This window comes from Helicoverpa zea, chromosome 31, assembly GCF_022581195.2.
Source record: "Helicoverpa zea isolate HzStark_Cry1AcR chromosome 31, ilHelZeax1.1, whole genome shotgun sequence".
NCBI lineage: Eukaryota > Metazoa > Arthropoda > Insecta > Lepidoptera > Noctuidae > Helicoverpa > Helicoverpa zea.
The window spans coordinates 13,222,507-13,365,703 of NC_061482.1; the positions used below are offsets into that span (position 1 = coordinate 13,222,507).

A 143,197-nucleotide genomic window follows, 5' to 3' on the forward strand; every position below is an offset into this window, starting at 1 on the left:
ATTTCAAAATATAAAAGAAAGTTCCAATAGCAATCTGACAAAATAAATACAGATGAAATGCGGCGGTATATTTTACAGTTCCAATGGGCGTTTTTCCACTCACCGGCCCGGCACCGGCACGGCACCGGCTTGGCCGTGCACCGGCACGAGCGCCGGAGCTTCGTTTTTCCACTGCGCCCGTGTCGATGCCGGTTTACGCCCGGTGACTGGTACAGTAACTGACACGGACATCAACACGACTACACGTATAGTACAACGCGTAGATACCTAACAATGTTATCGTCAAGTTGTCGACTGTATTTGTTATACCTTTTACATGTACGACGCAAATACCGACGCAGAGACGTCGAATTTTGGATTAAAATAATAGATAGGTTAAGAAAATCGTGCAGAAACAGATGTGCCATAAAACTGGTAGTAGGTAAAATATCAATGAAAATCATTATTTTCAAAATCATTTCTATTCGATTTTGACATTATTAACTTAGGAGTATCGGGCCCCTGATCTGTGATTATGTTGGTGAGTGTTATGGGGTTCTTGTTCCCTAACTTTTCATCTTCTGTGGATTGTACGTAAACTGTGAACTCGGTGTTATTGTTTTATATGAATAAACACTTATAGTTAGGCTTCGTAAATATTTTATACTTATGCGAATCGGCATTCCCGCCTGAAGTGTGTATTCTACTTTGCTTTTCTCCGGGTTCCGGTGGCGGTTCTTCACCGCCACTATGCACACTCATTCTTAGTTGTTTTTTGAATAGTAGCCTTGAAAAAACGTATTTGACCGTTACTTTTACTTTAGACATTACTTTAACTTTAACTTTTGATGAAGAAACTGGCCGTTAATCTGTATTCGTTTTAAAATAGTCTTTGATCTATATCTCAGAACGGACAAACAATAGAATAAAGCTGTCATAGTAAATATTGTTCCAATTAAAAAGATCTATCCAACGATATATATGACTTTGCTATTGGTGCGGTTTCTCACTACGCCCACCAGTTGGTACGGTAAAAAGTTGAAATGCTAAATAACAATAACAGTAACAATAACAATAACCCTAATGGGCACAGCAGGTAGTACTTACAATACTTACACATAGTATAGTAGTACTAGGATTTTCCTTTAAAAACTTGAGTTATGAATAGATTACTTGGTTCTAACTTTTGCACAGTTTTTGATCTATATCTCAGAACGGACAAACAATAGAACAAAGCTGTCATAGTAAATGTTGTTCCAGTGAAAAAGACCTATCTAACGATATATATGACTTTGCTATTGGTGCGGTTTCTCACTACGCCCAATATCCAGTTGGTACAATAAAAGGTTGAAATGCTACATAATAGTAACAATTATGGACCCTAACGGGCACAGCAGGTAGTACTTACAAGACTTACACTTGGTAGTACTCTGATTTACCTTTAAAAACTTGAGTCTTCAATAGATTACTTAGTTCTAACTTTTGCACAGTTTTTGATCTATATCTCAGAACGCACAAAGATTTCATCAAAGCTGTCATAGTAAATATTGTTCTACATAAAAAGCCCTATCCAATGATATATATGACATTCCTATTGGTGGGGTATACCAGGGCCCATATATTTGTGCCCATTGTTCGACTTCCCGCCAAAAAGTCTGTCGATGAAGTAGGTCACCAGTGTTGCCAGATGATGATCTAGCATTCTCCCCAAATCTCACCCAAAATCCCCCCAAAATGTTAGTGTTTTGAGAAAAAACCCCCAGTAATTAGAAAAATATTTATTTAAATACAATCATTTATAATATCTATTTATCTCCAACAGGTATCTGTGGAGATCCAAGTGTTCAGCGGTGGACGTCCTATGGCTGAAATCATGGGTTATTCCCGTTCGGTAGCACCCTTTCGTGAACACTGTTGACCATCGGGAAAAAAAAGTTTCGTTCGTTCACAGTGTTGACGAACGCTACTTATTATTTCGGATAATTCCCGTTCGGTAACACCTTTCGTTCCTGTCGTCAACACTGTTGACGATCGGGAAAAAAAAGTTTCGTTCGTTCACAGTGTCCATGAATGCTGGTTTTTATTTGTTTGGATTTTTTAAATTTTTTAATGGATTATGTTAGATCTATTGAAACACATAACTAGAAAATAAAAAAATGGCCTTATCATGTTCATAATAACCATTTTACACTTTAAAAATCCATGACATGTTTTACATTAACGTCAAAAATGATTGATTACATTCGCGGAACAATTAACTATCATGATGTCCTCCTAGCCGATTATCGGCTACGGCGGCTGTTCTCATGTAAGGAGATTAGCCAACTACGCAGGACATATTATAGTGCACGAGCATTTGCGCAGACACAGGTGCACTCACTATTCCTTCACTCTCATAGCCCGATGGGACGGCAATCCGACACGACCGAGAGATGAGGCGCAGGACCGACATTTACGTGCTCTCCAATGCACGGGTGTATCAATCACCAGCTTCCAGGCTCCGGGCTGCTTTGTGAAAGTCTTCTAAACCCACAAAGCGATTTCGGCCCGACTCGGGAATCGAACCCGAGACCTCGTGCTCAGCAGCCACACTTGCGACAGCTAGACCAACGAGGCAGTTAACTATCATGAATGTAAAGTCATAGATGGAGTTGCACATTTTTTCATAAGTAAATTGACTTGGGGTTTTGTTACTTTAGCTTATCATCTATATAGTAATGTGGTGGCTTTCTTTATGAGAAATCATAAAATGATCCCTCGCGCTGAGGGCCAGCAGCATGAGAAAGTGTCAGACTCTAATTGACTTAAGCCCATCGTATTCCTTCTTAAGCCTTTATGTATCAGGGCCGCGATAACTCTTTCGAACAATATGGTAACCTGAAAGCATCTTTAACTTTGAAAGAGTACTATTGAGTAGAAGTCAAATAAATTTTAGTGTGGTGTAAAACATGCAACGCTTAAGGATCGTAGAAGAAAGGAGTAAGATCGATCTCTCGCAAGGGCTGCTAAGCGTAAGGTAAGGCTCCTGTAGCTTGAGAAACAAGCCCAGAAACAAAGTGCAGATTAAAGAAATGGGAGCTTCTCGAGATAACACCATACGCATGTAAAAAGCTTTTTCACCTCTGAAAACGTACAAGTTACGCGTCGCATACCAGTGACATATTTATACTTTCTTTCAAATTCTGATCTGTCAGACCCGAGCTGAGTCTAAAAAACGCCTTTTAGATAATCACGTTCGATATCATTCAGTTACAAAGACAGAATTGTCATCAAACATGTTTCTGCGCAGCAATCATGCTGCAGTAGGAGGCAGCGGACTGCGGACTGACTGAAAATTCGCACTTCTCATCATAACGTGGAAGACACCTCGGCAGCCGGGTGTCGAGAGACGACTCCACACTCGGGGCAGACAGCAGGCTGGAAGAGAGTCAACAAACCCCAGTGGGGCTCACCAGGGCCAAAGCCTGCAGGGGATGCGAGATTGTTCGAAAGAGTTATCGGGGCACAAGTACGCAAAGGGCTTAAGAAGGAACATGGTGGGTTTTATTCGGTATGAGTCTGACGCACCCTCACGCTGCATCTACTGCGAGGCCAAAGATTACATTGCCGCTGACAGAAAACCTTATTCTATTATGATCAAATCAAATTGATGGCTGAGTACTACATGTGTCTCCAGGATGCCATGCAACGTGTTGCAAATGACTTTGGGAACTACTTGGTAATCCTTTTCTCCACCTTCACTGCAGATTCACGGTACATATACAAATTAAATCAAGACGTCCTTTGCTACGTGCAATAATCTGTGTGTCAACATTCTGTCAAGTGGTCATGTTTATCACGTATTTATTTACCAACTAAATTAAATTAAGTTATATGATTGAAAACATTTGCATATGTTTTCAAAACGGTTGACTAGACCCAAAGATTTCCCATAGATTTTATATATATTATAATGTCGTGTGAAACAATACAAATACGGTATGTACCTATGTAAGTATATATAGTATATATACAGGGCCGGCTTTAACTCTACTAGCGCCCTGGGCGAGATTTCTACGGCGCCCCCAACTGCAATTCAAACCCTTACGAAAAACAGAGACATATGTAGTTACCGATTGCGCGAGCGAAGCGAGCGCGAACTTTTTTTTTATAGTTAACAAGTGAAAGCAAAAATTACCTAAAATGTAGCCCAACCGTACATAAGTTATTGCTGGTTAGTGAATGCAAAAACACGGGAACACAGGTTCTGATTGCGCGAGCGAAGCGAGCGCGAAATTTTTTGTTATATTTTAGAACTCAAAACAAAAATGACTTAAAATGTAGCCCAAACGTAGATAACTCTTTGTTGGTGTTGGCGCCTATGAATTAAAATTTTGGGACTTAAAGTAGTACCATAAATAGAAACTAGAAGTTACTTTCATATTAATAAAATGACTTAAAAACGACGTTACGTTTTTGCTAGGGTAGACAAAAAAAGTTGAAAAATAAAAAGAACTATAAAGTGAAGCAAGCCCGAAAAAGCTTTTTTGAGATTTGGATCACTAAAAGTCCTTAACATATATAGGTAATAAAAGGCGACTGTGAAGTGTAGAAGCCGCGAGCGAAGGGAGCGCGAATTTTTTTGAGTATTGGGACATAAATTAAAAGTAGCTATATGTGGAAAAAAAATGTAAGTGTAAAGTAAAGAAACCGCGAGCGAAGCGAGCGCGAAAATTTTTAAGTTTTGGGACATAAAAGTAGTGTATCTAACGCGACCGGCATTGTATGACAATACATTAATTTAATTGAAATTTCTTGGTCAAGGAGCGTGCCGCGGCGCCCCTGAGCCCACGGCGCCCGGGTTATTCGCACACCCTGCACCATAGGTTAAGGCGGCCCTGATGCTATCCATACATTTGGATACAGTTCTTGTAAGCTACGATCTTTGATGAAATTTAAAACAAAAATAGGAGTAAAATTCTGATCAAGGATTGGTTGGGGGCGCCTGCGGCGCCCCTTATGTCCGGCGCCCTGGGCCGTCGCCCAACCGCGCCCTACCCTAAAGCCACTACTGTATATATATATAAGTATGTGAAGTCGCGGGCAACAGCTAGTACAAAATATATATGTAGGTAGTTCCACAATTTTCCGCGGGACTTCTTTCGTGAAATGTTTTTTTTTGTTTTGACCGTAGGGCATGTTGAAGTCTTTCAACCATACTGCCTAGTCTTTCGTAATGCTTGTTTCCTTCGTAAGATTAAAAAAAAAAGGTCATACGTGTTTAATTATCTGTATGTGCTACAGCCACAGTGATTAAATAGGTATTATACATAATGAGCGGTCATCTATACTATAATATTATAAAGCTGAAGAGTTTGTTTGTTTGAACGCGCTAATCTCAGGAACTACTGGTCCGATTTGAAAATATTCTTTCAGTGTTAGATAGCCCATTTATCGATGAAGGCTATAGGCTACTTTTTATCCCGGTACGGGAAGTAGTTCCCACGGGATACGGGTGAAACCGCTGGCAGAAGCTAGTAATATATAATACCCAAATTGACTATATAGACAATGTGATAAATTAATCACTTTATCTGGATATTATACATAATGATTGGTCATTATATAAATACCCAAATTCAGTAAAATTGACTAGACAATGTGATAAATTATTATCCACTTTATCTGTATATTATTGATAATAGCTGGTCAAAGTTAGCCAAAGGAATAAATATGTATATGGTATAGGTAACCAACTTACTACTTACAAATTCTTCAAAACGGCTCAAGTTATAATCAACTTCTTTTATGATAAATCATCAAATGACTCCTCCCGCTGTGGGTTAACAGCGTGAGGGAGTGTCAGACTGTTAGTGGTTTGCTGAATTTCTTTGAGAAGCGAGTGGAACTGGATATTGCTAACTCTATCTTGTCTTCATCAATTAATAATCATGATCCTCTTAATAATGAGACTGAATATATTCAATCACCATTAAATATATTTTATTCATAACTTTGTACCTATATTTATTTTTCAAATAAAATTATTATTACTTTAAAATCTGTTTTATTTAAGTTCAGTAAGTAAAAATAAATTGCTCAAATTCAAAGAAAACACTTTTACTATTAAAAGTATTTGGTCATTAAATTCTAGAAGAATGATTTAATCATGAGACTATCTGGATTCAACACATGTCAGTATTTCAATTTGTTCTTCAAGTGTGGCATGTTTCTCTTGAAGACATTTCACGACATACTTGAGAGACTCAATGGTTTGCTGATTCTCTAATTTAGAAGTCTTTGCTGTCTCTGAATGATTCTGAAGGATTTCCACATGTTTCTTAGTTTGAACAACCAGATCCATGAGCCTGCTGTTTAAATTTTCTTGCTTTTTTATCATGAGCCAAAGAGCTGCTTCTTTTGGTGCATCAGGGCGACATCTGAGGTCATCAGTAATGTACAGGTCCAGATCAGAGGGCTCTTTCAGTTTGCTCATGTTGGTCTTTATATTAGCTGTTAGTTCAGCTTGACTGAGCTTGTTTAATAATCTGTCTACTCTGGATCTTGGCAGCTCCACACCCTGGGAACAAATACAAAGTATAAATGACTAGAACTGTCCATTACACATGCTGAATATGTTTTAATATGACAATACATTTTATGAACTACATCACAGAATAAATACACAATAAACCTCTAAAGTTGTTCAACCTAACATTGCTTAAGTTTTAACCTTTGTACACACTAAGCTCCATGCAATGCATATAAACTGCTAAAAATGGAAGAATAAATGACAATATATTGCTAATAACAATAGGCAAGAGTGGTTAACTAACTAGTTGACATACCAAGAACTTTTGATGGTTATTATGGAACATTAATGACAAAAGTAAAGTTCACACTCATGGACAGTAAATGCTGACATAAAAGTGAAAGCATTTCTGAAAACTTACATGTTGTGGCTCTGCCTCATAGTTCCGAGAGACACGGGATATAAACCCCGTTTTTTTGTATTTATTAGTCAACTCCTTTTTATCTTTTTGAGAGTGTGATGGTTTCTCTTTGGTAGTTGTTTTGCTTGATGGTGTATTTACTGTGTCTAGTTTCGAGTTTTTATTCTGTGACTAAACATATAAAATTGTGCATAACATAATTAAATATAGGAAATAGACCAGTGTCTGGTTATAAATAATATGTGCATTGTATAATTACACAGAGGCTTCAGATTCTATATCAATAATAATATAAAATTTAATAATAGTTACACTTACTTTGACTGGAGGCTTCGGCGCAATTCTTGGAAAAACAGGCGCAAAAATAGTTGGTACAGCATTCTCTCTAAGTTTTTTATTAGAATCAAAGCATTTGGACTCGAAATGTTTGGAGCATATCTGGCTTCTGTACCAGTCTAGCATAGAACACTTATTTTTTAATACTCTCAGCCATCGTTTTCTCATTTCATTGCTTGACGGACATCTGTAGAACAAACAAATCAAACAATACAGGGTTAGTGGGCATCCAGAACTATTTAAATTACATTTGCATGGCGTGTGTATATTCGTATCGTGATCATTCGTGATGCATTTATACTTACGAATGAAATGAAACTCCCGGCGGTTTATTCAGTATCGTTGTTCGGCAATTTTCAATGGCGCAATGAGTCGCGGACATAGCCATGGACATAGCAATTCAATCAACTTCGAAGGTAATTATAATTAAATAGCATTGATTTACTAAAATAAAAACTGCGGTTTACGATGCTTGCTCTCTTGCACACAAGTGACAGATTTTATTAATTGTCACTGACATAACAATCTATGGCAACTCAGCAGTCCAATTCTGGTTTATCCATGGTTTATCAGAGTCAGAGATCATTCTATCTATCTGTGAATGTGGCCTGGAGGAGGGTACTATCTCTCAAAAAGCCTCGGATGTCAACCGAAGTTTGATGTCAACCGATAAGTTCAGAACATTGGTACTCTGTAGCCTTATTCGCTAACTCCACTGACAGCTCGCAGATATCATCATTTGGTGAAGTGTACATCAGTAAATTGTCAAACAGCTATTTTCTTATTATTAACAAACAGAAGACGGTTTAAAGTGCCATCCGAAAGTCATTGGTGTCCAAGATATAATAATGGCGTCCAGGGCCGATTTCGGCCACGGCGGCTGTTCTCATTTAAGGAGATCAGCCAGCTGCGCAGGACATATTATAGTGCACAAGCATTTGCGCAGACACAGGTGCACTCACTATTCCTTCACTCTCATAACCCGATGGGACGGCAATCCGACACGACCGGAAAGAGATCAGGCGCAGGACCGACATTTACGTGCTCTCCGATGCACGGGTGAATCAATCACCAACTTCCAGACTACGGGCTGCTTTGTGAAAGTTTATGAAAACCCACAAAGCGATTTCGGCCCGACCCGGGAATCGAACCCGAGACCTCGTGCTCAGCAGCCGTGCTTGCGACCACTAGACCAACGAGGCAGTCAATGTCAATGTTTTTTTGTCCAAGATATACTTAGAAAGTACATACAAACCAAACTTAGAAAAAGTTGCATTGGTACTTGCCTGACCTGGAATCGAACCTACACCCCCATACATACTCGAGAGGTTGGTTCTTTACCCACTAGACCACCACGACTCTTCAATAGGAACAAATTATTTCCTCTGCGCATCCAATCATCAGGGGCCCGATTCTCCTAAGTTAATAATGTCAAAATCGAATAGAAATCGAATCGCAATATGATCGTAATAGCAGTTTTAACCATATCGGGCATTCTGCTACTAATAAAAGACCAATCGTATTCGATTGACATTTGATTGGTGTGCGATTGGTCTGCTATTTTGGTAATTTTGGTCTATACGGTAGTTTGCTGTACAATCATTTTGCAATCGTAAATCATTTGTAGACAAAATGATTCATTATTGAATGACAGAAAAGGATAAAAAAGTTTATTTCAAAGAAAAAATAGCGGAATGCCACATACGCTTCAATCGTAATCGAGTCGGGATCGGATCTCAGTCGAATCGAGTCGAACGTGAATCATATGTCGCTTAAGTAAAATTAGGAGAATCGGGCCCCAGTTCTCCAAGAAATGCCATATACAGTCATGCTCGACTATATAATTAAAGACACCCCCCGACTCGAACTGAAACAGATAGTTATAGTATTGACAGTGCCGGTTTTAACTCTACCAGTGCCCTGGGCGAGATTTCTACGGTGCCTTCCAACTGCAATTCAAACTCATACGAAAAACAGAGACATATGTAGATACACACAGTTAAAAGTAAGTACTGTAAAGTGGAAAAGCCGCGAGCGTCGTGAGCGCGAAATTTTGAGTTTTGGGTCACAAAAGTACGTTTATTATAAGCGGTACCGCGCTTATAAAAAACGTTTTTTTTTATTGTTGGTTTCAGGACCCTCAAATTAAGCACCAATAAAAAGAAACTGTGTCTGAAGCGAGCACCAGTGATTTTTGTCACTTCGGTGCCTCAACTTTTTGTTAGATTGAGGACTCAAAAAGTAAGCGCAGAATAAATGAAAATATGTAAAGAAAAAAGCGCTCGCTTCACTCGCGGTTTTTTCTAACATTAAGGAATTTGTTTAAGTACTCAGTCAATTTATCGTGGTTTTGGCGCGAGCGGGTGTGCGGTAAGGACGCGGGTGGAAAAGAGAGGGGTGACAGTCGGACTGTGTCACCTCTCTCAGTCCCGTGGCGATGCATGTCTCGGGCCTGCACTGCGTCTGTTAGTGAACCTAGGCTTTGCAGATTACAAAAGCACCCTCCGTCCCGTCGACACGGGTCTGTCGTCTATTTAAATAAAACTACTTTTACGGATTTTATCGCGGTTATATTACTTAATATTATTTAATCCCGACGTTTCGGATCCTTTACAGCATCCATGGTCACGGGCAGACTAAGGTGTTGGTCTAAGTAGACAGAGGGACGATGAGCCACCCGAACTCACCGCCCACAGACCCACGCCTACGGTGGCCGGGAATCATCTCGCGACACCCGGCGCCGCACCTGGTCCAGCGCGGCGGCCGGGATGTAAGGTGCGAACTCTCTGGCGTTCCGCCTCCTCCTTCTCGAGCATGACCGCTTCGCAGAAGGAGGCGACGGCATCCCATTCCCTCTCGCCCCGGACCATGGCCTGAACCAGGGCCAGACGCGAGAGGTCGCCGCCGCCCAAAGCCACGACGAGGACCCGACGGTGCTCTTCCCACACAGGGCACACCTGGACTGTGTGGTCCACCGTGCCCTTGGGGCTGTCCGCACAGTGGTGACACCCGGGCGCCTCCTCACGACCGATTCGATACAGATACCTTCCAAAACAAACGTATCCGGTGAGCCGCCATGACTTCTCCCGAGCCACTCCTCAAAGAGGGGACTTACGGCCACTATGGTGGCGTGCCCTAATTTACAACATCATGACGTGTAAAACAGAGATAAAGTTAGGAGTTTACAGTTTAACTTTCAGTTGCATTGTATAATTTTGTCAGCTTACTATTGTTAAGTAGGTAATAGACTGTTTGTGAAAATATTACTTTTTAAAAGAGTGTCTATGGAGTTTCTTGCCGGCTCTTCTCCATGAGACCAACTTTTTGTTTCATAGGAGCCTGCAAAGGCCTTTTTGAAATAAAAGGATTTTGATTTTGAATTTCAACGTGGGCACTCTAGTTTCAGTGACAAGCCACGTGAAGGTAGTTCAAAATCCGCCATAACCCAAGATAACCGAAACGTTGACCACGAGACTTTGCTTAATTTTAAAATAATCGTTATGTCACGGTACGTTACATGTTGGTCTGCGAGAATTAACTGCCGCTTAGCCTCGATACACACCTGAAAAAGCTGTTGACTCACACAAATCGGCTATTTTGACTACCCCCACTTCAGAATGGAATAAATGTTTCAAGAACTGGTTTAAGGCGCGGCTCCACCGCGGTGCACGGAGAGGCTACGCACGTGTATTAAGCTTCGCTTCGTAAGAAAATGTATGTGGTTGTGTCCACTGCAACCCACGGAGAGGCTACGCATGAATTGACGTCATTGATACACGCGTGGCTTGCACGAATAGGCGGTTACATAGCTCAACGCTGTCAACGTGGGTCTACGTTTCCACTGGAGTACACGAATAAGACCCACGACTATGTACAGCTCGGTTATCGCAGAGCAGTTGTTGTAAGCGGTTACGTAGCTCAACGTTGTCAGCGTGGGTCTACCCGTGCGCCGTGCCACGCTATACATAGTCGTGGGTCATATTCGTGTACTTCAGTGGAAACGTAGACCCACGTTGTCAAACAAATGAATACACGCAGCTAAAATGCGCCGCGTGTCCGTGCACAGCGTGCACAGCGGTGGAGCCGCGCCTTTAAATGCATGCAAAGGTGCATTAAATATCGCGGAGAATTCTTTGATAAACAATAAATGTTATTAACCTATAAGATTGTCTACATTTATTTCGAACGACACAACTTAAAAGGGGTGTACTATGCCAAATCGAATGACAAATAATCGAATATCAATTGATCGACCACTATAAATCGAAATTCTAAATACTCGAACATTCATAATATTGAATGGTTATTAAATCGAACATTCAATACATCGAGTGTTCAAAATATCGAATGTTCGTTTGATCGAGCGTGAAATGCAAAACATATTCAACCTATCGAAAAATCCTTATTTTTTATGAATACAAGAAAAACTCAAAATTTACTAATAAATCACATTTTAATCTTTAATTCTTACCTTTTAAAGGTACATTTTAAAATTTTGTGTGAATTGAAAAGGCAAACGCGGGATTGGGAAGACCTACTTTACAAAAAAGAGGCAAAAGGGATGATAATGCGATAGAAAAAATGTTAAATAATAATAAAAACTACATTAAAATATGATTTATTCGTAAATTTTGAGTTTTTCTTGTATTCATAAAAAATATAGATTTTTCGATAGGATGAATATGCGATGCATTTAACGCTCGATCAAACGAACATTCGATATTTTGAACACTCGATGTATAGACTGCGCGATGTATTGAATGTTCGATTTAATAACCATTCGATATTATGAATGTTCGAGTATTTAGAATTTCGATTTATAGTGGTCGATCAATTGATATTCGATTATTTGTTATTCGATTTGGCATAGTACACCCACTTAAAAGGCAGCCCTCGTATATACGTGGCTCATATATGCATATCATGTGTAGTGTGACTCTTTGAAGCGCGATATCTCAGAAATGGTATCATTTAGAATAAGTACTTAGAAAACTATTGATGCCATTTGTAGTTTTGTAGAAAATTTTATAATGTACAATTTTGGTCGGATGTATTTTTTTGATAAAACTTACTGTTTTCGAAAAAAACACAAAAAACCAAAAATTTTGACATTTGACCTCGAATAACTTTTGTCGCACACATGGGATCGATGGGGACTTTTAGTATTTTATTTATAATGATCAAATCTAGCTCTCCACCAAAAATCAGCTTTCTGGGAATTTTTGTTATTTCAAATGTCTATTTTGACCGGGCTATAAATTGTTTTATTTACTTTGTAAACATGATATAACACTCTGTAACGTTTGTGTAATGTAACTGACAGAAAACTCTACTCACAAAAATAAATTAACTACATAATCTGTTGCATTTCCTGAAAATTTAGTAAATTTAGAAGCAAAAACAGGTTAAATCTCAAACAAATTACATACTTTGACATTGAAAGCTTATTTTCATTAATTGGTAGGTACCCCAGGGGCAAGATTCTGATATTTTTTACATAAGAGGCTGAATGCACCCAAAACACTTGCTCTCGCGTACGTAAATACGTTCGAGAGAAAGAGAGAGAATCCTGTTGACGCGACGTTCGTAACATACATATAAATTAATAGCTTTAAAATCAGTTGAGTAATGTATCTATATATATATAAATGAATTGCTGTTCGTTAGTCTCACTAAAACTCGAGAACGGCTGGGCCGATTGAGCTGATTTTAGTTTTAAAATGTTTGTCGTAGTCCAGGGTAGGTCTAAACGGTGAGAAAATAAGGAAAAAAAATGCGAGTAAGATTCCCGGGACGGGAGTGATTAGACAAAAACCAACTTACGGAATGCCGCAGAACCACAAAAGTAAAGTACTAGGACAGCATAATTCACCTTAGTAAAGTATACCAATAACGAAATTTCGATGCAACTGCTCACCATGTACCAGGGTAGCATAACTTATATGAGTATACCAATACCAAGTGTAGGTAGACGCTACTGCTCACCATGTACCAGAGCGGCAAAAAATACACCGGGCGCGGGTAATACCGCGGGGAACGGCTAGTCAAAAATAAAAATTAACCAAGTTCTGTATTTACATCTAGACTCGTTAATGTTAAAATTTTATCAATGTACGTTGAGAAGTAATACAGATACTTTTGTTGGAAGATCGTTTTAGAGGTAAGTTTATTTTTTTTTTTTTGTATCGAGAAAACAATTCGAAAACGTGTTTTGAAATTAACGGGGTTCTCAGAAATATGTTCAAGATTAATATGTTTATTTCGCCGTCAAAAACTATATAGATTTGACCAAAAAATTGTTTGAAACAAGCCAATTTCGGCATTCAGCCCCTTAAATCCAATCACGACTCAATTACGATTGAAGCGTATGTGGTATTACGCTATTTTTTCTTTAAATAAACGTTTTTAGCAAACCAATCGAATGTCATTGGAATACAATTGGTCTTATATCAGCAGCTCAATCAATGCTTACTAAGGTTAAAACTGCTACTGCGATACAATTTCTATTCAATTTTGACATTATTAACTTAGCAGAATCGGGTCCCTGGTGGTTGAAAAATCAGGTCTTAGGAAAGTTATGTCTCTAAGAGCGCTCGTAATCTTTGCGATCTTGCAGCCAATAAAGGACATGATGTTGCTAACTTTGGCTTAAGTTTATGTTAAGAAAATCTGTGGATAGAGTGAGTTCAGTAGGTAAAATGAATAAAAAACAAGTTTATAGAAAATACAGATTATTTATAATCGTGTATACATCTAAGCTGCGATATAGAATAATAATAATACAAATCACACAGACAAATCAGTGATGACAGTAAGTTCTATTAGACATCATGCGGTTTAGTAACGCTTATAATAATATTGACGTAATATATTTCTTCGATTGGTGGACACTAACCAACCATTTAGAACAAAATAACAACCGTGAAGTGTGCAAAAGCATTATTCCGATATTCTGACTTCACAATAACTTTGTAATATTGGTCGTATCAATAGAAGATACAAATTAAATCAATCTCATTGTGAACCTCATCTTATTCAAGTTTCGACATAATTTAAAACACATAAATTAATCATCATCACTTGGTATTCGGGTAAGTATGACGCTTATGAGATCGGACACCTTAGACATTTTCGTACAACTTTAAAATGCACATATTATCTGTTTGTGTAAAAGTCAATATGATATTGAAAACCATAGACCTGGCAATTTTCTTTCAGAGTTAAGGCTGATTAATTACATAAAAAATATACGAGCTTAGCCCATTTTACGGGTGGCTTACATTCTAATCTCTTACTCTCATTATTATCGAACCATACTATGTCAGATGTTAGAAGCCTGTTCGAGACTGGTGTGTCCCCTCCATGAGGCAACCACTCCCTGATTTCACAAGACAAATGTTCCATCAGCATGTAATCACTAGTATGGTCAAAACAGTCTTATCACACCTTCAGCCAGAAAATACAGTAACAAAGTTAGTGCCTACCATCATTGTGCCTCATTAAATCAACATGAAATATTAGCATTTCCAATTAAATAACGATTTAAAGGTAACCAACAAACTGTGTACGTATATACCAACAATCTAGTCTGACGATGAATATCAGAATTAATAACACATTAACAACTATTGGGTGACGAATCAAAATGTTATACAGAATGTACAGTTTATCATTACGTCGTTTTGATAATATTACCTTTAACTTTTCTTGACAATCTTGCAGATATATTATACAAAGGAGATGGCCAAATTTTCATAGTAAAAAAACCCAGAATCGACAGCAATGAAATGCTTACCAATAGGTTCATTATGATAGACCTTTGATGGTGCCAAAAACTCCAGCCTGAAATCCATGGGGTATAGGAGCTATATCATATTTTCACAAAAATAGGTCGTTGAATTTATATTGATTTTAAAGATCATTTACATCAAGGAACATAAAAAAATCTATGTACACTAAGATTATACTAGCCAACAGTAATATCCCCATAGTTACTGAGATTGCCTGGTGATTAAAAGGTCTTATATTTAACCACTCCAAACACGAAAGCACCGACCTTTCATACTTGGAGAGGTTTCGCAGTTATATGCAACCTTCACAACTGGCTATGAAACGTCTTTTTAAAAATTGTCTTTGAAAATCGCGCCATGTGACATTGTCAAATGTAACAAATGACTTAGCGATGCAAAACGGTCCAATCATGAGTCTGCATTCAACTTCTAATGAACATGAAACAGTAAAAGTAAACTTTTCTGTGAACTAAAATCATGATCGAAAAAACGTTATAAAAAGAGAACCCCATGGTTTTTAGATAATATGAAATACTTTTTTTAATCCTTACATTATACTGAATCTAATCGTACATATGAAGTTTCTGTCGACTCTGGGTGTTTTTTTGGCCATCTCCTTTCAGAGTACAATTAGCGCTCGCAACGTAAATAACACTCTTACCATATTTATCACTGAAAACTTTGCTAACTGCCAACAAACAAATTCGATTCGATCTATATTGTCTTACGCTGAAAAAATCTTTTTTCCGTAATAACCAAAACAATTATCTTCACAGCAGTAAACAGAAATAACAAAGTTTTGCCAACAGCATTATAATTTTTTTAAACTTAATACATGTACGATTGAACGACAACTACCAGATTAGTCAATGCACATTGTATATGCATAAAACATTGTATTTTATACTTATTGCGAAAAAAACATATTAAAAAATAAAACACGTTAGTGAGAAACATTGTTACATTGGAAACAAGCATTGCAGGTTTATAGTTAAATGCCCCTAGGCCAGCTACTGATCTTCATTTTTGACTGCACAATTTTAAGTTTTAATCTGTGCAGTTTTCTTATCTACGATATATTCAAAATGCATTAATTGTCAGTTCAACTGCAGTTTTGCATACACTTGTACATTTTAAGTGAACAGTTTGACTGTTTGGATAAAGTTGAAGGTCATGAGCCAGTTTCAGATGTAGAAAGTCAGAAGTGAAGAAAACAGTTTATTTCATTATTATTTAAAATATAACCATATACACATTCCGTGAAGAATAGATATATGGACAGTACTTCAAAATGAATTCTATAACTAGAATTCACGAAATTCAACAGTCTCTCACTACAACAGTTTTAGTTTTAATAACTTTGATTTCATTCGGTTGGCAACAGAGTAAATAAATTAATTAAAAAGAGTCCATTTATCGTCACTTACACTACCATTGGCTGAACATAATTTTGATAGCATATTTATATTTTTGACAGTTTGTAATTAATAAACTTTTAGATTCTGCTTACATGTATAAAAATCTTTTTAGATAAATGCTAATTTAGCCTGCCAGGGTTCCGTACGTTCTAGCTAAACAGTCTAATGAAGGTTTTTCATGAGGTATGTGTTTGTCCTAATTATATGACATGCAAGCGAGATGTAATGATATGTACTTAATATATTTCTGACCGTAACTATCAATTCTTTTACAGGAAAAGCAATACCTATATTATCTGAAAGTAGACATGTTGTACCTATATACATAAATAATATACAACTACAACTATAAAATATATATGTATTGCTAAATATGACTTTAAAACATGGATGAAGGCGTTTAACGAGCATTAAAATACGGAACCCAACTAACTACAAACATATACTGTGTACATATGACCGATAACACGCGGGGATATATCTAGTTCCCGATGTATTTATTACAATAAATAGCAGTGTATGTGAACAACAACGTGGAGTTGGAGCATTAAAATCAACTCTCATTTTAACTGAAATAGATCTTTCATTAGTAAAAAGACAGAGACAACTGCTAATTTAACATTCAGTCATCAAAAATCAATCAAATCCACGCACTAAACAAAAAAGGACAGTATGAATTACAATATCAGTATTTAAATACTTTGAATAATTACAATGCGATATAATCTATTTAAAATATCAGGCCCTCCAAATTGACTGTTATCCTATTTCACTTACTCATCACTTTGTAAATATTCAAAACATTTATAACATGTTCACGTTTGTGAATATACATACAAAATCAGGCATGCACACTTGTAATATATGCTCCTCTTTTGGTCTCTGGCTTGCAATACCACAAAGGTAGAGGGCCTATTTATAGTAGCTTATAGCCTCACTGGAAATTTAAGCCGCGGCCAGCCGCCTGCGTAGGATCAACAACACTAATAAAATTTTCAGTTTCAGTGCCAAGCTTATGCAACTAACTGCTATACTAACAAGTGTAACGAACAATTTAGAGCCGATATATTTGAATGGAAGTTAATGTAAGCGGCAAATTGGAGGATATATTCGACAAGTGTGATATACGTTAACGATAAATGTGTGCAACATTTTTTACGATCCGAATTTGAATTTGGTCGGGACTTGCGCTGGTACGGTGAACATGTAGCCTGGAAACAAAACCCTCGGTAAGTGTATGGTATATAACTATATTCATTAAGGAACGTAATAATTTAGTGGCAGTGTAGCACCCTTATTTCTTGTATAACAGTGTGAGGAAGTAAAACTGTCTTAATGTTTCGAACTTTTGAAGATAGCTTCCCGACTGTTTACACATAATAATTATGTTAAAGCTGTGGTGATAGTGTCAAATGTGGGTTTTGAGTGTGATGCTGTCAAAATGTAATAGTTTTACGTATGACAGTATCGTCAGGAAATAGTTTGAAGTATCGTCAAGTGTGACATTGAGAGGACTATGATGAAAGTGTGGTAGAGCTACATACCTCCACTCTGTTCGATGCGCTTGCTGTCTTGTTGCGCCTTGCGCTGGTCGGCCAGCACGAACACAGCATTTAACTGTTTCTGTTGCGCCTCGTTCAAGCCGCTTGTTAGGGCGTGGTACAACGCTGGCTCGCTCGTTGACAGAGCTGTGCCAAGTAAATAACATGTCGAATTCGCGAAATAACAAGTTGGAAGTTTATTCATTATTATAATTTTACCAGTCATAACACTAGAAGCCGTGTACAATGGGCGTTTTGTTCCTTATGCCTGATTTTGTTTACACTATAATATGCTAATTTTATAATCAGTCGGGTAAAAAAATAGTGAACACGTACCATGGAGCGTGCTCTTGAACTTGACGTATTCGTCAACGGGGAAGTCCTTCTCATCGAGGGGAGTGGTGTAGCATTCTATCGCAGTATCCTCATAATCATCGTCGTCCTGTCAACAAAACGTAACCTTTGGTGTTAACCTAATGCTAAGCTACGTTCGTATGGGGGATGTAAGTTTATCGATTCTTGGTCTGTCTGACTCTTCACAAAAAATAGATTTTACGATTTACGATGTTCACTATACTAGTCCCTTGACAATATCCCAGTCAAAATAATAGTATTGAACAGCAACTTTAAAAGGAAATTTCCACTTCAGATGCAGCTTTTTTATTTCGTAAGTCACATGACTTCCAGATCTGCTAATGAAGTATGCAATAAGTTTGACCGATGGGATCAGAGGGCTAGTTAACATTTTAAATTGTCGAATAACAAAACGAAATAGAAAGTATGATAAATGACATGACTACTAACTACTTGAGAATAATTACATTAATTTGTCTAAATAAAAAGTAGACAATGTTTAGAAATACAGTTCTTACAAGAGGCTGCCATTTTCTAGTCTGCCGGGATACAGCAATTTCTGAAGTTCTTGGATTTTTCTGTTAGAAACACTCGGTTCATGTCATTCTGAACTAACACTAAATATTTAGTCACTAGAAACTATTGACTGAATGAAATTGTGAATGATTTTGTATAATTAATTAATAATTACCACCACCACGTTAGTATAGTTTGGGTTAGTAGTTTTAATTTTGCGTCAAGCATGTTAGCGACCTTTACACATTTTACTTAATTCAAGACAATTAAAACATTCTAAAGATCAAGATAATGTCCTCAACTGGCTTGCATTAACAAAATGTTACGAGTTAGGGGTTATTGAATAATAATGAAACACATTGGTACTCACAACCTTGCTGGTAAGCACACATTCACAGCAAGCAAATCTACTCCCGTTTGACCGCCATCTTGTCAGCTGCAATATGAAGCCCAAAAAAATAACTTACCACACACCATGAGATACTTAATTATTAGGTAGTTTGCCTTGTGATGCTGCATTGGTTCGTCAGCCGACTTCTCCAGATTAGAATTTCTTGACGCCAAAACACATAATGAGCTAAAAGCAACGTATACTAACTAGTGGACTCACATCGTCACTCTCTTCGTAGTCCTCGATCTTAGCCGTCATGTTGACTCCATGTTGCGCACTGTTTTTAACAGCCATTCGCGCTAAATTCTCGAGGTATTCATTGTTCATTTCTTCTAAATCATCTTCGTCGCTTGATAACACTTCTGGAAATGTTAATGTTTGAATTTATGTTACTCTTGGATAATAATTACGTAATGATATTTTATCACTCACTAAAAACGTCAAAACCTTTGGGTAATGTTTTTAACATAGTCAAAGCAATTATTTTTTAGTACATACAAAAGTTGTCCTTTTACATTTGCAATAGTTCTATACCACATACGGCTGTCTACCAGTGTTTACAACATAAAATCTGTAAAAGTGTAGAGTACTTGGACATAAACTAATGACAAGGAAACCAACCTTCATCTTCTTCTTCCTCATCTTCTTCAGAGGAAGTTTCTTCATCGGCCTCAGCCCTCGCCTCGTACGCGCGCTTGAGTCCGTCGAACAGCACCAGACAAGATGGCAGCAGCTTCGGCAGAATCTCTTCAATGTTTGGCCTCTGAGGACCCATCTCGAGCAGTGTGCAGATACCAAGCACGCATAGTTTTCTGTCGTGCAATCTGGAACAAAATATTATTGCATTAGTTAAGTCTAATCAACACATTGATTTCTGAATGGACAGAATCATTTCCCTGGGGAGTTTGTTCTAAAATGTCTTCTTCCCAGCAAAATCACATAGGAAGTGGTGAAGGGTGGACGTTTTTGAGGGTTGCCTTTTGTAAACTGGACCTTGAAAAAGTGCTTCGAATGGTTAGCTTACTTTGAAATGACGTTTTATCTTTTTTACATTATATTTCAATATTTTATTTCATATTTGGATAAAAAATACCGCAACTAACTTCAAGGTCAAAGTCTATTTTGGTTTAAGGCCAGCCATTCAAATTTTAATATTACGGCCTGACCAACTCCCAGTTGTTGCGTCACATTTGCAGAAATAAATAACGAACGTGAGTAATATGTTCTTACCCCATAAAGCAGTCGGTGTCGTGTATCCACTGCTTGAGGAAGTGCTGTGTTATGGACGCGTTGGGCACGGACTCCTGTAGCTTGTCCAGGATCGTAAGCAGCAGATGAGGATTGCAGTACAGGATAGCTATTAGAACCTGCAGTTTAAAATGTCATTGTAATTTATTGGGATGACCAAAGCACGTACGTATTGGCCAAGCATTAATTATCACGGTTGATCTATCATAGATTGGTGAACAATGTCAAACAAATATTCACCAATGATTCATGAAGCATATGTGACCAAGATATCAGTTGGTACACTTAAAAGTAAAAAACTAACTAATAGAGCAACACCATGAATGCAATGTTATTCTGTACCCAACCTGGAAATAATTATGAACAACATTTGGTAAGAAACAATGGCTCTAAGTTACAATAACAGAAAAGTTTCTGATCTGATTACTGGTCTGATTTGAAAAACAGCTGTGTTAGATAGACCCATCTACCGAGGAAGGCTACAGATGACTTTTAGTTCGGAAGCGCAAAGAAGTAGTTTTCTTTGAGACAAATAATTTTACTTGCAGTATTATTTAAGAGTGTTAACTATAAAGTCTGAAATCACCAACCCGCATTGAGCAAGCGTTGTGATTAATGTCCAATCCTTCGTGTGAGAGGAAGCCAGTGCCAGCAGTGGGACGATAAAAAGGCTGTAACTATGTCTATGCTATAGATCTCAGTGGCGTGCACTTGGAGAGGCCTATGTCCAGCAGTGGACTGCGATAGGCTGATGATGATGAACTATGTCTATTATTTTAGAGTAACTTTATAGCATTTCTTACCTGCAGAAGCATAGTCCTAAGCTCAGAAGTCTTGACCTTCCTGGTGAGCCTGTTGAGCACCAACTCGACGAAGGATGGTAGGCAGTTGTCGATCTTTCCGGAACATTGCAGCACCATTACTTCGAGAAGTTTCGCTGCGTATATCTCGCACTCGTCTTCAGCATCTGAGTTTAGTACCTGCCAACAAATGTTACTTGCATTGATTTTGATATTTTTCCATACATGACGTAATATAAAGTAATTAACGAGTTTAATATGCCTTAATTCGTCGTGGTGGCCTAGTGGGTAAAGGACAACCTCTCAAGTATAAGGGCGCGGGTTCGATCCCAAGTCAGGCAAGTACCAATGCAACTTTCCTAAGTTTATATGTACTTTCTAAGTATATCTTAGACACTATTGACTGTGTTTCGGCAGTCATCCTTGGCAGTCGTTACGGGTAGTCAGAAGCCAGTAAGTCTGACACCAATCTAACCAACGGGTATCGGGTTTCCCGGGTAACTGGGTTGAGGAGGTCAGATAGGCAGTCGCTTCTTGTAAAGCACTGATACTCAGCTGAATGCGGTTAGACTGGAAGCCGACCCCAACAGGATTGGGAAAATGCTCGGAGGATGATGAATATGCCTAAATTATACAAACGCAGAGCCAAAATCCGAGTTCCCATCCCCACTTTATATTGAGATACCAAAGTGGTATATTGAAAACATTTTACGTACACAAACTTGTAAAATTGACAAAAGCATATCAGCTTAATTTTTGTTCATTCGCATTTAAAGTTTACAACCAGCATTAGCATTCCGCTAATGTTACTTCAATTAGTGTTGAGCTAAACTGCTACAAATCACGCTTGTTTTCTTAGCGGTACCAAAGGTTGTACGGTACCAAAGTCGCACACCAGTCATAACAAAAAAAATCTTAAGTGTGTTCTATAAATAACACAAAGATTTAAAAAACAATCGCCAATGAAGACTAATACTGCCTAACTGATAGCGGTATAGTCTAGTCATTTTAGGTTTTATCTGGGGAAAAAATCCTAGTGAGTTGACTTTTTGAACAATTTTTATAAGAGAGATTTTCGTGACCTTTTGGCCTTTGTTAGTTTTTTAGCCGGCACAATATCAATGCCGATTTTTAACAACTTAATAATAACGCCGTAATAACGGTGTATACAAATTCAGCTCACTATGAAATTTTCCCCAGATTGGGGCTTAATATGTTTAACATGACTGGATCAGAAGTTTATTCGATCGTAGATCAATCTACATATATGTGGCTCGCAAAGCTCTCAACGAATACAGGTCAAACATTATCAAATCAAAATGTTTGTTCATGAGGAAACATACATACACAAACGACTATGCAAGTCACATTCGAGTCTGCTTAAACTCACGACGTAATACGAGACGGTAAACACAGAAAGGCCAAGCTTTCATTTATCGTCAATCATGTCAATAAAGATTTATTGGTTCCCATTAAGTTTATGAAGTTTGATAAGGGGTTCCCTTTTTGTTTGTCGGTTACTATAAAATAACTTCAAGGTCCTTTGTGTGTCTGAAAGACAATCCATCTTATACAGCTAATGTAGTTCGAGAGAGGTGTTTTAAACTCAGCCATGTATCCTACTACCAAGCGCTTCCCGCCGATCTACTAGCGTTCCGGGGATGCTACTTAAACCGGGGATTAAAGTGAACTATGTTATTGTCAGGGTCTTAACTACCCTTGTACAGCATTGAATTAAAAAATACCGAGTTACTTTCGCGATTGGAATGTTTGTAAGGACTATCATAGTTGTCTCGTTATAAAATACTAAGAAATGTGTGCCTGTTCCGTATACATCTTAAGCGATCTTGCATTTAATAGCCCATACCAAAGATTTAATTTTCATTAACAGAGATGTGAGTTTCAACACTTGTGTAAGTTATTGTGCACTTTCTTGGTAACACCAGAAAGCGTATATTGCGATATATTCGGTAACACTAGGCCTGGCCGCGTTCCAACAAAATTAGACACTCGAGTTCATTAACACAGAAAATTCGCACTTCGCAAGTGTATTGACATTTTCAACACGTGTATTTCACGCAATTTTATGATTAAATGATAAATAGAAATGCTAGCAAATAAAAATAGTGGAAATCTGTGTTTACGTATCATCTTTTACGTTTTCAATTAAAAAAAAAACGGCAGCTATTTGAAAGCTGTCTTCTTGTTCGTGGAATCAGGAGAAATTCCGTATAATTGACTTGAGGCATTCATCGATAACTTATAATTTCACTATATCAAGTGTTACGCAACAGGCAGATCAAATGTTATCAAACTCGTACAAGTAACAAGAAATCGCAATCGCTTGTGTTAGTAGCACAATGTGATTAGCAAAAGTCGCAAATATGTACTCGTGTTTTCAAAAATCTGCCAAATTGAAAAGGTAGGTTTTCTATAACAACCCGAAGTAAGAAATCCTTATGACGAACTAACCACTCAACAATGTGGGATATGAAAAAAAATATATAACCTGTGCTAATATGGTAAAGAGGAAACATTTTTAATTTGTACACTGTCATGTAAGTCTTCAAAAGCACTGCACAGATTGGAAAAATAATTTTACTCTTGGAAAGGTACACTGTGCCCGCTTAACATAGACTACATTTTATCCAGATAAGGGAAAAATTCCCCAACGAAGCAGGTGAAGCTGCGGGGAAACAGCTATATATGTATATGCTAAAATGTAAAAAAATATGAACTTACAGCTTTAGCCATGTTAAACATAGCAAGGATATGATTCTCATTGGAAAGGAATGCGTTGGTATCCACTGTAATGTAGTTGTGAAGAACTGGCATCATGTCCGTGAAGTAATCAAAGCCTTCTTTCTCGAACACTTGGTACAGCATTTCCAGAACCTTCCACATGTCCTCCGAAATAGTTTTTGCAGTCAAGTTGCAAAGCAGCGTCATCGCTTCTTCGTAGTATTCTGTTGAATAAAATATTATAGAGGTTTTTAAACTGTGAGAATGTAATGAACGAATAACTTTGAAAGAGTCAATTCACAATATTTTTCTGAATATATAACGGAAAACAAAGTTCTTTATAATCATGCAAGCTGCAAAATTGTATCCAACATGGACCAACCACGGTGGGTGAAGAGACTAACCAAATGTACAGAAAGGTGCTGTTTTCAACTTTGATCAATAGTTTCTTACATTATTATATATATGTTACAGCCAAAGTGATTAAATATATATTATACATAATGACTGGTAATTGTATATATAATACCCAAATTGACTAGACAGTGTGACAGATTAATCACTTTATCTGGATCTAATTCATAATAGCTGGTCAAAGTTAGCCAAAGTAATAAATATGGTATAATCGTCTGACTACTTACTAATTCTTGGAAACGGCTCAAGTTATTATCGACTCTTTTTATGATAAATCATCAAATGATTCCTCCCACTGTGGGAGCGCAGCGTGAGGGACTCAGAGAGCGTGAGCGTGAGCGTGCAGCGTGAGGTCAGACTGTTAGTGGCTTAAACCCACGCGTTGAACAACGCGCACCGCCGAGACGGGTCCGTGTCTCTCAGGAGACAGAAGGCCGATAAGGCACCCGAACTCATCGCACAGGCCCACGTCTACGGTGGCTGGGAGTCGTCTCTCGACCACACAGAAGGAGACGATGGCATCTCAGCACCTCTCGCCCCGGACCTTGGCTTGAACCAGGGCCGGGCGCGAGAGGTCGCCGCTGCCGACTGCCTCGACGAGGACACGGCGGTGCCCTTCCCGGGCAGGGCACACTCCGTGCCGTCCGTACAGTGGCCCAAGCCACACTTCAAAAAGGGGACTTTTCGCTACTATTATGGGGTTCCCTGTGCTAACTAGCCCTTTTCGAATTATATTAAGGTCAGCTACGAGGCACTTTAGTTAGTTAACATGAAATAATAATCTTTACCTACTTGTTTTATTAATTATCTAAGTCTATGGAGATATTATATAAAATTGCTAGTTAATGTGATTAATTCTGTGTCAATTATTACATTATCCAAATTGAGTAGATATTATAAATAATAGCTAGATAATATGTATAATATGCGGACTTATTACTTTGGCTGTAACATATATAGACTGGATATTTTTTTAACGCCATGTATAGTGACCATATTAATGCAACATGGTGATAAGATCTTGCACATTCTAATGATAACGGTACCAGTACATGTACTCAGAATTTCATATGAATCTCTTCTAAATTCAGTCTGCTAAATTATGTATTCTTTTGTCAAGAATCTACATATAATATCTGACTAACCCTAATAAAGTAGGCAATGTCCGATTTCTGCATAATACCTAGTAAAGCAATAGAAGATGAATAATGTAAAAGAGTCATGGTGGCATAGTGGGTAAAGAACCAACCTCACAAGTATGAGGGCGAAAGCAATTGTGTACATGTCTTAGGGTGCACTGTAGCCTGACAAGCTCGTTAAGGACACTTCCATGGTCGACGCGGACGCGCGGGACAGCTGGCAGAACTGTCAGTGGTGGGTTATTACCATTTTGTTTCTTTTTAGGGTCATTAACGAGTTGGTCGGGCTCTTATAAATTGATAGGAATAAAAGTCCTTACCAATAATATTGTGATGCAGTATGTGTCCGACGACGCGAAGTACTGTCTTCTCCAACTGAGCCATGATCTCAGGATTGTCCTCCATTACATTGAGAACTGTTTCCATTGTATTCAAAAGACCCATCGCTGTGATGGCCTTCTCGTCAGTTCCAGAATCTGTCTCAATAACTTTACTGAAAGTAGTTGCCAAATGATCCGTGATCTCAAACGCCATGGGCAAAAGCTGTTCAGTGTACAATGGTACAATTTTCTGCAGCACGTTCGCTATGTTATCGTTTTCAGTCTCACGAATAACTTTGAGCAGCTCAGAAGTGACAGCCTTCACTTGAGGCTCCAAGTACTTGTGTACCTTTTCTTGCGAAGATAGTAGCATCTGAATGGCAATGGCTGCTTCGACTTTGACAGGCAGTTCGGAATCATTGAGGAGCGCGGTGACTGTCAAATGGACAGCTTCAAGGAGAAGTTGGTCACTCTTGAAGCGAACACTAGCGAAGCAGTGCAGAGTCCAACAAGCCCTCGCACGCATATAACCGAGCGGACTGTGGAATTCAGGGAACACGTACTGGCTCAAGAGAGAATCGATCTCTTCTTTGTAGAATTTCTTCTTGATAAGTAAGTCGTTCAGTGTGCCCACCATGTGCAGGGCGCCGTCGCGCTGCCTGGGGCCGTACTCGCCGTTCTGGCTCGTCAACACTTGCATACACAACTGCATCGTACGTCCTAACATGTCCTTGCGCTTTTTGCAACATGACACGAGCAGAGTCTGAGCGGCAGTGACCGGCGACACAAAGTCTTCGAATATGTCTAAAAATCAAGGACACAAATTAATACACAATTTGGAGCATCATTGAATAATTAATTTTAACAGTTTTTGAGTATCACGGATTCAATATAATTGCAGTTAGCCGCGAGCATTGCCAAACAAGCTATTGGCTTAATTCCCGCGCGCCACAAATAATATTTTCACTAACTTATATTTCAACTTAAGTTTTTTTTTTTGTTATCTGGTGCTTGTAAGAAAATAACTATTGATTTATATTTTGGAACAATGTATTTGTATTACTATTCTATTCTGTACGTATGCTGTGTAAGTATGGATTGACCTCTACACCAGCTTTAGAATGTTTTTACCTGATAGTTAGAGTAGTTTCAGGCAAAGACAACAGAACTCCACAAAAATAGGCAGCAAGCACATTGTAATTGCAGCAATCGCTCATCGTTGTGAAAGAATTTGTGTAGCAGGCGGGAATAAATAAGCCATGCTATTTAAAATTGAAAACACAGATTTTTAGCATTCCTGATGAACATAATTTTTGGCGGATATATTCAAATATGTATTTGCCGACCTAAGGGTGCGTCCACATCTGGCGAATGCGCCGCGAATGCGCAGCACGCGAGCCGATCGCGAGCTGCCCGCGAGCTGCGCGCGTGCATTTTTGTTCGTGCGCCGCTTCTGCGCCGCCCGCGCGCAGCTCGCGCGCGACCTAAGCGCCGCACGCGAGCGGCGCGCAGGCGGCGCGCGACGTCTGACATCTTCGATAGCACTGAGCCAATATACGGAACTGTAAGGGCGAGAACTGATTGCGCGCAGATCGCGCGCCGCTCGCGCGCCGCTCGCGCGCTCTATACGAGCCTTGCGTGAGTTGCGCTAAAGAGGCGCACCGAACTATTGCAGTGACTGCACGCGCGCAGCTCGCGGACAGCTCGCGATCGGCTCGCGTGCTGCGCATTCGCGGCGCATTCGCCAGATGTGGACGCACCCTTATAAAGCAAATACTGTAATTTTACTCAGTTACTAAACAAAGGAATTTCAAGCAAAAATATACATCAATATACGACAAAAAGTATTTGGAGTATATATAAAGCAACATTACGACGGTAATCCAACTGGAGTTGGCAGACTGTAAGCAAGCAAAATCGATTCTGGTAAATGTGTTATGTTACTGATTTCGATTGCTTTCTACAATCAGCGGCACGGAATTTGGCCCAAACAATCACAAGTAGATATCAGCCCAGATAGCTGTTGTGTATTCTAATTTCATATGACATATTGGCAGTCCTTTCGTATTTGTTAATTAAGATACAGAAAAATGTGTGTCTGTTTAACTTTTATACAGTTTAAGATTAAGTTAAGGTTTGTATAAAAGTGTATTTTGCATTAAATAAACAGCTTTTTTATTTTTTATTTACTTAGGTTTGCAAGAGAACATGCAAATTGGACGCATGGCCAATAGAGTAAAATTTTATCCCACCCAAAACAAAAATGTGAAAGACTGCCAAGTTCGATAATATGGGAATGCTTTGCCTATAAAAGAAGTGAGATCTGAATAAGTACCAAGTTCCATACACATACCTCAGTTAAAAATAGTTACTTTTTATGATGTTACTTGGCAAGTTTTCATACACCTTGTTATAAACCTACTAAACGCAATGAATCAAGTATTTAATTTTCTATTAAAACTTGCCAAGTAATCATCATTAAAAAGTAACTATTTTTAACTGAGGTATGTGTATGGAACTTGGTACTTATTCAGATCTCACTTCTTTTATAGGCAAAGCATTCCCATATTATCGAACTTGGCAGTCTTTCACATTTTTGTTTTGGGTGGGATTTCATTTATTTTTGTAAGGTTGTTTATTTTATTTTTTTCTTATGATGAAGTTAGTTAAAGAAATGTCTCATTTATACTATCTTTTAGATTTTTTAATATGCACTATGTTTCTTACAAAGAAATGAACTAGATTAACTATGACTAGATATACCAACTGACTGACATGACATGTTATCATATATTATGTTCGTGGATCAAAGTTACACATTCGTTATTTTCTAAAGTGATTCACACTTGGCCGTTTTCAGATTTTTACTTTACTTTGACTAAATACAAACCTTTGTACCATTCGAAGATATATTATATAAATATAGATAAATTTAGTTCGTTTTAGTTCCTTAGGGGTATAAATTTACACCGGGTATAAAACACCTTCATTATTTTGAAACCGACTCACACTTGGCCATTTTCAGATTTTTTCCTTTACCTTGACATAAAGACCTACCTCCATGCCAAATTTCAAGTCAATACGACCATTGGAAGTGGTCTAGGTTTTTGATGAGTGAGTCAGTCAGTGAGTGTATAGTAAAAATAGCGATTTTCTGACGTCAATATCTCAAGACCTACAATAGGTATATTAATGAAATTTTGTATTTTAGATAAGTGAGGGGGTCTCAACAGATACTAGAAATTTGATATGCGTAAATAAAAGAGATTTTGAGTTACAGGGGGGTCGAATTTGGCCCGAAATGGTTCGTGTAATATAACCCACGGCCGGTGTGTCGCCTTTTTTGCTCGAACTTGGCGGACACACTGCCGTGTGTCTAGATGGACCGATGAATGCAGAGTCGTCTTAAGAGGCCGTGAACGTGAATGGAGAAAGCGCAGAGAACGGTTTCTTCCCACCACTACCAAGCAAATAGTCAGTTTTCATGGTGGAACCATCATGGTTTGGGGAGGCATAAGTTCAGAAGCCCGTACTGAAAGTAGTCTTACAGCAGTGCGGTATATTGAAGAGATCCTTCAAAATCATGTTTTACCCTGTCAGGGATTCATAGGAAGTGAAGAATTTCGTATAATGCAGGACAATGCTCGACCTCACACAGCTCTTTGCATAACCGATTACTTGTTTGAGGTCGATAGTAAAAAAATGGACTGGTCAAGAAACCAAGCCATGAATCCTGTAGAACATGTCTGGAACATGCTTAAAAGACAGGTCAGTGCAATTCGTAACCCACCACGGACTCTCAATGAACTGAATACCACGCTGTTAGCTGCCTGGGAAGAGATCTCTCAAGTGAAGATAAAAAAACGATATCGAGAGCATGCCAGATTTGTAAATTAAACAATGTTAAAATAAAAATTCTGATTTTTCATTTCAATAATGGTTATAAGGCCAAAATGTGCTTGAGCCAGATTCCGTGCTGCTGAGTGTATTTAATATTTTCTTTTTCTCCTTACCGAATTTGATTCGTATATATTCATGAGGATCCGTTTCCCACAGTTCTTCGTCACTTTCGGAGTAGGACATGAGAGGGAACAGCACGTCTTGAATAATGGCGAACATGTGTGGCTTCAGGAGCTTCCAGGAATGAGCATGGGTCACGCTGTGGAACGGACAAACATTTCACTAACAGTCATTTCACCAGGGGTGGGACTAAAAAAAGTTACACTTCTGTAGTGAACCACATCACATTTATCTCGAGTGTGTCGAAAGTCATGATCATTCGAATCTCCAACAAATTACACCTTTCTATCTTTGGGGGACAATCGATTTTATGTTCCGCCCATGGCTTCCATCCATCTAAGTGTAATTTTGTAAAATGTCAGCATGAAGCATTCATGGGCAGCATACAGTTTATTTTTTTAAAAGACTCGAATCACTCCAAACACCACAGGTTACAATTTATTACTTCTCCACACATTATTCAAATTATCATTTCAGTTTGTATTATTTATTTTGTCGTAAATCTAATTTGAGATTAGTCTATGCAGTATCGTTTTAGCTCCCACTATTTAACCCGCGTCCCGAGAGAATTACTTCTATTACCGATATAACATGAAGCCTGTCTGGCCAAACCTCTGCCCAAATAGAATTTCTTTCTGTTTAGGCATTGCATGAAATCCTAAGAGACAGCAAGTAACTTTCTCAGTATTTAGTCAAGGTTTGCAATTAAAAATGTAATGAGAAAAATCTTACCATTGATCAATATAGCTGATGGTCTGTTGCAGAACTCTCGGGGAAATGTACACCTTGTTTCTGTACTGGTCCAGTATTCTCAGGAGAACCTCTAAGATCCCGCCAGTGAAGGTGGTTAGATACCATTCGGAAAATTGCACGTACTCCTCGCGAGCGTTCACGGGACTGCCATACCTGTTGCCAATACAAAAATAAAATAACAAGTGTCGTTTTCTCAACCAGGAGTTCATTATCATCAACGTATCATATTTATATATTGCGGGTTTTTCGTTGTACGGAGTACAATATTTATTAACTTTACGACATTAAAATCGATAGGACGTAGAATGTCAAGGCTTATTCCAAGTGAAGACGTAGGAAATGCATTTAACTTTTCATGGCAATAAAATATTCAATCCAACTTCCATTTTACGATCTTTTTTACCAAGAAAGTACTTTTTCACAATTTAGCAGGCAGCCCGATTAAGGGGAAAGTAAAACATTAAAATCGCTTCCATAATATACATTAAATGTCAGTGTGTGCGTGAGACGAACCATAGCAGTTTTCGAGCTCGTGCTTACATTGCACATCCTTGTTAGCTTATCAATTGACAGTCCCACTCAACTATTGGTAAAAGTTATAAAACTACTGCAGTGCTTACATCAAATATAGTAAATTTGAAATGTAATGGAGCACACAGCCAATAAGTAATTAAATATCATAATATGAAACAAGAAATGAACAGTGGAAAAAAGAAACATTATAATCATATTCCACTGGTTCATAATGATAGGCAACATAAGTTGCAGTTTTTTTTTAATAAACCAATTAAATATACTGTTCCAAATATGGATATAAGGAACCGATTTCATTACTATCTGTACATTTGAGCAGTTCTTTTGAAAGTAGACAACTCACCGTTCGAACAGTCTGTACAAAGTGTGCACTGCCCACTTCTTGCATTTCCACCACGGTAGTTCCATACGTTCATCTTCTTCCACCTGCAGTGTAGTCTCTGGCACCGGTTGCTCCATCACTGAGCGGAGCACCTCCATCCATTTTGTAAAAATGTCTTTTGTAATCAGGTCCAGGGGCAAAATGTACTGAAACAATAGTATCATGTTTAAAGCTCTCCATAATGAGCTTTATTATCAAATATAACACAAATTAAAAAGACTCTTACCTTTATTAGGCCATAAAAACACTTGAGTATTTGCTTCTGTATCAGCACTGATTCTACAGATTGATCAGCCTGGAGATTCACAATTAAATTGTACATCATGGGCAGAAGCAGGTTCATTGCTTCTATTAGCGGCACTCTCTTCTCGGCAATGTCGTATTCATAGTTCTTTATCAACTGATAAAGGCAAAGAAGAGCACCCATCCAGCTGGCAGGCTCGGGGTTTTGCAAGTATATGTGGATCTTGTCCACAATTTGTGTCCAGCGAGTTGGAAAATCATGTTTGATAATTGTTTTCAAACAGATGCACAGCTGCACTCTTATTATATCCGGGGCCTGTATGATTGCATCTACAATCATGTCTCTGGTCATGGCACGATCCTGATCGTGAACGCTGAATGGGATGGGTTCACCCTCTTCAGGCTCTTTTTCTTGCCATCCTGATGAAATGAGGTTCTTGAGGTATACTGCACCAGCTTGTCGCACTGGTATCGGTACATCATTTAGCATAACCACTTGAAGCAATGATGGTGCAAAACCAATGATTTTGTGAATCTGAAATAGACGGATTGTTTAACAAAAAAATATTGATAAATCATGCCCCCTATTTTGTGATAGTGCCACAGTATACTCGTTTTTGTCATTCACACTATAATGTTGAAAAAGGCGCAACTCTTGATTTAATGTACAGATTAATCTAGCTCAATGTATCTGAACCTGGACATCTGATCTCGTCAGTACAAAATTGAAAGCCATCTAAAGGTATCATGTTAAATTTATTTTAGATTAATGGAAAGAAAGTTATTAGTAGTTAATGGTATCATGAAAGTTCAACATTTTACAAAATGTTTTTCAACCCTAAATCTATTACAAAAAGTAACTGTAATGACCTGATAAAGGAAGCGTGATAAGGGGATTCCCCTAGGCAGACTTAAATCATAATTTTATCCAGTTAATCCCTGTAATTTTTTTTAATGATTTAAAATAAAAATGATAAAAAGGTCATCACTATAGATGACTATTTGATTTGTAAGAAAAGAGTAATCTATGATAGCAGATGAAATAATTTGACATTGTACCTGTTGTATTTCTCCATAAGGAAAGTAAATAAAGATTCATAAGAACAGAACTATTACAGACAAAATCCTTTAGGAACATCTAAATGGTTATTCATTTATTTTAGTGGTTTTTATTAATACTAACTCCTTGTCTCTTAACAGTTACAAAGTTCCATAATAATGTTAATGGAGTCCAATTTAATTTTTCTTACTTTTGTATAATCCTACATTCAAGCTTGTTATATTTGTCTATGTACTAATTCTGAGTGGAATCTAAACAGAATTATAATTTATTATGTACACAGAGAATGAAACTCACTTGTTATACTTAAAAACTAATTAAAAGACTTCTGCCTCCTAAAGCAGGTTAGGAACCTGTGTTTTTAGGAGATGCAGCGTTTAATATGGATTGGCTCTCTGACTAGTCATTATGATGTCATGCAAGTTACAGAATAACAACAATTAATTATGAACCAACTTTGATGTACTGGATGCTGATCCTAAACTTAGTGTTGTGGTGTGTCACATGTCATGTCCATTATTATTATTAATTTAATACACTTAGAAAGACATATTTATTTTTATTTATTTATACATACATATATAGCTATATGTATCATCATCTGCCTAACAAGGTAAATAAAAACTAAACAAAATAAATAAATCATAACAATGGCCAGACCTCTCTTATAGATAGATATTCTTTATTATATAGGCACACCAATTTCACATTTTAATTATAATGATATATTAGAAGACACACATCAATAGGTAAGTACATTGTGCTTTTCAAAGTAGGTAATATGTGTTAAAATAATGTCTATTTAAATATATCAGTTTTATGCACAAAAGTTTGGAAAATCTATACCAATATTATAAAGCTGAAGAGTGTTTGATTGTTTCTTTGTTTGAACACATCTCAAGAACTACTGGTCTGATTTGGAAAATTCTTTCAGTTTTAGATAGCCCATGCAACGAGGAAGGCTGTAGCGATGTAGGCTATATATTATCATGCTAGAACTATTAGGCGCGGAACAGTAACGAATGTTTCAAAATCGGGGACTTTTTGTTCTATTGAGAGCTTCTGCTGCGTGCGCTGCGTAAACTGTTAGTTTTGCAAAAATTATGTATGACAGAATTGTTCCCCTTTAAAAGTTCTAAAAAAAAATCCGTGACAGCATATGTCTATCTCTTAGGGTTAGCTCACATATAACCTTTTTTATACTTATCAAATTAATTTGAAAAAAATGCATTATTTGCAAGTTGTTTTGTTTATTTTTTGTTGTCTATCCAAAGAAAAAGCAAAATACTACTCACTGATTCATTATGAAATCTCAGAAACCATAAACTCTTACAAACTTGAAGGGAGGGAAGTTCTTTATAGAGTGAACACACGTGTTAAGGAGGAATTTTACAAAAATCTACTCCTAAGGGGTTAAACGAGGGTTGGTAAATCACATGGAAGACCTGTTTTTGAAGCAAGGGACTTAAAATTGGTAGTTTACGATAAAAAATATTGTAAGCGTACGAAGTCGCGGGCGACGGCTAGAGAGTAATAAAAATAGCTTAGTTTTCAGTAGAAATATAATAAAAACATTATGGAAAGAGTAAGTAACAAACTAAAATTGCAGGCTATTTGAAATACTTGACTCGAGCACCTTCTGGCTGATGCCATTTTCCCAACATCCAAGTGGATTCGACTAACCACATAATATATTGGTAGCAAGTTGAGTATTAGTAGGGGTTTTAAGATAACAACAATATAGTTTGAATCGATCTATAGAATAGCGCGAATACTGCATTAAATGGAATGTTCTTGTACTATAGGAAACAACGATATTAATACACTGAAAAAAGCACCAAAATGCTGAATATTTCCAAATAATGGTCAATCTATTTATAGTAACTAAATGACTATACATGAACTGGTCAAGTTTGGTTATAACTTTTTCTTGTTTCATTAAGCGCAATGAGCCAGGACTTCAGCTAAATAATTGTCCTGTGAAAGATATGCCTATAAAAGCTCATCACAAGAATTTCAGAGCAAAAAATCGAAATAATCAAAGAGTTTTGTTAAAACATGGTGCTCCCTATCATACCAGCGCGGCATGTCATTAGACGACCAAATTAAAAAGTCTCTCATACAATAGAGCCGTCTAACCTGCAAAGAGCTATGCATTTTGGTCGCATAATAAAATTCCCGAGCATGTGGTTGATGGATGCGAATTTGTAAAACTCACCTGCGAAAGCTGTTCTTCAGCCTGCTGCCTCTGATTTGGATCGATGGTTCCCCGCAAAATTTCAGTCAGCTTCCTTGTATCCATTTTTTAAGTAATTATCATGAAATTACAAAATAAATAATTTTTCTCCAAGGGCACAAGCTGCCGCCGGGCGTGGAAGTAAAAAAGATGGTTTGTCTATGACGATGAAGTAGGTCACGTGACACATGGAGTTCCATTCACTTGACAGTTGCTCTTCAATAAAACTTTCTATACATAGTGTTATAAAAAAAATACTATTTTGTACCACCTCAAAATTCTCAATTATTTTTCTGTATTTTCCTGAGGTTACACGCACGATCCGAGGGAATTTACGCTCATACATGTCTATAAAATTAGTATATTTTACTTGGGAATGTATTATGTTACGCGGGAATAGTACAGCTTTCCAAACATACTTTGCTGTAACATGTGGCCACGATTTTTCAGCTTAAAATCTTAGACATCTTTCATCTTAGTCCAATGAATCTTTCTTTTATTCAAACATATTTGATCATTTTCCGTGTATGGCGGTGTGATATTTAGAAAGTGGGGTTCCGGCTTTATTTTGTTCCAAGCATAGACAAAACGTGCAATTTGGCAATTTTGCCAGTTTTTTTAGTTATCTGTGGTATCTCGGGGAACATCAGTAGTGGTGGTGGGGAACATTTTGTAACTAAAAACTCAAAAGTCAAATCGGGGACAAAATTGCAGTTACAGGAGAAAATTAAATAAATATCAAAAGATACGCGGCCAACAAAATGTTGCAGAAGTATCCTCTAAGCGTATAGAATTCCTACCCTCAGTTGCCTGTAGGGCGTTACCGTTGGTGTTTACTTCACAGAATCTAAATTCTGTATACACACTACCACCTTGCATTGATACTGATTTTGAAAAAATTAAGCTAAAATTGAATGTATGATGCTATTTTTGTACTAGCTTATAAATATGAGATACAATAAACAAGAATTAGCTGCACTAGCATCTCAAACGTCGCAGAACTTCGATCGGGAAGGGGTGTTGGTGCTCAAAGAAAGACAGGATGGCTTCTTCAGAAGATCTGAAGGTGAGTTCACAATTGTTATAGTCTTTAATAAATTATTTACATTTACAAGATACAGGCAACTGATACTGCAATGTTCTTACCAACATGAATAATCGTTAATATATGTAATACTAGATTTCTTAATGTACAAGTTCACTGTAAAGAAATACATGCCCTTTATGTTAATGTCTTATTAAAGTCATCTTGAAGTATGTCCTTGACATTTGAGCCATTGTAGGAGGTAATCACAGGATCTACTTAGCTAATTATAAAAAAAACTTGAACTTCAAAATATCATAATAATGATGTGTGCTACATACCATTGACAATATACAACTTAATTAGTATAGTTCTACTTATATTTGAAGCCATGTCTAAATTCTAAAAATAAAGTTAGTTGTGCATATATTCTAGTGTATGGCACAAGATTATAGTTCGGCCATTCAGAGAATGCGTTCCTGACACGTCGCGATTGAACTGACGACGTAATAACATTCATTGATTATTGATATAATAATGTTGTTTTAATGCTCCTCAATTGTTAAAACGGTAAACAACCAGCAAAAATATTTTTATCGTAACTGCAACGCCATTGCAAAGTTACGTCGTCAGTTCAATCGCGACGTGTCAGGAACGCATTCTCTGAATGGCCGAACTATAGTTTATTATTGTGTGTCTATTACTTTTGCAAGGCTATTGTAGTAAGGCCTTTGTGTCAGTAAGTAATTATCCATACATTCCATGCATAATGCAAGGTACTTATCTACCTGGCTAATATTATCTGATGTTTACTACTATGGATAAAAGCTGTAAATAAAACCTAAAAAAGGCTATAAAAATATATTTTAATTTGAGATCATCATACACATGCTGAGCGCAAGTCATAAGCTTGCAGCATCAAGTGCAAGTGGCAGAAGCCCTTATTACTGCTAGGTAGACACATTACATGATATACAATGCAGTTTTGAAAGCATTTCACACTTACCCCAAAAGGGCAAGGGGATGATGATTACTTATTTTTACTTGTGTAGCTGCATTTGTCCTCTACCATGTTTCTCTATCTGACGTCATCTCAAAGCTCAATGTGTTGTTATGTTGTTATGTTACAGCCTTTTTATCGTCCCACTGCTGGGCACAGGCCTCTTCTCACACGGAGAAGGATTGAGCATTAATCACCACGCTTGCTCAATGTGTAGTATTATGTAAATATTCCTCTGTTCATGGCAAGTTCGGCTGGTGAAACAAGAACAAATCCATTAAATATAAACAAAGAAGGCATAAGAGAACAGATGAAACAATTTTTAAAGTTTAAGAAAACCCACAAAACGATTTCGGCCCCACCCGGGAATCGAACCCGAGACCTCGAGCACAGCAGCCGCGCTTGCGACCACTAAACTAACGAGGCAGTCCATTATTATTATTTTACTATATAATTTGTAAAAGTAAAATTTCAAAAAATCTGCAAATTAAAGAACACATTATAAAGAGGATGTATCGTATGTGGTTAGAACAAACTCATGTTCATCATGTTTTATTAAGGCCCTGTAAAGTAAATAATTAGCATACGTTTATTTCTATTGCTTAAACAAACGTGCCGCACAAACAAACATTCCCCTCACACACACTTGCACGCAAAGTATGCAGAATTTGTTTGTTTAGCTGGTTTAGCTCTTGAGTAAATCAGGGCAAGGTGATATTGTCATAAACCTTACATAATGCATATTTTTTTACGATAGTTTGATTCTTATTTTTTTTATTCTGAAACAAGCATAGGCTAAGTGTTTTCTCAAAGCTTCAGTTTTTGTCATGGAATTATAGTGACCATTTGCCCAAGAGGCTTAATATTGTCTCCTAGCATCTCTCCTAGCACAGTAATTTCTTACACAAACACTTTGGCCCAGGCTCTAAGTCTGAGAATAATCTGAGAAGCGAGAACTCTTTCGTAGTTCTGCAGAAAACAGTGAGGCAGAAGTTATTAAGTTTTGTTATCTTCATGGCGTCATTCACTCTCCGTATTATGTGAATTATTGTTAAAATATAAAACCAAACAATTTTGGCAGCCACAGTATGCGTCGTTCTAAACTGTATTACAATACGAGTATCACGTTGTGTGGTCATACATATTAATTTCGCATTACAAGCACAATAGTTGGCGTCATCGACAATTTTATGCCCATGTTTAGAAAAAAATGTTGTTCTCATTTTGTTTCTTTTTAAGAAAAATCTGAAACATTTGTTGCACGAGTAGACTACACAGACTATCTTCTTCCCAATGCTCGTTTTTAGCAGATGCTCATGTACCTAACTCGAAATTCATCTCGAAATTCTCGAAATCAGCGAGCTCGTTATGTTTATCTCGTTTTTATTACTTTCCCAATTTATTAGGAAGCAGAGATTTTCCTGTCTATCCCTTTCCAAAAAGAAAAGGAATACAATTTTTTTTTTTCAAAATTCTACATCCCATTTATCCCCACTATATCGCATTTCGCGGAAAACAACTAATTACGTGTGATAAGTGGGAGAATAGCTTCCTGTTTTCATGCGTCATAATAATCAGCTAACGCTGAGCAAACGTTAAACAAAACACGTGAATCGATCTGCCCTTATCTAAAAGAAGCAATTAAGAGTATGTCTAATGTTTATCCGTATTCGTACAAATGATGACTTACATATTATGAATCGTAGGCGTCACAAAGATTAATTATGTCTTGAGTCGCGATTGTTTTAACAGGATTGTAGGCGCTGTATCTCAGGATGTGAAGGAACTATTTTAATGTTTCTTAATCTAATAAGAATATCCGTTTTTCATTGGTTTACCGTCATCCGACGTCACGTAGGTACTAGGTTATAAATCTCGGTTTTATCTCGTACAATATACCTAATTAAGATTTTTTGACGATTGATGTCTCTAGCATCCAAAATCTTTAAATATCTAAACAAACATATTGCAAACAGATGTGAAGCATATTTGGCCTTGATTTAAGAAGTAATTGTAACCCTTTTTGTTTCGTCAGATTATACAAAGGCTAGCTGTTTCTCGCAGTTTCACCCGCGTCCCGGAGGAACTTTTTCCAGTAGGTACTCGGATAAAATATAAAATTCCGTGTCTATTTTCACCCGGGTAGTTTACAGTGTTTTTTTTAATCTGTTCAGTAGTTTTAGAGCCCGGGTACAAACAAACAAAGGATAGGTTTTGTCATAAAAAGGACTGTTACTCTTGCTAAGTCCTCTCCTAGTGTTTCCCACAAGAAGATACAAAACCTCATTGCGTGAATTGCATCAATAGCAATGAGGTGAAATGCGGAAAATTTTTGGTGTACACGCGAATAGATAACCGAATAAATAATTTGGTGTACAAACATTTAATGAGTCACCCGAACTAGCTTCTTAATAGAATTTTCTATTGTTCCAGGTTGTTCCGTACGATGGTTTCGTCTGAGAGGCAATCTCCTGTTCTACCTGAAGGGACCAGAGCCATGGTACGAGCCCATGGGTGTCATAGTACTAGGTCATCATCAGATCAAAGTGCAATCTCAAGACGAAAATGGACATTGGCCTTTTCAAATAAGTGAGTAGCCCTGGAACACAGAGCTCCGGGTTGAACACTAGGTTTTAGAGACAGCAGTACTCACTGACAAAACTCAATCATTCACTTATGCGCAAAAGTGTTGACTGCATGGCTCCGATGGTTCATAATAAAATACCAAAACAGTGGAAAGAATTACCCCCATTTGAATTTAAAAAGAACAGACAAAACTTCTATTGAAAAAAACCTACTACAATATATGCGAATTCCTTAAATTCCTCATTATTGCTTTCCATAGAAACAATCTAATGTTTTTTGCAAACAAGAGAATTATTATCTCCATCATTCATTCTTCTCTATAGGAAGCTACTTTTAGAAAGGGCAACTAGAGTCAAAGTTATTTATATTTTTGAAGTTCATAAGTGCTAGTAAATCAATAGTGAAATAAAATGATATTACTTTGATTTTATTTGTTGGCGACATAAAACTGTTAGGTTGGTATGTAAAACAAGTTGTTACTTTATTCCAGTTTGGGAGAACGGCGTGTGTTACAAAATGGCGACGTTCCACGAGTCGGAGCGCACACTGTGGCTGAAGGCCATCGAGCTGGCGCCATACGACAACATCCAGGCTCAAGCCGACGCGCTGAGGGAAAGACTGAACAAAATCAGGCCCAACTTAGATATAGCTACTTATAGACTGCAGAAAGGAATTGTGACTGGTAAGATTTTTTTAAACTAGCGATTCATATTGGCATCATCATCATCGTCTGCCGAACCTTTTCCCATCTATGTTGGGGTCAGCTTCCAGTCTAACCGAATTCAGCTGAGTACAAATGTTTTACAAGCGACTGCCTGTCTGACCTCTTCGACTCAGTTACCTATATTCTCATTAATCACTACTTATTGGTGAAAACCACATGAAAATCCGTCCGGTAATTCTAGTTTCACCAGAGACTGACGCATTAAAGGACTTGTTTTATAATATGTTGTGATTACGTTATGTACGTCATCATCATCATCATCATCATCATCATCAGCCTATCGCAGTCCACTGCTGGTTATGTACGTGGGGGAATAAAATAGACACGTGCATACATAAAGCAGGAAGTACTCAACGAAGCTATTCTTACATAATACTGGAGTAATAAAAACAGTTGTGAACATCCTAGTAATATACGGTTACATAAGTATCTCTATAAGCAGTTTATGTGTGAATGTGACGTCATTGATAAAGTGACTATATCTACTAACTATATCACCGAAAACAGCAAATATTGTGCTCGCGCAAAAAGGTTGCTGTTTCGCGGACATTTACAAGACTCGCAATGTGTTATTGTATGTTAAAGCGATTCGAAAAGAGCGAGAAGAAACATCTCATCATAAATATAAAATAGCTTAGCACAAAAACCAGTCTCTTGAAAATTAAAATACCCACGTATGGTCCCAAAATGATTATTCCTCTTTTTCTTATATTCCCATCCACCCGTTATATGTATTATAGTTCGGCCATTCAGAGAATGCGTTCCTGACACGTCGCGATTGAACTGACGACGTAACTTTGCAATGGCGTTGCAGTTACGATAAAAATATTTTTGCTGGTTGTTTACCGTTTTAACAATTGAGGAGCATTAAAACAACATTATTATATCAATAATCAATGAATGTAGTTACGTCGTCAGTTCAATCGCGACGTGTCAGGAACGCATTCTCTGAATGGCCGAACTATAACATTAGATAGCTGTATCCCATGGAGTACAAAATGACTAGCGGAGGTGCCATAACGCAAAAATCATTGAGAGATGTCTCAAAGAACCCGAACGCCTCGTTACTTTACTTATAACATATCGTTTTAGCCATGGCCACCGTACGAATTTGACCTAGGAGAAGGCGCCAGATCTGCCTGCATTATGGCATCTCCGCTCATTTTTTCTTACTCCGTGCTGTTTCCCAATAAAGTCATTATAAATCAATTAAATAAAACTGCTTTTACGGATTTTATCGTGGTTATATTAATATTATTGAATCCTGACATTTCGGATCCTTTATTACAGCATCCATGGTAACAGACAGACTCGGTGGGTTGTCGGGGATTAATATGTCCGTATGTGTTCGCGTAAGTGTCAAAAATGTCCATGAAACAATATTTTCGTCAGATATGAATGAAGTGCCGCTATGCGAGCTAGCGTTGTCGTGCGACAATCTTCTGTGCGACACGCTCGGCAGGCCGCCCTCGCCGGTCGTCGTCATCTACGTCAAATACGACAAAGGGCTCTGCGTTAGATATGGTGCTACTGAAATCGTTGAGGTAAACTATTTAATCTTGTTTATATCATCATCATTAGCCTATTATATCCGTTTTCATTTTCAATATTTAAACGAAAAACAAACACGGATGGATCGGTTATAGTTATCCGCAATAATTGCAGGCCCCACTCAGGTTTTTCCGTTCCCTACGATCTGTAGCAGTAAACTTAATATTAACATTAAAATAATGTGTTTCCAGACATGCAGTAACCCGTGTTTCTCGAAGACCATTCTGTTCCGCGCTAGTGACGGGCTCACGGGGTCGGCGTTGGTTCGCATTGTGGTGTATGACGTCAAAGAGCGCGTGTCTGAAACCGCAGTTCCTATGGGATATACCTCCATGCTGCTTAGTACAATACAGGTCACTATTAACAACTATAACAATTTTGTCTTAAATGTTGAGTCCTACATTACTGTTGGAGGCTTTGACAGAACTGAATCAAACTTCATTGTTCATCTTCTCATCATCTTCTGAGCCTTTTCCCAAAATATAGCTGTGGATAGCTGCTGAGTACCAGTGTTTTAAAAGGAGCTACTGTCTATCTGACCTCAACCCAGTACTCCTTGGTAAGACTGGTTGTCAGACAAACTGGCTTCTTTAATAAGGAGACCTGCCCAGTGTTTTTGAAACATTGGGACGAAATTTTTACTTTGTTTAAATGTATTTAAACAAAGTAAAAATTTACTTAAGTGATAACAATTAAAAATGCTTTTAATATGAATGATGCAAGTTTAAATCTATAAAAACTAAAGTACATTTTAATCAACAGGAAGCCCAAAGAATGCGCGTAGCACTTATAACACGGGACCAGAAAACAGTCGGCTTCGTCACAATAAATGGATGGAGTCTAGAACCTTCTTACATCGGCACGAGCCCTAGTCACACAAACGATAGAAACAGCATAGATATACCTCAAAAAGTGCTGTGTCACCGGCGATCACAGTCTTTACCACCAAGATTAGGCCTGAAGTTAAAGTTCCCGTCGTATGGCAGTTTGTTAAAGCAGAATTTTGTGAATAGCCATCAAGTCACGTATAGATTCCATTCAGGGTTGGGCGGCGATATCACGGTGCACGAAATTATGGCTGAACCCAAATTGTGTTTCACGATGCCGATACAACTGTTGTAAGTATCAGATTATTTGTTGTCTGTTTGAGCCTCCGGTTCTAGTCTCCTTATTCAATCTGTTCCTTTAAATGTCCTCAAAACCGTTCACCGACATTATTTATGTTATTGTGTCTTACTTATCTTGTTTTTCAAACAAATCTTTATAATGTCAGTTTCAGTGAAGATAACAAAAATTATCGATTTTAAAAATAACAGCTCACCGTTTTGGCCAGACTAAAAACGAACCATATTTTTTTATGATAGCAAAGCCAGTATGTACCTCTATAATATTCAAGCAATAACTTAATCTTTATATTTCCAGAGACATCTACATTCAGCGAGAAAAAGAGCTTTTAGAAGAACTGCTGTCTGTAGGCGAGATCTGTGGCCAATGGCAATCAAGACAACTGGACCTGGTCAGCACTCACGTATCGTTACTGAAGCACTACTGTCACTCGCGAAGATGTATGCTTAATATGGAGAGTCAGCATTTTAAAGCCAGCAGTAGAAAAGGTAAGATTTTTCAGTGCTAATATATAAAAAATACCGGCCGAATTGAGGATCTCCTCCTTTTTGGGAAGTCGGTTAAAGAGGAAGGATTGGATTGACAAAATGACCAGCGGAGACGTGATAATGCAAAATCTAAACGTTACTAGCTCCGCCCTTACATGCCTATTATGGAACCCGTCCACTATTATCCAAATAAAATCACCAATCTTTGACAGGTTGGTTTTGATTTGACGATGGCATCTCCGCTATCTTTCCTTCTTGCGTGGTTTGTTTGAATCGTATAGTAACCATTTTATTCTCCATGTTATTTACAGACATAGTAACATCGGTGAAGGTAATAGAAGCATGTAAAACAAATATAATGAAAGTATGATTAACTGGTTACAGATGACCCGAGCTTAGAATTCGCTCCGATAAACCTGCATTTACAACGCATGTGGGTGCATAATGACACACTCAATAAGACCGGCTTCCATGACATCGTGACGGCCGGCGCTTTTGCCGCGCACACGCATAAGGCTGAACGAACGGGGGGATTGATAAGGTAAAGTCTACACCAACTGCTGTTCCCAATAGTCTATTTTTATATTATTTTATTTGAAAGGAATAACAAACAGCAGTATATTACACAGTAGGCATACAATATAGAGCTTATAATAATCTATCTACCTATTGCTTGGCTTACTAGGGTTAGAATTTTGATATTAGCGCAAAATTGTATTAATTAACAAACTCAAAATTATGAAAAGTTTTTTTCGCTGTTGGGATGCTAAACTCTCCCCGAATAACATAGGTAGGCTATATTTTATCCAGGTACAGGAAATAGCTTCTTCAGCACACCGCCACCGGTGAAACTTTGGTAAACAACTAGTTCGTAATTCGGGTAGTATATAATTATATAACGGCCAGTTTCTTCATCAAAAGTTAAAGTTAAAGTAATGTTTAAAGTAAAAGTAACGGTCAAGTACGTTTTTTCAAGGCTAAAGTGACAGCAAAACTGATAGAAAAATTGAATTTGACCGTTACTTTTACTTAAGACATTACTTTGACTTTTACTTTGGCTTTAACTTTTGATGAAAAAACTGGCTGTAAATATTGTAGATTTGTTCCCTAAAACGTAGATAAAACGGAATATGCCAAATCGAATTTCATAGTTAATCAGTAGACAGTGTATGACCAAGCGTTCATAACACGATGCGACCACCAAACGGCTCTGTATTATGATCAATTCTAGGCACGTTAAACATTGAATTACTAGCGCCAATGTTACTTTATGAATGACGCAAGTTGCCAACAATTATTGTGATCCATTTGCGTCTCTACTTTGTATCCATTTTAATCCACACTACGAAATTGGTAGATAAGTGGCAATATTTATTTATTGAATAACATCGGTGTTGATAGCATTAGCACTGCAACTCAACTGGGTTGTGGTAAAGAATGGTGTTTAAATATTTAATTTGTAGTAAAGTAAGAAGCAGTATTATTGAAGAGTTTATCAACAAGTATACGAAAAATAATGAAAATTATCATCAAAACGATTTTCCTGGGGAGGTTGCGCCACTTCTTCCCATTCAAAAACACATAGTAAGTGGTGAAGGGTGGGCGTTTTGGGGGCTGTCGTTTGAAAATGTTTGACGTTCAAAAAATGCTGTTTTGCAGCCAAGTTTGAATAAATGATTTTGAATTTGAGTTTGAACAATATTGTGCAACCGTGTTCATATACTCTGACCACGTTCATCAGGCCGTGTCCATATGATTTGTCAAACAGATTGATTTATAGATATAGGCCTAGTTTCCCTAGTTACCGATAAAGCGCTAGTTAGTAATCTGATAGTTAATGCTCTCCGCCAGACTAAAGTATGCTTATGTCTGCCGATGGCTATCCGAGACCTTTGAAACCAAAAGTTATAGTTTATCTGTCAGGAAAGTTCCAGAGACTATAAATAACAGTGAAACTGGTCATTACTTTCACTATACCAAAGGTCCGTTTTAAATGCCAGAGGCCGACTGCAACTGCTGACCGCATTTACCGCGGCGCATCAAACACAGCCTAAAGGTTCCCCCCCCCCCCAATTTCCAGGTTAGTTCAACAAGTAAAAGACATAAACAGTACGAAAGCTGAGCTCAGTTCCATCACCAATAAGATACAGGCGGAGTATGACAACTTGGTAGCTGTCAGGAGGTTACGCGAAGGCGTCTCTGAAGATATGGAGAAAATTATATTGCTGATGCAGGCGAACCAGCATTCTGAAATCGGTGCTGTTCTTGAAGGTAAAATAACAATATTAGCAAGCATTTTTATAATTAAGAACACTCTCGACTGATATACCTTAAAAAAAAATATCAAAATCGGATCATCCGTTTGGGTGTAACGATGCCACAGAAAGACTACGATAACACATATTCATTTACACAGACACGTCAAACTTATAACACCTCGTCGTTTTTGAGTCGGCGGTTAAAGATTTATATTTTTGCGGTTCATTCCTTCTAAAAGGTCAACGGTAGTCTATCCTATTATAGGATCGTCTTCCATCGTCATCTCCCGATCCTTTTCCCAACTATGTTAGGGTCGGCCTATCTGGCCTAAGGTGTATGCTGGTTATCAGACTTACTGGCTTCTGTTTACCATAAGGACTGCTAAAAGTCTTTTATTATCCTTTATTTTTGGAAGGTATCACTTATAAAATAGTTGTAATTGAAAGAAGGATGTTCTTGTGAAGATATATTATATTGTCCATTGAGTGACATAAGTCTGACAAGTCAAGATAATAATGTCGGGACACATATCAAAATATTTGAAATAATAAAAAATAAATACTGTAACAGTCAGTAAGATTACATGTTAGAACTCTTTCAACACCTCCGACTCTACCTCCGACTCTACCTCCTGCTCTACCTCCGACTCTACCTCCGACTCTACCTCCGACTCTACCTCCGACTCTAACTCCGACTACCTCCGACTCTACCTCCGACTCTACCTCCTGTTGTAAAATTACATATTAAAACTCTTTCCACTGCATCTGTATGCAACTTATTTCCAGAAGCTTTTCGATAAACTTTTTATCCTGTAGTTTCATTAAAATCGATACCTTGCTTGCCATGTTATTTAAAAACATGATATCTCAAACTACTTTATTTTTACTTTTTACGTATATTTCAGGAATTAAAAGTAAAGTGAAGAGTTTACTTGCGCAATGGGAACCAGCTGTAGTTGAAGAATCATTATCGTTCATCGGTTGGCCAAAAAATAACCGGAGCGACGAAACTGATCATCAGGTATGTCTTATATATTACTTACCTATACACCATTTGAGTACGCACTTAACTAAATATAAACAATCTTGATAGGATTTTGGTTTAAAATTGACATGTGGGTAAAATGTATGTAAATACAGAATAGGTTATTTGTTTAATATGTATTTGTGTAAAACATGATATTATGATTGTTTAGCGAATAAAGATTTTTATTTCATTTCGTTTACTCAAATAAAAACCTCTGACAGACGCGTGCGTGCTGGGCTTCGGTTGGGTCCATCGAATAAGGGGCCTAAATACTGAATAACATAGCTTAATTTTATATAAGTACTACTAGCCGTTTTCCCACGGTTTCACCCGCGTCCCATGGGAACTACTGCCTATACCAAAATAAATTATAACCTGTCTTACTCGCAGATAATGTAGCTTTCTAAAGATGAAATTTTTAAAATAGGTCCAGTAGTTTTTGGGTTTATCCGTTACAAACAATATTTTGTTGTCTTTAGTATATATAATATAAAGGAAAATATTTTTAACCTCCAGTGTTTATGGAACTGTCTTTTAAAAAGCTTTTTTGTTTAACTTTAAGATCCTTTTAAAATAGATCGTAGTTTTATTCTACTGATACTCTAAGGAATAGTTTCGGACATGTAACTAAGAATATAAAAAACAAGGAGGATAATGATGATAGTGATTTTACATTCCATATAGCATTGAATGAGCCATTACTATGTTACCTCTCTAAAATACAAATTCTATCGGAAAATCTATTCTAAAAAGTCTTTATATACTTACTTAATAATATTCTAGCTAAACATTTCAAACTACAATTTCTAATAAACAAAAACATCTTTGCAGACCATGGCAACAATAATGAGGTTAACAGAACAACTGAGCATGTTCGACACGAATTCCGATTACGACACTTTCGATGCTTCATCCAGTTCGAGTTCCAAAGAAACTTCTCCCACTGGCGACACCCCTACCCTTTCTTCGAGCGTACCGAACATCTCTGACTACCCAAAAAAGAAACTACTTGAAACAGAACTACAATTCCATAACGATTACTTCAAGAATGATATTGAGGAGAGAGACCGGGGAGGGTTAAATCATTCCTTTAGGTCTGTAAGATTGTCGAAGCCAAAAATGGAGGGCCAAAGTCTGTCTTTTGATTACACGAAGAGACACGGCAGTTTGAGACATGATTTCAAAAGCTCGGCGTCCTTGGAGCAAGTGTCGTATCGATGCTTGATTGATGGCTTGAGAAATGATAAGAGAAAGGTGAGTTATATCATGTTATATTGGCGTTTAAGACTTTGCTGTGCTATCGTTTCTATTCTTATTCTATTCTTATTCTATTCTTAGGTAATATGACACTTATAGAACTCATTTGCATTAGAAGCTCGCCACAAGTTTTTCTCGTTGTTGATTCTGTTCCATTTGTTATATTAATTACGTTATGTTTGTTACGTAAGAATATTATTTTTCTGTGCTTAATTATATTTCTTTGTCGTAGAATCAATTTTAGCTCAGATTATTGCCAAAGCAATTGTACTAATGCAATGAATATTTTTTAAGAATTCATGTTATTGTAAATAGTTCCTGATTTTGATCTATTATTTACAGATATTATTATAGTAATGCAATACTGCGATTCGTTATATTATGCCACTGCCACTTCATAGTACTGCAATTTTTTCTCTGCATATTATTGTAGACATTGTCTTCTTTTGTGCAAATGCTAAGAAATTTATAAAAATAATTATGCTATTGGCTGCATTACGTGTCTTGCGAGCATCTTATTTACATGATGAAATTGTTTTGCTGTGGTTATTGTATATTCCCGAATTATGATTGCGCGATCCGCGAAGTGCGAATTTTTGTGCTCTTTAGTTTTTTTTATTTGCAAACGTAATGTTATATTCGAGTACGTAATAAGAAAATAAAGAGAATACTTTGACATTTAGCAAATTCTGCTGCGCTGCATGTCGCGAGTTCGATGCTACAATGAATTGTCCCGGGTCGTAGCGTTGCATGTATGTGTGTAAAATCCTAGTACAGGGCATTTTTGGTACTTACAAGTTGTGATGACTTTCCAGTCTAACTGACTGCAGCTGAAAATCAGTATTTAACACGCAATTTTAATTTAGCGTCTCGATTACTTCGTCCCCAAGTTACGAGGTTTGACTGCCTCGTTGGTCTAGGTCGCATGCGACTACTGTGTATGAGATCTCGGGATCGATTCCCGGGTCGTCGGGCTTAAATCGCTTCGTGCGTTGTAGAAACTTTCACAAAGCAGCCAGTAGTCTGGAAGTTGGTGATTGACTCACCCGTGCATCGGAGAGCACGTAAATGTCGGTCCTGCGCCTGATCTCTTACCGGTCGTGTCGGATTACCGTCCCATCGGGTTATGCGAGTGAAGGAATAGGGAGTGCACCTGTGTCTGCGCAAATGCTCGTGCACTATAATATATATGTCCTGCGCAGCTGGCTGATCCAATATGAGAACAGCCGCCGTGACCGAAATCGGCCTGGGACGCCATTATTATTATTACTACGTTACAATCATTTAGAATTTTAGACTAATGTAATGAGGCTCCTTTCGTATACCTACTTGCTTTTATATTTTGCGAATTTATCATGATTATTGACTCGTATTTGCTTTGTTAGACGCATAAATATCATCCCTAATGCAAAGTTGAAACAACCAGATGGATTTGTTTGCTTGTGCGAATTGTCCTGTTTGAATGAATACAGTAGTTTGAAGTTTGATCACTACACTTCATATTTATCATCATTATCATATCAGTTAATTGCCGTCCACTACTGAACATTGGCCTGCGCCGAGGAATGCTGTTTTTAAATCTTTGTGCTGGTTTTAAATACGAGACTATATGTTGCCCACGCTTAACTTATTAGATAGCCGTAAGAGTTGATATATATCATACACTGCTTGCTGAGTACAATTGCGCTTATATAATTCATTCTGATGACTCGTGAATTCTTCATCTGTTTTCTTAGTTCCAATGGACTTTGCGAATGTAGTTGGCACCCATTTGAGGTTTATATATTGCATCAGCGATTTCGATTCCAAGTGCTGTTTTTTCAAAAGCCATATTTGACATCTATGCTCTATATTATGATGTTTTGTACAATGGGGTACAAAAACGAATAACAGATACATCTTGCTACTCATATAAGACATATTGTAATATGGGATGCCTGTGATTTTCTATTTTGATAGGAAGTGCTTAAGAGCACGGCAGATGACGTATTGTATGCATATTACGCAAACTAGTACACTTACTTTATACAAAACTAGCTTTTGCCCGCGGTCTCCCCCGCGTCCCGGATGGTGACAAAACCTATCCTATGTCCTTCTCCCGGTTCTAAGCTACCTCCCCTAACATTTTCAGTTTAAACGGTTCAGCCATTTTTGAGTTATAAATTGTGTAACTAACACGGCTTTCTTTTATACATATAGATAGATGTATTTTCTTTTAAAGACCTCTGAACAATTTGATAAAGAATGTGTTTACTAAATATTTTTCTTATTAAATATTGTTTTTAGACATCAGAATCGAGACGCGAGTCGGGCATGCTCCCGGCGGTCGGCCAACTAGACCAAGCCACGAGAGAGAATAACCTAGCATTCCTGAGAAACGTCGGTATTGTCGTCGAAGAATCGCTCACTTGTCTCGTTGAAGATTTGAACAAGATTGCCACGACTAACGGTAATTGTTTCAACATTATATTAATAACTAGCTGCCGCCAACGGATGGTTTTGTATTTTAAAATTTTTCCTTCTAAAATGTACTAAATTCTGATTCTTACACGTAAACCTATAAATATCAGAAATAATGCCATCATTGTTATTTTATCAGCCAAGAACTTATCTAAACTAAATCTGTAGGCTTTGTTTGGTCTATTTAGTAGATGGTATATGTGAAGTTGTCACGTAATCGGTCGAGCGATCCTTCATTTATCACAATTTTTATAACAAAATGGTCGATATATGTAGCGAAGCAGGCCATATCATCATCATTAAATTAAGGCTGGAAACAGTGCTCGACCGACGGTCGGCGACGTAGCTATATCTGTGCAAGGCTATGAATGCGAACATAGCTACGCTGACGGTACGCGCGTGATTTGGTATGTGATTCGGTCAGGACCTACTGTCAGCACCGACCGTCGGCCGAGCACTGTTTCCAGCCTAAGAGCCCAGCTCTTGTCGGTGCAGCTCCATATAGTGTTAATTTATATTTTTTTATCTTCCAGCGTCATCAGAGGAAGATCTAGAAAGGGTTAAAGGTCTGATGGACGGTGTAAGGGCGAGTGCAGACGACGCGGCGCGGTGGATGCGGATATCTCACGCGGCTTTGCGGCTTAGATGCGAGTCGCCGCAGTGGGCTCGTGAGCACGCTGCCTTACAGACCAGACGGGATACCTGTTTCTCTCAAGCGGTATGTTGATTAGGAATAATTGATTAAAAGGGTCCGTTCAAACAGACCGGATCGGAGAGCATCGGCGCGCATTTTTCTTTTCACACAGACCGGAGCCGATCGGCTGCGTGAGCATTAAAGAGCATGCAATCGGAGCCAAACTTCAAGAAAAAGTACGCGGTCGGAGCCGGTCGGCTCCTCTTATTATTTCACACCGAGCGCCTTTGAGCATTTTTAATGACAAAAGCAGCGCACACCCAAAAAGAAACCTTGCTACAAATACTAAGTAACGTGTTATGAATTTGCTTTTCTCTCCGAGGCGGTCTGTCTGAACGGATCCTAAATCGCTTTTAAACTACATATATTAAAAAAATAACACATTTACTGGTTTTTGCTTATATAAGAAACTGTGGCATTCAGCTAAGAAATAGAAAAATATTTTTTTTACATAAAGTTACTGTGGAGTATATAATAGTCAAAGCAATATATTAAAACCAAAAAAGGACTTTAATATATTGCTTTGACTCCAAATCTGAATATAAATAAAAAATGCCGTTCTGCTAAGGCCCCAGTTCACAGACAACACAAACGTCCATGTTTCTTAAAACAACTGTTTATCATGAATTTTCACGTTCAATTTTAAAAGTAAACAGTTCACAGTTGTTTTAAGAAAACCGTCGTTCGTGTTGTCTGTAAACTGAGCCTAAGCGCGCATCTACGCGGTGCAAGTAGCTTGCGCATGTTGAAGCACATGCGAAGTTTACATGCGTTTCAAAAACGTGCGGGTCCAGTGACTCGCGCATGTTCCAAAGCAAGGTACCCACCCGCGTGCTCTTGTCACTGTTGTTAACTTGCTCCGGCTACATGCACCGTGTAGACTCACCCTCAGCCTAAGCCTTAGCCTAAGTATACTCTAATAACAGTTACATGTTCCTATTCCAGCTATCAACAGTAACAGCAGGCCTACTATGCTGGCTGTGTTCGATGCCGGGTGACGTTGTAGCAAAACTCCTCAGTTCGGGCCTAGGTCCTCTCTGCGGTTTCGAAGGCCTGCTCAGTCTATATTCTACTGAGAAGGCCATGTGGGGCGATATGGTGGTAGCAGTTGAAGATCTACAAACTGTCGTGTTCACCCTCACTAAAGTTGGACATAGGTAAGGATTCCTCTGCTTCCTTCTGCCCTGAGTGCCTAGTGCGAGTTTTGCAAGTTAACTTTATCGATGCGAAAATTGTCATACCACTTAATTACGAGCACTTATCTTAGAATTGTTTATTTCGTAAAGACTGTCATGGGTACCTGGTCTAATTACACTCGCTTTTACGAATATAAGCGGCAAAATTAATGAAGATGTAACCTATATCATGTGGAGTAGCATGCGATTCTTTATTTCAATAGAGTTATATTTATGTACGTATCGAGGGCGTTTGCTTACAAAACTCGTAATGAGCACTATGTCCCCAATTTTTTTTGGGGTCTGCGTAATAAGTTTTCCGCTTCCACTCTTCCCTGTCACTCGTCATACTGACTCATTCCTTTCCTATTCACGTCATCTTTCAGACAATCCATCCATCTTTTCTTAAGTCTCCCTCTTCTTCTCCATCCATCCACATTCATACTTATCCTCATATTAACTACTCTTACCCTATCATTCACTCTCTTTACATAGGTAAGTATTGAATATGAAAAAATTTACTCCGTTTGAGTAGTCTTAACTAAAGGTAAACAATCTTGATAGGACTTTCTACACAAATACATATTAAGTAATGTAAACAAATATTAAACAAATAAACTACTGCTTTAAGTAATGATTCAATTGATTAACACTTTTTTATTACATAGATATTTAGCCCCACATCACTTTTGAATCGAGTTTTAAAATAATAAGTACATATCAAGATTGTCTATGTTTAGTTAAGTGTCTACTCAAATGGAGAATAGCTGTTTCCCATGGTTTCATCCTCGTCTCGTATAAACTGCTTTCCATAACCGTTACATAGGAGTAACATTGGATAAAACATAGCCTGTATTACTCGAGGGTGTCCCAATCGTGAAAGATTTTTTCTTATCGGTTCACTGGTTTCCGGAGCCTTAAGGGTACAAATAAATAAATAAAAAACAAGAAAGAAAGAAAGAATTTGGTTGATTACGACATTCACATGAAGGTCGTATCTAAAAAATGATAGTCTATTCAAGGGCGAAACTGGATGCAAAGGACCAAGGCCCAAAGTATAGTTTGGTGATTTAGCAATATTGCAGAGCTATTTATTAGGAAGAAATCATTTGCTTCATGCAGATTGTAATTTTACACTAAAATAGTATATATGAACTATTGTATTTTATAATACAAGCTGTTGATTTGTATCCTGGTCAAACAGGAGGTTGACTTAAAATACGAAAATAATCAATTGAAAGTACGATATACGGGAAATAGCTGATATGTGCTGCTTTTTTTTTGTTCTTGTAATTCAATAGTATTTCAGGGGTAACCCAATTTTATGAATGACCGTTGCGAATGCTTTGTGTTTGCGTTTGTGTGAGAGCGCAGCGCGGTTGTAAGGCTAGTAACACAAGCGCCGAGTTTAAATACCTCCATGGAATACCTACTTGCATTTGACACCGATGTAAATCAACACTTTGTATAACATATTATTTATATATTTTCAGCAATACAGCAGTGCCACATGTGTCGGGAACAAGAGGTGCTCTTACCGTCTTCATTCCTATATCTGATTCACTTTACACCAAATTCACCTCTAAAGAGGTAAGTTTATCAATAAAACCATTATTACAAGGAGTTACACCGTAAAAGCAACGATTATTTACTTAACTATTTCAGTTGTCAAATCGCCGATTTGCCAAATGGGCGGCAAGCCTACTGGTTGGCTATGGTTTGATTATCGTTGAGTAGTGCAACCTACTCTTAAATAATCATAATTATGTTACACTAGCCGTTTTCCCTCGGTTGCATCAGCATCCCGTGGGAACTGCTGCCCATACCAGGATAAAGTATAGCCTATGGTACTCGCAGATAAAGTAGCTTCCTAATGGTGAAAGAATTCAAAAAACCGGTCCAGTATTTTTTGAGTTTATCCATTACAAACAAACAAGCAAAGTTTTCCTCTTTGTAATATTAGTATAGATATGTCATCTTTTGTGTAGCTAATATGGTATTGTTGTTACGGTTGTCATAAACTGTAAGTATCATTCGAATATAAGCTGCGGCGTTGTCTGCTTTTGGCAGCTATGTCACAGAACTGCGGTAAAATATGTTTTGTATGTTCTGTAAAAAAATAACATTAAAAAGAAAAATACATACTTAGTCAAATGATAAAAAAGTTGAGTTCTGAGGTTCTCATAACATTAAGCAACACAGAAAGCCTATTTAAAACCTTATAATATAACCACAAAAATACTTATATCAACTTGAAACATTTTCCAGCATCTATCATTCACAATAACGGCCGTATTCTTCAATATCGGTGTTAACGAAAAGGCGACGTTGGCCGAAGCTTTGGGTGAAACTACTCCACAGTATCACTCTAACAGCGATAATCTGGATCGACTGAACAAGTACTATCATAAGTACAGCAAAATATTCCCCACTGATCACATGGCGGCCAGCAGAGGTTAGTCCTGACTTGTTGCTAAGGCTGCCCGCCCGTGTCCGATAATCGGTGACCGATTTTTTGTAGTAGAAAACTAGAACACGCTGATAGTAGAAGTGCAACGCAAACGTCCTAGAAAAAGTCGGTCAGAAAAGCCTTGAAAGAACGTCCTACAAAAAAGTCGGCCTGATGAACCGGATCTAAAAAATGATCGGGCCTAAAAAAATGTCAGACGTGGACGGGTAGCCTAAAATAGTATTATATGTGGTTTTACCTGCGTGTCAAGAGATGTACTTCCAACGCGCAGATAATAAATGTCCTTTTTCCTAGATAATAAATACTTCGCCTGTACTTGTACAAAACTTCCTCAAAATAACACGGTGACGAAAGCGTACGGCGTCAGACAGATTAACTTTCTACTCTTCCTTTTTACTCAATTTTTAAATATCAACTTGCAAGTGCGAACGCAGCTTCGTCTCTCTTCAGTTGCAGAAAGATCTACTAAGTTAAAACTTCATTAAATCTATTTCTGACATTTTCGTTGTCAACAAAATAAAAAGTGTCATCAAAAGATTTAATTAAGCTTTAACTGTAATAGATCTTTCTGCAACTGACGGTATATTTCCGGCTTTTACGCCAAAAGTACTGTTATCTTAACCAATGTCAGTGAAATTAGGTACACATGTCACAAAGCATACAGATTTTACTCAGTTCTTCCTTATATTTCAGCATCATCAAGAACTAAACCACTGGAAGAAGTTATGGAGACTTTGAGGATATGCGTGCACAAGAAAGTTCCCAAGAACGTTGAAGTACTACATCTAGCATCTTTAGCAACCAGACTTATGAATGGTAAGAATATAAGTGCATTTACCTACATGTAATACTCCCTGCTCCCCACAGTGTAACCTGATTCCTGAGGGAATTACTTTGTGAACGAAGACTTATATGTGTATTCTAATGTATAAGCTGTATTACTGTAAAGTTCCATGAAGTTTTTGAGTAAATCAATAAAATCATCATCTCCCGAGCTTTTTCCCAACTACGTCGGGGTCGGCTTCCAGTCTAACCGGACGCGGCTGAGTACCAGTGCTTTACAAGGAGCTACTTGTTACCTGACCACCTCAACCCTGTTACCGGGGCTGAGTAAATCATCAACAAACATCCAAAAACTACTTACTATCTTTGTAATAGTGCAGGTCTATAATAATTTTTGCTATCCAAATCATGTATAGTTAATCCTTTCAATAAATTGTGACTCACAAATATTTAATTGGAAATAGTGAAATACATATCATCCAAGTTTTACGTCTAAAAAGAAATATACAACTAATACTCCCATTTTTCAATTTCAGGTATAAGATTCACATCATGTAAAAGTGCAAAGGATAGGACAGGAATGTCGGTGACGCTAGAACAATGTTCCATACTCGCTTCTGAGTACCATTTAGCTGAACACGAGATGAAGAAAGCTCTGAGCATTATGAGAAGGTAAAACATTCTTTATAAATTTATATTTGCTGGGGATTTTGTTCCACCACTTCTTCTACCCAGCAAAAACACATAGGAAGTGGTGAAGGGCGGGCGTTTTGGGGGCTGTCTTTTGTAAAATTGACCTTCAAAAAGTGCTGATTTTCAGCCTACTTTGAATAAATGAATAAACTTTTTTATTTTTACTAACTACGGCATTTTCGCGCTGTCGCTCGTTTTCTGAGTGATCCACTTCACCTAGTCGGATAATTATAGTTTATAAAGTTCCTTCAGGATTGCATCTATTTTTCGCTAACTTTCATCAGAATTGGGAATATACAGTTCAGTTCCACAGCAAAATTGCAATAGATTTTCGAGTTATAGCTCGACGCTCTTGCCAATCTTTTTGTCGACACAGATCGTTGAGTATAACGGTGTGTGGTTTATTAGGCTAGAACTATACTACCATAGAATATCATAATTATGCAGCAAATGCAGACATTGTATAGTTACGTGTTCCTTGTGAGAATGAACACACTATGTGCTTTGTATATGCACGCCATCATGCATGAACGGCTAGACCGATTAAGCTGAAAATTATAAGGGACGTAGCTCAAACCCTACTACGGCTACGGGAAGCAGATATCTAACAAATATAATCTAACAAAATATCTCATGTATTCCAATATTATTTTCAGTGACGGCTGTCGTAGAGAGAACACGCAGAAAAACATAGGCATCAGAAAATATGCTTTCACAAAGAAACAAGTGATGGCGCTTCCACTAGACTACAGACCTCCGGCAGGTACTTACGGCTCCACTCAAACGTAAAGGTATCTTAACGACTAAGGGCCCTTCCCAATTATCTATCTCTCTTGTTTACCTTACTAGAGCTAGGACATTGTATGGGGCTAATGTCAAAGTCTATCTCCGATAAGCAAATTAAAAGTGAGATGGAATATTGGGGACCGCCATAAACTTACCATGGTCGTGACAATCTAATGTTCCTCATATCATTTGGTTTTGTTTTTGTTGTAAAAGGCCTGATTTTCCAGTTGTTGAACTATTTGTCAGTCGAGGAAATATGATAATGTTTACCTAAAGTAAAAGTCTACTAAAATGGGCTTTGCAATCTGAATTTTCAATGAGTAGATAAATCTTTATAAATCCCAGTAATAAAATGGATGAAAAGTTTGGAAAATATGTTTGCACTGTCATGATAATTCTACAAATAAAAGCGGTTTAAAAACTGGAAAATTGGTCCTAGATCAATTGCATAGTATCGTCTATCTAGATTAGGAAACAAAATCAATCTCGGCTAAAGTCATTCAAAATCAAACCAGTTTGCGATAACTTAGGATCAAAAACAACGTCTGAGGTGATGACGCAGTGATATTAAAATATAATAAACAAACCAGTAGTTTTTACTATTGTATTTAGCCAGTATAACAAGCAGGTTGTAATAGAGTTGTAATCTAAAACACAAAATATTTATCTAGGAACATTGAAATAGTTAAGAGTCGTATATATTTAACTATGGATGAACCAATTCAAGCGTGGTATTATTATTTATTAGTAGCTATGCTGCGATTAACCGAATATATTAAAGATCGTAGCACACATGTCAACTTGTCCCGATTAGGGTTCGTTGCAGTAAAGAGTTCCATACAAATGATACTGAACGGCTCATGAAGGAAGGAAAGATAGTGGAGATGCCAAAAGGTAGGTAGGTCAGGTTGCTAGAACTAACGAGACGTTCGGATTCCTTGTCAAATCAAAACCAATTTATCAAAGACCAGCTTCCGCCAGCGGCTTCGCCCGCGTGTTGTGTTGATAAAAAGTAGCCTATGTGTTAATCCAGGGTATCACCTATCTACACAACAAATTTCAATCAAATCGGTCCAGCCGTTTTTGCGTGATTGAATAACAAACATACATCCATACATTCTCACAAACTTTCACATTTATAATATAAGGCGATTATCACACTGCCCCGCATGATGCAGCGTAGTGCGTGGATGCGTTTTTTTCCGTTGTATGGAAATATCTCCGTTTGTATGGAAAACACGCATAGTCCAACACACTGAAAATGCATCCACGCGCGTTCATGCGGATCACGCACATACATGCGGAGAAACACGCACCCCCGCGCGTAGGTGCGGCGCGAGACGCAAGGTATGGCACACTGAATCCCGCAATGCCGCGCGTGATTTTGAATGGGCGTGACGTGTATATTTGAAAATGGAACTCGCTGTGCGTGAATTTACAAAACGCACCTACGCGCGTGAGTGCGTGAAAAACCCGCACGATGATGCAGATCTGCACTCCCGCAGGAATGCGCGTAGGTGCGTCGACACGCAAGATGCAGCGTGATGCGGGGCAGTGTGAAGATCACCTAAGTAGGATATAAGTAGGATATGTCTTGATTAATTGGTGATTTTACTTTGAAAATAATGGTTGGGTTCCATAGAAGGCATGTAAAGGCGGAGCTAATAACGTTCCTCACTCGAACACCCGCATTTTGGTGCGTTACTTTCTTATGAGATTTTGCGTTATGACATCTCCGCCAGTCATTTTGTTCTCCGTGGGACGGCTCGAGTTGACACGCTTAAAATCCATGTCGCAGTTGATGTGTTACGACCCTTGTTAAGATAGAATAGACGTCTTCTAGGCGAATATTAGATATGTATGGTTATTTTGCCACGATATATAAAAACCGACTATTCTATAACCGATTCCACTTTAAATCCTAGTCAACATCGATTTATTATCGAAATTGCAAATTTATGGATTGATTGTTCATATTTATTTTTACTTTATTTTTGCGGGAGCTTTAACAAAAGTACTTAAAGACGTGATGATCTTGTTCCCAGAACCAGACATTTTTTTTATATACTACAAATATTATAGACTGTCGCTAGTATACTTGGGTTATAATATAATATTACATATTTTTGAGAGTATTTAGTTTACTTATTAAGTTTACTTCGATCGCTAGTTTTTTTTAGTATTAAAGACTTTATATTGAAAGGATAAACCGCTGCGGACTTTGTAAATCTTGTATATTCTTAGTAGGGTCACACTCCTTAGTACATTATGATAATATACAGTATATCCTTTATACATTTTTTGGCTATAGTACGTTTAGTTTTTTTATTTTATTTAACGATTTTTGACACAAAGATAAAGTAGGTTCAGTACCTAAAATACGTCATCTGTGAATATCTGCAAATAACTTAATTTAGAAAAAGAAGTTTATCTGTAATTTTGTCATTATAAAGTTTTGACATCGAACTGTACTTATTGTACTGAACTTTATGATAGTTGTTTATAACGACGATATAGACCAAAATCTTCCAACGTAGTTGCCAACAAAATGTATTACTTAAATAGTTGATTTATAAACTATTTTTCATTGTTATACAATAATGAGAATTGTGAAACCTGTATATTTATTGTTTGGGAGTTTTTTAAAGTCAAAGATGGATTGGTGTTATGCCGATACATCAAGTTTAAAGAGTAAAATTAATGTCAACATTTGGGGACAGTTACTACCACAGTTAACGAGGGGTTTAACACATTTATTTTATACGGCAAAAATATGCATAAAAAATAATTTTGCCTTACATTGCTAAATATTCGCAGAGACCAAAGGTCAAATACGCTATAACAAAAAAAGTGGCTTCCATGCCTTATTTTTTGCATTATCATTGGGGCTCTTCCTCTTAGCTTCAGACCGTACATAGTTCATACATATACAAAGATAGTTGTGCAACCTACATTTATTTCAATAGCAGAGTAAGCGCCCTCATTAATTTAAGATCATGTTATGACATGTTTAATCTATGTATATTTAAGTGCTGAAAAGAAATGGAAATATTTGTTTGATATAATTCCGACCCTTCGTGGCACTGTGTTGTAGGATCGAATTTGTCGTAATACGGACTCAAGTGTCCCATATTTAGAGTACCTTATAGTTTTTCAAGCAGTATTCAGTATCAACTTAATCTTCCGTAGTAATAGTGCCAAAATATATTGAATAGATTAACAGATATTAACAACGTACTTACACTTTACAATATGTTAGAAGTATTACCAAGTAACAATAGATTTTTCCACATCTATACAATTGTAGACATAATTTATATCCGAAGAATACGTACTTAGTGAGAGTTTGTATGAAGTTGTGGTGAATTCAAGTGAAACGAAAGTAACATATTCCGTTTTTTTTTAATTTATTCAGTCATCAAAAGTTATACTTACTGTAAACCACAATGTGTTGCAGAGAATTTATATTGTACACCGCCGAATTCGACATAAAACTATCAAATGCGAAACTAATGCTTTAATAGAAATTTTATAGAAATGAAATGAATATGTCACTAGTTCAATAAAATGCAGGCACGGTAGTAAAGCTACTCTTTGGAGCGATTGGTAAGAAAGCGTAAGGGCTGACATCAATAACGCAAATAAACTATTACTATAAACTATTGTCGCATTGTCCGTGCGTTGCGTAGCCTAGACAACATTTATAAGCGCTAAGTAGTACACATAGATAAACGTATAAATATGCAATTGACTGAAGGTTATTTTCTCTAGAACCAGTACCTAAATGCTTAACCGCTGGGGACGCATCAGTAGGTATTTATATATGTAGAATATATTGAGCGATTTAAAGTAGTGAAAAAACTTAGTGCCGCGGGCGGTACCCCTTCTCTGTGATAACGAGCCAAATTAAACAGTTTAAACAGATATTTTTGTATAGCATATAATCGAAGTTGTTATAAAAAGTCCAAGATGTAACCTCAAATTAAAAGGTTATGTCGAGGGACTGCAATTGTTCAAAATAGACGCTTTCCACATACATATATTATTGTAGATTTACCACACATATAATGATAGAATTTTAACGCAAATGTTTCCATCAAAGTTGAAAAGCTGTTAATGTTACAGCTGTCTACTACACTGTAGGTACTTATAGAAACACCAACAACTATACATTGTTAGCTTTGGTAGATTTTCAAGTTTATATCAGTCATCTCTGTCCCCAGCGGAGTAATTGAAAACTCTTTGGTCTTAATCATCTTATAGCTTTCCTGCTAGGAAAAAATCACTATACCTAAGTACCTCTTCATTTTTAAATTGATTGTTACTACTGTTATACGACTACTTGACTTTGACCTGACTAATTTATGGTGAGTTGCACCATTTAACTATAACGATAGCCGAACCATTTTTAGTTGTCAAATCGCCGACTTGACCAATGGGCGGTAAGTTTACGGTTGGTTATGGTTCGATTTTCGTTATAGCTGAATCGTGCAACTCACCCTTAGCATTCTATTGCTAGTATTAAAGAATTAAGTTGTATTCTACTTCTAATAGTATCTTCTACTATAAAAACTTACCTATTATTACTAGTATTCCACTACAAACTACTGTTATTTCTTCATAGTTGACATACGTCAGAAAGATGTGTTTCAGACTTGTTTTTAGGGTTCCGTAGCCAAAATGGCAAAAACGGAACCCTTATAGTTTCGTCATGTCCGTCTGTCCGTCTGTCCGTCTGTCCGTCTGTCACAGCCGATTTACTCGGAAACTATAAGTACTACAGTGATGAAATTTGATGGGAATATGTGTTGTATGAACCGCTACAAAAATATGACACTAAATAGTAAAAAAAAGAATTGGGGGTGGGGCCCCCCATACATGTAACTGAGGGATGAAATTTTTTTTTTCGATGTACATACCCGTGTGGGGTATCAATGGAAAGGTCTTTTAAAATGATATAAAGTTTTCTAAAAAACATTTTTCTTAAAGTGAACGGTTTTTGAGATATCAGCTCTCAAAGTCGTAAAAAGTATGTCCCCCCCCCTCTATTTTTATAACTACGGGGTATAAAATTCTAAAAAAAATAGAGGTGATGCATGCTAATTAACTCTTTCAACGATTTTTGGTTTGATCAAAGTATCTCTTATAGTTTTTGAGATAGGTTGATTTAACTGTAATTTACGGAACTCTTCGTGCACGAGTCCGACTCGCACTTGGCCGGTTTTTTTTTTCTTCGAAACTGTTGGTTCTTTTTTTAATATTTATTTCGGAGTTATACTTTTTCCAAATATTGTTATTAATGAGGACGTAATGAATGATAGTACGTATTTCTCGTAGCGGGTAATTAGTAAAGATAGTTTGTAGCTGTCGGGGCAAAATATTGTATGGTTTGTTACGGGAATATAACGGACATGATAAAGTTATAGGATGTTCTATCTTTTTGTGTAAACAAATCTAACTATTTTGTACCTCTGTAGCAAGACTTTAAAACCTTGAAATTTCCTTTGGTTTCAATATATTTTAATTTCTTCTTCTTAAAATATATTTTCGTAGCTTATGTGTAAATATGTTTATATTTAGTGTAAAATCGATGTAAGTGGCGTTCGCTACATTTAGGATAAGTTGTATGTATATAAGATGCGCTGTTTTGTCATATGAACACTAAAATATATTATCTTTCTTATAAATTATTATTTACATGATATGAATGGCATATGCGATAACGATTTTTTTGTACTTTAAGTCTTGTTGATAAATATTTATGCAATATTTAGTAAAGTATAAAAATATATTCTATTTACTGCAATATCAATATCAACTCATATCTCATTCATAATTGGGTAGAGTTTCCAGATTTCGAAAGTGGTTTAAATCTCAATATGCAATTCTTAGCATATGGTATCGTATTGAAGTATGTACTGACGAACAACGAAGTTTTTGCAATTAATTTATGAAGGGAAATAATTTATAAGATTAAGTTATAAGTCAGAATCATTCCAGCAAACTAGACTTAGATTTCTAAAATTCTAACATTGCACTGTTTTTGTCTCTTTGGTAAAAAAGAATTTACACTTGGTGATTTCGCCAGCTATTACACTTATATTTTAGTACCTAAAGTGTTTTTTTTGTATGCTCAATTCTTAATTTCACAAAAATAGTCCGAAAGTCATTACTGTGCAATATTTTAAAGGGAAACAAAGTGCCTCTTAAGCCACATGCGATTCAAATAAACTGATACTCGTACATCGAGATATGTACAGACTATTAAAATTATTTAAATAATATTTTTTACTCAAAATTTTAGTAAAAAATATTTGAGACTATGACTTAATACTAATGTAAATAAAACAATGTCCGTAGTGTTTAAATGACAAAACAACGTGTTAATAAAATATGTATTTGTTGTGCGTTGGCGATCCACTACAGGGATCCATCATTGGATGGTCATTTATCAACTTCAGTTGTTTTGAGCCCTCTCTAGACAACCAATGAAGTTGCCAATATTAGGGTGCGTCCACATCTGGCAAATGCGCCGCGAATGCGCAGCACGCGAGCCGATCGCGAGCTGTCCGCGAGCTGCGCGCGTGCAGTCACTGCAATAGTTCGGTGCGCCTCTTTAGCGCAACTCACGCAAGGCTCGTATAGAGCGCGCGAGCGGCGCGCGAGCGGCGCGCGATCTGCGCGCAATCAGTTCTCGCCCTTACAGTTCCGTATATTGGCTCAGTGCTATCGAAGATGTCAGACGTCGCGCGCCGCCTGCGCGCCGCTCGCGTGCGGCGCTTAGGTCGCGCGCGAGCTGCGCGCGGGCGGCGCAGAAGCGGCGCACGAACAAAAATGCACGCGCGCAGCTCGCGGGCAGCTCGCGATCGGCTCGCGTGCTGCGCATTCGCGGCGCATTCGCCAGATGTGGACGCACCCTTACTATCACTGCAAAATCAACCGAGTAGTGATAATGTTGAAAATTGCGCAATGTTTTTTATTGTAATATTGCACAATGTTCAATTGTTCGTCTAGGCCGACTTACGTAGGAATGTCTTGACTTGTTTGAAATATCACCTCAGCCTCAACACCCTTTAGCGGGCCGCTAACGGATTGCGAATAACTACGTTTAATTAATTTAACAGTAAAGTGTTATACCTCAATCAGTATTACACTTTTTGGTAAAAAAATACAATCATTGTATTAATTTGGAACATTACTTTAGTGTAACATAATAATGTAGCTACTTTATGTACATATGTGTAATGTACTTACTTTATATAAATCTGTGTAATTATGTGTTTAGTTTGCCACTCTGTAAAGGCGGTACACGTATTACTAGCTTATTTTCGTCTTACCCTTAGTCTGTCCGCGATGTAGGTACTCAAAAACCTTCTATTTGAATTCTTCATTTCTTAGGAGTGCTAAATAAAGGGTCGTGCTGAGTCCCACTTGCTTTTGTTTTAACGAAGAGTTTGGCCTCGTCGGAAAACTGAGCGTAAGATGTCCATTACTGTGTACTTACTGTGGTAGAGATACGTAGCCCGTCTTAATACTTAATAGACCGTGTACAGCGTGTACTATACATATGTATCCTTATAATGCGGATTTCCATAACCTATCTGTGAGTTGTGTTGCGATTACTGATTGAGTTTTGATATTAGCTCCATATAAATTATGTGAAGTATTTAGATTAGATAGGTTCTAGAAATCCACTTTTAGTATTACATAATTCCAAACCTGGACTGTATTGTACTTCTAAGACTTAATAAGATTATGTAAAAAGAAAAGTTTTGGAGATAATTCATCTAAACAAAAGAGGGTTTTCTGCTGAATCCGTTTCGGGAGAAACGCCATATTTAAAAGTGCTATAGTTTATTCTTTTTGTAATTTACTTATTTTTTTAGATCATATTTTCAAGTTATATTTATCCATTTCTCAATTCTGATTGTACTTAATTATTACTCTAGTTACTTAATATTAATGTTGTGTTTGTATAAATGGGGTAACTATGTGCCATTCGGAGTTTAGAGATTTTTTGGTACAAATTATTGTATTTTTTTCTTTTATAATTTATTTAGACTTAACTGAATACTATACTGTTAATATAAGGGCGAATTGAAAGTAGGATTCAGCTAGGCCAAAATTAAAAACGTTACATATAGGAATGGAGGAGTTGAAATCTTAGCGTACAAAAAGTTAGCATCGAATTCCTACTGAAACCTGACTTGCGTCATTAAACGATAGCCGGGATGTTTTTCGAAAAATACGTTATTGTTGTGCATATTATGGTGAATTATTTCTGTATAAAATATATTCCGGAGGTGGGGTTTTCTTAAAGGTTGTTACGTGTTTTAAACTAAGGTCGATTCTAACAAAACATTAGTATTTTTGTCATCCTGGCTGTCTCCTCATATTATCATAAATAAGTTTACTTCGCACTGGAGAATGTCTTCCCAATTAAAAGGCTTTATTTAATTTGTTTAAAGTATTCATTATATTATTTACGAAGTGTTGTAATATTATGTCACTACGCGCGAGCTTTACATGTATGTTATGATTTCTCTATAAAGAGTGCTTATCCATTCATGTTAATAAAGAGCTTTATACTTACCAATATTGACTGAATCATTTGATTAATAATATCTTTATAATATTCACTTAATTAACAGATGATGAAACTTGGGCTGTCAAATCTATCGATATCTTTGAATAACATTTTCACTTATAATACCACAAGAGCTTCAAAATTATCGGGTATTTTCCGATAGGTTCGTTGTTAAGTCGTCAAGTTTTTCAGGAAAAATCACTCGCGCTTCGCGCTCGTTATTTTTTAACCTGAAAAACTTGACTCCTTCATTTGTTTGCAGGGAACCTTGAGGGAAATGCCAGATAATTATGAAGCTCGTGTGGTATTCGGGAGATTATTTTTCCGTCCCAAATGTCGGCCACAACCTGTCAGTTTGACGTAGCAACGACCAGAGAAAATATTCAAAAAATTTTCAGTATAATACCATGTAGGTTGTACCACGTGACGTCGAATGGTGCAATTCTATTGGTCGATATTTGGGTCGGAAAAATAATCATTATGATTTAGAAGGATGAGATAGAAGGGTAATGGTTCAGACATTAAGAAAATTGTAGTGTCAGTCTTTATTTTGTCGAATTTAGAGAACACGTGAAGCTCGCGCCACGATTAGCAAGAGATCTGTCATTATATTGTTCGTTCTTATTTCTGGATTAGGCTGTGAATCTGTATGTGAATCAAGTGATTAATAATAAATTATTACGTTGCTTTCTTCGGGTTTTCTTTACAAATTCCTTTTTCCTTAGAAGAGTTCTGCCTTCTGCTAAGCCTTTTTCCCAAGTATGTTGGGGTCAGTTTCCAGCCTGACCGGTTGCAGCTGAGTATCAGTATTTTACAAGGAAGGGCTGCCTATCTGACCTCAACCCAGTTACCTGAGCAAGCTATACCTCTACGTGAGACTGGTTGTCAGACTTACTGGCTTTTGACTATCTTCAACGACTGCCAAAGATGTTCATATGACAACTGTGACCTACAGTTTATCGTGCCCTCCGAAAGAAGAGTTAATAAAATTGATAATTTCTCTAAGCTTTTCAGAAAAGGGTAAATTAGACAAAGTATCTTATACATGAACATCTTGTTAGTGGATTTTGTACTTTTTTATCGAGTGAGCTGCAAGTTCAAGTCCTAGTGTCATAGTTTTCTTTATAAAATACTTACGCCTGATGGCCTCTGACGTGGAATTGCAACGACGATTGCTTATCTGATACTGAATCCTTGTATGTATGTGTAGTATTAGGGGGCGCTGGCTTTATGTGCCCTCCCAGGTATGAATGTAGCGCGTAGCACGCTAAGGCACCAGGATCCTTTGGGATTTATTTAAATGAAAATCTTCATTATTTAAACTAACGTTTTAATTGTGCTCAGAATTGACAATCAAATGAAAAGAATCTATTATTTTAAAAGGATATCATTTAAGTAACTATCCGAGCAACAACTATAATTTCTGGAATATAGAGGTAGTATCTCTGCACAATCTAAAGCATGATCACATTGGTTATCTTCATTTTCCCTCGTAGCTCTACCTGCCGTGGACATCGTCTTCTAATGAATATGAAGTAGCTCAGGCATCATGTTATCCCTTCAACTGCTGCATCATTACCTGTGGGGCAGAGGGGCGACTTTATTAAATAATGCACATAAAGATCATGCAGATAAAATGCAGAAATTCTTTTTCACTAGTCTTCTTATCGAGTGGTTTTAATCATCTAGCAAGTCCTGGGGCCCGATTCTTCTAAGTTAATAATGTCAAAATCGAGTAGAAATCGAATCGCAATATGATCGCAATAGCAGTTTTAACCATATCGGGCATTCTGCTACTAATAAAAGACCAATCGTATTCGATTGACATTTGATTGGTGTGCGATTGGTCTGCTATTTTGGTGATTTTGGTCTATACGGTAGTTTGCTGTACAATCATTTTGCAATCGTAAATCGTTTGCAGACAAAATGATTCATTATTGAATGACAGAAAAGGATAAAAATCTTTATTTCAAAGAAAAAATAGCGGAATGCCACATACGCTTCAATCGTAATCGAGTCGGGATCGGATCTCAGTCGAATCGAGTCGAACGTGAATCGTATGACGCTTAAGTAAAATTAGGAGAATCGGGGCCCTGGTGTCAGAGTTTTCTCAAATCTGCCTGACGGCCTCTGACATGGAATTGTAACAACGACTGCTACTGCGAGTAGCATTCGGGAACGCCGGCTTCACGTCCCAGGCACGGCGGTGTGACACCGCCAACATCCAGACTCCGGGCTGCCTTGTGAAAATTTCTAAAACCCTCAGAGCGATTTCGGACCGTCCTAGGAATCGAACTCGAGACCTCGTGCACTGTAGTGGCGCTATCGACAAGTAGACCAACGAGGCAGTCAAAATTTTTTCGCTATTGAAAACTACATATTGGACCTTTATAAATTAAGCAAAAGGTTTCGACCTACATTCAAAATCGTAATTTTATTTGTCACAACTTTTGACGTGACGTTCATGGGAAATTGGCAATAAAAATATTTTATTCGAATAGTAAAATAATAATTGATTTAATTTTAATAACAATTATACAGTTGCATCGGTTATTAAAAATACAAAATGTCGTTCCTTGCATTGGACAAATGGGCAAGGCTCTTCAGGATGATAAAGCAGAGTGGTGGTTTGATGAAAGCTTTGTATAAACTGTGGAGATTCGATGCATTAAAGGTAAGCTGTGAACCCAAGAGATGTCACATAAATAATTATATTCCAACGAAAGGCTGACACCAGGTAGGTACGGTAGGTAGGTAACACGTAACACGCTAAGGTCTCTGGGGAATTTAAATAAAAATCTTTTTCAACTTTAAACTTACCTACTTATGTTGATTTAAGCTCGTTGGCAGAGTTGAAATCTCAGTTTAAAATCTATCTACCTGTGAAGGATAAAAATATTTATATTAATTATTTTTACTAATATTCTTCAAGCACCTGACAAAAACCTGAATATTTATAATGGCTTGTGTTTAAACACCACCCAAAAAAGTACCTATTTTACTACCAAAAAAATTCTAAACGGTTACCAAAATGGATAAATGGTCACCAAATAACGTTTCCAAAAATATTATTAGGTAAAACCATTTTTTCGTATTATTGACTACTAAAAAAATATATGGACGCCTTTAAAATACACTTTAGACCAAATATTATATATTGTCACTACTTAGATGTTACCAATTATGTAATACCATGACTCCTAATTTGGTAATTTTTGTTAGACTAAAAAAGCTAACGATCGCTAGAATATTTCCCAAATACCAATTAATATACTGGGGTTCCCAAACGTACGTCGCTTATTTATTGTTATATGAATTTGTGTGTAACTCAGTAGTAAAATGTAAGCACGAAACATGCAGCAAGCATGGCTTCTGTCACGGCTCCGGCACTGCGGGGCTCCGGCGGTCCCATGCGAGCTTATCGTCGCAGATGGTTTTCACGCTCACCACCGCAGCTTCGGCTTGCTGGCCGGCAAAGCCGGCCAGCCTCAGCCGCGGCGGCGAGCCTTAAAAACTACCTGCGCCGATAAGCCGCCTCGCCGCCTCGGCCCTCTGCGCCTATGCGGATTTGAATTGCACTCTAGGGGTAGGGCAGACAAGACTACGTGGAGTCGGTTTTGCAGCGATTCGTTTTCGTCACTAAGTTTGATTTTGGTAGTAATATTAATCTTTTAGTTGGATAGAATTTGGTGACCATTAATCCATTTTGGGAACCAAAAATAATATTTGTGCGAGATTTGCGATTTTTCTGATGTTATTTTATTTTTTTTGGATCATAATATTATATACTTTAGTGCCCTTTTAATAAAGTCAATTTATTTTTTTTGGAGTTGTATAATTTATTTGGTGCCTCAGCTTAGAGTCTTAAAAATATTTTTGGTGATCGCCTAAATTATACCCATTTATAATTATCTATCGTCACTTTTGGTGATAGATTTTGAAGCAAAATCTTTATTTCCCATTTCTCTTACTATTGCTGCCGCGAAACTAACGACCCTTCTTCTCAAGCCGCCGACTACAGCTCAGTTGTCAATGTCCTCCGTGGAACATAAGCTTCGCATACGTACCTAGCCTGGAACTTTGGTAGGCGCGCTATACGTCCAGCGAACAGGAATAGCACACCGAAAGCATTTTCCCTAATCTAGACGACATCGCCCACTTCCGGGAACACACAGACATACTTCCACACAACACAAATACTCACCATCAAAGACTATAAAACCTATGGATATATACTTTATGCACACCAACCACAGCTTCGACAAGACATACTCCCACCGGTTCCGCATGACACCAGAGTTGTCTGGTGATCTGCTGACCTTGTAGCGGCACGAATCACTATGCATACTATAATATTGACCTGTATAGTGAGGCTGAACTGCTCAAGAAGGAAGAAGCGCTGGCATGCTATACGGAACTAGCAAATCAAGTTTACTTTAAATTAAAAGCCCACAGTGGCACGTTACTGCGTTTTCTTTACCTATTCGTTGCATCAAATTTTTAGTTTACTAAAAATTATAAAATGTTTAATAATGCTAGTTGCGTGAGCTGCCGAAACTGAGCCATAATAGATAATAATACCTACACGACTTTCTAAAAAAAAAATACAAAAAAAACCTGTACCTGTTTGAATAAGTATACGACTAAATACCTATCATATAATAGTGTATCGGGTGTGTCGTTTATAATCACATTAAATTCTATCACATGTACTTCATGATATTCTATAGCGAATTGTAAAAAAAATTACCTAATCCATTCAGTGGTTTAAGGTAGAATTCCGAGGATAGCGGCTACGACAGCCGCGCGCGGCTTACGCGGTGTCCTGCGTAACGCGGTGTCCTGCGTGAGCGACGAACGCGACGCGACGCGACGCTGCGAACGCGACGAACGCGATCAACTCAAAGGAATTCCCTACATGCGGCCTATGTGACAGTCTGCGGCGAGACGCGACGTAACGCGTACTTGTTTTGAGGGCGACCAGACGCGACACCGCGAACTATTCAGAAGCGTTGATTGTTGTGGGACAAAAAAAAACATAAATATTAAAGAAATCGTTTATTAGTACAAACAAGTTGGAAGATTGTTGCTGTCTGTACTTTAAATATGAACTTTCAAGCAAAATTGTAACACAACTTCTCCATGATTTGAGAAGTAATGACCAAAATCACGTAGGACATCTGTCGCGTATAGCATCGCGTCGCATTACGTCGCGTCGTGTTGCGTCGCGTCGCGTCGCGTTCGTCGCTCACGCAGGACACCGCGTGAGCGACGAACGCGACGCGACGCGACGCTGCGAACGCGACGAACGCGATCAACTCAAAGAAATTCCCTACATGCGGCCTATGTGACAGTCTGCGGCGAGACGCGACGTAACGCGTACGCGGTGTCCTGCGTGAGCGACGAACGCGACGCGACGCGACGCTGCGAACGCGACGAACGCGATCAATTCAAAGGAATTCCCTACATGCGGCCTATGTGACAGTCTGCGGCGAGACGCGACGTAACGCGTACTTGTTTTGAGGGCGACCAGACGCGACACCGCGAACTATTCAGAAGCGTTGATTGTTGTGGGACAAAAAAAACATAAATATTAAAGAAATCGTTTATTAGTACAAACAAGTTGGAAGATTGTTGCTGTCTGTACTTTAAATATGAACTTTCAAGCAAAATTGTAACACAACTTCTCCATGATTTGAGAAGTAATGACCAAAATCACGTAGGACATCTGTCGCGTATAGCATCGCGTCGCATTACGTCGCGTCGTGTTGCGTCGCGTCGCGTCGCGTTCGTCGCTCACGCAGGACACCGCGGTACTTGTTTTGAGGGCGACCAGACGCGACACCGCGAACTATTCAGAAGCGTTGATTGTTGTGGGACAAAAAAAACATAAATATTAAAGAAATCGTTTATTAGTACAAACAAGTTGGAAGATTGTTGCTGTCTGTACTTTAAATATGAACTTTCAAGCAAAATTGTAACGCAGGACACCGCGTGAGCGACGAACGCGACGCGACGCGACGCAACACGACGCGACGTAATGCGACGCGATGCTATACGCGACAGATGTCCTACGTGATTTTGGTCATTACTTCTCAAATCATGGAGAAGTTGTGTTACAATTTTGCTTGAAAGTTCATATTTAAAGTACGGACAGCAACAATCTTCCAACTTGTTTGTACTAATAAACGATTTCTTTAATATTTATGTTTTTTTTTGTCCCACAACAATCAACGCTTCTGAATAGTTCGCGGTGTCGCGTCTGGTCGCCCTCAAAACAAGTACGCGTTACGTCGCGTCTCGCCGCAGACTGTCACATAGGCCGCATGTAGGGAATTCCTTTGAGTTGATCGCGTTCGTCGCGTTCGCAGCGTCGCGTCGCGTCGCGTTCGTCGCTCACGCAGGACACCGCGTCACGCAGGACACCGCGTTACGACAGTCGTCGGCCGCGCGCGACCGTCGTGGCCCGCGACAGTCGTGCGCGGCCGACGAATTTCGTAAGCCGCGCGCGGCATTGTCTTGAAATTAGTAGATTTTGTTCGTCCGTTCCCGTTAGTCGAAGTGCTAATTGATATCCTTGAAGAAGAGGAGGATGACGTGCTGCTGTGGCTGTATAATGAAAATAGATTACCAATCGACACTATCTTTAAAAAGTAGAAATGAAGAAGGATACTACCAAATACTGATTCAAAAGCATTTGTGTTGTAATGAAAACAAAAGGAAGTTTTGCCGACTAAAAAAAAAACAATTCAATTCTGGTTTTACTAAGATTCTATAGATGTTATTAAGCGCTAGACCATGTTGAGATGCGTACGGCCGCGCGCGGCTAACGAAATTCGTCGGCCGCGCGCGACTGTCGCGGACCTCGGCAGCGACGCCATACATTTTCATAGGTTGACTATTGTCGCGCGCGGCCGACGACTGTCGTAGGCCGCGCGCGGCTGCGTCAGCCGCGACCCACGGAATTCTACCTTTAACCACAGGACTCATTTTTCGTTTTCATAATTTACAACATCATGTGTAAAGCAGAGATAAAGTTAGGAGTATCGAATGTTTTGATCAGTTGACAGCTGTCAGTTTTCAAGGGAGAATTTCAGCTGTTTGTAATGACTGACTTCTATATGGTGTTCTAATTTTCGTACATTTTTATTCTATTTACTTTGTTTGAAAAATGCATTTTTTTTTATTTTCACGTATTTTTCTTTTTTCTTGGTGTTAATCGACATATATTAACCAGTATATTAACGCATTTCATTTAATGTGATTATGAACGACACACCCGATATAAATGTCATAATAGTATAGGACTTAATATAATATCCGCTAATAATTGTCTTCTTCACTGCCCTGCTCACCGTTCAGACATTATTCACTGTTCCTTCTTTGTGTAATCTATTCTTCTCTGGTATGAGCTACCTCTGGAGGTCAGGATGGTAAATAGTCGATACACTTTTAAAATGAAACTGCGAAATCACATCCATGGCAAGTTGGCGGAATCATTACAGTAGTTCATTTTTCTCACTATCTTCTCCTACATACTCCTGGATACAGTTGTATATATATGTCACCGTAAGATTACAAACATCGTTAGATTACAATCTATCTCGAGAGATTGTAAACTGTCGAATTATTGTAAACCGTAACACCTGATTGCAATTTAACGCATTATTTTTCGCTATATTATAATCTATCGATGAGAAATTGTCAAATTGTCAACTGTCCGAAAGCTCTCCCTGATTGGTCAGTCTTTTTGTAAGATCGAGAGCGATGTAGAGCGGTCAAATTGTCAACTGGCGTAGAACGGAATGCATCTTGCGCGCTGATTGGTAGAACGTCAAAAAAGACAATGTTCTTTGCAACTCCCGGTGTCACAGCTCTTTGACGTGCAAAAATAAGTGACGGTTTAATTTTTTATAAAATCAAAAATTGTACTTAATTTTTAAGACTCAAATTACACACAATTAAAAATTGTATTAAAAATTGAAGTTAGTGACGAAAACGAATCGCTGCAAAACCGACTCCACGTAGTCTTGTCTGCCCTACCCCTAGAGTGCAATTCAAAACCGCGTAGGCGCGGAGGGGCGAGGCGGCCTGCGAGCTGAGGCGCAGGTAGTTTCAGCGCTCGCCGCCGCGGCTGAGGCTGGCCGGCTCTGCCGGCCAGCAAGCCGAAGCTGCGGTGGTGAGCGTGAAAACCATCTGCGACGATAAGCTCGCATGGGACCGCCGGAGCCCCGCAGCGCCGGAGCCGTGACAGAAGTTATGCTTGCTGCATGTTGCATGCTTACTTCCATGCTGGGTCAATTAATATGGGATGTGTTATATTTTAAACAAAAAACTCAGTAGGTACGAGTTAAAAAATTAGAAGGTAAATAAATATTTTTATGATGTCATTTAATAGTATTTAAGAAGTTTACTGTTAGAATGCATGCTACAAATTTAGATGCAAAAAAATAACCATCATGCTGAGTTGTATTTAGAGTGGAAGATAACTCGTGGCTAAGATAGTATTATTTAGATGCTCGACGCTTTATTAATTGTGGCTGACTTAGTAATTTAGAAGGCAACATACATTTTTGGGGGCGAATAATGATATTAAAAAGAAGCCTGTTTAATTAGCACCCCTTTTATTTTATTTTTAAATATTAGTTTGTATTTGAAGACAAAATACCTAACTGTATTTTTATAAGAGTTATTTTTATATAAATTTAATACTTGAAGAATTTTTGAAGAGCATTTATTTTATTTAACTGACACCTCTATTTCATTCCTAACTCTACGGGAACTCCATGGGAACAGAACGGCTGGTCGTGATTGGTCGATCTTACAAAAAGACTGACCAATCAGAGAGAGCTTTCGGACAGTTGACAATTTGACAATTTCTCATCGATAGATTATAATATAGCGAAAAATAATGCGTTAAATTGCAATCAGATGTTACGGTTCACAATAATTCGACAGTTTACAATCTCTCGAGATAGATTGTAATCTAACGATGTTTGTAATCTTACGGTAACATATATATATATATATAGTTATATATTTATATATGCATAAATATATATTTTTATTATCTTCCACTGATGCTCAAATTGTGTTGCACCTACCATTTCTATTTCACCACCACCCTAAGGTAGACTGGCAGAGAACGCCTAAGGCGTTAAGTCCGCCGTTGTACAATGTGCAAAAAGTATTCATAAATATCAGAATCATGTAGGGCTACATGGAACGTCATAAAGAATGAAAAACAGAATCGTAGTCCAACAAAAATAGCTACCGCCTGCAACGATTTCTACCTTACTCAAAACCCTCAAACAACGAAGTGTCGACACTCATTGAAATATTAACGTTATACATAGATCTATGTTCTTTGTTTCAATGTGAGGGTGCGTCTACACGGTGCATGTAGCTGGAGCAAGTGACAAGAGCACGTGGGTGGGTATTTTGCTTTGGTAGGTACATGCGCGATCTAAAATGCATGCGCCTCAAAATGCGAGAGCTAAGTACTTGCACCGTGTAGTTGCACCTTTAAAAAGCGAAGTAGAATAATAAAACAGCCTCAGAAGGCTAACCACAGCCGCAGAAGGAGAAGGTTACGACGAACTTAGCACAAAAAACATTAAGATATGTGCAAAGAAATTGCGCATGTTATGAACTTATCTTTTGTACAATGAGTGTTGCTAGATAAATAGGTACCTAACTTTAAAATATCAATAGTAAAACCGCTTTCTAAAAAGGAGAACAATCTGAAGTAAACTATCACCCAATTAGTCTAATACTAATTCTGAGAAAAATGTTTGTACCTACAATTATTATTGTTTAAGTTTGAGAAATTTCATATTATCTTACACCTGAGTGCCTAGTGCGAGTTTTGCAAGTTAACTTTTTCGATGCGAAGATTATCATACCATTGAATCACGTAGCACCTTATCTTTAGAATTTTTTATTTAATAAAGTCTGTCATCGGAACTTGGTCGTATTACACTTGAGCTCACTTTTGCGAGTATAAACATTATTAACCGGCAAAATGAATCGTCACATGAATATATCTAAATCATGTTACATAACATACGACTAGGGCTGCCATCCGTCCGGGTTTCCCCGGATTTGTCCTCGTTTGGAGGCCGTCCGGGGGGCGTCCGGGCGGGGTTTCAAGAAGTGTCCGGGGAAAACCCGGACACTTTCATGTGAGGAAGCACCTCATTGAATTTAAGTATATGCTAATAGTAAATGGATTACAAATTAGGCATAGAGCAACACAGGCCACCGGCGGACCGGAGGGGAGTAGCCATACACAGGCGTTCCCCTCTGTCAAAGTACAAGTCCAAATGGTCTATGCGTACAATAAAACTAGTTGCAACTAAACTATTCGCTAGACTAAATCTAGTTGCGTGAGTGAATCGACGTCGTCGTAAAAAATGCCGAATTGTTCTGTTTTTTGCTGCAAAAAGAGATCTGCCACGTCAAATTTACAAAAAGATGGCGTTACCTTTCATATGTAAGTAATTTTTAATTACGTTATTGCTATTTACTTCTTATAAACTTAAAAACTGCAATATTATCAATCGTGTTGTTTCGGATTTGTTTACCAACTAAGGCCGTGCGTCTTCATACAAAACGCGGATCGGTCGAGCGACAGATCCGAGTCTTTTTCCTAGAATTCGCTGTCACCGAGCGAGTGTTGTTGCCGGTTTGTTTGTAGATAGTTATCGATGAAAATGAGAAAGGTCAAGTCAAATCGGAGAAAGTTTTGAGATTAGGTTTTCTGATTTAAATAAAAATTACTGAGTGAGAACGTCAACTACATATAATGTGTTTTTATTTATATATTGCAGGTTTCCTAAAGATCCAAATTTAAGAAATATATGGAAGACATTTTCTCATAACAGACCAACCTGGATTCCCACAAGAAATAGTGTCATTTGCTCAAATCATTTTAAGACCTCTGACTTTCAAGTGTTGGCGAACAATAGGAGGAGATTAGTCGATGGCGCCAAACCAACCGCCAACTGTATTTGTTCCGTAAGTTTTTATTTTATTCATGTGCAAGGTCATAGATAATATAATACTAGCTTAGGTAAACGAATAGTACATTCCACATGATGTACCTCGTTGACGTTAGTCATAGTGGTGAAATGAAGCCTACATTTTTAAACTTAATCTAATTTTCCAGAATCATCGACAATCATTAAATATACCAGATGAGAGGTTATCATCTAATGGGCCCATTAATGACACTCGGACTATTCCTAATTCATTGACATCACCGTGTAGATCGTCAACTCCTCAAAATGTGAGTTGTTTTTAAATCGTTTATTGTAGAATCGCATATTGATAAATTTGTCATTCCTTCTATTTTACTGTTGAGATTAAGTAAATTATGTAAAGATATGATAAGAGATAATTATTTATTCATTTGTTTTCAGACTCAGTCAAAGGAAACATCTAAAAAATCTGCTTCAATTCCCACTACTGCACTTACACCAAGAAAAAGAAAAATGCAGCAACAATTAGATTGTCAGAAAAAAAAAATTAAAAGGCTACAAGCTAAAAATCTTTTCTTAAAGAAAAAAGTTGCTGGGCTAGAAGAAATTCTTCAGAGTTTAGATGAAAAAGCTTTGATAGATAAAGAGGAAAGGATGGTCCTGGAAAAAATAGGCGTTGAAGAAGCAGAGCTTATTAAGCGTCAATTAAAGAAATGTAAAAGTGGAAAGCTCTCACGAGCCAAGTATTCACCAGAACTGAGGTGTTTTGCTCTAACTCTCAACTTTTATTCCCCCAAAGCTTACAAGTATGTTCGTAAAACGTTTGGGACGTGTTTACCTGCTCCGCGTACTTTAACTAAATGGTATAGTAATATTGATGGACGGCCCGGTTTTACCAAAGAAGCCTTGGCGGCCTTAAAATATAAAGCCGATGCCAATCCACATAGTAAAATTTACTGTACTTTAGTTTTCGATGAAATGAAAATAAAGACACAATCACATGACAATCCAAGTGGTGACAGACGATTCGGATATATTGATTATGGTTTCGATTTAATAACTGATAATACAGATGAAGCTACAGATGTCCTAGTTTTTCTATTAGTAGGCATTAATACTCCATGGAAAGTCCCAATCGGATATTTTTTAGTTAAAGGTACAAGTGCTAAGTTAAAAGCTCAACTTGTAACTAAAGCGTTTGAATTAGTACATGAAACCGGAATAGAAATAAAAGCGTTAACGTGTGACGGCGCAAAAGCAAATTTAGCGATGGCTACGGAACTGGGTTGCTGCTTAGTTGCAAATAAATTGCAAACTACTATATTAGATCCCACAACGGGGCAACGAGTTCACTTTTTTTTAGATCCAAGTCACATGTTAAAATTAATTAGAAACACTTTTTGTGACTACAAATGTTTTTACGATGATAATGAAAATAAAATTCAATGGTTATTTGTGGAAGCATTACATAAAATACAGGAAGAAGAATTATTTTACATGGCTAACAAATTAAAAGCAAATCACATTTATTACAAAACAAAAATAATGAATGTTCGCCTTGCAGCACAATTGTTCAGCGGAAGTGTTGCTGATGCGCTTTTGTTTTGTGAAAAAGAATTACATTTATCGGAGTTTAATGGATCAACTGCAACTGCGAAGTTTATTTCACTGATAAACGACGTTTTTGATATATTGGATTCCCGGTCACGTCAAACTGGTTATAAAAGAGCATTAAACCATGAAAACTTTGAGAAAGCTTTTCGAAAAATGGATGAAGCTCAAAAGCTTTTGTTGAGCTTATCAGCCCATGTAAAGAAACGCAACGGGGAGTCGCATAAAATTAAATTAGTAGATTCTCCTCGATACACGGGTTTTTTAGGATTTTTGATCTGCATTGAGAGTACCAAATCTATCTTTCGAGATTTAATACAAAACCAACAAAATGGCCTCAAATATATGCCACTACATAGGATAAGCCAAGATCACCTCGAACTATTTTTTTCCATAGTAAGGAGTCATGGTGGTTATTGCGATAATCCCTCAAGCTCCCAGTTTGAAGCAATTTATAAAAAAATTCTTGTTAATACAGAATTAACACAAACGGGAAACGGAACGAACTGCATTCCATTGGAAAAAATTACGATACTGAATTGCACATCTGCACTAGAAAAAATTAATGCTTCAACAGTACGACAATACAATAGCAATGACGCTACTGACGAACACAATTTTGATAATTTTACTGACGATTTAATTGATGAGATTGAAGCTCTAACTTTTTTATCCCCTTTTGCGGAAAAAGTTGTGGAGTACATAGCGGGATATGTTATTTTCTCAACAAAAAAAAAAATTAAATGCAATACGTGCATTAAAGGTTTGCTTGGGCCGATTGATGAAAAAAGTTTAATTCACCAGAAAAGCAAAGGAAAGTTACTGTATGCCTCAAAAGAAGTTATACTTTTATGCCGGATTTGTGAAAAAGACATAAGAAGACATTTAAGTGACGACAATAAACCTACACGATCTTGTACCACACATGAAGTTGTGACACGTTCCTTAAAACAATTTATTGGCAAAGACTTGTTTCCCTCAATCAGTTACCATTCACACGAAAACGATTTTACAAATCATAACTTGGAATTAGCAAGATTAATAATGCAAAAATATGCTGATACAAGAATTTCTTTCTTAATGAAAAAAACAAACCCCCAAAAATGTATTCGTCATATTTATAGAAAATTAATCCATTTTAAAAACCAGTGATAGTTCCGTATCAGTATCTTATCAGTAGTTTTTAAAAAGGATTAGTTTTATGTTATTAAAAAAAAATGGTAATTTTATTTGTTATATGTGATTTGATTATACATAATAAATAAAGTCAATAATAATATCTGCCTTTGAATTTAAAGCTAATTTCCCTAACCGAGTTTTTGAATTTATCGATAATGCGTATCGACAGTTGTACAGCTATGGGTGTAAGGACTTGTTAGTGTAGTTGCGTCATATTATTATACTATTATGACACGGATTGTTTAAATGTGTGTGTGAAATTGTTAGTGTATTTTTCAATTGTCAGAGTGTGCGTTTCGTAGTGACATAGAATGTTTTTGTGTGAGAATTTGAGAATGTGTGATTTCCCCCCGCAAAAAATGACAGACAGTTTTGTATCGGTAAAAAACGCAATGGCTACTCCCCTCCGTGTTGCTCTATGCAAATTAGGTATTATTTTGTTTAAAAAAAATCGTACTCGTTCGGGGAAAAAATGCGATTTACGCCAAATGTCCGGGTTTTTTATATGTTTGTCCGGGTTTGGCGAAATTCGAGATGGCAGCCCTACATACGACTCTTTATTTCAATATACTTATAATTACGTATCGAGGTGCGAACGCTCACAAAACTCGGAATCAGCACTCAGGTTCTAATCGAAAATAGGGGATACAACTACGTTTAGTCGTTTAAGGCCGGTTAGTCCGGTTACAACTAGCTGTGACCTGTGAAACCTAGGCTTTACTGCATTTCGGGCTAAATAATGAAAAAAAAAATTTGACACCAATTACTTATTTCTCCCTCAGGATGGTAAATATGTGGGCTGCGATGCGAGTGGTAATAAGTATTACACGAACTGTAACTACATGATCGGCCGCAGTCGTTGGGTAGAATACAGTCCCAACGTCAGATGGTCCTATGATGCTAGTCAGGTAAGATTACAAGAAACGTATCCTTTTCAGCCAATCAATTTACCAAAACAAAAAAATATACAGGAATTAATTTTATTCAGTGCCCAAATTTGTCAACTTATTAGTTCAATAAGTTAAATAGATACGTATATTTTTATTTTTTTGTGTTTTAGTACAAAAAAGAATAGTTATTGATAGCGAAAGATGTTTATTTTGTAACCGATTGTACGATCACAGTGGTCATAGTAGGCACGACAGCAACGCGAAACCGGTTTACTGAAGCGAGCGCTGCTCCATATTTTGCTGATTTTAGGGAGTATAAAAAAAAGTAAAAATAAAAAATACTAATGATGCAGATATGTTCTGTTAATGATTCTGGACAACCAGTTTTTTTTGAGCACTGATTAAAATTCATTCCTGTATTTTAATAGCTTCCACCTGCGGTTTCACCCGCATCCCGAGATACCGAACTGCTTCGCGTAGGTGGATGGTGACGAAAACTATCCTATTTCTACCTACCGGGTTTAAGCTACCTCCCCTCCAATTTTCAGCTAGTCGGTCCAGACTTTCAAGCGTGATGGCGTGACCAAACCATAAATTGAATTTATTTTTTAGGTTGCATGTAGGTAGACATAATTTAGACAGTTGATGTAAATATGTTAGCTTAACCCAGATATGGATTTTCTTACAGCAAACCTGAGATTGATAGGTTAGAATCATGTTTTATAGGTTTTAAATAAATACCTTCATGCCGCGATTCGTCACACAGGTGACACAAACAGGGCATACAAATAGGAAAATGATAAAATACAAACACTGATGATGCATTTCTTTTAACATTTAAAAACCCTGTACCAAATAGTATCATTGCCCCAAAATATTTTTGCATATCTTAACCTGAAACGAATTACCATGGTATGCGACGAGTAGGGAGCTGAGGCTTAGGTACTTGGAGGTAAAGGATTGATATTATAGTTTTATAAGTTGTAAGTATTTCTAAGACAGTTGTTATTGTTCTCATAAGTTTATGTGTTATTTATTGCAACAAGTTTAGTTTTACTTTAGTTTTACTTTAATTTTAATAAGAAGTGTTTTTTGTTTTGTATAATTTTCTAGTTTAAATTCTATCATTATTTAGCGTATGTTGGTTAACCTAGAATTGGCGACTGTGTACCTAAGTCCTATTAATAACAAAATTGTACCCTAAGCTTTATCTACACAGAAGCTGTCGGTAAACCCTGTAATAAATAAATAAATAGCGAAAAAAATCAAAATAGCGCAATAATATTCGAATAAACTTAAACCAATCCTACTAACAGAAGGGTCACAATGAAATAAACACTACACACAATATAAGAAACATGTGATAAATACATACAGAAATGGTACCTACATAGGTACAGGTCAGGTCGATAGGAAATAAGTATTCCTTAATTCGTGTCTTAAAAATATCCAGCGATTTGCTTAAACAAAAGTTACAGAAGGCTATGAATTATTTTACCATGTAATGGGGTAGATTTTTACGTAGCCCATTATGTAGATACTTAATTATCATTCCAAATAGAAAACAATTTATGTGACTAACCTGTAACCTGTAGAATTGCATAAAATTGTCATGAAATTGCACATTTTCATTCAGTTTAGTACTAAAATCATACTGAAAATAAATAAGTATTGTTGATTGCACGGTCATTGTCTAGGTTAAGTACCTACGTAGGTATTCATGTTATTGCAAATATTTAGTAACGATGCACAAATATCCAACTTTTAAATAACTAACACTCAATATCTAATATTATTTCCACTTATTTTCAACTAGCTTCTGCCCGCGACTTCGTACGCGGATCCTGTCCCTTATGCCAGCGACTACGGGGTCAGCAAAATCAAAGATCTGAATCGTCTGATATTGAATTTTAAGGGCCCGTTGACTTGAAAACAACGGAATACGCATAGCCATTAGAAATGTTCCATATATTTAATTTTTGTACTTTAACGGCAAAAGCACAGCAGACTAAACAAAACGCTGAGAACTGAACCCCAATAGACGTGACCATAGGGATAAAAGTAGTGATTCTTATTAGTCCGCATTTAAGTAGTGTGTGGCAAAAATATTACACGTATTATTACGTAAAAAAACATTAAATGTTACTGAGATGACAAAGTCGTGATGACTTAGTGGAAGTCGTGGTGGTTTAGTGGGTAGAGAACCAATCTCTCAAGTATGAGCGTGCGTCTTTGATTCCAGGTCTGGCAAGTACCTGCCAATGCAACTTTTCTAAGTTCGTATGTACTTTTTACGTATATTTTGGATACCAATGACCGTTATTTGGAGGGGATGTTAAACTGTAGGTTCCGGCTGTCATTGAACATTCTTGGCAGTCGTTATGGGTAGTCAGAAGCCAGTAAGTCTGACCAGTTTAACTGAGGGGTGTTGGGTTGAGCGGTTAACCGGGTTGTGGAGGTCAAATAGGCAGTCGCTCCTTTTAAAACAGTGGTACTCAGTTGCATCGTGACTGGAAGTCGACCCTAACATAATTGGGACAAAGGCTCTTGAGATAATAACGACAATAATAATGAGATATAAGCATCGCAGGACATCTGAGGCTGATGACGGGGAGTAGCGACCCCGCGGGGCATATATACTGAGTTCTCCAGGGAGAGTATACTGTCCCCCATCTCCGGCCGGTCGGAGTGAACCATGACGGGGGTAGGTCTCACGCCTCTGGCTTGGCTTGACCATCCAGAGTGGAGTCGCTTGAGCAGGGTTAGTAGCCCTGCTCGGAGGATAGGTGCCTCGTGGTAAGTGACCCACAGGGAGCGCGTAATCTGCGTTTAAAATCCGCCGAGGTATCCTCACACTTCAGCCGCTCATTCTCTGTTGCCCTTTTGTTGCTATTCAGTTACAGATTCCCGGGGGCCCAGTAAGTGAGCTGGCGAGTCTCCACCTGCCATTTTTACATGTATCTAATACATTGTCATCGGCAGGTGCCATAGTTCCCGTAGTTTCCCCATTCCTAGTCCATTAGCATCCCATCACAATAGCCCAAGTAGTATTCATCCACAGTTAGCAATGGTACAGCACAGATTATCTTTTTTTTAACGACGTTCACCGGGGATGTCCTTGGGTTCATTTCTATAGTGTATAAAGGGATAATTGTCGGTTTTGTGTCACCATTTCATTAAAGTTGTCTCAAAAGGGCTTCAGCGTGTTGGCTTTGGCCTCACGTTTGCCTCCCAAAAATTCGGAAATCTGTAGTCCCGAGGTCTGGAAGAGACATACAAAATAATAATGAGATATATATAACGCAAAAAATTCGGCTCGTGACGCCACGTCTAGGTATGTAAAGTTTGTACTAAGCAGTGACTTAACACAAAATTCAAGCGTGTTATATCTTCGTTATTATTTGTTTGTGAGAAGGAGAAAAGAAAAAATACGTGTCCATTATTTTAGCGTTATCTAAAAGACGGACTAATTACTTTTTTTGATTCACCATACCTATTTTATAACATTCATTTCTATACATTTCAAGTGTAGTATTGCTCTTGAAGTTCCACATCAGGTGTTCCAGATCTTCGATGTTTATACGTCAAAATAGAGAGTGCTTATCAGATTGAACCACTTTTGCTAAAACGTCATATCTTTATAAGCTATAGTCTAGCTGGGCTCCTGGGTTTCCACATCAGGTGTTGTACATCTTCAATTTTTATAAGTCAACAGAGAGTGCTTATCAGATTGAACAACTTTTGCTAAAACGTCATACTTCTATATGCTATAGTCTAGCTGGGCCCCTGGAGTTCCACATCAGGTGTTTTAGATCTTCAATTTGTATAAGTCAATAGAAAGTGATTATCAAATTGAACAACTTTTGCTAAAACGTCATACCTGTATATGGTACAGAGAAGCTGGGCTCTTGGGGTTCCACATCAGGTGTTTTAGATCTTCAATTTGTATAAGTCAATAGAAAGTGCTTATCAAATTGAACAACTTTTGCTAAAACGGCATACCTGTATATGGTACAGAGAAGCTGGGCTCTTGGGGTTCCACATCAGGTGTTCCAGATCTTCAAATTTATTATCTCAGCTGAAAATGCTCATCACATGAAACAATTTTTGCCATGATACCATTTTTGTATCTCTTATAGTTTTGTTGGTCTGTTGGTGTTCTGCATCAGGTCTTCAAGTTTCGAAGATAAATTATAGCCTATATGTTGACCAGGCTTAATACTGACACAACAAAGAAAAAATCATTGAAATCCGTTCAGTAGTTCGGAAGATTAGCGTGTACAAACAAACAGACATACAGACATACAGACATACAGACATACAGACATACAGACAGATTTTTTTTTTTTTGATTTGTGCTCCATTACTGTTTCTGAACCCCACCCAATTATTATTTTTTTAATATATTCAATGTACAGACACAGTTTTTTTACAGATTTATTATATGTATAGATAAGAAATCCTCATCCTGGTCATGAAAGTATTGTGACAGTAGTGAATGAATCTGCACTAAAGATTCTTGATAGGATAAGAAGTGTCGCCTTGTCGGTTTAAATAACTACTAACAGAAGGGTCACAATGAAATAAACACTACACACAATATAAGAAACATGTGATAAATACATACAGAAATGGTACCTACATAGGTACAGGTCAGGTCGATAGGAAATAAGTATTCCTTAATTCGAGTCTTAAAAATATCCAGCGATTTGCTTAAACAAAAGTTACAGAAGGCTATGAATTATTTTACCATGTAATGGGGTAGATTTTTACGTAGCCCATTATGTACTTAATTATCATTCCAAATAGAAAACAATTTATGTGACTAACCTGTAACCTGTAGAATTGCATAAAATTGTCATGAAATTGCACATTTTCATTCAGTTTAGTACTAAAATCATACTGAAAATAAATAAGTATTGTTGATTGCACGGTCATTGTCTAGGTTAAGTACCTACGTAGGTATTCATGTTATTGCAAATATTTAGTAACGATGCACAAATATCCAACTTTTAAATAACTAACACTCAATATCTAATATTATTTCCACTTATTTTCAATAAGAAATCCTCTCAATTGACACTGATAAATGGAAAAACACGGTCACAACATACAAACATTATTCAACATAACTAGATACGATGAAACTACATAGGCGCATTGGATGTTTTTACACAGTAGCAACCATTTTACAGGCCCATTTTATGGTAGGTACACTGTTTTATTCGGCAAAGGCGCACGAATTAGTTTACAAACTCGACTGTATTCTTCATCCATCAATAAAATACCTCCAAGTAGAAATTTGATCATGTAAATGACGTCTTAACATCAATATTCAGGAGTTGAAAAACTATCTTAAAATAGAAACTTACGGTGTGATAGGCGCCGAAAACTGCATAACCCAAACGGAGTTTAAAAACGCATTTTGCGCATGCGTGACATCTCTTCGACAGTTATGCTGCCCTAGTACACCAATCCGAAATCAGAACATTCAGAAAATTTGGCGAATTTTACCTTGCGGTACCAGGAGATCATGACTAGCGAGGAGTTCGATCTTATTTCGTTCATTTTTTATAAAAGCGACATCTATGTTCATAAGTAAAAACTATGAAGTTCGTTGGCTTTCTAAACAATGCGCGTAGCTTAGTTTATCAACGGAACGGTAGATGGCGCTACTCAATAAGCAGCTGAACATTACCATAATCGAGTAACAGATGGCGACAGTTGTCATAAATTATTTCTTTGTTATAATATTTTTGGATAAGAAAGGACACATTGTGTAGGTATATGAATTTATATAGAAAAGAGAGACGTCTATCAAGTTAAAATGTACCATTAGCTAGGTAGTTTTCGGCAGCAGTTTCACCCGCGCCCCGAGGGAATTATTCAGCTCGCCTAATAAGCAATATAATATTAAAATTGACGCGTTCAAACAAATAAACTCTCTTTTTACTATAAGTTTTACCTGGTCATGAAAGTATTGTGACGGTAGTGAATGAATCTGCACTAAAGATTCTTGATAGGATAAGAAGTGTCGCCTTGTCGGTTTACTATTTGAGTACCTACCTACATACTTATTTTTCACAAGGCAGTGTTTGTTACTTCATGACATGCATGGCTATAATTAAGATTATTCTTTATTAAAAGTATAGTTTTGCGCCCTCACCGAAGTGGTCTTGCAGTCTTGGTCGCCCTAGCCAAGTAGCTTGATTTCACAAAGAAATAATAATTATACAAAGATTATAATGTACCTACCCACCTTTGCCATGGCTTTGGAATTTTGTGGACTAAAATATGATAAATGCTGAACATGCTTTTATGGTCATTTGAAGCATACAGGCAGGCAAATTAAATTGTGTCATTTTTTCAAATTAATTCAAAAAGGTAGATAAAATAGAAAACAAAAATGAAGAGGAGGGCTCGAGCAGGAAGACATTTCGAATGATAAGTTTTAGTGTCCCTTCGTCCAGCATACTCACCATGGAATCCTGATATTTCATGAATGTCAAAAAACTGTTCTGAAATAGTGCTAAATAGTGCCCAAAGGAAAAAAATAGTGCTCTTGTACTTGCGAAGTTATAGCCATAGTTCGATGAGTATGCTGGACGAAGGTTTCGCCCAGCATACTCACCTCCGTCCGGAGAATCTGTATACGCTTCAAACATAATTCATACTTCAAAAAATAGTTCCCAAATAGTGCCAAACGGTGCCCAAAAAGAAAAAACAGTGCTCGAATAACTTCGGAGTTATAGGCTTCGTTCAGTGAGTATGCTGGGCGTAGGTTCTACGCCCAGCATACTCACCTCAGTGCGCGAATATCGAACGAGCTGTAGGTACAATTTACGTCTCAAAAAATTGTGCTTGAAATAGTGCCCAATATCAGTCCAATTTTTGCTTGACTTTTGACCTAGAAAACCATTAAATTTGATTGTAAACTTCTACATACATTACATTGAGTACAGTCGAATACAATATTATTAACTTTCTTTCTAACAATTTTTGTCTTGTGTAAATTATTAATTGTCTATGTAAGGGAGTATTTACTTTAGAATCGCAATATTATTAATTACACATTATTTTAATAATACTTTATAATAATATGATTAAGCCTTCGCGCGTCGCATGGGACCCCGGTAGCTAGGAACAATGATTTTATATATTTTGTCTAGATCACGGCGCTTGAAGGATTAAGATATCAAATGAAGTAAATCATGCATGAAAAATAAAGTTGCTGTTATTAATGCTTACATTACAACTGACAAAATTATTCAAAATAATCATTTTCCGGATCAAGGACGGTACCACAACGTTTACGGAATTGACCTGTATTCCTCATGTGATAAAGTGTTTTTTATTGCTAAACCTTTCATTGATGAAACTATTGGAAAGAGTTTTAAAAATTTGTATAACTATGTCACAGTACTAGTTTTGACTGGTTATAAGTTTTGCCTGCAACATATATACAAAAAGAAACTGTATAATTTCCTTTTTACAATTTTTCAAGATATTAATTTTATTGGCTGCAAATGACTGTTTTTATTCAGACAAACACACAATGCAATGAAGTAATAGACTTCATTTACGCTTAAAGTTTCATTCATTTATTATTATTTACAAAATATATAATAATGCATTTAATCGAAAGTTTTTGACATGTGAGAAAATACCATAATTATTTCCAATAACATGAAGTCTACAATTAGAAAGTTTAATATTTTTGTCCAAAAACATGTGTCGACGACTATACCCCATTTTACGTTAGTATGTAGAAGTTTACAATCAAATTTAATGGTTTTCTAGGTCAAAAGTCAAGCAAAAATTGGACTGATATTGGGCACTATTTCAAGCACAATTTTTTGAGACGTAAATTGTACCTATAGCTCGTTCGATATTCGCGCACTGAGGTGAGTATGCTGGGCGTAGAACCTACGCCCAGCATACTCACTGAACGAAGCCTATAACTCCGAAGTTATTCGAGCACTGTTTTTTCTTTTTGGGCACCGTTTGGCACTATTTGGGAACTATTTTTTGAAGTATGAATTATGTTTGAAGCGTATACAGATTCTCCGGACGGAGGTGAGTATGCTGGGCGAAACCTTCGTCCAGCATACTCATCGAACTATGGCTATAACTTCGCAAGTACAAGAGCACTATTTTTTTCCTTTGGGCACTATTTAGCACTATTTCAGAACAGTTTTTTGACATTCATGAAATATCAGGATTCCATGGTGAGTATGCTGGACGAAGGGACACAAGTTTTACCACAGATGACTAAATAGGTATTGCTTAATTGGAGGTTTCAAAGTAAACAATAATAAGAATCAACCAGCTTACAACTAAACAAGTGCGAGTCGGACTCGCTCACGAAGGGTTGCGTACCATTTATAAAATGAGCAAAAAAATCACGTTTGTTGTAAGGGGAGCCCCCAAAATATTTATTTTATTCTAGTTTACAGTATTTGTTGTTATACTTAGCGGCAATAAAATTTCAACTCTCTAACTATCACGGTTCATGAGATATAGCCTGGTGACAGACGGACAGGCGGACTGAGGAGCGAAAACAATAGGGTCCCGTTTCACTCTTTTACCCGCTGTGTTTAATATTGTTAGGAAAGTCTTGCGACGATTTCTACGAAATTGGCAGCTGTATATGTAGTTCTGATAGCAATACAAGTTAGGGTACTATATCAATGAAATCCGAACATATACTTGTAAAGGTCCAGGTAGAAATCAATTTCGATGACGCAACGATATTTGGAAGATGGTTAAAATTATGTAAGTACATACAGGTCGACCTAAGGGTGCGTCCACATCTGGCGAATGCGCCGCGAATGCGCAGCACGCGAGCCGATCGCGAGCTGTCCGCGAGCTGCGCGCGTGCAGTCACTGCAATAGTTCGGTGCGCCTCTTTAGCGCAACTCACGCAAGGCTCGTATAGAGCGCGCGAGCGGCGCGCGAGCGGCGCGCGAGCGGCGCGCGAGCGGCGCGCGAGCGGCGCGCGAGCGGCGCGCGATCTGCGCGCAATCAGTTCTCGCCCTTACAGTTCCGTATATTGGCTCAGTACTATCGAAGATGGCAGACGTCGCGCGCCGCCTGCGCGCCGCTCGCGTGCGGCGCTTAGGTCGCGCGCGAGCTGCGCGCGGGCGGCGCAGAAGCGGCGCACGAACAAAAATGCACGCGCGCAGCTCGCGAACAGCTCGCGATCGGCTCGCGTGCTGCGCATTCGCGGCGCATTCGCCAGATGTGGACGCACCCTAATAAAACTATGTAAAGAGAATGCGACAGCAGGTAAAATAATAAGTAGGTGTAAAAAGGGTAAAAAAATAGTGATTCTAATTGAGTCCTTCGTCTTATAAAAATCAATAAAATATTGGACACATTGCATTAAAAATCACATATTTTTTAACAAACGCATTAAAGGTTGCGAGTAAGGTTACCGTAAAACTTGTACATACTTAAAAGCGACGTAACACAAAATTCAATCGTGTTTTTTGTTGTTATTTTTATGTGAAAGAAAATAAAAAAATACGTGTCGTTATTTTAGGGTTGTCTAATATACCTACAAATTATTTTTTTCTTTCGTTGCTAATTTTTCAGGTAACTGCCGAATGGTTTGGTTGGCTCCATTACAAGACAGACAGATTGCCCTGTGAGGACTGCGCGAAATATTCCCTGAACTGCAGTTGCTTTGCCCACGCGTGGCTTCAGCCGTACGTTGAAAATGTGACTGGGACTGAAGAAGCGTACTACCCTTATAGTACTACGAAAGCTCATATCAAAGTTTGGGACGGTAAGCTTACACTGTTGGTTATTTATTTATTTACTAGCCGTTTTCTCTCGCGTCCTGTGGGAACTACTGCCCGTACCGGAATAAAATATAGCCACGTTAGTTAGACTCCCAACTGGTAGCTTTCCAACAGTGAAAGAATTCTTTAATAAAAATCGGTTCAGTAGTTTCGGAGCCTTAAGGGCACAAACATAAAAAAATATGTATATGTATACAGGGTGTGTCGTTCACAATCACATTAAATCTTATAACATATACTTTATGATATTCTATGGCGAATTGTAAAAAAATAACCTAATCAATTCAGTGGTTTAGCCACAGGAGTCATTTTTCGTTTTTAGGGTTCCGTAGCCAAAATGGCAAAAACGGAACCCTTATAGTTTCGTCATGTCCGTCTGTCCGTCTGTCCGTCTGTCCGTCTGTCACAGCCGATTTACTCGGAAACTATAAGTACTACAGTGATGAAATTTGATGGGAATATGTGTTGTATGAACCGCTACAAAAATATGACACTAAATAGTAAAAAAAAGAATTGGGGGTGGGGCCCCCCATACATGTAACTGAGGGATGAAATTTTTTTTTTCGATGTACATACCCGTGTGGGGTATCAATGGAAAGGTCTTTTAAAATGATATAAAGTTTTCTAAAAAAACATTTTTCTTAAAGTGAACGGTTTTTGAGATATCAGCTCTCAAAGTCGTAAAAAGTATGTCCCCCCCCCTCTATTTTTATAACTACGGGGTATAAAATTCTAAAAAAAATAGAGGTGATGCATGCTAATTAACTCTTTCAACGATTTTTGGTTTGATCAAAGTATCTCTTATAGTTTTTGAGATAGGTTGATTTAACTGTAATTTACGGAACCCTTCGTGCACGAGTCCGACTCGCACTTGGCCGGTTTTTATAATTTACAACATCATGTGTAAAGCAGAGATAAAGTTAGGAGTATCGAATGTTTTGATCAGTTGACAGCTGTCAGTTTTCAAGGGAGAGTTTCAGTTGTTTGTAATGACTGGCTTTTATATGGTGTTCTAATTTTCGCACATTTTTATTCTATTTACTTTGTTTGAAAAATTCATTTTTTTATTTTTACGTATTTTTCTTTTTCCTTTGTGTTAATCGACGTATAATAACCAGTATATTAACGCATTTCATTTAATGTGATTGTGAACGACACACCCGATATATTTGCTGTTAATTATATTAGTATAGATGAAAGAATTCTTTAACTCGATTCAGTAGTTTCGGAGCCTTAAGGGTACAAAAAAAAAAACAAAAGTATCGTTCTTGTTAATTATATTAGTATAGATAGACTTACGGCCAGTTTCTTCATCAAAAGTTAAAGTTAAAGTAAAAGTCAAAGTAATGTCTAAAGTAAAATTCAATTTTTCGAATGAAGAAACTGGCTGTGAGATATACTTAGAAAGTACATACAAACTTAGAAAAGGCAAGTACCAATGCGTACTTGCCTGACTTGGAATCGAATCCGCGCCCTCACACTCGAGAGGTTGGTTCTTTGCCCAGTAGGCCACCACGACTTTTCAAGATTTTTCTTAAAAATTTATCGGTATAAATCCATAAATTTATAACATGTTATAAATTGATTAATGATTCATAAATTGATTTAAAAATAAAAGTATCAGAGTATTTGATATCATTTTTGGGTCTCATATTTTTCTGCTCGATTTTACAATAAGTTAACTGCTTATCTATAGATCGTAAAGTGAATACACTGTTGCCAATTTTGGAGCTGCAAAGTTAAAATATGTAGAATTGCGGTTGTTCACTAATTGTTGCAGGCCTATAAGCGATTAGAATGAGGGTTTTTGAAATTTTTTCTGCCACCGGGTGGCGCCACGTATGCGTCTGGTCCAAACAGCTGTCAAATAGTATGGAATTGTAGGTGCCGAACTTATTGTTTATTGAAATTCTGTTATATTGGAAGTGTTATTGATTTTATTATGGACTACGGTCAGAATAAGGTTTCCGAACTAAAAATTGAGCTAAGAGAGAGGGTGCAAAAGTCACTGGTACTAAGGAAAAGCTTGTTGAAAAATTTTTTAACACAATATGATTTAGTTTTTTTTATTTACTCAACCGCAATAGTAAAACAATAATGCAGTGCTTTAATTATAAAATAAAAAAAACACTAAAATCGTTCACTATTCATAGTAAAGATAAGCACTTTGACAGTTATCTGGACGTGACGACTCGGTGCTGCCACCTCGTGGACGCCATTTTACAAAACCCTCATTGTACAAGGTACCTAATAATGATCATACCTAGTTAAACAGGTCAGAAATATCATCAGATCGCGAAAGTCTAAAAAGTATAAACGCGTTTGAATATTACATATTTGATTTTGATGATCATTCGTCCTGCAAAATCGTATTTCCGCTTGGAGTAATTGTAGCAAGTTAGGAACATTCAAAAATATTGTGAAAAAGTACCCTGACGCTTTGCTTGCCTCGTCTTAGCGAGGCAATACCGTGGCCCCAGATACATTCTTTTTGCGTCTCTCTTTCTGAGCCATCATTAAGTAACTCCTTCCACATTCATATCGTCTTCAAACAATCCTTCCAGCATCCACCGCTTTTTTGCTGTAGGTACCTTAAATTGCCCTTCCGTCAGTATTTTTTGACGTAAGGAAAAAAATAAGTGAGTATATTTCTTCCACTATAGAATATCAATTTGTATCTCACTAATCGACATGATCTAGACGAAAACAACTCTCGTTATACCTACTCGTGTGTAGACTAATAACCACGTGCCAATTTATAAGGCGTTAGATAGTGCTATTCTAATTTATACTGAAAGTTTATTGCCAAAGAGTTCATTTTACTTTGAAACTTTAAGACATCTCATTATTGTTGATGCAGGTTAGGCTTGCAGAGCATGAAATTCTAATTTGATTGTAAGTTTCTTTTTTAAATAAGGACTATGAATATCGTGACATTAAAATTATTTTTTTTTACTAATTTCCATTCGTTTTGTCTTTCTTTAAAAAAATTTAAAAGGTGTCGATAAACAATCGGTTGCACAATACTTAATATTGACGCATTGATACGGTATCCAATCCAATTAATATGAAAACAATTTAAACGTATCAAATTGCACTGAAATAAACAAATGAATAGCTTCACTGGCTTCAGTTCCTAGAATTATTGCTTCTACATTCGTACAATTTGTGTAAAATGTTAAAATAGAATATGCGAAAAACATTTTCTATTTCAGATTCTATTTTAGATTATTTCCTCTCTTCTACGTTGCCATGCCCTACGGGGTCCATAATGTACTCAAATAACCTTCATGAACCTTATGGGAGTGCAATAAAATCATCATCAACCTTCGAGCCTTTTTCCCAACTATGTTGGGGTGGGCTTCCAGTCTAACCGGATGTAGCTGAGTACCAGTGCTTTACAAGGAGCGACTGCCCTGCCTGACCTCCTCAACCCAGTTACCCGGGCAACCCAATACCCTTTGGTTACACTGGTGTCAGACTTACTGGCTTCTGACTACCCGTAACGAACTGCCAAGGATGTTCAATGACGGAGTGCAATAAAATATTGAACAAAATTGAATAGATGACTGCAACTGCATTAGAAATGAGTAGGTCGACTTTAATCATTGCAGTTACTTAATTCCTGAATCTGGTTAAAAGAATAGAGAAGAAGAAATTTAATGCACGTTTTTTTATACCTACATAGTGAAGGTTGGATAATAATATAATCTATTCAATTATGTCAAATTTTCCTTTTGAACCACTTCTCTCTTTTAAATTAGCTACTTTGAGGGTAAAATAAATAAAAACCCGTTGCGTTTTTGAACGGTACACCTACTGAGAAGACGACCGGGAAGCGATTAACCGTCTTACCACAAAAACTTTTTAACGTCAGTTTAAGACTTGTCTAAAAAAATGACAAATTATGACGTTGACATATGGTTCATTTTGGAGCCACATTTTTTTTAGACAAATGTAAAACAGTGGTTAAAGTTTTTGTAGTAAGGCCATAAATGTTTTTCATGTAACCATACATTGAAAAATTATACAACTAGATTTTACCAGTTATTTATTGTGAAGGGATCTACTTAAGTGATTGCAATATGTAGTAATAAGTGATAACATAATTACCTATATTACTACTATGATTACTGCTATACTTATACTTTTATGGTATTACGTAGGTATAATCCCTCTCTGATTGGATGGATTGAAAAGGTTATAGTAATTATTTCGTTGTATTAGGCAAGTAAGTAGGCATATTGATTCCTCAACTTCCTCTATCAGAATATCCTGTTTTGAAAAATTGTAGGCAAGACAATTTCAATGAAAAACCTTAATTGTACGATTTTTTATTCCTTAATTGATATTATTATCTATATAATTATAGGCAACAATCATTAACAAATAATTACCATCAGAGCTGTACTAAAATATATAGATATTAAGTACTTGCTGATTGTTTCAATTTCCAATATTCCTATAAGTATCTAACTGTTGTTTTCCTTAGGTACAGCAGACTTTTAGTAATCAAAACAACAGATACTTTCCTGCATATAAAATTGGGAAAGGACAAATTAACTTTTACTTTAAATTAATAACAAAAATCCGACCACATATTATGCATGCTGTGGCAACCTATAGTTAAGTCTACACTTAGCATAAGATTGAAAATTTCGTAATAACATTCATTGTAACTAGTGTAAGATTTGTTGGTTGTCCTAAATAAATAAATAAATAAATAAATAGACGGCATATAACTTGGCAAGGATTTGGGTCCTTTATATAATAAGTGTCACTTAGCTTGTACACAGTGCACTATAGTTCGGCCATTCAGAGAATGCGTTCCTGACACGTCGCGATTGAACTGACGACGTAACTTTGCAATGGCGTTGCAGTTACGATAAAAATATTTTTGCTGGTTGTTTACCGTTTTAACAATTGAGGAGCATTAAAACAACATTATTATATCAATAATCAATGAATGTTATAATTTTGTGCCAAACTGAGTGTCAAATAACTTGGTAAACAATATTTTTCTAAATCTATACTGCGCTATTACAAGGTTATGTCAGCGGTTTATATTTTGTAGTGCTGTGCTAAAAATAACAGGCAAGTATCGTAATCTGTTCTTATACAGTTATAATATAAAATAATACGTTTTGATTTTCTTTTTAAGAATTGGAAAATAATGGACTATAAGACTTAATTATAACGTTTATGAAATATAAAAATAAAACTATGACCAAACCGCATTTTTATACTTAGATTAAAAATGGTAACCCCAAATGGCGTTATGGGCCGCCATTTTGTGACGCTAAAACAGTCGTCCGTTGTCGTTTCGTGCGCATAGACCACGTTTTTCAAGTGTTTTCGATCTGTTTTTATTTGATTACCCGGCTTTTGTTAGACCGAGATATCAGGATTGATTCTGTTATTGATAATAATATAATTATACATGTAGGCGAAGATGATGATGAAGACACCACCTCCTCAAGCAAATCGGAGTCTGATTAATATTCTGTTCGCACATTCAATTCAATGTACTTGTAACAAAGAATAAATAAAACAATTTTATTATATGAATATTACCTTTTTTTGGTTTCCACTTAAATAACTAAAATATAAAACAAATGATTCCGCCAATTTAAAACGAAAATAATCTTAAAATAATGCGGCGGTTCATTTTGAAGGAACGGTAACGAACTCAGTGTTATGTTGTGCCCATCACTAGTCGTGACTAACTGATAGGTGTCAGGAACGCATTCTCTGAACGGCCGAAGTTATACTTAGGTAAAGATACAAAAAAGTGGTCCCTGTTACCTGTACTGTCCAGTAGGTATATTATGTTACGTACAGGGAACGATACTAAAGGTAGAAGTTTGACATTACCTGTTTAGGGCTGATGTCAAAATTATATCTTCAGTAATCAAAACAACAGATACTTTCCTGCATATAAAATTGGGAAAGGCCAAATTAACTAAAGTAATCATTCCTTCTGAAATACCTCTCCTGCTTAGGTACCACATGAACTCTCGAGAGAAGTTAATAATGTCGATCAAAAATCATAGATGGCGCTGCGTTGTCTTGCAAGATTTTTTTTCAATGTTGTTTTAATTAAAATAATTTATTTCTATTTTCAGGTTGTTCGGTGACCAATCGTAATAAGGCGGAATAGTGAAACTTAAACTGAATTAAGTAGGTAATGATTGTTTATGTCCATGGTACCTACATAATATTTAATGTTTCATAGAATTATTGTAAATGTTTTGTAGCTACGTACTTATTATTTATAAATAAAAATTAAAAGTGTAAAATTTTGAAATTGGACTTTTATTTTTATTGTTTCTATCCTGTATTAAATCTAATTTGACTATCTGATTTTATCCCAAATAGAATTAATTAAAAAAAATTGTAAGTAAATATTTATTATATCTAAAGTTCTTCAAATGAGTATGAGAACTCAATAAACGTAATAAAATACAACTTTATTACAGTTTTTAATTTTGAAAATTGCATATCACCATGTATATAAAAAATATATACTTATAAACGGGTAAAACTCAAAAGTAATCCTGTTAGCTACTGTAAATAGACTTATTTACATCAAAAAACACTTTGTATAATATTTTATGGATATATAAAAATACAGTATAATAAAATCATAGCCCATAAAATTATCCAAACAATATGATAATTTTGATAAAAACGTGGCTATAATTTTTCGCCACAAATGACTGAATGGAAAAAAAACTGCAAGCATTTATTGCGCCGAAATGCTTTAAACGGCAGAAAAAATCGTAAACACAGATTTAAAAAAATTGTTAATCTTGGTGGGGAGGGGCGTAGCTTTGGGCGGTGTTCGGCCCACCTTCGCTGGAGGGGCAAAATGCTTCTTGAGCTAGTTGCGCCACGGCAGCGACCAAGATCGCACGCATGTTTCGCGAGTGAGTGCTGCAGTGTTGTGGGGCAGAGGCCCATACATTCGAAAATACCAAACGAAAAAATTGAACCCCAGATGGGAGTATACGAGGAGAGGGGAACGATGCACTGGGTACGGAACTTTTTAAAAGTTATTTTTGTTTACATGTTTTCATTAGTTTTAATTAAAAGTTTATGTTTTCACTTCATATTTTCATGTTTATGTGATACAACTTTATTTATTTTATTTTTTAACTTATTTAAACTTTTTATAACTAAACTTTAGTCTAATTTTAATTTGCTTATTAGAAAACTCTTTCAAAACATTACAATTAGCTAAGTTACTGCATATTTATGGCCGAAGTGTTTATAATTAAAGAAATATTCAGAAAATCTCTTAAAATTTATGTTATTGATTTTACTCTCACCATGTGGTATTTCAGAATATGGGCGGTTAAAACACTCCCTGAAAGAAAATGGAAATTCCGCCATTTTTTTCAGGGACTCCATTATTAATATTATCTTAGACGTATAAGCAGATAATGAGATATAATTCAAAGCAAATTGTACAGGCATGGTTATAATATAATTCTCTTTACAATATGATTCTGTTATAGTAGGAATTTGAGCATAAGCTTACTCTTATAAATTAGCCTGTAGCATATTATACAAATTTCCATACTGTAAACAGTATAACAACTAAATAAAGGTTAGATATTTTCAAACATTGATACTTGAGAAATCTTAAGATTACTAGGATTAATATAAAATAAAGGAGCTGCCGTACAAATAATTGTAAAGCAGTTTTATATCGCTATCCGTATTATTGGCCTACCAACGTCCGTCCTTCCTGTTTTCCAGGAATTTATAAGTCTACATTTTATTTATAAGTTAAAACATATAATGTTTTACACTTATAAATAGACTGTTAAGTAAGTTTGTATTTGTATATTTTTTTAATCTTTGTTCTTTGCAATATTTCCTCGTTCTGTCTGTTTCTGCATGCATTGCGCATGCGTTCTTCATTTGTTTTAGTATTACTTATATTGTCATAATCCTAAGTACATGTATTAGACTTTCTGTATACATACTTTTAATGTATGAAGAATATTATTGTTATACCGTACTTTACTTTAATTATTTAGTTACACAGATGGGGTTTTGATATTTCGCCTGTAGATCAATAGATAGTGAATAATGATAAGCTTATAAGCCAAATTAATTATAATCAGGTTATTTCAACAGCAATGGATTGTAGATATAGCTATCTTATTACTAAAATTAAGAAAGCTATATATTTATAGTACATATTCATTATTGTTACATTAGTTTATTTAAGTCACTGTAGACTAACTCTCGTGCGCATGCGTTCATCGTTGCGCCGGAGTTGAATGCAGTTCTTGTTTAGACAAATAAGTTAGTTAAAATGCTACAGATATGTAGTGTTTTATTTATTTATTGTATTAATATAGTCATTTATTATATCTATATGCTAATGGGTATTGATAAATGCATTTTATAAATAAAATTAAATATATTAAGTTATAATAAGCTGCAAGTATTGACTGAAGTAACATTATTACGTAAGTATACAAAGTAGGCATACGACATTATACTGGTATCTATGTACTTTTTTATATATTAATATAAGTATGTACCAATGAGAATATTTATTAACATATATCTAGAAGATCTTCGAAGCAGACATAATTAGGACGCATAGTATACTTATTTTATATTTTATATGCTTTATTTTACATTGATAGATATTTTTAAATTTTATATGGCTACGGGTTTCTAGGTATACTGATAGAAGATATTAGATAGAAGTAATCTCTAATTATTAATTTATAGATAGCCTTATTATAATTACTTATATATATATACTAGCCGTTTTTCCGCGGTTTCCCCGCGTCCCGTGGTAACTACTGCCCGTACCGGGATAAAATATAGCCTATGTTACTCGTGAAAATGTAGCTTTCGAATGGTGAAAGAATTTTTAAAAACGGTCCAGTAGTTTTTGAGCCTATTCATTACAACCAAACAAACAAACAAAGTTTTTCTCTTTATAATGTTAGTATAGATTAATTATGGTAATATAATCATACTATTTCTTTGGATGTTATACGAGAATATTGTAGTTTCAGTCCCCGTGTTCAGGGAGACTGTTAGGTTTTATGGTTTATATGAAAGAAGTCTCCTTTCAAAGGAGATACCATTACCTCATGGTGTTACACCCATGACTGAAACAATAATTAAAAAAAGTATAAATATATACATATGTATAATTTGATATATATTTTTTCTATAATAGTATCACTAGGAAGATTGCCTTGCCGTTGTGCCGTAGAGCTAAGATAGGATATTTAATTAAACACAAGTCGAATTAATATTTTATGTTTTGCTTTATTTGAATTTTATCAAAATTGCTTTGTACATTCATCTTCTTTTTATATTTAATAGTTTAATTTTGCAAGCAATATGGTAGGATATGGTCAATACTCCTTTTGTAAATTAATATAAGATCCACATGTAGGTACCCATATTCGCAAAAATAAATAAGTTTGAGTTTGAATAGCAGTGGTTGAAATATCGAAATAGGTAACTATTAGATACAACATTGGTTCTTATGAAGTTCCAATATGTAAGTGCTTTCATAGTTTAACCTTGAAGCTAGTCTAGAAACTACTTGCCCATTGCTTGCTGAAAATAAACCTCTTACTCAAATGAAGTTACCTTACTATCTATAGGTTTAGGTAGGTACCTATACATTGAACACAATGATGAATCTCTAAGCTTTGGAACTATTGAAGTTCTATTGAAGAAGATGGCGACTAAAGCAACTGGTTCACCTTTGTATCTACCTAATTCACTCATGAATTTTGAAAAAGAAAGTTGAAAATACAGCGCTGTTTAATCCAGCAATATTGTATCATTTACTTGCATAGGAATTATTTCAAACTCGGAGAATCATAGTTTCTTGTTTGCGATAAACTCAAAACTACTGCAAGGATTTTCATACAGTTTTCACCAATAGACAGAGTGAATATTAAGAAAGTAGTATGTTTAAAATATACCTATATATCCCGGAAAAATAATAGCTATATTCGGATAGAAAATAAGACTTAAAGAACCTAACTAAATCCGCAAGTAACCCTGTCTATCGCGCTTTATGCCAAAACTACTGAACCGCTTTAAATTAAATCTTCTACACAGATAGTGTCTAAAAGGATCATATTTGTTAGTTTATATCCGGATGCGGAAACTATTACACTCGGGACGCGGGTGGAACCGCTGTGATTAGCTAGCATCTCATAATCTGTGAATAATATCACTGATATACAATATCATGAAGATTCTCATTAGTCTACGCTTATCCGTATTTAGGTGTAAACGTTATTAGTTCATCAATTGCGGGAAATCATTATCCTTGTACCTAGAACAATGTTCAAGCTTAAATCTGAATTTGAGCATAGGTTGAAACTAAGGGTGCGTCTACACGGTGCTAGATTAGCAATGGTAACTACAGGTAGATGCTAACTACAGTATATAAAAACAACAAATTATGGAACGCGATATAATTGTGCTATGGTCTAGTTGTCGCGTAGTGCAATTGCTGTGCACGAGGCCTCGGGTTCGATAGGGTCGAAATCGCTTCATAGCCTTTAGAAACTTTCACAAAGCAGTCTGGAGTCTGGAAGTTGGCGGTCTAATACCCCCATGCTAGGAGGACACGTAAAGCCGGCGTCCCCGAATGCTACTCGTCTACGTCAGAGGCCGTCAGGCGGATTTGAGAAACTCAGACACCAGGACTTTCTAGCTCCATATGCCCACAATAAGGATATATTGACTTTGAATTGCTAGGTGATTAAACCTGCATCTCACTCAATAAGAAGAATACTATATTATGCTATTACTTATTGCAGTCTGAAAGCCACCTTAAGCCCCAAGTAGTATTTCTACGGTTAGGTAAAAGCAGTGTAAGAGAGTGATAATATAATATCTAATTACTATCTAGCTGCTAGTTATAAAATACAATTACCTCTATATAGTTTAAAACCGTAACTGGCTAAATGTTTAAATTGCAAAGATTATTATGACGCTTAATTATTGCAGTTTAAATGAGGTCTAATTGACTAACGTGTAATAAGCACCTATGTAGTTGTAATTGATTTAAAACAAGTATTTATTTAATATGTTTACAGCAACAATTTATTCTGTTTAATCAACAAATTACTGAACGTTATTATTTGCAAGAAGATCAGTTACATTATAATGATTTTATTTTTCAGAATAAGTTCAGAACTAGGTGCAGTACAGCTAATGGTTTATATTTTCAAAACTCTAATCATTCAAAATTTAGAACCTCTAGAGTCCATTTTCTCCTACAACATTAACCGTCTCATTTTAATCAAAAACTGCGTACCTACTTTGAAAATAAAATGTGACAATTTGTAGAAGACAGTTTATAAAAACTGTCTTCTAGTTAACAACATTGTCTTTAAATAATGAAATAAAGATACAATAAAAGGCGCAAAGTGGAACTCAAATGTAGGTACAAATGATTCGCTAGTAGTCGGGTCTCTGAAAAGGTTTATTTCGAAAAGGTTAAAGGTAAGTCTATTATCTACAATATTATTTTCAATGAAATCTGTTCCTAGATATAGCTTTTATATGAAGCTTTTATACAAGCGAAAAACACAGTATTTAAAAAAAATATACACCCTGTTCTTGTTTTTAGACGCATCTTTTGAAAGAAAATTCCAACCGCTTCAAATATCCGAATAACAGCTGAATATGCTCAATTTCAACCAAATCACTTTAGGCGTTATTTCATTTAGTTATTAAATTTGTCATTATAATTGCTTTATTCATACAAAATGTACTTATTTACATTCGTCTCAATTGGAAGAAACTGCGGTGAACTTACCGTCGGAACTTTTAATTAGGCCATAGTTAACCTCCGTGCTTTTTTAAATACAGAAACATAGACTATATCTTGTGTACTAAAAAGTTAAGATAAACTATTACACAAATTACCCATTTAATTAATTTATTGTCTATGGGAATTGTCAGTTGAATTCATAATTGGAACATAATTAATTTGTAAGTGCTCAAATCAAGTGGTATCAAGTTTTATCTAAGCATAGGAACATTTAAGGGGCATATAAAATAATATAATATTAATTATCTAGGCCTTATCTATGCGTTATTTTAAATCAAGAACAGTAGCAAAATTAATTATATCTACCATAATGCAAGTGAAGCAAAAAACGAAATCTGATAGTTAACCATAAATTACCACAATAATATACAGTAAATAAACTAAAACTATATAAAAAAGATATTATTAAATATTATGGTCGGATGCACTTCTGAAGGTTTTTTTATGAACACTATGGATCTTGATAATCTTTGGTTCCTAATATATTTGATGAATTAATTGCTAGCATAAATTACCTTAACGTTACTAGCTATATTATGACTGTGCTAGTTTATAAATCTCATAGTAAAAATTGCTGTGTGGGTTACGATAAAATTTTACAAAGAGGTACTTGCTGATCTGCCTCAGAAAACCTTAGAACTTGGTTACTAAATATTTTTTTAAAAATTTAGGTAGTAGATACTAAATAAATAAGGAAGAATCAATCAATCAAAAAAATATTTGTGAACCATAGGTAAGAACAGATCTTAAGTATATAAAAAGTGTCACTATGCTCTGCGAAGTTAGGTGGCGTACAAATATTCAGTAATAAAACTGAAGAAATATTGTTTTCTTTGTTTGTATCGTAAAAGCGCCGAAAGCTCCGAAACTACTGAATCGACTTGAAAAATTCTTTCATTGTTAGAAAGCTACACTCTCCTCGAGTTACATAGGCTATATTTTTTCTCGGTACTTACGGGAAGTAGTTCCAAACCCCTACTAATATTGTAAATGCAAAAGTAACACTGTCTGTCTGTCTGTTACGCTTTCACGTCTAAACCACTGAACTGATTTTAATAAAATTTGGTACGGAGCCAGAGTTGACCTTAAGAAAGAACATAGGATAGTTTTTATCCCGGACTTTTGAAGAGTTCTCTTGGAATCGCGATATAACCGAACTTGACGCGGGCGACGCCGCGGGCGGAAGCTAGTATTTTATATAAGACCTAATGCAACCTGGTTTAGCGTCATACGAGTTTGCGTGGTGTTGTCAAGAAAGTTAGTTTGTCAAAGAACTTACACTTTTATTCCTAACTTTACCTAAAGATTTCAGTGAAATGAAGTAGTTTTATGCGAACAGAACTTTCAGGTTCGAGTTTTGCTTGTTCACAACAGATTTGTAGTGAATACTAGCAATATTTTATGAACAGTGCATATAAATAATGTCTATTGAAAATTATCAACAATTATAATGATATATCTATTTTCATTCAGTTCCTTTCCTGTATTTGAAGGTGTTTCAGAATTACGTTTTGAAAGTTGTGCTAAGATTTCTATTTTTGTTAATTTTAGTGTTATTAAGTGGTATAGTTAGTTATACCTTTGTGTCTATCTCCAGAATAATGTTTCCAATTATAGAAATTACTTTTTAATTGAATGCAGTAACTCTTCATTTTACAGCCACTTGTAACAATTATTATTTCACGCATACCGTTCTTCATTTAAGCATATGACATAAGAATGTACTGCGCAGTACAATAATCGGTATATTTACGTTAAATATCGTCGGTAAACAATACCCGGCCTAGCTCTAAATCTAAATGATAAGGGAGCGACCCCACCTCGATGAACTCACGACCCTAAGATTATATAATTATGTGTCTAGACGTGTCAATATTATGTATGCCTATGCCTAAAATAATATTGCATACTATATACAAGTTCATGAAAGAGTATACAGTAAAATTACCAACGGCTAGGTATATTACATACGGCCTCGAGTACTTACATCATTTGAAAACTACAGTCTGACTGCTTTTTGGTGCAGTCGACAGCTGGTGGACGATTGATGGCCTTTGGCACATCATAAAACACTTTTGGGCTGTCCTTCGTGTACACTGAATTATGATAATATATAAAGCATTACTTAGATTAAACTACTTACTGCCACACTCAGAGTCATTTAATGGTTACTTAAGTGGCTCCTTAGTATAGATTTAAAAAAGCTCACTCTCAGAGACAATTAATGATCCGTTACCATCCCTTAATGACAATTAAAGTTAAGTACAGCAAAACCTTTACTTAACTTTCTAATGATTGATTTTGACATTTATGTTTAAGGTTATAAAAGTAAATAAAATATTTTAAAGTCTCAGGAATAGAAGTGTTTTAACAATAAAGTAAAGATGAATGATTTGCTTGACTTTATTGATTTTGTAGACTATACCAGAAGGTTTAGAGTAGTGGGGCCAAATAAGAAGCCCAGGAGGAGTAACATTAGAAGTATATAGGGTATATATAATAGGGTATTTTTCTATCAATGTTCAAGCAGTCACTGGGACAAACTTGGAATTTTATGATCTAGTAGCCCGGTGGCCTGGCAGTACCCATGATAGTAGTATTTATAACAGTAGTGCAAGTAAACAAAGACTGAATACTGGTGTGTTAAAAGGGATAATTTTAGGGGACAGCGGGTATGCAGTTAGCAATGTGCTACTGACACCGTTTTTATCACCAAATTCAACTGCACAAGAAAACTACAACAGAAGCCAAATAAAATATAATGTGGAATACTGTGGAAAGATGCTTTGGCATTTGGAAAAGAAGGTTTCCTTGTCTCCAACTTGGCATGGGCATTAAGATGGATACAGTTGTGGCTGTTATATGTGCTTGTGCGACACTGCATAATATTTCTTTACAGGTTGATGATTTGGTTCCAAAGAACTGGGAATCTCCTCATATTGAGAATGATGATGTTGTCCTGAGTGAAAGGCGTGAAAGCACAACCAACAGCAATGGATTTTTGGTTCGACAATCTATAGTTGATAGATTTTTCTCGTAATATAATTTTTAATAAATAAAAATCCATAAAATAAGAGAAATATTTTTTTAATTGAACAAGAGGCCAATTATGTAGTACAAAGTTTATTTGACTTCCTCGTTGATCTAGTGGTCGCAAGCGCGGCTGCTGTGCTCGAGGTCTCGGGTTCGATTCCCGGGTCGGGCCGAAATCGCTTTTTGGGTTTTCTTAAACTTTCACAAAGCAGCCCGTAGTCTGGAAGTTGGTGATTGATTCCTGATTGAACTCCTGTGTTATACTATCCCATGCTGCTTGTTTCTTGGCGACTGACTTGCCATCTGTTATTTAAGATTCCACGATTGGTCTCTTTTTAACTAATTCTGCAAACAAAGCTTTTTCGTCCGCCGTGAAATTAGCCACACGTTTGCGTGGGGCTCTCGTTCCTGAAGACTCCTAAAATGAAACAAGCACAAGTTAAATTCTTCAAATACATATGTGCAGCTACTCATGTACATAGAAACGAAACTTACCATGATAATATGTTAAGATAAAGCTATTTATTTCAGAGCTTATCACACTTTTCCACACACTTTTCTTTCCTGACGGTTAACGGAACAAGAATTTTAAACGTAACCTTGACACTGACAGTACAATATTGACAGTGATACCAGAAAAAAGTTTCCATGTACTTTATATCATTTACATGAAAATAGGTGTTTTTACGTAAAAACGATCCCGAAATTAACAAATTCTTATTTCTATTGTTGATATACAAGGTTTTAATGTATTTAAATAACAGTTTTTGCTACTTAATAATTTCACATTTTAAGGTGCGGCTACACCTTTCGTTTATCGATAAGCATTATCAAAGACAATTTGACGATACTCTGCCCTACGGATACTTAAAGCTGTCATTAACTAATGAACCCTTAAATTTCGTCTCTGGGATGTATCGTTCATTAACAGATTTAATGATAATTAGTTAAGGACTCATTAGGACTAATTTAAGTATCCATTCTGAGTGTGGCAGTTAGGTCATTAATTATAATAAGGTCACTCTAAAAGTACTGAACGCAAGAAATATATCTGCTTTTAGCTTAGACGCACCAAAATAATTTTCTAACAACAATAGCCTGTAACTAATCGCTAAAAACCATAGATACCTAAAGACTAAACCTGTATCCTAAATCTATTTTCAAAGCTAAGAAAACTGGTCACATTATTCCCTTATATATAAGGATTTGTGTGGGGATCTACAGAGGGAACAGGATGACAATGAGAAGGAAGTACTAAATATTTTAAACAATAATAGTAAATTAAAGAGTGAGATGGCAGAACTGCACTGTCAATTAATAAACATCACAGAAGAACGGGATAAGCTCCAACACATTGTTGACCAGTTTGACCGGTGTAGTGATGAGTTTGACACAACTCTCAAACACAACGCTGAACTGAAGTGTAGGTTGAGTGAGGCCCAGGACACTATTATTAGGATGGAGAGTACCAGCCAGAGACTTCAAACAGAGCAAACCAATGCACTGTTTGAGGAACTGGTTGGTACCACTCCGGTGCAGTCTGCTGACTCACTCTTGAAAAATAGTTCTCAAATAGTGACTATTGACCTGACTACTGACAACAGCTTTGCATCAATATCCCAGGTCAAGCAAATTATTGGCAGCAAAAACAAAGTAAAGAAATATGCCAAAATAAATAAATTTATTAAAAGGACCCAAAAGTTAATAAAAAATAACAAAAATAATTTCACCAAAACCTACAAATCATTCAACAGTTGTAAAAAATTGCAATTAAATTTCAATAATAGAAAAACAGAATATGAGGTTGATATGCAGCGTCTGCAGTCAAGGATTCTCCATTTACAAGAATCATTGATGGCAGTTACATGCAAATATCAAGCCTCACAAAGAGAAATGGGTGAGTACATACTGGCAATGAACAGCTTGGTCGATCTGTGTAGTGAGAATGAGAAAATGTTTAATTCATTAACAAACAATCGAACACCAGGTTGTGAACAAGATCTACCAGGCTGTTCAGGGTTAGATGGTTCTCATCAATCTTCTCATGGTATTAAATTAAATAGTTGTAAAAAAAGTACTTCCTTCGACACACAAAAACCAATGAAATTAATACAAAAGGAAAAAAATAATTGCAATAAAATAGTAATATATAGCGATGAAATTGGACAAAACATGTGTCACAGATTACATCAACATTTAGGTGACCAGGTAATAAACTATTGTATGCCTGAGGCTACTTATGAACAAATATTAGATAAAATACTAAGCAGTAGTTACTGTCCAACTACTACTCTGGTTGTACTAATTGGGAGAAGAGGAAATGCCACTATTAAAACAGTTATTAAATACTTTGAGTGTTTATCTCAATTAAACGTAGAGAAAATAGTTTTGTATGCTTTTCCCTATGGCAAGGGCTTGTCGCAGACAGAAAACAAATATAGACATAAATGCAATCTTAAAATACAAACTATGACATTGTATAATGATAAATTCAATTTTATTGACTCTAATGTACTCATTAGTAATAATTATTTTATGACAAAAGATAATTATTATCTTTGTAATTTTTATAAAGAACAAATAGCAAAATCGCTATTTTATTGTATTTATAACAAAGCCAAATGCTTGGCTAACGATACTGCTCCTTTTCAGCAGTCTAGTTTTATTTTTTCACAGAACTTGGAATTAGTTCCAAGTGATTTAAATTCCACCACCAGACAATAGAGCCAATCTCTAGCAATAGTCAATCGATTATTTTGGATTGTGACATAAATACAATTATATCTTCAAATGTACAATTAAATACCGCAAAAAATGTTGTCACTTCTGATCCATCAAACCCTTTGAGTATAAATACTAGAAACAAACACAATCTGAATATATTCCATCAAAATATTCAAGGTTTGATTGGTAAAGAATTGGAATTGGAGTTGTTCATGAACTGTAATAATATAGATATTTTATGTTTAACTGAGCATTGGCTTAAAGAGCATCAGTTCATGTTTAGCTTCAAGAACCATTGTGTAGGCAGCTCGTACAGCAGAGTAAATATAATACGTGGTGGTTCTCTAATAATTCTTCGCAATACCATTAAATTCAAAGAACGGAAGGATATTGTGAACCTTTCTGTTGAGCGAGTAATTGAGATATCATGCGTTGAGCTTGAGCAGTTCATTGTAATGAGTGTATACAGGCCCCCATGTGCAACATATACAATTTTTGAGAAGCATCTGGAAGATGTATTATTCAAAATTTCTAATAATAATAAAACAGTTGTCGTCTGTGGAGACTTTAATATTAATATACTGGAAAATACTGCTAGTGTTAATAATTTTATAACTCTATTTAAATCATACAACTTGTACAGTACATTTCTCGAGCCAACTAGAATAACTAGCACTAGTGCTACATGTATAGACAACATTTTCACAAACCTAAAACCTTTAAATAAACAAATTTTAAATGTGTTGGATTCTGATCACTCTGGTCAATTAGTTATTTTTCCTATGAAAACTAACAGAGCTCTGAGAAAAAATGTAAGTTTTATTCCTGTAAACAAACATCGCTTGGAACAATTTAAAAATAACTTGTTTGAAAAACTGCCTGAATTGCCCTATCATGATAATCCTGATCAAGCTTACAGCCTTTTATTCAACTTAATTAATTGTGAATTTAAAACAGTTTTTACTACTAAGTCCATATCTGTTTGTGATCAGGCAACATTTAGTGATTGGGCAACGCCGGGTATTTACAAAAGTAGACAGAAATTGTTTGAATTATACTATGAAAGATCATTCAATCAAGATGAAACATTTAAACAGTACGTTAAAAACTATTCAAAAATATTTAAACGAGCCTGTACCTCCGCAAAATCAGTACACATAAAACAGAAAATAAAAGCTTCTGGAAATAAAATAAAAACCACCTGGAATATAATTAATTCAGAAATAGGCCGATCCACTGTCCGGAATCGAGACTTTCACTTAAAAATAAACAATGTAGACATTAAGTCAGACTCGGAGGTAGCATCTGAGTTTGAAAATTTTTTCACCAATATCCCTATTTTAACAACCAGAACTCTGATGGCATCTTCCAGTTCGGCTCTTACAATATTAAAAAATTGTGTTGCGGAATGTGACAAAGGTTTTGAATTCACGGTTGTCAGCTCTAAGGATATTATTGAAGCGTTTAAAGATCTCGATGTAAAAAAGACTGCTGACCTTTGGGGATTGTCAGTTCAGATAATCTCATCGATAATTGAAATAATTTCACCTTATTTAGCAACTGTGTTCAACTCTTGTGTTGCATCTGGTGTTTTTCCTGACTTGATGAAACTTAGTAAAGTAATTCCATTGTTTAAATCTGGTAGTACAACCGATCCATCAAATTTTCGGCCAATTTCAATTTTACCCACTTTGAGTAAAATTTTTGAGAAGTTAATATTACGTCAATTGTTGAGCCATTTTAATAGAAACAACTTGTTGCACACAAAACAATTCGGATTTACCAAGGGTCGTTCCACTACGGATGCGGGCGTGGAATTGCTTAAAAATATATTCGAGGCCTGGGAGGATTCGCAGGATGCGCTCGGTATTTTCTGCGACTTGTCCAAGGCTTTTGATTGCGTGCACCATGAGATACTCATCAGGAAACTTCACCACTATGGTATCAAAAACAAGGCTCTTGACCTTCTGACTTCTTATTTGCATAATAGAATTCAGAGGGTGGATGTCAATGGTAAGAGGTCTTCTGGATCTACGGTCACCATGGGGGTTCCACAGGGTTCAATTCTAGGCCCTTTTTTGTTTCTTATTTATATTAATGACCTCCCTTATCACGTAAGGGATCATCACAAGATTGTGTTGTTTGCCGATGATACTTCACTCGTTTTTAAAATCAAGCGCCAACTCGACAATTTTGACGAAGTTAACAATGCACTCTCAAAGGTTGTTCATTGGTTTAATGTCAATAATCTTCTTTTAAATGAATCAAAAACGAAGTTAATTAAATTCTCAACGCCTAACGTAAGGCAGTTACACACCAATGTACAACTAAATGGAGTAGAGTTGAAGCCTGTTGAGTCAACGGTATTTCTTGGTTTGACCGTTGATTCCAAACTCCAATGGGGCCCACATATAGTTAAATTGTCAGGAAGGCTTAGTTCAGCCGCCTATGCTATTAAAAAGATCCGACTTATCACCGATGTGGACACAGCCAGAATAGTTTATTTTAGTTACTTTCATAGTTCAATGACGTATGGGATTCTCCTTTGGGGAAACTGTGCGGATGTTGAAACTATATTTATTTTACAGAAAAGAGCTGTTCGAGCCATTTATAATCTGGGTCCAAAAGTTTCTCTCAGAGAGAAATTCAAAGAAATAAACATTCTGACTGTTGCCTCTCAATATATTTTTGAAAATTTAATGTACGTTCGTAAAAACATTTCAAACTTTGTTCAAATGTCTGATGTTCATTGCATAAATACTAGGAATAAACATAATCTTGCTGTACATGCTACTCGCCTCCACAGAGTAAGCAACTCGTTCATGGGTCAATGTATACGCTTTTACAATAAACTTCCCAAAGCGGTTCGTGACTTACCTATCAGGAAATTTAAAAATCATATAAAATCCAAACTTTTGAAAAAAGGATATTACAAAATATCTGATTATTTAAATGATAAAGAAGCTTGGGAATGAGCTGCTCGCTTAGTGAGTGATATCTTTTTAAATGCCTGTGAATTGTTACTTTTGACATTTAAATATTATTATCATCAGATAACTTTTTATTAATGACATTCTTTTTATTGACATTTATATGTTATATGTTATAATTGTATTTTTTTTTAATTTATTATTATTATTGTAAATGTGAGTATCGTGTATGCGAGCAACATTATATATTCGTATAACATAAATACTGTCTGGCGGGTTTGAGTAATTTTGAATGGCCTACGCAAATGTTCTGCAGATCTGGTATCGTCGTGTGACAGGTCGTTGAGCTCCCTAAGATATGGTTGAGCTACACGACGACTGATGCATGCGCGCCGTCTGTTGGGACTGGTCAGCTCCAGCCTGATGTGGCTCTTTCCTCAAAAGGCCATTCCAGACCGCGTACATGGTGACACTCACACATAATTATTTCATGTATAACATGTTTGGACTTTAAAGGAGACTATGACCCTTGAGTTTGTTTCGGCGTTTCTTCTCAGGGATCAGTCAGTTAGGAAATGCCGGCCTCAGCGTTCTTAAAATGACGTGTAAAAGTGATGTAATGTCCAACTTGCAAAATAAACAATTTCATTTCATTTCATTTCATTTCATTTCATTTCATTTCATTTCATTTCCTCGTCACTACGTACGAATAAACTTCTTGGTAGCACTCAAGACGTTTTAAAAATCGGGCTCGTAATTCGGCAAAGAGGGTTGGAAGAGCGCAGGCGTGAAGGGGCTACAGACGTACCCCTCGTTCCCTATGTAAAATACGTACATACATATATTATATGTAAGTATAGAAATGGTAGGCTTGCCGTCTTTGCGTATTTGAAAAGATGTTTGGTTTGAAAATTTGGACTTGCAAGTTCGATTTTTGGACTGTATGTTTGTAGTCTGTTGTTATGAGAATTTGCAAAGGCAATTTTAGGCTTATACTAGTTTAATGAATGTGACTCTGATTTTGTAAGCTAATGTGGTTTAATCTGTTAACCTCCTTATAGTATGCTGGTTTTATTTATTTTGGTAATTTTACCTTTGAAATTATTTAGTAACATTCGATGTGTGGGACAATATACGTTCAGAAACAGCCACTAAAACAAACCTTCTACCTTTTGGGAAGTTTGTTGAAAATAAACTCTTTTACATTTATAAAATGATTTATAAATACTTCCTAACTTAACTGAAAGTGAAATGCACCCAGTTTGCTCCTTAATAGGTACTAATGAAATTAATTATGATAATTGTAACTTGGTGAGTACCGTTTGCACAAACTTAGACGTTAGGGGTCGCTCCTTAGGGGTAGGTGAGGTGAGGAGAGGGGGGGGGGGCGTCCAATTTCTGGGGCCTTGTTCAAGGACTCCAACTGAAGTTCAACGTTTACGTAAATTATTAAATGTTGTAAGGAGGTTTCTTTACAATAGACAGGCTTTGCAAAGAAATATTGTAATTTTATAGTTTTCTTGAATATTAAGCCTTTTGGATGAGTAGAATAATAAACTGAAAAATAACGAAAAATGTTTTTTTTTTTTGAAGTTTTATCACTATTTAAATTATTATAGTGAATGGTTATGTTCTTGATAACAAGTTCGTAAGTAGAAGCTTTTCAGTATGAATCAGAATATCCGTAAGAAATTAACGATTCAATATTTTTACTTTATACTAATGTTGATGATAATATGTATTTAAATTCAGTATCAGTAAGTACAACTGTTAAATATTTATATTTAAGCCTACATTTTATCTTGGTCCTTGAATAAATACCATAAAGCTTGTAGGCGAAGTATTTATCTACTTTACATGCGATAGTAAACAATGTAGGAATCTTAAACATTTCCTTTCCTACAATTATACATTAAACTAGCAGTTTCTCTCGCGTCCCATTGAAGCTACCGGACTTGATGAAGATTTTGATATCATTTATTTTACATAGAATTTTTATATGTATGTATTTTTTAGTTAACGAGTTCACAAGCTCGCAGTAGATATCTTTTGTGTACTCTACCCCACATCTGACACCACTGTATTTAATTTCCTTTAACCTGAAAAATTGTCGGTCCCACATCCTGTAAAACTCACACCCAAAATTCAGCGCCAAATTGACGTAACACTCATTGTTTCAGCAACAAAGCGAGAGATACCTTACGTCGGCGTACGAGGGGGGCGGAGACCTGTCCCCCGTCGCGCCCGCGACGTCTCCCGGCTCGCCCCGTGACTGCACCTCATGTAGGAAGCGAGAGCCCCCGGACGAAACGCCCCAAGCCCCCCCAGAAGACGCCTGTGCTGGCTGCGGAGGCCGCATAACAGACAGATACTACCTTCTGGCGCTAGAACGCCGCTGGCATACCCCATGCTTAAAGTGCTGCGAGTGCAAGATGCCCCTCGATTCGGAACAGCGGTGCTATGCCAGGGATAGCAGTATTTTCTGCAAGAATGACTATTTCAGGTAAGTCCTTGTTTTTGACAGATTCTTCTCCTACATTTTTTTTGACTGCAGGATAATTCAACGGGTAGGTCTTCATCAGGTAAGGTGTAGTGTCTCATATAAGGTCCGTGTTTCTTCACACAGGAATTTTTCGTGATGACAATAAATCCCATATTGAATACAGTTAGTGTTGTAACTATTCAAAATAGTGTTTCGTATGGCTTTCAGTAAAAAGCTTGTATGATTGCGTATAAAGTAACGCTTTTATTCAAGATGCTCGAGAGTAATTTCACTCATACATTTTCAAATAAAGCGTAAAAAGTTCTAAAGTTACGCTCAAAAGAAACATTTATGAAAACTACACATGTAACTGTCATTTATTTAGAATTAATGAGTGCTACGTTAATTTAGTATACATTGCGTTTGTGACAACGATAGTGGTTCGTATGTATACTGTTGAGACGGCAATGTATCGTGCACGTTAGGATATGAGGGCCATAATTATATCAACGTTGCGAATTATGAGGTCGTATCGTGAGTCGCATTGAATATAAATAGGATTCACTTATAGAACTGACGAACGGGTTCCGTATGTAATTTATTGAATAAACTGTAGCTGCAGAGAAATCAGTTATTTTTTTCTAATTTTATGAAACTGCCAACAAACTGATTATTGTGGGTCCCAAAAATAAACTTGGGATCACGACAGATAACTTTCTATTTATAAACCAAATAAAACAAGATAACATACAGTTAAAATATAATGACACATTAATAATGACTTCTGGTATCGTTGCCCAATTTAACGTGCATGAACTATTGTTAACCTATATGTACAAAAGGAATTAACTATAGAAAAATGCTGTTATAAGCCCCTTAATTTTTCCGTCTAAGAAATAATACTCCTGACAAGTTGCACGAAAGACATACGTGTAAGTAAAACAGCCCACAGTCCTAAGTAACATTCAATAAATGCAGAGCAGACTGAAACCTAAACCCTCAGAAACAAACCATTGGTATTTACTTTGCAATACGATATAACATCGTTCAATTAAATCGGTTACTGCACAGTGTGAAATACTACCGTCCCAACAGTTCATAGTCAATATTCCTGGAAAATCACGCGAAATACTTGGAAATCTGTCTACGGAACCCTAGTGGTTCCAACGTGTCCCATTCATAGAATCGTCTGAATAGGTTATTTCAAAAGCATAGTTTAAAGGTCAAAGGTCATATTTTTAATTACAGGTTATTATTTCTTTGTGCATTTATGATGATTCCAGTTTATAAGAAGATAAATATAAAAGTATATAAATAACTGAAAACATGAATGATGAACTGATGTATTTTACAGCATTCTTATAATGTAATGTAAAGAATATTTTTATTACTTTTCAACTTTACAAGTTCTTAAAAAAACATTTTTTTTTTCTTATTTCCCAAACTAGAGTAAGCTCTAGGTTTGCTAAGTTTATTACCCATTATTGCAGTTAGTGAAACAAACCGCTTGAAAATATTTCTGTAACATAGCCTATACTTTCTTTAAATAAAACTCTATTTATATCGTTGGAATCAATCCTTTTAACAATATTTGTAGTACATAGCATAAGAAACCCGAATGGATTGCAAGAGGTGTCAATAAGCGTTATGTATTTTAATTATTTCTCTGACACTGTTTATTATTAATAGAACTACGCACAAAGGTGATAAAATTGTTAAACCAAGCACCCTTTACGTAAGTTATTGTTAATCTATGTTCTATAGCATTCTTGATACTTGTTTAAGTAGAAACACAAAGTAGTTTACGGGTAGCCAGAAGCCAGTAAGTCTAACCAAGGAGTATTGGGTTGCCCGGATAACTGGGTAGAGGTGGTCAGATAGGGCAATCGCTCCTTGTAAAGCACTGGTACTCAGCTACATCCGGTTAGACTGGAAGCGTACCCCAACATAGTTGGGAAAAAGGCTCGGAGGATGATGATGTTTAAGTAGAAACACAAATAGCGCAGCTACTTAATCATTTTGTTAAAAATTAACCTAACTATGTGAAGAAAATTAAAATCTAATTAAAGTTTTAAGATAATTTTCTGGTCTAAAGGTTTAGATCGCAATCAGCGGATTAAGAAAGAGTTTTAAATGTTGCTTCTGTCTGTTAAGTATAATTTGCGGCAGTTTACATAATTATATTTGCAAAGTTTGTTTAGCGTTTAACATTTTTGACTTCAGTTTTGGGTGCCCTTGAACTTTTATTTATAGAGCAGCTTCTATTTCTAAATTTTTTGTAGCTATCCTTTTTATTCCCATAAAACCAAAGCAATCAAACAGAGAATTTAATCCTAAAAAAACTCCACCACTCCTCCCGACAGTTCTCGATAAACTCAATAAGTACCTACTGCACGGAGTTTTGTGGTTTTCACTAAAATACAGAGTGTGATTCATTAATCACGTTGAGGTTTGTCAAAAGTGCTCTTTAGCATTCCTCGATAAATTAGTTATGTAGATAACACTGAAATAATTTAATTAATTCTCCGATAGTTCCTGAATTGAGTCATTGGTATAGTATCCTAACTAGAAATCCCCTAGCTATATTGACTAGAAAAGTAACCATAAGTAGTAGTTCGGTTGGCTGTCTCCGATACCTCAAAGGTGCTTAGAGAGGCATCTCCCATCCGTATTTGGTACATTTTGTATAGCCAATAGAGTAGCTCCGATGTAACTATGTAGCAGATGTATGCGCATCCTTTATTTACAATGTATTCTTCTTAGAATGGTAAGACTTGATTTGGTATTTCGTGATGTGTATGTGAATTGTTATTTGGATTATAGTCTTGAGAGTCATGGGATATGCAGAAGAAGCCTTCATTTAGAGTTGAGAATGTTCGTTTGTTGGTTAGGTACGATTTTAAGCCAAAACGTCTGATTGATATAAATACTTGGATATTCAATTGCTACCTTAGAGACGTATATAGACTGTCTTTTATTAGATACGGGTCATAGTTCCCTAATTAGGTGAACAAAGTCGTGGGCGAAACCCAGTTAAAGAATAAAGAATAGAGACACACAATAACGACAGGATACGATTACACGAAGTTAAATAACATTTTTATGGTCTGAAAATTCTATAAACTCTATATATTGTTTTTATATCTACTGCAAGCAGACGTCATTATAATATGGAGCACTAAGATACCACGCTTTCTATCTGAAATATATTATCTTAGGCAAGAAGGTTTAAAGCCTATTTAGCAGGAATGAGGTGCCATATAAAATGCCAAGCCATTCATAGGTTTTGAATGAAGCATAGGAACTCATAAATACCGGCTTGGTATTCATACTAACACCATTAAAATTTATGTCCAGCTTCGTAGTCTTAAAATTAATAATATCTGGAATGGTGATATGTTGAATTATATGCGTCTTTGAGACTCAAAACTAAGCTTTTGATGAGCTATCGTTCGAGGGCAAAGCGTATTTCTTAAATATTTTCAAGTCTTCAATTTACCAAAGCTTATGTTATTCTTCTTTATCTGAGAATTTGGTTTCTATGTTTCTTTGTTTGACTGAATGCATTAATCTCAGGAGCATTTAGGTCCGATTTGAAAATTGTTTACAGTGTTTGATAGCCCATTTATCGAAAGGCTGTAAGGCTACGTTTTATCCCGGGCGCACAGCGTAGTTCCCACGGGACGCGACACAAAATCCGATAGTGTGCCACTATCGGATTTTGTGTCGCGTCAGATCTGCAGCTACGACTAAATCTGTAATAAACCACCATTCGCCTATCCCAAAACATTTTCTAAATACCAGAGTCACCCAGTGAGTCACCGCGGTAGTGCGTCCCGTCACGCGTACATCACCTACGAAGGTCTCTATCAGATGTACGTTTTACATTTTACGTCCTACGGGCTCCACAAGTCACCTGGCGTTATCTGCCCGTTTACTTAGAACACGTACGGTCTATCTCGGCGGGATGTCGGGTTGGATTGAGTCATGGATGGTAGCGGGAGCGGCACGGAGTAGCGTTACTTATTGGAGAGTAGAGGACAATAACTAAATTTTTCGTAACCAGTTAAATATGAGGTTTATAGGAAACTTTATAGGAGGTTATTTTTGCAATTTTTAATGTGTTTTCTGCCAGTAGACGCGTGGTTGATCAGAGATCCAATGTCAAGACGTGCAATGTGGATGATGTGAATATTTATATGTTTTTTTTAAACTAATCATTATCTGTCATCTACTTTTCGAGAGATTTATAAACAATGCGATCCGGAAAACCAATATTTTAAAAATAAATCATATTCTCAACTCGCTACCGCTTGTCGCTTGCACCGCTTCCACCCCAATATTAGCCAAGTTTCTTTTTTATATCCCTAATATATTCAGTTTTAACCGTTCAAATTGTCGTCGATATTTCACTACCATGCAGTGACGTCATCGTCCACGTCATAAAGTAAGAGAATTACGATGTTCCGCTTTGTAACTGATACTCTGATACTTTCAACGTTCCTCAGATTATGACATATTACAATATAATAAACTTATTCTATCTGATAGTGGACATTTACATAAATAAACTATTGAGGAAGGACATCAATTTTTATGTGATAATGTAGCCAATGGGCTACTGTTTTGCTTTGCAGGGGAGTTGAAATAAGGTTGTCATTATGTCGGAATTTATTTGAAAGATAATGTCCTGATACAGATATAAACTTGCAGCTAGGTCGTTTAATGTGCCATTAGGATCATTTCATATGACGACAAAACTATTTAATTACAGAAATTGAATAGATTATTACACTGACAAGCGTGTTTGTTTCACCGCTCAGGTTCCCTCATTCCAAACGAGAGCGTACAAAGGTGCCAAAACCATAACCTTATTGAGTTCAAATCGATTATATGTCCGCTGACACATTTGATTGCGTGCACCGATATGAAATGTTAATTGGTATTGACATCAAGCACTCGTCGTCTTCAATAGGAACCGACAAGCTCGTTGATATGTTTTCATTCCGTCATGACAGTTTTGATTATGTTTGACGCGTTGACCGACCGCGGCTAAAAGAGTATTCGTCTTGTCAAAAGCTGTGATATTGATTTCGTTGATGTGATGTTTTTTGCCTGTCTCAATGTGCATTGTAGTGTGGCAGCACACTTTTGAAATATATCACTGGTACAAGGCGGCTTCGCTTTAGAACTAACCAATTTATCATTGAGTTTACCTAATTATTCTTCATTAGTTTGCTCAACGAATAGCGGCTAGACATTTTGTCACATTCCTCCATCACTTTGTTAATTATGTCTTGCGAAGAAAAATAAACAATAATTCATGGTTAAAGTTGCAAACGAGATGTATATCTATACAACAATCAACTACTTTAAAGGGAGTTTGTGGGTGTTCGTATGAATATTTACTTTGTTTATGCAACATTCTAACTTAGCCTCCAATTAAAATGAATGAGCGTAACGTTGCCCATTCCCTTGCGACATTTGGATCACATTAAAATCTGGTAAACATTATAACGCGTTCGACGACTGCAGGCGGACCGTTCGAAGGCAGCTGAAAACGCCATCTTATAAATTCCCAAGCAGTAGTACCTCCAAATCTCAAATAACATATCGGCGCCCAAACTTGATATACAAGAAGCAATAAACGTAAAACGTGCATTATGTGTACATAAATCAAATCGTGGTTCGTCCACGACACTTGTTAAATTGCTAATAAAAGTCTTCAACGCGACGCGTACGCATATATTAGAGTGGTTTTATTGCGGCCGAGTGCATCGGCGCTTTTGATTGGCTCGGTGTCGGTGGCGATCGGGTGAAGTCGCCTGTTCGAATTTCAAACTGACTGCGAAGTTAAATAGATGGGTTGTATGTTTAACGTCCGTATGTTTTAACCTCCTCTCCTTCGGCGAGGTCCTTCGAGAAATGGCCAGTGGAGCTAATCGCTGTATAACCAATAAAGTCTGGTCCCGTAGTCATTCTTTATACTTATGCACACGCTTCCTGCTCACATTTTGATGTCTGGTGGCATGTTGTTTTTGAAGAGAAATGCCAAACTGTAAAGCAATTCTTAACTGAATAAACAGGTTCATAGAGTTTATTTTGTTCATCAGTTGGCTTGTGAAATCCTGCAAAAATGTGATACACTGATTGTGAACATGATGTACATGTATGTAGTTAAGCATTACCAGCTGAAAGTTCCATATAGATTCAAAATGTTGACCGTACAAGCGTGCCTTCTACAGCGAAGTTATAATCGACACTCAAAACAAACTCGTCTCAACTTAGACACATCACATTATATGAAAGTCAATGAAATAAATTATTTTTTTTTTACTAAAGTGCCCACTGGTTGGCCTTGATCGCTCATACATCGGCGCCCACATATGCCCCGACTATATGTACCGTTAAAAAAACTAGTACAGTTACTAACTAAACTGGATTGCTTACAATTTTTATAATAAAACGTATAATGTTTAATATAATCTCGGATGAATGTGGGAATTTTTCGTTCATTGTTAAGACGCTCCATTCGGCTTGGCGCTTGTGATTCGATGCTGTTGCGGTTTTTGCGTCTGAGCTTAAGTCTTGTAAAGATTTTTCTGTACAAACAACTTGCTTGGATCGTGACAGTATGCATTAGATTGGCTTTGACGTATTTATAATCGAGAACTGAAGAAGAAGGTAGGTACTATTCTGAAATAAACACTTAAACACAAAAATACCCAAAAACTAAAACGTTTAGCTCTTTGTCGAGCATAAATATAGCATACCCAACAACGCACCTATTTAAAAGTAATCTATAAAAAAACCTGTATGAAAAAAATTCTGACACTGTCAATTCTTTACAATAAATATTCTTAATGATATCAAAAATATAACAAGCGTGAGTGTAGACTCTAAATAGGCTTTAGAAGCGATTCGTTAGCGAAACGTTGAATGCTTGAAAGTGGTAATTTTGGTGAATATCGACTACAGTCGTTTACAAAGCTCAAAAAGTAACACATTTGTGTGTACTTGCAAAGCGGAACTATATTTAACTAGGCCCACATTATCAGCTTAATGTCTGTGCCTCGTTACAATTACCGAAAACTGGTTTTGAATTCACTTTCATCGTCCTTCCCGATGTATTCTCATCAGGGCTCCGAGTGGGGACAAAATATGGGCTTCAGCAAGATTGTGATAGACTTTGTTGCATCCTAGAGGATCTTGAGAGGTCTTGAGCATACACGTCGATGATAGAGGAAGGGGGGTACCAAAGAAACGATGGTTGAATTGTATGAAATAAACCAGTGCTTAAAAGATTGTTACTCGTGAGATGATGCCAGATAGACAAGCATGAGAGAAAAAGCTGCACTCCAAATAAAATAGGAGTAAAGGCATACCTGTATGATGATGATAATTAGCAAGGGCCGACTAGAGTCATTATTATGAACCATGAGCTTTTTGTGTAGGGTGACAACTTTTTGTGTAGGGTGACAATAACGACTATGATTTTTATATTATGTTGTTAAAAATATATGTACAGGTCTATACCGATACATAAAATACACTAGTTATTTATAACGCTCACTTAAAACGGTTCTTGTATTAAAATTAAAAGCGTTCAAAAGCGAGTTTTATACTTAGATAACATACATTTATAATAACGAGGTTTGTTTTACAAGTGCAGTGCGGAGCATTCTCCCTCGCATTATTACTTGGTTCCTCCTTTTATGAGTTGCACGTATACACATTATGCAATGTCGCTGCATACTTGTATACGATGAATAGAGCCTCGTAATCAGGCGAGGATTTGTATTGTATTTTTAATAATAGCATATACTTGCTTTAGAATAGAAGGCTCGCGTAATTCCGGGTTTTTCCTAGACAGGTGCTGATTGCGGAAGAAAATATGACATGACGGAGTGAAGAATAAAAGAAGTAGTCATAGGGATTTTGATGTTTAAGTATTCCTCAGTAATGTTCTAGTAAATAAAGGAATTACGTTTTATAGCGGTCATAAGGCAGGGTTGTACTTGAAGGGTATAGAAATCTGAAATGAATCTAACTTTGAATCGCTTCGTTTGCAAAGAGTAAAGTATGTATATTCAAATAATTTAGTTTCTTCGGAGTTGTTACAGTTTTTATTGCGAGTACGCGATGGCTGTAAAATTAAACTTATGTTTACGTTGAAACGAAAAATAAACTTCGATACTGAATAGCTTTATCAAAAAGATAACGAACAATAATAATCTTTGCCTTTTATGGATAATAACTGGCTCCCATGGTGTTTTATCACCAAAATCTCCGTGTTTATGAAATGTAGATATATTTTTATGGTTTTTCGGCTATCCATGGGAAAATACAGTGGCTTCATTACATTAATGTTTAATGCGCTTGAGTTTGTTTTAGAGAAAACTAATTTGTACTTTATTGCTTATACAATACAGTTCATTTTTGTGCGATTATTCTGAGAAGTTATTGCTGTAATATGAAGAAGTATGTTTTAATTTTTATCCATGCTGTGCTTGGAATGGACTTAGAAACATAGTATCAAATTAGCTGCTTATTAGTCAGAGACGGATTTGAGATTATGCGATTGTCTAAGATTTATGGTAGAAGCTATATAGTAATGCCTTGAAATACCCCACTTATTAACTTAAGCTTAAGAACATCTGAGGAAGTAGTTTAACTGTTAAGTAGATATATAAGTGATAGAGGAGTGGATCTTCCTGTCAGATTCATAGAACTCTAGTGATTCAACTAAGTCATTATCTAATCGAAAACAAATATCAACAATGATTGTACCTAATACTCTGTTTATTTTTTATCATGAGCACTAATACTCAACATGACGATTTATTCAAATATTTTTTTGTGTTACATCGTCCTAGTTCTGCTAACTGATTTTTATTATGAATCGTTAATTGTTAGTGGCTTTATCTACAATGTGTTGGTAGGAAACTTTTCCTGGAACTCATTTTTGGAGCGCATTCAAATATACCAAAATATTACGTAAAGTTCTTGATAGTGATTTCCTGTATTTATTTCGTTGGTTTTCCTTCAAGTGTTCGAAACAAAAGCGTAGCGATTCGGAACGATATCATATCAGCAACACGTCTAATACCCAGGTACATATAGACGAAGCTTCATGAATTAAAATACTAGCTTCGTTTTTACTCGCTACTTTGTAAGTGAGGCAATATGCATTTGCCGTCACGTTAGCATGAAAGAATAGGTGTTATGTGCACCGAGTGTTACGTCATTTATAATCCTAATCATACTGAGTCCACTATTTCATTAGGGTTTTCAACGACCACGTTGAAGGGTGTAATTACGCCCTTACTTCCAGGTATCTATAGCGTTCCCACCCTTGGACATCGGGAAAAAAATCAATTACTGTTCGCGTGTTCTAAAGAAGTTTGATCGCGCTAATCCGCCGGCCAGCGCGCGCGCACACCATGACGTCACGCGAGCTTCCGGCGGGAAAATCATTTTAATTCTTTTAATACATCCCAACAACTATTTGCCGTTCCATAGTAAACTTTATTTTCTCTCAAATAAAGTCCTTTGCCCATTTTTTTGGGTGCATATATATTTGTCAAGTTTATGAAGATACGGTCTGATAAAGAAGTGATTTTAGACATCCAGGTCCAAGAGTTATGTCTGTAAGTTTGTGCATCCTACTTATTTATGGTATTCGGTAATACGTTGACTGTGTGGTATGTGTATGCCTATTAAAATAAGTTTTTGTGGGGCTTGAAGTCGAAGGTAATGGTTGAAACGGTTTATTATAAGTAATAGCTTAGTGAGAAGACACGGGCTTTGTTATAGTAATTATCTCCTTTACTACAATTGACGCATTCCAAGTTATTTGTTGTTCGTTTTCCTTCTAGTCCCATGCATTGCCGTCAATTCACGTGAACTCCAGGAACTTTGAGAGCCGGAATGTAGTTATCATGGTTTGAAATAATTTTACTTACCTATTCAGGTTTAGTAGTTCTACGTCATTCAATTGAGGAATGAGAAATCATGTTTTACCTAGATGCATTACCTATATAAAATGTAATAATCCTTACCTACCTAATATTAAAATAGGGTTGAAAAATCATAAGCTTCATGGGTGAACTATGGATGCGTGCTCGCTAGAAAGATCTAAGTAGTAGATGGCTGCCAAGATCGGTCAAATGTAAATTTTAAGTGGATATCCAGGAGTTAGTTAGGTACTCCATGTTGCTAGTGAGACAGTTGCCTTTGGTAAAAGTAAGGCCTGAACTTTTTGATTTAATGATTTACTTGTTTGTCAGATTATGCGACGTGTCAAGTATACGTACATAATCCAGAGGGAAAAAGATTTTCAATATGTATATTTTACTAATTTAGGAAATTCGCAGTATGTTTACGTATACTTTCAAATTCCAATTTGGTTTAGATGTTCGGCTTTGAGTAACATAGCATTCAAAGTCTTTAAGCCCAGTATTGAAAACCTTCCCCAGCTTCCTCAATAGCTGGTAGTTTTATATTAACACACTTGTTTGTAAGCGCCGACAATACAAGTTTTCTTATAGCAAGTGAAATATAGCCGACTTTTATCGTAGTGCGAGCGTCTTGGAATGCAAAGCCGCACTTTTAGCACCGGCCTGTGAAATACGCGGCGCGAAGTTTTAGTCTATTATGTACCTGACGCTAAACTTAATCCATTTCTTAAGCGCGGCATCAAGAATCGCTCCACTGAGTTTATTCACGATTGCTATCGTATGGGAGCGGGTAGCATTGTGTTGCAGTTCACACAGCGGCGCTTGCGACGCTCCGAAGTAAGGAAGCGGTCTACTAAAAGCGGGAAAATGCGAGGCGATGGAAGGGATTAGAATATTGGTAATTTAAATAATGGGAGGTAGAACTGGTTTGTACTGGTAACTTTATTCTTAGAACAATCTGTGATATGAAACTCCTGAAACACACAATGCATTGGTGGATAGACTTCCACACTGTCATAAATTACTGCAAATAGAGCTAAAAAATAACAAAATCTTTAAATAAGATACAAGTTACAAAATACACCGATAAATTGTAAACAAACTTAAAATACATTTTCTGAGAAAACACTGCTATCATTCCGTCTGCACTGTCATAAAATGAAGGCATCAAGAAAGTACGGACGGCTGTACTTACATTGCAAAACGAATACATGAGGCTTAAGCGAGCGATACGTTCGAAGTAATACCCAACAATGTACTTTTTGTAATAAAGTCGTGAGCGAAGTGATAATCGGCCTTTTCGCGTCATTATAATCCCATGTTACTCTTATCTTTATCTTTACGCGGCATTTAAGATCAGTAGTTATAATTTCTTATTAAATAATGCTTGTTATAGTTTACGCTAGCGGTCTGCAGTGCTAAAATTACCTCGGTAATGTTTCTTTAATTTAAGTTATCAGCTGAGCAATTATATTAATATTACTAGGTAGTTTAATGCTGGGGTTGCACTATGCCTTCATTACCGCGAACAGACTGCTTGCAGCGAGACTTCTGCGTATAAAAAGTCAGGCGTTTAAGTATTATGATGCGAGAAAATTGTCCTAAGTCATCATCACGCATTCTGTTGAAGTAGGAATAGTTTATGATCTTATGGTTGACATTTGTGTCGGATATTTTCGTAGTCTAAACTTAGCTTAATGTTTAAAGGCGAGCCTAATTTCGGAGACGTTTCAGTAAATGCAGAGCAAACCAACACATCGTAAACTAGTTGTTGATGTGATTTTGTCAGGTGTGCTACTAGATATTAGGTCATGTGCTTTACGATTCGTCAAGAGTCTGTAGTTGTACCATAGTGGTTTCTTACTTCTTGTTCTTGTATTAATGTCACCTTTGAAACGTTTATTTTTTAATCTTGTTAGGATCATGATCATCAGCTCAGCCGATATGGTTAAAAGAGGAATGTTACTTGTGAGATGATTGATGGTTAAAGAACTTAGAAGGAGAGAACATGCTACACCGACCAAATAATTAAAATTGGGCTAAGAAGACAATCATCCAAACACTTTTGTCTAATTTCTAACGCGATATAATATCGCTTCTATTGGATGTCACGCATTAGACTGCATGCTCGGATGTCTCAGCATAACGGAATATGAAATGCTTTGTTTTCGGCAAGTGATATGTAAGGAGGATAACACGATATACATTGATGTTTCATAACTCAGCTACATGCCGAAGTTTCGTCCGAAAACAACCATTAGTTATCTTTCCGCTCGGTCTCTCACACGGGGAAATAATGCTGAGTGAAACAATCCAAGTGAATTGCCTAATAAAGTTAGCAGTACGAATGTATTATGAAGTAGATTTTGATGAACTTGAATTAACGCGAGAATACATTGATGTTAATAATATAATGCACTAGTAGTTAAATTGATACAGTGATTATAAGATTTAAAGGTATTTTTTGCGGCTAAGATTTAACACTACAATTTCCAAGAAGAGAAATCTTAGTGAGTTACATATTCATACGTGAATATAGTTGCTCTTTCGATTACTGGTCATCAGTACCCAAAGGCATGGGTTCAAAGGGCTAAGCTTTATGGGTCCCGCAATAAGACCTTAATAAATTCCTTCGACGTTTGCAATCTGCATAAGTAGTTTGTGTGTATTTTTATTCCCAGTTATTTATAACTCCAATTTCCTTGTAGCATAAATAAAAGGAAGGTTAATTTTGCAGTAGAAAGATCCCTTCTTTATTTTACAGATACACAAGGACTGCTTAACATAACATACCTACATTATCTAAATATACGTATAAATGACTAGACCTTAAGATACCGCGAGAAATGACATTAGAGAAGATTTTGAAGTTGAACGTAGTATCGTAACAGCTACTCAGCTATCACCATTCAACAATGTGATTTCGGTTCATAGATGTTACGAGCAAAGTGCATAAGATTAGCACGGTGTCATTCAAGACGAGAGGTAAAGATGATCGCTCGCTCGCGTGCTATCCATCACAATATCCGGAATCGGGCACGAGCGTAGCAGTAAACATAAACAGTGTTTTCACGCGCCGCGCAGACGAACTTATCGTACGCGTCCGGGTCAGCGGGCCTCGAACACTTATCGGTCGGATAGGCGATGTGCACACTAGCAGCCGATAGACCGCGACTGCAACCACCAATAACGTGTTCCATGACGTTGATGCGATCGGTGTCTATACAAGCGTCAAGGTGTGATTGCTGTATTCGATACAGTGCTTCTAGTTATTATCTCGTTATATTGTTATGCAAAACGGGCCTGAGGTTAGTTTACATCGAAATAAACAAAGTGGACATAGATTTGGTTAGTAATATATAATTTATGTTGTTAAATTAATAACAACATTACTAGTGCAAGAGCAAAGAGTCCTTTATTTACATTTGCGGATTCCAGCAGCGTTAGAACTAATGATGTCTTAATATGCATCGCTGCCGTGTGACCGCGGCCTTACAATTTGTACTCGCATCAATAATTCGACTAACGTTAAGCATTTTGCGCACTACTTAAATATGTCAGAAGGGCTAGACAAGTATTGGAAGATAGAGTATTTTGGCGATCGACTATAGTTCATTTGATACGATAGGTTAACTATAATAAGATCGGTTATCAAAGAGCTCTATTTTCTCAATGGGTGAGATTCCTCCGCCAAATATAGAATAAATGTCAGCTGCTTATCAAACTGCGCATGAGTTGTAGACGTGCGTGTAGGCAGAAAGGTCTTTAGTACGCAGAATAAATATTTATTTTAAATATTTGTAAAATTATCATCTTAACAGAATCGTAACGTACTCTGCCGTCTTTTGTTTCTTCAAAGATTGGAGAAGCTATAATGTAGTTAACATGGCTATCTTATACGTAAGTATAAGTACCAGTTAATATTAGATATGTATTAGAACATGATACAGTTGCGTAAAATTTACCTTGGCTCATAATTTGCGCGAATTCCATCATACCTGATTTAATTAATAGATTTCTTTTTTTTCTTCTTTCGTCCCGGGCCATCTCATTTTCTAGCTTTTGACGACTTCTTGACAGATCACTAGAACACGTAAAAATGCGTTGTAACATTATAATAGCGGACAGGTGGATGCTACTTATCTACCTATGATCTGAGTTCCTAAACGACACCCACTGAAGATATGACATATTTGTCATTCATAAATGGTAATTTCGGCAATTTAAATTCTGTGTTCGTAAATATTCACTTATCGAGAAGTACAATCTTATATAATCTTTTTATTTAGTTTTGACCCCCCGGCACTTCGTGGATGTTCGCATGGTCATATAAACTTCTTTCTATCTGATTGGAGTATCTTCATTAGAAGTACAGTCAGTACGTAAGTCACAATACTCCTTGACTGCGAAATTAGGTATAAAAAGCTAAATTTGCCCTTTAATCAATATGATTTATGACCTTTTCAAGAAACCAATTGAATTAATATTCAAGAATGTTACCTTCGCACATCGCTTCGACCCTAAAACCACGTCCTTCAGTTTAGAAACGATGATACCTGCCATTTGATTTCGAAATCATTGAGTAGTTTAATGGTAAAAAAGGTGATATTTTTTCTTCGAGCTAAGTGACTGCAATCATACGTTTTGCGCAGTAGGTACTTATATCTCTGAAAAGGGGATCAAGTTAATCATTGCAAAGGTATGTCACTATCACTGTTTTAGTTAAGTTTAAATATTCTGCCAAGCTGGCAAAGACAATTTTCTACTAATATTGACCAAAGTATCTTATAAAAACGATTTATTGATTTTGGACTTTTAAGACCTGGTTACTAGGTCTTTTGGTTTTGGCTCAAACCGTCGGACGATTTTATCGTCGTAATCATGACCATATCACGCTCAACATAGACCATTGAGCTCTAAGATTCCACTAGTTGACTAGTACGTCCGACTCTACAGCCAAAACAAATTCCCAAACTATCACAAACAAACGAACCAAATAATAGTAAATAGATTAATTGACTAGAGTATTTGTAGGTATTTATATTTACCTAACAGTTATGTAGGGGCAAGCTCCCGCGATAAGTTATCGGTCAAAGTGCGCAGACTTTGTGTGGCTTATGAACATTAGCTGTGTGCGTGAGAGACACAGATATGTTCCACTAGATGTGGCGAGCGCAGTTTGGTAACAGTAAAAAGCTTAGTTGGTACAACAGACTTTAGGTCGCGGTTCGAAGATGTAGCTGGTGCTGTAAATTGTATGACTCATCCAGGTTTTAACTCAAATTATTTTCAGTGTTGATACAGTCAGTACAGGCATTATCTCATTCCAAAATTACCTTGGTTAAATACTCCTAGGACTTAAACGAATACTTTGATGACGTCAAACTAGCCAATACTATTTTGTTACTATAATATAATAATAATAAAAACTTTATTTATCAAAATAGTTACAGAAATGTACACAGGTAGGTATATAAAGAGTAGACTTTATGTAACAGTGTGTTGCAAAAATTTCTGTACATAATTATAGTAACCCTGCCTCTTAAACTAGGCTAACCTGTATTTTAAGAGACAGTGTCTAGCTTATAAATTTGCCAATATATATATTTTTTTAATTCAGATTTAAAAATAAACATTACACACTGGTCACAATAAAAATCGTCACAGAAAAAAATAGAATATAAAATTATGTCAATAAATTAATAATACAAGCATTAAGATAGCCCCCGATGGTTTCAAGTTTCCCTATGCTGTGGGAAAATACTAAGTACCGTTTCTGTAAAGAATTTCAATAATTTTCTAAAATAATATTGTCCTGCTAACCACAGTTGTTTCTATAAATGTAAGCGCCTTAAATAGATTATCCTGTATTGTTTCCAATTTATTCATTATTCTATCTAGTTTTTTATTCAAAATTGTAGGAAAATTGCGTCGAGCAATTACAGCATTAAATATTTGTGAAACAACTTTTATTTGGTTGCAAAAAGTCACTAGTAAAAAATGGTGAACCAGTATTTTTTTAAAGTGTATACCAGTCCACACATATACTTCTAGTATGTACAGTATACATCCTAAGATTACGATGCATTTATGCATTTAAATTTTATTATAAACGAGCTCATGCTCATTTTATCTCATCTATTAAGTTTTAAGGAGAACTATGTCAGAAAGCTCTTTCGATAGCGAAGAAATACCACAGTCGTATGATCTCTTAGTCAAGACGCACTTTTGAGGAGAACTCGATTAAAACAAAAGAATAGAATCCAAACTGCATATAGGTACAAATTAACCCGAAGCCAACTATAGACGGGCGGGGCAGCGTAATCGTAGCTCAAATGAAAAGCACACACTGAATACAATTTATACAAACGAACGTTTTACGCGATTCCGGTGTTTCCACTTTGAAGCCTTTTAATTGGTGGAAAATGAATTATTTGAGTCACTGCCCCGCGAATAGCGTCTGGTGTCGATAGGCAGAAAATGTTCAATTATTATCTTGACATAATTCTATGAGCCGTTTTTTGACAGAGGAGATTATTTGTGTCAACATGTATGTAACTTCGTTTTTTAAAAAAACTTTAATTTATGGAATCTTTTTTTTTTTAATTAGTGTGTAGATTGAAATTAACGAAAATTAAGTTGGAACGCCAAAAATATAGCTAGAATAATAAATATCTGAATACATAAGGGAAAAAGCTATGTGATCACTTCCAGAATGTGACTCTATTGAGTATGATATTAACAAAAAAACTACTCAAAATATTATTAATATTTTTATTACTAATTAAAGAAAGCAATCTTGTCAAAAGGAAAAAACACAAAACACGACAATTCTTTGAACGTTTTATAAAAAAATCAAACTTCAATTTCAATTATGTGACTTTTGATGCACATCGGATATTAATTTTTAAAATATTAAGCTATAATAAAAATATATTTCTGCAGTGATCCCGAGTTATGAATCAAAATTAAATTCCTGTCCATCGAGCGAAAACAGAACAAAACAGTATTTTATAAAGAATTTTAAATATTTTTTTGTTTAAAATAAAAAACAGGGACAGTCACACCACTGAACGCCTGAAAAGGATAAAGCTTCATCTACATGGACGCTATTATTATAATTATGTAATATTCCAGATCAACGTTTAATAATAATCAAGAAATACTATATAATACTATATCTTTTTAATAATGGAACAAATAATAACAAAAAAATATTGTACCTCGTTTACATAAAGATTGTAAACATGAATAAAATAAAATTGATCCCCACAGAAAACTATTCTTCTGAATTTCTGAAACAACATCACTGTTTTCCATGTAAACTTAACTTTATAGGGTCAGTCATGTTGTGACTTTGAGCTCAGCCCGTATGTGACCATAGATTTGGTCACAAAACGGAAGTCACATTTTCATACTTGCCGATTAAAAAAAAAATAAAAAAAATTATTTGTGGTTCTTTTCCATTTGATGTCATTTTAAACAGTAACTTAAAGAAATGGCGGTTTCTAGAAATAAACAGCAATCCTAATATTTGGTTACGCTGTAGTAAAATTCAAACACATATCTGAACATAAATTCTGTTCTTGTACGGGGCCAGCAACAAAACGTTTACGTTCCTCAAAGTCCCTTTGACTTTAATAGTAAAGTAAAGTAAAACGCAGTAGTATGTTTAAGTAGTGCCTGTTTCAAAGTATTAGGACCCAAAAATTGTGGCTTAAAGTACTATAAAATGCGGTCACAATACTGAATGTTCAGGGTGGATCAAAATTTCATCATCGTAATTTTATAAGTTTTTTTATGTAAATAAGCCAGAATATTACAAATGAATTGATGAATATTATTAAATGATGACATTTAGAAACTAAACCCATTAAAAAAAGTATATCGTCCGTAGAAAAATCGCTAAATATTCTTGATCCAATCATACAAATTCAGCTGGGGACAAGCAAAAAAGCCTACTCCTGTTTATTTAAATGCTGTTAAAACAAAATAATGAATAATTAGAACAGAAACTAATATAATAAATTAAAATTTTCTTTGGTCCAGTATCTTTAAAAACTCAAATAGTTAATGGGTTTAAGAATGAAATTAGGTCAAATCCGGGGGACAAGCAAAAAAGGCACTTTACACAAATAAAAAAAAAAGCTCAATAATGGCTGACTCTGAGACTCTTATGATTTAAGTAGCTTCTGTCAGCGGTTTCACCCGCATCCCGTAGGAACCACGGCACGAACCCGGATAAAAAGTAACCTATAGCCTTCCTCGATAAATGGGCTATCTAACACTGAAAGAATTTTTCAAATCGGTCCAGTAGTTCTTGAGATTAGCGCGTTCAAACAAACAAACAAACTCTTCAGCTTTATAATATTAGTATAGATTTAATGTGTTCACAGATTCGCCTCTAACGCAATGAAAATACCATGAATACCTACTCCTACAAGTGACATCACCTCCAGCCTTCAAACGCACCCTTAAAACCATAGCAAGTTCCCACGTACATACTAACCTCCTGATACACCTACTGGCACATCAATTGGCCCTAGCTCCGTACTTATCGGCCAAACATCAGACACAACCGCGTTAGTCACCTCTGCGTGATAAACTCTAAGGCCGTTACACGTAAAACAATGCTGTTTTATCATCACGTTTATCTGGCAGTTATCACTATGCGCCATTCGCATCAAAGTGCTGACTTCTTTCAAGAGGAACGTGTCTAGTGTTGGGTGCTGCGGTACTGTTTCTTAGTACAGTTTGTGAGTTGGTTGATGCGTTTTTACTTGCATTTAGTAGGAATTACTTTATGTATAAAGATTGACCTGTACTAAGGAGTTCCTAAAAGCTCAAATTTTAACTCGTTTTGCTTTTTTTTGACAAAAGTTTATAGAATAAGTATCAAAATAGTGTTATCCGTAATATAGTGATCACAACGTGTTCAAGGTGATTTCATGTATGGTCAATGAGATGATTTTATCAATATTACATCATTTTCAATTCAATTCATAAACTTCAGAATTTATGGGTCAAGCTATTGAATAAAAACAATAAACATAGTGTCATCAATATTATTAACAAAGTTAATAAATACTTACACATTTTTAATGGCGTTCAAACTACAGGTACTCAAATCATTCATTCTTTGTTCGGGAAAGTGTTCTGATAACACCAAAATGGAGTCATAATACCGATAGAAAATTATTTTAACTCTTGATGACAGTCAAATATTTGATGCAATTAATATTAGTGTAGTGTATTTATAAAATACTTACGTCAATTACACTTCAAATATTTTAACATAACCTCTAATTACTTTGGTAAATATTTCATAATCCTTTTCGATTGTGCAATTTATATATGCAGCCCACTAAAATAAGTAGGTAAACTGTATAGTCAAATATTTCTTTTTTTACGATACTTACAGAACAGGCACATACGACGAAGCTTGTCATTCAACTCATTAAAGAGTCTCCTCTTCTAGATTTCTACTGGTTTTAGGTAATGTTAGAGTAACGTATTATAGTACACAGATATCCTTCCTACCAATACGAGACACTAGCGTTAGTACATAATATGAATGCATTTGATATATTTAGTGCTTAACTCTGAAGTTACGTCATATCGCTAAACGGACAACTATCGACTTTGTTATTATTACGCACAGTGGTCTACAAATGACCCACATTTGAATTATATTGCAGATCTAGTTTTACTATGCAAGAAATTCTATAAGAAACGCGTCTTTAGAAACCGACAACTACACGATAGAACCCGAACAATCCCTGTTTACGAAACCATTTGACCTATAAACGTATTGTTGTGGCAGATGCCACAAGCGGAAGCTTTTTTTTTCTCTAGGATTGCCGTAAGTCAGTTGTATGGCGTTGTAATAAGGTCCGCTGCATCCCGTTTTGTGAGGGATGTTGACAAATGAATGATGACAATTTATATTGTGCCTTTGTAGTGGTGACGACTATATTATGTTGTGGTGAGACCGTTGCTAGAATAGCTCTCTGCGTGTTTTCGTAAATTATTATTACCCACTGTTACTTGTTTGAATTTTTAATTTTATGAATTTTGCTTCAAGTACTGTTGAGTATTTCTTCTCATTCTTGAACATATTCGCATAATTTACACCTGAGCTTTCAAAAATAGTTAATTGCGTTTTTATGGAAATTTTATACATAAATGTTATTCGAGAAAAAAAATGCATTGTTTCTCACAGTATTTTTCTTATAACAAGCATCGAGCGTTACATTTCCGTGCTAGAATATTAGTTAACCAACACGAAGTCTAAGTTTTAAACTGGACTTTTAACATTACCAGCCCTTTGAATGTAACGGCACCCCAGTACTTTTTTACTGTATAAAAATTATAAATTCACCGCAAACATGCCACACAATCGGCCCGACAATGTACACGCGAAACTAGCAAATAATGCGATTTCGCGCATCGCGACACACTAATATCGACTAAACTTTACAATCGACTATTCATTGTGCCGCTCCATCACTATTGTGCGTACACTTTTGTTTAGTCGAATTGTTATAATCGCCTGAATAGAGTTGTCATACACTTGAAGATGGTTTTTATACTCTTTTTTATAAAAGGGTAGGTCTCTGATGTTTTGTAAACAAACATGAGTGTTTTATTCCGATTATTTGGAGTGGGCGAATGAAATGTTGTGTCGAAGATGTTGTTTCAGTCAATGAGTGTTTTGTATTGTTTGATTACTGTTTATTCTTTGATATATTTTTTGAACAATGTTATTTATATTTTTCATTCATCTAACATTGTTTTTGGCCTTTTTTAATTTTACTATAAGTAAATATCACATTATAACAATACGGTTGCTTTCGTTCATATTCATAATTTTTTGAAGAATCTTACTAGATCCTCATTTTTATATTACCTACTTCTTGAAATAATTAAGAGTTCCTTGACTTCTGTTTTATACGTAATACTGGTTTAATAAAAACAAGCGATAAACGGAATTAAGTGTAAACCTTTATTGGCATTTATGAATTAAGTTTAATTACCTGCCATATGTAGAAAGAGGAAAATATACTGAAATAATTATAACTTTTAAGTGTTTACAGCGGTTAGGTAAATCGAATTCCAGAAACATTTTTGATTGTGAATAATAAAGTAATAACAAAATACTTCCCCGATGTACCTCACCTTGCTCACACATTGTAATTCGGATATTTTATACATTGTAATATTCATATCTCAGGCACGATAATTACAACACAAACATTCCGTTCGTCCCTCGGATATCGCGGTAAAAAAATATTTATTTCCTATTTCACATGAGAAAGCATGGCGTGCGCGACACGTCGCCGGCAACCCGCTGGCTGGTATTGTGGTATTGTGCAACCGGGGTTGCCCAAGCTTTGTCCACTGCCCCGGGGAACGGCCGGGTGTTTATTTGCAAACAAACACACAACACCGCCCGCTGAGCCCCGCACTACGCCGATTTGTTACGATTTCTGTAATACGATAGTTTTGATTTTTAGTCGATTTTTGTTTCCGTAGTTGGGGTGTGTGAACCCACCATGCACACTGCGCATACCCCTTTTCACTTCTCGACTGCGGGAAGATATTATACATATATTATTTAAGGTGAATTCTCACACTCCGTGAGCTTAGACCGGTCCTGTAGATAAGTCTGTAGGTGTAATTACAATTTTGGCTTGAGTAAAAATATAAGTAGCTATCATGTATGTAATTAATTGTAATGAGTGTTTATACAATTTGAGTATCTCTAAATTCAACATAGCTTGTTAAAAGCGCTTAAAATCCTGCTTTGAGGAAACGGACCGTGTCGACTCATCCACGATACAGTTACTTAAATAAACAAATAAAACATTGATTTTATTGACGTGCACTGGAAATATTTCACTCTAAAAAATAAAGTTTTCGTGTTGTATGTATAAGGGCATTATACTTTAAAAGGCGGGCTATTCAATCCGGCATGTCACTGTTTGATTTATTATATTTTTCAAATCAAATAAAAATCTCGTTCCATTAGTTAGGTTCTAAAATCGTTATTAGGCATATACTTAATAAAATTCCCACGAAAGTTTTATCGTGCAATAAACTAAAAACGGTAGGCAATGGAGCGACGAATAAAAACCGATATAGATAATTTTAATAGACACTGTAAAATCGAAATGACAAATCCGAATCAAACATCGAGTTATATCGATGTTTTAAAACGATATCTTAGTCGATATTGTAAAATTTGTTATTCGAATGTCAATCAACATTCGAATGTTTTAGTGGTTTGAAGAAAGTTTTTAATGCCCACGTTATCTCTGCGGGTAAGTGTGCTACCGAAATATGTGAGAATGAATTGCTTTTAGTTTGTTATAAATGATGTTGATTTCAATAAAAATGAAGTCTTCACTTAATGCCGACTTTTAGGTAGCGTTGTGGTTTACGAACATTTTTAATGTTTTCATCAGAAAACTTAAGTGTACCTTATGTTTTAAAAACGTCTTGATTCTCAATGAAGGGAATTAGGCTACATAAACATCCGTATACTTAGGTACGTAGTATAAAATCCCCTCTTGGTCCCGATAACAAGATTGACTAACTCTCGCTAAAGCCTCTTACAGCTTGTTCTTTATTACTTTTATTGGTGTCCAAAGTAAACAAATTAAGCCCGACTGTATTTTATATTCGTGTTAATTGAAAACATCTCGGTGACCGCTATCAAGTTTATTATTTTTTATGTTATTATCAAATAGTTTTGTTGGGAAGTGCTTTCTATAATTTTTATGTTTGTCTGTTTGTTTTGGTACCCTAGTGTAGGTATAGGTATAGGTATTTTTGTTACAATGTAAGTTAGCTAATTGAGAATAAAGAGAAGTTGACTATATTAACTTTTTCCTTTTTCATAGCTTCCGAATTTAAAATATAGTAGTATTTGTTTTGAGTAGTTAGCATTAGGTATTGTATAACAGTTTATCCAATGCCAATACAAACATAGGCACTGTCCGTCGCAAAAGAACATCATAGTTTCGGGCACAAAAAGTTTCTTATACAACTAATCTAAAGTCCAACTTCAAGTAAAGCTTGAATGTAATAATACGACCACTATAAATCAATGTGAAGTTAGTGTCAAGTAATATTCTATTCACGTCCACGTTTCAGCTAATGTCGACCATATTGGAATCTGTAATCATACCGGCTCACACGTAAGTTGACATCTCGAGATAAATTTTAGACAAGCGATAGTCCCGCGCCCGTCCCGAGATTGTTTTAAGACGCTCGATCATTCCGTGTGAAAATACTAGAGATGTGACATTATACATATTACGTACAGTTTTTATCTTAAGAAATATTCCAGCGTTAAACCAACTGTAGACAAAAGAATAACTCCAACTTTGAGGTAACCATGAAAAAGTTTCCTGAAATAGTTATGCTCTAACAGACCGTTACTAGTGCATGTAATTCGCACTCCTTTTTGCGAGCAAGTTCGTTGACACCATTCAACTGCTTACTATCACGGCTAAGTACAGGTACATACAGACAGACCATCATGACCGATTTATGACTCAAATAAATTCTCTAGAAGGCACGCTGATTTTATGCAGCAAAAACATTATACAGGCGCAATAACTTTTATTTGATTTCGAAATGCATCGTAATATAGATTTTCCGAATCATTTGCTAACACCACACGGAAAAAGCTGCCGCGTACGTGCAAAAAACCGTACACACTACAAACAGCTATTAAGTAAACTGTCCGAGTGTGTAAACGGGTGTGCTGTTAAATTGCAATGCAGTGTACGCGTTGTGGTGATGATAGTTTAATTGCATAGGAGTACTTTTTTGATGGAATAGTTTTGGCCGTTCGGTTTGTTTTGAACTGAACATTAATCGGTAGTGTACTGAAACTAATAAATTGTTTGTTTATTTGTTGGTTGAATATTTTTTTACCGCTGATCCTTTCATAATAATACACTCATAAAAATACTCGTCGTATTTTTAATGTCTCTATAGTGGAATTATTAATGTTTCATTTACGACATCGGCGCTCGTAATGGCTGGTACGTTATGTCGTAGCATTTGTTCTCCACGCGAGCTATCAGAAGGAAAAATAACATTCGATACAAACTAGTTACGTAGGGTTCCATTACGAAATAGTTTGGGAAACAGGAAACATGATCCAGCTACCGTTGTGTTCGAATGCCATTAATTACGATATTATTCAAAATATTTCGTGTTTTATGTTAATATGTATAGCATTCTATTTGAAGCAACGGCTTTATCTAATAGTATTTGTATTATATAATTACTTCGCTAGAGCTTCTGTGGAGTAAATTGATAGAACATATTTTTTATTTTTTGGAGACAAAAGTATGCACGTATAAATTCGTCGGTTCGACATGGATGATCTTTTCCTGCCTTTTCTATATTTTCAAAGCAACTCTTTTGGTAAACTTCATAGCTATAACAGTTTTCTGAGTTGAACTTAAATTGTAAATATATAATTGTTAGCCGTGCTTATTGTGGGTACAACATAGTATAGGCTTTATTAATTTTGTGTAGAGACAATTTAAGTTCAACTCAGAAAACTGTTATAGCTATGAAGTTTACCAAAAGAGTTCATCTAGCATTTGAATCATGACTTCTTCTCTGTCGAACAAAAACAGCAGTAAGTACATCATATTTTATTTTTGTGCATCACATTTTTACGTATAATGATCGTTTGTACTCATACGATGTTTTTAGCATGAATAGTAGGTGCCTGACAAGGATCTCAGTACGTGTGCCGATAACTTCTGACATTTGCACGGACGGTAATACAAGCCTTATTAGATATGATTCGTATGCTAAGACGTGGTACTCTGTTGCGAAAGTGCGACTATTTTGTATGAAACTCCTTGATGAAACTTAGATTTTTTTTTTGTAGTTTATGGTTCATGTACGGTTCATTGGGACATTCTTTTGTTTAGAATGCTTTTATGTTTATTTAAATATTTTGAAGAGTCGCTGTTTTCGATCCACGACAAGAAATAAAAATGAAAAAGGCTTGGAGAATGAATGAGCCAAGAAATAAATCTATATTTTGGGAGTTTACCTAGATACTTTTCCTAAAGTTAAATAATTAGTGATTTAGTACAAAGTAAGGGATGTCTGCTAGAGTCAGGTAAATCTGTGTGCCATCAATTCCTTCTAATTTAGCCGTACGTATCTAAAATTATGAGTGTAAAAATAAACTCGTCGGTAGACGCCCTTACTATTAGAACGCTGTCGAAGTAGATACAATGTTGATAGAATGATAAGGTTTCTTTTTATAGAGTTTTACTTTTAAACCCCCTGTAATTTGGTCTGTTTGTCGGTGCGAGCCGATTAAGATGTGGCTTTTTAATTAAAAACTGGATTTTCAGTTTTATGAAGTTTCATAAAAATCACCTTTTTTTCTCTAACGCGGATCAAGCACGCAGATAACTCTTCACAAACGCCGACCCAACTCAATGAGGCGAACAAATATTTCCGAGTCAACTGAACCGAGTTCCAATGGTAAGGTCGCGTGGTCGTCGCGGGCGATTGGCGCGCGACACCGCGACGTCCCGGCGACTCAAGTGCGGGGCTAATTAACGACTCCGCCATCTATGTGCGATGCCCTATCAATCTTTGGGCGACAGTTTTGTTGCACATTTGTCGCCAAGGAATTTGGGTTGTGCGTTTGTGTGGAAGTGATGTTAAGAAGTTCAAGAGGAAGTCAGAAGGTTAAGTTTATTTGTTGTGGTGAAGGCTTGCATGCCGTGAGGTTTTAGACTGATGAATCTTCTTTCAGGCCTTCTGGACAGAGCATTATGGGCTGTTGGTGGACTGCTAATATACCTACTTACCTATGTTTATGGATTGAATAGGATGTATTTATTTAGCTAACCATCTATTTTTAATTTGGCTTTGGGTGCATTTGCAGACAAAATGAATTCGTGAGTGTTATTTTTCACATATTTTATCCATGGGAATCTTGCTATAGAAATCCATTTACCTTCACTCTGGTCACCCTTTGAAATATCCGTTCTAACGACGGTTATAAATTGTGATCACATATCATAGTTTATGTGTCCTCGCCACTAAAATTGCGTGCCTTTGCAGACGTCTGCTGGCATTTAAAGTATTTCATAAAATGACAGGTGTTGAGTCGGGACTCACCCTAAAGGGTAGGTCACATTCTCAATGATAGACGTCCTTATTACTGTTCCTTCAAGATATAAAGAAGAAAACTTTACGGCTTCCTTGATAGAAATGAGCTTAATATTACGAGAATCATTCATTTATGTTGAATGAGGTAATTGAACACCCACGTTTGTAGCTATTTCTATTAATTTCAAATGTAATGTGGGGCTAAATTATTGCCGTTTGCTGCGTGATACTCTGTCAATTTTGATACAGCAAACCAATTGGCATTTTCAATAGCAATTAAAGCATTTCAACAAATTCTTTTTATGATCAAAACAATTGATTTTTCACCATCACACTTCATTTCAATAATTCATCATAAACTTGCGTCCTAACTTGGGACGAGTTTAGAGGACAACCGAACGACCACAACTTAGAGCATTTCTTAAGAACCTAAAAAAAACAAAAGTCTAGCGTGTTAAATCGTAAAAGACTGCGTAGATAGGAGAGTTAGTGTTCACGCCAAAACGTCGTATTTCTGTGCACGGCCCAGATGGCGCCACTGACGCGCAACCGATGGCTTTCGGCAGACCGCCAAGGACTTAAAGGAAACTCTATGTTATAGCATTTTTTTAATAGTTTGAATTTAGGATAGTGGTTAGGTTAAAGATGATTTTTTAAATTATAATAGGTAGTTTTAAGATAGGCTCCCCGAAGGTAATGAGTAGTTAAAGTTTTTTTTTAATAGGATAGTTTTTAATCTTTACGGTAATTTTTGTAAATAATTTTGTAAAATAGCAAAAAATATTAAATAGAAAAAAAAATAAAAGTTCATAATGCATTATAAAACAAAGATAAAAAAATACGTCAATATTTTTTTTATATTCTATTGCAATTTGTGCTATATTGTTTGTCCTCGAATTTTATTTAGCAATAAGCTTTCGTACTTACAATAAGCAGGTGCTATGTCAAAACGACACATCTTTGACCTCTCACGTTTTCGTGTCTGTATAGTACATAGCTATAACATTGTTGTAGCGAGCAATTACAAAAGGTCATAAAAGGAAAGCATGTCAATTCAAATTTGAACCTTCTCTTTACAAAGTAAGCTACTCAATTAAAAGTAGCATACTGCAGACTAAACAGTCGACCGACAGTTGGCCCAATGTTTGATTTTTTTGGAAAAAAATCGTGTCTTCAATCAAAGTTTTCAGTCTGTCAGAAACTGGCTAAATACCTGATCGTTGTAATGTGCATACTACCATTCATCTTCATACTGATTTATGAGCCCCAACAATCGGCCGACTAAAAGTTTGCAGTGTGCGGACACTCTCAGTGTTCGTTGCAGTAGTGCTTTTCATTTAAATAGTACTAAACGGCTCCACCTTATACGTCGACGATCTCTAAATCCCTTTCAGAGTTGAAATGTCTGCTATGACCCTAAACTGCACCATTACAATTGCTCATTTGTAACTAATCACAAACCATGTAATAATTTCCCACTGTACTGTCATAATGTACTGTCAACATGTTAGTTATATGTCAATACCAAATAATATGTAATTAAACCGTGAAACGTGAGACAAGCTTAACCAAAGTCGGCATTAGTGCATGAATATAATATCTAGATCTGATTAAGTGCTCCTGTTTCAAACCTGCACTGAATTTAATTAGAATCGCTGCTGTTCATTGTTTCAGTAATTACGATGTATTATAACGCCTTTAGCCGTTCCCGATATGCAATCTAACTGTTGATTTGCTTGCCAATTTGTAATGATTTGCCCGGGTAACTGGGTTGAGGAGGTCAGATAGGCTGTCGCTCCTTGTTAAACAATGTGCTCAGCTAGATTCGATTAGACTGGAAGCTAACCCCAACATAGGTGGGAAAAGGCTCGGGAGATGATGATGATGATGTTGATTTGCTTACTAACAATAGACTTTAGCCTCATACTAGAAATGTCAAATTCTATATATTTATAAAATTTCCTTCTTACTAGCTTTTCTACATCAGTACTATGAATTTAATAAATCAGTAATGAAGCATTAATACATATCAGCATTCATTCAGCCATACAAAAATTGAAATAAAAATCTTACACTCAGTTTTCAGATATTTGTACACAGATACAAAGTATTCATTCAAATAAAAAGTGTCCTACATTAATCCGAATGCGTGCCGCATAGCTGTGTAAATATCAGTCTAAGTTCTATACCTACACATATACGCTTTTAATATTGGCCATGCGAAAACTTTGTTTGACAAACTGACGGCGTCAAAGGCACTCGTTATTTTTCGCGTCCAAATCTAGCCACGTATCAATATCTATGTTACTTTGTCAACGTTCATTTCCATTAGAGCATATTTTCTTTTTTTCTCATATCTGTTGAGATAGTAGTCAAACGTAAGCCTGTCGACAGTAAAAAAAGTTTCAATTTAATTATACTGGTAAAACTATTGAAGTCATAAAAGTACTAAGAAAGTTCTACTTCTACGGAAAAAGTATAAGTTTGTCAAAGTGTGTCAAATTCTGTGAATATTATAAAAAAATGTACAGCCACGAGTTTAATTCAATTGCAAAAGGGATAGTGAATGAAGAAAGTAATTAGTCCGTCTTTTACGTGAACGTGACGTCACAAATCCTCAGTCCCAACCTTTAATGCCTTGTATCTTCGTGAATTATTAATGTAAAATAAAATAAAAAAATATGTCCAATATGTCTTGGTAAATTAAAAGACGGATTAATTAGAATTATCATTTTTCAACCATATTTTGCTTGGTGCAAAGTTTTCACTATATAGCATAATATTTTCGAAGCCAAAACTTTTCACAAAGAAGTCACTGTTATATATTGCAAAGTGAATATACACAATTGCACGTGCCTCTACATAATATCATCGAAATTCCATATCGATATTGGTCTGACATTACGCATGTTTAGGGCCTAATTAAAGAGGCGTTATTGCCGTCCGTCAGCGAGCGCATGCCAGAATTGATTGAATGATTAATTGAATCTACGCATTCCGCAAATTCTCATTTAACCTGCTTTGTAATATTCACTTTTTAACTTTTACATTGTTTAAATATGCTACAGATTATTGTATTAGTCTTGTGGTCGCGACTGCTTGCATGGTACCCCGGTTCGATTCCCGGGTCGGTGCGAATCGTAGATTTCGTAGAAACTTTCACAAAGCAGCCCGGGATATGGTAGTAGTGATGATATGCTCTTGTGTTCCGTGTCCGAAAGCTTAACGTTCTATCTTCAAAATTCAGTATGCATTTTCTACTGCCTACTAGGAATCAATCAAAATAGGTATGTCCAATACGCACAATTTATAATGAACTTACGTTCTAATATGTCGGTCAAATCGATAAGTTTGTTCTGAATACTGACGTAATTTGTGGATACAAATTATTAATACAAATGGGTACTTATAACTAAATACTGTTGTAGATGCGATATGAAAACACCCACGCTAAGTATCACGTATTAACGTCAAAAAAAAATAACTAATTGAATTCGCTCGCACAAAGAAAATTATTATCCTGAAACAGTTAACAAAAAATACACAGTTGAAAGTTGATTGAATATTTGTATCCATACCAATTTAATAAAACATCGTGTAATTCATACTCGACCCAATAAACCGAAACCTTATATCAATTTGATAGATAAAGTAAAAAATAATTTGAATTTTTCTTTAAATGATTTTCTGAAAAGCTTGACATTACTGCATAACAATATACAAAAGATTTCCTGGAAGTGTTCGCGT

At 36.4% G+C, this 143,197-nt stretch overlaps 3 protein-coding genes and 1 long non-coding RNA gene across 4 annotated transcripts; 2 read left to right on the forward strand and 2 right to left on the reverse strand.

Moving 5' to 3' along the window:
* Positions 1-13,961: 13,961 nt before the first annotated feature.
* On the reverse strand, positions 13,962-35,300 carry LOC124644808 (importin-7). The gene is made up of 15 exons (XM_047184394.1): positions 35,131-35,300; positions 31,836-32,387; positions 31,571-31,755; positions 30,673-30,846; positions 29,934-30,079; positions 25,921-26,724; positions 24,048-24,271; positions 21,309-21,485; positions 20,488-20,624; positions 19,879-20,081; positions 19,477-19,619; positions 18,333-18,438; positions 18,000-18,143; positions 15,655-17,666; positions 13,962-14,984 (listed from the first exon to the last, which is right to left on the reverse strand). Exons 1-14 carry the CDS (start codon positions 35,212-35,214, stop codon positions 17,611-17,613), a joined length of 3,135 nt encoding a protein of 1,044 aa, XP_047040350.1. The 5' UTR covers positions 35,215-35,300; the 3' UTR covers positions 13,962-14,984; positions 15,655-17,610.
* Positions 35,301-35,804: 504 nt separating this feature from the next.
* On the forward strand, positions 35,805-58,238 carry LOC124645419 (inositol polyphosphate-4-phosphatase type I A). Its single transcript, XM_047185224.1, has 19 exons — positions 35,805-36,214; positions 39,606-39,761; positions 40,249-40,440; positions 41,875-42,026; positions 42,225-42,386; positions 42,796-43,151; positions 43,456-43,646; positions 44,031-44,187; positions 45,727-45,917; positions 46,810-46,925; positions 47,763-48,185; positions 50,475-50,637; positions 51,182-51,366; positions 52,288-52,499; positions 54,011-54,107; positions 54,786-54,972; positions 55,681-55,803; positions 56,307-56,442; positions 57,120-58,238. Exons 1-19 carry the CDS (start codon positions 36,097-36,099, stop codon positions 57,250-57,252), a joined length of 3,450 nt encoding a protein of 1,149 aa, XP_047041180.1. The 5' UTR covers positions 35,805-36,096; the 3' UTR covers positions 57,253-58,238.
* An 8,911-nt stretch (positions 58,239-67,149) lies between these two features.
* On the reverse strand, positions 67,150-82,301 carry LOC124644945. The gene is made up of 3 exons (XR_006986126.1): positions 82,081-82,301; positions 68,657-68,716; positions 67,150-67,415 (listed from the first exon to the last, which is right to left on the reverse strand). It is a non-coding gene; the product is annotated as an uncharacterized LOC124644945 (long non-coding RNA).
* On the forward strand, positions 68,403-96,464 carry LOC124644944 (probable NADH dehydrogenase [ubiquinone] 1 alpha subcomplex subunit 12). Its single transcript, XM_047184640.1, has 4 exons — positions 68,403-68,510; positions 80,391-80,516; positions 90,096-90,288; positions 96,430-96,464. Exons 1-4 carry the CDS (start codon positions 68,403-68,405, stop codon positions 96,462-96,464), a joined length of 462 nt encoding a protein of 153 aa, XP_047040596.1.
* Positions 96,465-143,197: the final 46,733 nt, after the last annotated feature.

Bases quoted from the DNA above. Each gene is read 5' to 3' on its own strand.
- LOC124644944 (XM_047184640.1), top strand. From the start codon at position 68,403: ATGTCGTTCCTTGCATTGGACAAATGGGCAAGGCTCTTCAGGATGATA. The intron at 68,511-80,390 runs GTAAGCTGTGAA...TTTCTCCCTCAG, and splicing joins GGAGATTCGATGCATTAAAG to GATGGTAAATATGTGGGCTG. The intron at 90,289-96,429 runs GTAAGCTTACAC...TTCTATTTTCAG, and splicing joins TCATATCAAAGTTTGGGACG to GTTGTTCGGTGACCAATCGT.
- LOC124644808 (XM_047184394.1), bottom strand. From the start codon at position 35,214: ATGGATACAAGGAAGCTGACTGAAATTTTGCGGGGAACCATCGATCCA. The intron at 30,847-31,570 runs GTGAGTTGTCTA...TATTGGCAACAG, and splicing joins TTGTACAGACTGTTCGAACG to GTATGGCAGTCCCGTGAACG. The intron at 20,082-20,487 runs GTAAGAACATAT...ATTTTGTTCCAG, and splicing joins GACACCGACTGCTTTATGGG to ATTGCACGACAGAAAACTAT.
- LOC124645419 (XM_047185224.1), top strand. From the start codon at position 36,097: ATGAGATACAATAAACAAGAATTAGCTGCACTAGCATCTCAAACGTCG. The intron at 44,188-45,726 runs GTAAAGTCTACA...CCCAATTTCCAG, and splicing joins CGAACGGGGGGATTGATAAG to GTTAGTTCAACAAGTAAAAG. The intron at 52,500-54,010 runs GTAAGGATTCCT...ATATATTTTCAG, and splicing joins CTCACTAAAGTTGGACATAG to CAATACAGCAGTGCCACATG.